The sequence below is a fragment of the Saccostrea cucullata genome, unplaced genomic scaffold, assembly GCF_032062105.1.
Source record: "Saccostrea cucullata isolate Sc308-1 unplaced genomic scaffold, CSIRO_AGI_Scuc_v1 ctg722, whole genome shotgun sequence".
In the NCBI taxonomy this organism is placed as follows: Eukaryota; Metazoa; Mollusca; class Bivalvia; order Ostreida; family Ostreidae; genus Saccostrea; species Saccostrea cuccullata.
The window spans coordinates 11,597-140,962 of NW_026918133.1; the positions used below are offsets into that span (position 1 = coordinate 11,597).

Genomic DNA, 129,366 nt, shown 5'->3' on the forward strand with positions numbered 1-129,366 from the left:
ACCTATATAAGATGAATATTGCAGAAGAGATGACGATAATAATAATACATGGTACAGTAACTGCAATAATGATCGCTACACGCTTATTACCTGGTCCTGAAATTAAATCATTAAACGGGTTATTTTACCTTGAATTTACCCAATGATTTTAAGTGAATATATATTAAAAGTTAATAAAGATGTTTGTGTTTCATTTGATACTATTTATCTTAGAAATATAAAAATCCAACATATCTTAGTATAATAAACTTGATATATTAAAAGTACTTCATCATGATATAAGTGATATATGTTTTGAATTTGAATTTATGATACACTCTTTTTACTATTTCAAAAAATTTTCGTTATACATGTGTACGTGTAAATGATAATTTTATTCATTCTCGAATATTATCGATTATAGTGAGATTGATAGAAAGGCATGTCCTTAGTCATTTCCTTCAGTCCGGCATCATACCAGTATTGTTATTTTTGATTATGTCAGAGTCGTCTTTTTTAACTTTTGTTGATGTGAGATCACTACTTGTTGTCTGAAAAATGAAATAATAAACGAGTTATTAATTTTTAAAAGGTAACTATAGTAATAATATGAATGCAATATTCTTACATGTACTTCTTTTTCAAAAAGCGTTTCAGACAAAATTCGACCAACGACAGTCTATAAAATCAAATAAAACGATTATAGCGGCCAAAGAATATAAAATGTGCATGTATTTAATCATCATCTTGTTTGTTTTAGGATAAAATAATAATGAAAAAGTCATGTTTGTTCTCTTTTTTTCGTACATATTCCGTTTGCCGAACGAATATAAAAATGGTTTCTAGACGTTCATTAATGTATTATGTGTATTTTTTTTCAATATCTTTTTTAAATTAATTCTTTTGAAAGTTTAGAACAAAATTCAAGAATAGAATTGATTTTCCCAATTAAAGTTTTATTTAATATAAATTTTGACAAGCAAATAAAAAAAAAAATTTAATTGTTGCTTTATTTTTTCCATAATCGATATTTTTTTCAAACTTAACAGATATTAAAACTTGTCAACAAACCATCGGGAAAACTATTCTCTTTGAAGAACTTTCTCTGTCTAAAAATAAATTATTTTTTTTTTGACTTTATTAAGTTACATTCAAATTCATAAAAAGTTACACATTTAATACAGAGCTGAAAAAATATTTCATTGAAATGACTGTATGAATGATCCTATCCTTCTAATGTTGATAATGTAAGACTATATACAGAATTCACCAAACTGTTTCCAACATTCTATAAGGTTTTGCCCCTGAAAAAACTGGTATAGACCTAAAATATGTTGAATCTGGCTAGAGAGAAATTATATGCATCAAGAGTAGTTGTCTTTTAATGTCAAAATAGATTTAGAAAGAAAAGGGATACACATTTAACTTCGATATGTAGTCAAGGTGTGAAAAATCAATCACGTAAAAAAAAAAATAACGTTGATATGGTGTTGTAGATATTGAACTCCCAAATGCAATATATGTCGGCACAATCAAGCGCGGATACCTCCCAATATATAAATCTATTTGGAATAATAATTTATTCATTGAAGGCCACTGTTCATGACATTGTAAAGTCATATAAACAAGGTGAGTTTAAATCCTTACTCAGCTCCAGGGAATCTCATCAAAAAAGTGTATGAGGTAGAAGCGAACATTGAAAAAAAAAACAATGACGTTATCAGACGTCATGAAAATAAATGGCGACAGCGCCGGGTGGTCGTATGCTGTCGTTTTTATTTTATAATAATTTGGCAAATAATGAACGCATCAAGATAAAATTTTTAGCATTTCTTTATTTTGTTTTGTTTTATGTTCTATATAAATTTTGAAAACACAGACTACATAGTACTAATTTAATAGCCTCAGTCCACGAACTTTTTGATAACCCCTCGTATATCCCGGTATGTATGTACGTCTTTATTCAAAATGTCTGGAGAATTTCTTGATAAAACAGACTTTCTCGAAATATATAATGTTTCAATAACAAACCAAAACACTCCGAAAATGTTCTTCTATAAAAATAAAAAAAAATTAAGAATATAAGAATTTTTCTTATTATTAACTTTAAAATTATTCCACAAAAACAATTTTATGTGAAATAGTATTTGCATTCGTAATAAAATTTTTCATTTTAATGTCAGAATGCCATGCCTACCGATCCCTCATTAAACATATTGAGTTCTTAAAATTTTCATCTAAGTGGAGACACTCATTTGTACCCTTCGTTATCATCTGTATGAAAATAACAAATCATCACCCTGTTATAAAGAGAGATATTACTGAACGTTTTCCTGCAAGTTGCATGAAAGTATTCTAAACAAATCAAATTGACTGTATATAATAATGCAAATTATGCGCAAATCAAACTTACCTTTAAAAACAGAGGTTGGATCAGATGTAATGACTGAATTTGCAAGAGTAATTTCTACAGCTTTTATCTGTATTCAAAAATAGTCAAACGAAACATATATATCTGTTGTATTAAATTTAAAGTCATTGACGAACGGCTTATAAATCATTTCAACATTTTTTGCAATACTTGTCAGTCGTTCAACCTAATAGTTAATGTGAAGAATAGATTTAAAGTGTTGCAAAAAGACTTATTTGATGCTACCATATTTTGAGATTCATTTGTTTTTTATTTTCTAAAGGTTCTTTAAAAGTTTTGAAGATCAATTTTGTTATTTACATCCTATCTCGAATATGCTGCATCACACTAAGTCTGATCATAGAACTGATAGACCGACCAACCACCTAGTCCTTGTTTTTTATTAACGGCTGATTTCTTCAACACATAAATTAGAGTATACAAGTAAAATATCAAATTCTTACATTGAAAACGTACCTTTTTACAGCAAGGAAGATACTTCTGAAAGCATGACTCGAACGAACATTCTGATGTGTTTAAATCACATCTATAGCAGTTGAAAGGTTCAGAATTGTTCAATGCTTTGTTATCTGTTTAATAAATAGATTCATTAAAAAAAAAATTCTGTTAAAATAGTATAATAATATTTGCAATATACTCATTAAAAACTTCATTACACGGCGTGGCTCCACGATTGTTAAAATCGTGACCGGTCAGCAGGGAATGCTCACTCCTCCATGGCACCTGATCCCATCTCTGATGTTTTAGAGATCCGTGTTTGCTCTGCTCCTATTTTGTATTGTTTTATGGACTTTGATATTGAATATTACTGTTTGTTTTATCAATATCCATCATCTACGGATTAGGGTGGGGCCACCATGGAATCATGGTTTTACATAGAAAATTACGAGACAAAATTTTTTATTAAAACCTTCTTCCCATGAATAAGAAAGTCTTGGATACCAGTAAATATACTTGTTGTAAAAGCAGGTAATGTGCATGTCAAACAAGACCCCGGGGTGAGATACAATCATGTAGGGCAACAATAGGGCATAAAGTTTTTAAATAAAAATATATAGGGGGACATCTTTTAGAAAAAACACAAAACTAAGATAAGTCATATATGTATAGAAGCATCTTCAGAAATGAAGATGCCCGTTTGTTCAAATTATGACTTTCACGGTTAATGCGGGGCTACAACAGGGAAGTAGATATGAGAAAAGATGCCGTTTGTTTTATTGACTCATGTGGCCCATTGGTTTCTTGTTTGATATATTTCATTCGTGACCATTTTAAAATTACCAATTGTTAGTCCATTATTTATAGACTGAATTGACAACGGATTTTTTCCGTTATTTCCTGATCAAGGAGCACACAGCGGGGGTGACCGGTCAGCAGGGGATGCTCACTCCTCCATGGCACCTGATCCCACCTCTGTTGTTTCAGGGGTCCGTGTTTGTTCTGCTCTTATTTTGTATTGTTTTATGGACTTTGAGATTGAATACTGATCGTTATCTCCAAATCCTTCATTAAGACGTTTTACCTCTTGACGGACGAGATAGCCGAGATATTAGTTCTAGAACATACATGATTAACAAAGGAATGTTTTCATTTTACATATGTTATGTTCTATATTTTGTTGAACTAATGTTTACATAAACAGGTACTGAGAAGTTACTTTCTTATAGCAGCCTTATGCGGAGTACTACCTGTCTGTTCTCTAGTCACATTTCTATTTCCTTTGAAATGAATTTACTTGTGTAACTTTTCTAATCAAATTTTATTAAAATTTCTATTGAAATAAATCAAACAAACCATTTATTAGTCTCTTAACAGCTATCCAGTATGGTAAATTTGAACTATCGCACGTTGTTGCTGTCCAAATAAATTTCTTATCTTCCCCGCAGAAAGTAAAGCATTCTGTCCAGATTCTCGCGGTTGACTTGGTAAATGTACCGTACTCTTGAATAATTAAGAAAAAAATTAAAAGAAAGTTGTTTGTAAAATGTAAACGAAAGGAACAATCTCCTAAGTAAATTATTATTAATTATTATTAATTAATTGAGAAGGAAAATACTTGACAAAATATTTAACAATTTTAAATTTAATGGGTATAGATTCTGTATGTCAGTCTCAAATTATTTTACTTTACGTTGATAAATTGAAGTTTCAGGATAAGATCACCTGTAAAGTTACATAAAATAATCCTTTTAGCTCACCTGAGCCGAAGGCTCTAGTGAGCTATTCTGATCACATTTTGTTCGTCGTCCGTCCGTCTAGCTGTCTGTCTGTCCGTCTGTAAACTTTTCAGATTTTCGACTTCTCACGAACCACTGGGCCAATTTTGACCAAACTTTGTATAAAGCATCTTTTGGTGAAGGAAAGTTTAAGCTCTAAAAATGAATAGCCATGTTTTCTCAAAAGGGGAGATAATCAAGAAAAAGACAAAAATAGGGTGGGTCATTAAAACATCTTCTCAAGAACCACTGGGCCAGAAAAGCTGAAACTTGTGTGGAAGCATCCTAGGGTAGTGTAGATTCAAATCATTACCCACGGGGATAGGGCGAGGCCATAATAAGTAATCAAAGTTTTACATAGAAATATTAAAGAAAAATATTCAAAAATCTTCTTCTCAAGTACCACTGGGCCAGAAAAGCTGAAACTTATGTGGAAGCATACTGGGGTAGAGTAGAATATAAAAATTTCAATAAATGACAACCCGGGGAAGGGCGGGGACACAATAGGGAATCAATGTTTTACATAGAAATATATATTATAAAAAAAATTTAAAAATCTTCTCAAGAACCACTGGACCAGAAAAGCTGAAAGTTATGTAGAGGCATCGTGGGATAGTTTAGATTTTAAATTGTACAAATAATGACCCATGTGGTAGGTTCTGTCACAATAGGTATTAAAAGGGGGAAATCTGGTTAATAACAGCTTGATCAAAGCTTCTTAGGTTAGCAATCTGGCCCATGGGCCTCTTGTTCATGGATGCTGCTTATTTTCTTAATACCTCTTTGTCAACCATATGACCGGAGTGATCAGAATTTCTGAGGACTCTTGAATTAATTGAGGTAATGATTCTGTCAATTTTAATTTATTTCTTTTTTTAGTAGCCTAATACTAGTAAACAAATCTTGAAAATTAATTTTCTTTTTAGCTCAAAATTAAAAATTAATCAACAAAAAAGATCTTTTTTGTACAATGGCGTTTAAGAGTTAAAAGTTAATGTTTTAATCATGGATTATATTTGAGACACAAAGAATACATTGGTACCCGATTTTCTAATTTGTTAATTTTATGCAAGACTGAATGTAGTTCTAAGTTTGATATATTTATCATTCGAGGATATGAAAAAAGGAAAATTGATCTTCATTAAAATTTGATTTGCGTGCATATGGCAAAAAAAAAATTAAACAAAAAAAAAACATCTTAAACTATTTCATTAATTTAATGAAAAAAATTAATCTTTACCTCCATTGCTACACATACATTGAAATTGTTTATCACATGGATAGTATTCAAACGTTGTTTCTCGGTCGCAATTGAGAGCTAAACAGTTACCATCTATTGGTTTCGGTTCAATTGAATCTAAAAAAAGATAAAAAATTGTCCTTCATATTAGTTAAAGGGACAGTTTAGTTCAACATCAACAATAGCAAAGCGAGCTCGTTCCCCGTTTACAAAAACAGTATGCACGTTTAATGAGTGTGATCAATTTGTTATACTCTGCACATATCACTGACCACGAACTGAAAATGCTGCTGAGTTTGTTTTGCTTTCTCACCTCTCTATTTTTTATACTCTGGACTATAATTTTAATTATAATTATAATTCCTAAAAAAAATTCTGAAAATGCTTAAATGCGTCAATCAAACGCACACCAAAATCTGTAGTTTCATTTCATTTCAAGATAAAATAAGTTTTATATTACATTTCCCTGTGAAATGCTCTAGCAAAATAGAAGTGATAATATTATACAATATACAGAATATTTAACAAAATATTAACCTCAAATCTGTAGCTATCCCATTTAAGTTAATGAAAAATAAGAAAACGAAATAAATTGAATCAAAATAGGCCTAAATGTCTTCTAAACAATGCTCTAATGCTAAAAGAGGATGATACTCATTTAACCACATGTTCCTTAATGTCAGCTGACATTCGGAATAATCATTCGCATTATCTTTATACAAATATGATAAACATTCAATAGATTTTTATGTACCGTTTACCTATGTTGGTATTTCACAAAATTTTAGATACTGTAAATGCATTCCAAAATCAAAACAGAAAATCTTTTTTTCTGTTTTAAGCATTTTGCCCTTAGGAATTGACAAAACTCAACAAATAATACAGTTTACAAGATATTTATTAGTGCAAATACTAAAAGTTTAAAGAACGCAAGTCATCGTTTACATAGCTAGTTTTACGGAGTAAATTTCCTCCCCAAAACTATCACTGAATCAGTTTTCACTACCACATTGCAATTGAAAAAGACAAAAATCTACAGGGTAAATTTCCTCTCAAAAATGGCACTGATACAGTTAACATTCAGTAGTCAATTCAAAAGCGACTATCCATGATTAAACAAGGTTTTACGGAGTAAATTTCCTCCCAAAGAATATCACTGATATAGTTTACACAACTACATTACAATTTGAAAAAGGCAAAAATCTAGAGAATGCCAAATCAACCATCGTTTACATTGCTAGATTTTACGGAGTAAATTTCCTCCCAAAGATTTTCACTGATACAGTGTTCACTACTTTCATTACAGTTTGTTATAAACAAGAATCTACAGAGTAAATTTCCTCTCTAAATTCACGTCGGTGTATTGTACATTCAGTATTTCAATGCCAAATCAACCATCGTTTACACAGCTAGATTTTACGGAGTAAATTTCCTCCCAAAGAATTTCACTGATACAGTGTTCACTACTAACATTGCAAATTAGTACTAACAAAAATCTACAGAGTAAATTTCCTCTCTAAATTCATGTCGGTGCATTGTACATTCAGTATTTCAAAGCTAAAGAAACCATCGTTTACATAGCTACACTTTAAGGAGTAAATTTCCTCCCAAAGAATAACACTGATACATTGTTTACCACTACATTTCAAAATAGAAAAAAAATTCTACGGAGTAAATTTCCTCTCAAAATGCACGTCGCTGCATTGTACATTCAGTATTTCAAATCAACCATCGTTTACACAGCTGGATTTTACGGAGTAAATTTTCTCCCAAAGACTATCACTCATATGGTGTACACAAATACATTACAATTTGAAAATAGCAAAAATCTAGAGAGGAAATTTCCTCTCAAAAAGACATTCATACAGTAAACATACAGTAGTCAATTCAAAAGCGACAATCAATTATAAAACAAGACTTAACGGAGTAAATTTCCTCCCAAAGAATTTCACTGATACAGTGTTCACTACTTACATTACAGTTTGTTAATAACAAAAATCTAGAGAGTAAATTTCTTCTCTAAATTCACGTCGGTGTATTGTACATTCAGTATTTCAATGCCAAATCAACTATCGTTAACATAGCTAGATGTTCCGGAGTAAATTTCCTCCCAAAGAATATCACTGATACAGTGTTCACTACTATCATTATAGTTTGTTTATAACAAAAATCTACAGAGTAAACTTCTTCTCTAAATTCACGTCGGTGCGTTGTACATTCAGTATTTGAAAGTCAAAGAAACATCGTTTACACAACTAGATTTAACAGAGTAAATTTCCTCCCAAAGAATATAATTGATATAGTGTACACAACTACATTAAAATTTGGAAATAGCAATAATCTAGAGAAAAAATTTCCTCTCAAAATGACAGTCATACAGTAAACATACAGTAGTCAATTCAGATGCGATTATCCTTTATACATCAAGACTTTACGGAGTAAATTTCCTCCCAAGAATTTCACTGATTGAGTGTTCACTACTTACATTACAGTTTGTTATTAACAGAAATCCAGAGAGTAAATTTCCTCTCTAAATTCACGTCGGTGCATTGTACATTCAGTATTTCAAAGCCAAAGAAACCATCGTTTATGCAGCTTGATTTTACGGAGTAAATTTCCTCCCAAAGACTATCACTGATATAATGTTCACTACCACATTACAATTTGAAAAAGGCAAAAATATACAGGGTAAATTTCCTCTCAAAAATGACACTGATACAGTTAGCATACAGTAGTCAATTCAAAAGCGACTATCCTTGGTATAACAATATTTTACGGAGTAAATTTCCTCCCAAAGAATATCACTGATATAGTATTCATTACAACAATTACAATTTGAAAATAGCAAAAATTTACAGAGTAAATTTCCTCTCTAAACTCACATTGGTGCATTGTACATTCAGTATTTCAAAGCCAAAGCAACCATCATTAGCATACTAGATTTTACATTCATTATGCGCAGATAGAAAATAAACATTATATATAGAAAACAGCAGAATATCAGAGGGTTAATTTCCTCTAAAAAAACTTTTTACAGGAAAAAAACATACATTTTACATCTTATTCAAAAAAAGACTTTCAAGGGACATTTTTATCTTAATATACTAATGATGAAATACATTATTATTTAATCTATAAATAAACAACAAATAATCTATACAAACACATACAGTTTTTTTGACTGATTTCAAGGCGTATTCAACGAGGGGAGGGGGCTCAGTGCGCATGCAGTAGCATGGTGAAGTCGCAAACAATATCTCAAAGTACGTTGAAAACTGTATTGTCCAGTCTATATCCGCGAAGAAAAAAGGAGAAGGAGGCAAGTCCCTCTCTTGATTATTGTCGAACAGTTTGATTTCAAACACATCTATCACATTTACATGTACTTTCTTTGACCGAAGCGATACATCTATGCCTTCCTTATGGCTTATGCCATTGAACACCTGCTGAATGCATTCCCAACATGTCCAAAGGAAATATGGCCGCCATATTTTGAACAAATCCATAGTTGACCTATTGATAAAATTTTTAAACTCGTAAATCATCTCATATAATTGTTTTCAAACTTTCAATTTTTCAAAACTCATAGGCATTTATTTCTTCAGGCATGCCGGATTACATAATGTGCACCACAGTCGAGTAGTGTTGCTTGCACAATTTTTGTAAAATCGAAAAATAGTTTTTCCGTAGGTTTTCCGTATGAAAATTTCATTCATCTAAAGAACGCGTACATATACCCTCAGTCTACACACACATTTAGACAAACTAAGACAAGATAGATTTTATTTGAGAATGATGTCCCTTTATCATATAAATCCAGATCATATACATAAACTATTGCATGAAACACGATTTTGCATTCAGATGAGTTCAGACAGGACATATGCAATTAAAACACGTATTACTACCGCCATTATTTTTAAAAGGTTCAGAGAGGTTAATGATGACATGTACATGCATGCGGGTAGTTTTACTCCAAATAAAATGATAGCTAAAGTGTTGAGCATTTCACACAATAAAGAAAGCAACCACCTTGACCAAGGATCGAAATCCTCATGAACTGTAGTTAAGGGTAGAATTCATCTGAAGACACTACCTTAATTACACTTTATCGTAACATACACATAATTATATAATTGCAAATTTACCTTTATTCTTCAATGTTTGGTCTTAGTTTCCTTATTTCTCCATTCATCAGAAAAGAGTCACTTTTATACCCAGTCGTCACTTAAACCACTCCTGAAATAATTGTGTTCACAAAATGTGGGGCAGTGTAACTTTGATTTCTTTCTCTAACTTGTTTCGTGTTCCCTGTGACTTTGAAGTAGATGAACCACTAGGCAGAATGCAAATATCCCATGCCGCCAATTTCAAAACTGCCATACACACAAATCTTTTATATGTAGGATATGAAACGGGAAACGGAAAAATAAGCCGTTTTAACACAGAACTTAAAAACAAATCCATCGTTTTCAAGATAAATGAATTAGGTTGTTGTGAGAGAAAATTGTGATAGTCTAATGGCTTCTCATCATTTAACCATTTTCATTTCCGCTGTGAATCCCCGCTGTTACTCTCGTAATCAACCCTTTGCATTGGATAGAGCTGCAGCCATGTCATAATAAACTGGCCTAAATTAAACTGTAATTTCAACATTTTCTCACCTCCAAAATCTAAGCATGTGAAACGCACTAGTTGCCACACTATTACTTACAATTTGTTGATATTTAACATTATACTCTGCTGTGAGTGCATTAACCTTATCTACTCGTGTCGTAGTATTTATTATTTTTTGTAAATACATATGAAATATGCGGTTCCAAAGATCATGAAGATGTGAAAAAAATCACGGACAATTATTCCTTTTCGATGATATATCTACACTGACACAATGAGATTAAAAAAGAGAAAATAAGCTTTATAAAAACACTTATTTTTGACAATAGAACTCTAACATTGTAAATGATTTGCTATCTTTATGCCAGTGTCTTTAGATCCTATTGAAATTTATTATTTACAGTTAATTGGATGTCAGACTGCAAAAATTGTAAAGAATGATTGTAAAGATGTAATAAGATATATATTATTTTATGTAACGTAATTACAGTTACACAATCTCTGTCTATTTCATGTTATTTCATGTATTTCTTCTTTTTTAATTTAAACATGCCTTTTTTAAACTTTTAACACTGACACTGTACAATTTGTTTATTCACAAATTTAAAGAAATATAAATGTATTATGTAATCACTTTACCATGTAATCCCTACACTATGTAATCACAGGGGAACTTGGATAAGGCCGAGATTATCTTTTCTTTTTCACGGGCTGATATCGATTATTTTTATTAAGTTGAATTCCTGCGTGTATAAGAATTACTCTCTTTGAAATATTAAATAATTAAAAAATGTACAGATAGACTAAATTATTTTTGAAAAATTTGAAAGAAAAAACTGTTCTTAGCAAAACTTTTCGACAACAGATCTTGCATGTCTTGTCGAAAGGGTTCTAGAGAATTGCTATTATTAGGTACATGAAGGTGCCAAAAAAATGGACATTCTGTCTTAGTTCAAAAAATAGTGTCTACAAAATTACTTTCTTTATTCCATGTTATGCAAAACAATCCCACACAGTTAAGTACATATGGTTATCAGATCCTCCATCCATTAATTCTCGATTAGGAGCAATATGTGCTCACCATGTATTCTTTAAGTCTAATGAGGTATCACATTGCCCATCCTGCCGAAGTCGCAATTACTTTCAGTCACTCAATTAAGGGAAAAAAAACACTTTATTGCCTAGATATCAAGAAAAATTATGCTTAAATAAAAGAATGCATTTTTTTAAATTCTAAAAATGATGTACATATAAATTTGAATTTTTAAGTCAGCAAAAAATTTTTATTAGTATTGCTTTTTCCTTATTAATTTTTTTATAATATATTTTTAAAAGTTGTTTTTAGAAGTATAGATAGATATCCTTTCAAAGAAAGGAAACATGCCAAGAAAACCTACCTGGAGAACAAACTCAATAAAAGCTGAATTAACGTTAATCTTTAAACTTCCCCGAGAGATTTTTGCACGGCAATTAATGTCTACAGTTAATTGGGTTTAAAACAAAGGTACAAAACTAATTATTTAGAATCCTTTGCACCCATTCTTTTTTTTTTTTTGGGGGGGGGGGTCATATTAATCAATTACTGTAAAAAAAAAAGTAAATTAAAGAAAAAGACAGTTATAAAAATTATTAATTTTACAATGCTGTGGGAAACTAATTTGTTAGTAGAAATAAGCTGTCTTTCAATTTTTGTTTTACGTATTTCCATATAATTCTATTTCCCATTGTATGAAATAACTTCGGGTACGATATAACTTGGTAATTCTTGAAGTACTGCGAGTTGAATTATTGGGAAAAGGGTACGAAATTCCCGGAAGTTGGTATCATTTCCTGGTTAAACAAGAGGGAGGAGGAGTACTAAATGGGTAGAGGTATCACACAGGTAATTGACCGATAAAATAAACTTAGGCAAATATCAAATTGATTTTCCTTTCTTTTCATTCTCTTCCAATCCTTTTTTACAACTTTTGTACCTGTGCCTAGTAAATTTTATGTACTTTTTGAACAAATAAATTTTTTTTAACGAGCTTTTTTCGGGCATGAGGGGCTACAACCTGTGATACACTAGGAATGTTTATAAAGACATTAAAAAACGCGTGAATTTGAGGTAGCCCTGTTTGCAAATGGAAAAAGTCAGAAAATGCCGCGTAGGTACCGTTTTGTGAGTGAGGATGTTTTAGCTAGTGTGACAGGTAATGTTTAACATCTCCTGTTAAATATTTTTTTTTCAAGTAAACAATTACCAAATTCTTTTTTTACTATTTGTTTGGTGAAAACATTTACCGATGTGATACCTAGACACATCCTGATTGGCTATGTTAATATTTTCATTTTAATGTAAAAATTTCACTGATAGAAATAAATGAAGGATTGTATCAAGTATTTTTCTTTAACCAAAAAAAGCTGAAAACCTAGGATCCACCCTCCTGAAATCAAAATCTACTGCCGTAAACTGTCTTGCCAGCGTTTGGGGAATACGGGTGATTTAATTGCTTCAATTACACTTTTATTGACTTCATTGGGCGCTTCCATCGGACAAGATTTCTTTGAATGTTCATGTTTACTGTTAATATTTTTTGTTACATCTTGAAAAATAAATATTTTCATTAATGTATTAATTAATATACTGTCACATCAAATAAATATACATATGTGCGATACATGTTGTAGTAGAGTGTATGTTAAACATGTAACTTAGTACAATGCAATAAACTTCAATGGATTTACATAATAAACAATTTCTCAGATGTAAGTTTGCGCTTTCAGGTTTGATAGATAATATATTAAGATGCTTACAAAATTTTGAAATAACGGTTTTATAGTAATTAAGATCCGATGTTATAACACCCAAAACACCATTATCGAATACAAGTCGTAAATAATAAATTACAGTTAGGAATAGAAAATACAGGCATATAAAAAGGAAGGCGATATACTAGTATATATATTTTTTAAATTTAATTTTTAAATGATTTACATTATTTGAGTTTTTAAAATTCAAAGCTTAAAACAAGTTTTAGAAGTTTTGCTTTTGCGTTAGCTTTTTCTAAAGTCTATTTTTCTCTTTTTGGACCCCATGATGTTAGTGTCGATAGGTCAACTAAAACAAATAACAGTCAATGATTTTTAATCACATCTTTGAAACCTAAATATCGGTAATTGCTGCATGAAAGATAATGTCTATGAAATTGCAGCAGAGTACACATATCAACAAAATGTAAATAGCTAACTGAGGCGACGTATGATTTTTTATGGCTTAGATTTTGATGGTGAAAAAATATGGAACTTACAGCTTGATTTAGGTCAGAATATTATGACATGGCCGCAGCTCTATCCAATACAAGGGTTTGATTACAAATGTAACAGCGGGGATTCACGCACCGGAAAAGAAAATGATGAAATGATAAGAAACAGACCATCTCAATTTTCTCTTACAACAACCTATTGACGCTAAATCATTCATTTATCTTGAAAACAATGAATTTGTTTTGAGGTTCTGTGTGAAAACAGTTTATTTTTCCGTTTCCGGTTACATGTGTATTATCCCCACATGAGGATTTGTGTGTAAGGCAGTTTTGAAATTGGCGGTATCGAATATTTGCATTGTGCCCAGTGGCATCTCCACTTCAAAGTTGCAGGGAACACGAAGCAAGTTAGAGAAAGAAAACCAAGTTAGACCGCCCTTCAATAGGTGAACAAAATTATTTCAGGAGTGGTTTAATTGACGACTGGATATATAAAGGTGACTGTTTTCTGATGAATGGAGAAATAAGGAAACCATGCAAGACCAAACATTGAATAATAAAGGTAAATTTATAATATATATGTATATATGTTACGATAAATGTAATTGAGGTAGTGTCTGGCATATGAATTTTATACTTAACTACAGTACTAGTTCCATGAGGATTTCGATCCTTGGTCAAGGTGGTTGTTTTCTTTATTGTGTGAAATACTAAACACTGTAGCGATCAATTAGTTGCATTAAAACTACCTGCATGTACATATTATCATTTAACTCTCTGAACTCCCCTTTTGGCATTAGTAATTAGTGTTTTAATAGCAAATGTCCTGTCTGAACTAATCTGCATTCAAAATCGTGTTTCATGCAAACGCATATGATCTGGATTTGTATGAGAAAATGTACATCATCCTCAAAAAAATTTATCTTGTCTTAGTTTGTCTAAATGTGTGTGTAGACCGGGGGTATATATACGTGTTCTTTAGATGAATGAATTTTCCATATGAAAAACCAACGGAAAAATTATTTTTTGATTTTACAAAAATTGTACAAGCAACACTGCTCGACTGTGGTGCGCAACATGTATTCTGGCGTGCCTGAAGAAGTAAATGCCCATGGGATTTGAAAAATTGAAAGTTTAAAAATAATTTTATGAGATGATTTACGAGTTTAAAAATTTCATCAATAGGTCAGCAATGGATTTGTTGAAAATATGGCGGCCAAATTCCCTTTGGACATGTTTGAATCGCATTCAGCAAGTGTTCAATGGCATCAGCCTTAAGGAAGGCATAGACGTGGAGCTTCGGTCAAAGAAAGTAAATGTGATAGATGTGTTTGAAATCAAACTGTTCGACAATAATCAAGAGAGGGACTTGCCTCCTTCTCCCACGGGCACTGGAAGTTAATGTAAATATATAGTATGTGTATGTATAAAAAAGAAGGGTAGGACACTCTTTTTGAGGCAAAATGTGGTTTGGGGTATTGTAGGCCTTTCTCAGAAAACTTGACGCGATTAATCGTTCGCATATAACTTACTTTAAATATATTTACTGTTTCGTTCCGCTTCAATGCCCTCCCTTCGAAGAAAAAGATGTTTCTATACCCCCAAGTGCCTAAGAATTTCGCTAGACTGCCTTACTTCCGCTTTATCCAAACTGAATAAAAAGCTAAGTTCTGATTGGTCAATGTCATACACATATTTTATATACTATTCTAATATTCTTCATTATTCCTAGAAATTATTTGTGAAAAGGCTAAAATATATTAACTGCAACTAACTCTTCAACCAACGTTGAACATACCATGACAAATAAATTGTTTTTTGCTTCATGTATATCCGTCAGTCTAAATTTTGTTTTATTATTGACTAATCAGAACTTACTTTTTTATTCAGTTTGGATAAACCGGATGTAAGGCAGTCTAGCGAAATTCTTAGGCACTTGGAGGTATAAAAACATCTTTTTCTTCAAAGGGACGGCATTGAATCGGAACGAAACAGTAAATATATTTAAAGTAAGTTATATGCGAACGATTAATCGCGTCAAGTTTTCTGAGAAAGGCCTACAATACCCCAAACCCGAATTTGCCTCAAAAAGAGTGTCCTACCCTTCTTTTTTATACATACACATACTATATATTTACATTAACTTCCAGTGCCCGTGCCTTCTCCTTTTTTCTTCGCGGATATAGACTGGACAATACAGTTTACAACGTACCTTGAGATATTGTTTCTGACGTCACCATGCTACTGTATGCGCATTGAACCCCCTCCCCTTGTTGAATACGCCTTGAAATCAGTCAAAAAACTGTATGTGTTTGTATAGATTCTTCGTTGTTTGTTTAGATTAAATAATAATGCATTTAATCATTAGTATATTGAGATAAAAATGTCCCTCGAAAGTCATTTATTAAATAAGATGTAAAATGTATGTTTTTTTCCTGTTAAAAGTGTATATTGTATCAACTTTTTCAAAATCTAGTATGTTAATGATGGTTGCTTTGGCTTTGAAATACTGAATGTACAATGCACCACTGTGAGTTTAGAGAGGATATTTCATCTGTAAATTTTTGCTATTTTCAAATTGTAATTGTTGTAGTGAATACTGTATCAGTGATATTCTTTGGGAGGAAATTTACTCCGTAAAATATTGTTATATCAAGGATAGTCGCTTTTGAATTGACTACTGTATGTTAACTGTATCAGTATCATTTTTGAGAGGAAATTTACCCTGTATATTTTTGCTTTTTTCAAATTGTAATGTGGTAGTGAACACTATATCAGTGATAGTCTTTGGGAGGAAATTTACTCTATAAAATCTAGCTGCATAAAAGATGGTTGACTTGGCATTGAAATAATGAATGTACAATGCACCGACGTGAATTTAGAAAGGAAATTTACTCTCTAGATTTTTGTTTATAACAAACTGTAATGTAAGTAGTGAACACTCTATCAGTGAAATTCTTTGGGAGGAAATTTACTCCGTAAAGCCTTGTTATCTAAAGGATAGTCGCTTCTGAATTGACTACAGTATTTTTACTGTATGAATGTCATTTTGAGAGGAAATTTCCTCTCCAGATTTTTGCTATTTTCAAATTGTAATGTAGTTGTGTACACTATATCAGTGATATTCTTTGGGAGGAAATTTACTCTGTAAAATCAAGCTGTGTAAACGATGGTTGATTTGACTTTGAAATACTGAATGTACAATGCACCGACGTGCATTTTGAGAGGAAATTTACTCCGTAGACTTTTCTTTTCTATGTTGAAATGTAGTGTTGAACAATGTATCAGTGATATTTTTTGGGAGGAAATTTACTCCGTAAAATCCAGCTATATTAACGATAGTTGATTTGGTATTGAAATACCGAATGTACAATACACCGACGTGAATTTAGAGAGGAAATTTACTCTCTAGATTTGTGTTAATAACAAACTGTAATGTAGGTAGTGAACACTCTATCAGTGAAATATTTGGGAGGAAATTTACTCCGTAAAGTCTTGTCATATAAAGGATAGTTGCTTCTGAATTGACTACTGTATGTTTACCGTATGAATTTCATTTTGAGAGGAAATTTCCTCTCTAGATGAAATGTAGTTGTGTACACAATATCAGTGATAGTCTTTGGGGGGAAATTTACTCCGTAAAATCTAGCTGTGAAAAGATGGTTGATTTGGCTTTGAAATACTGAATGTACAATGTACCGACCTGCAATTTGAGAGGAAATTTACTCTGTAGATTTTTTTTTTCTATTTTGAAATATAGTGGTGAACAATGTATCAGTGATATTCTTTGGGAGGAAATTTACTCCGTAAAATGTAGCTATGTAAACGATGGTTTCTTTGGCTTTGAAGTGCTGAATGTACAATGCACCGACGTGAATTTAGAGAGGAAATTTACTCTGTAGATATTTGTTAGTACTAATTTGTAATGTTAGTAGAGTAAAAAACTGTATCAGTGAAATTCTTTGGGAGGAAATTTACTCCGTAAAATCTAGCAATGTTAACGATGGTTGATTTTGCATTGAAATACTGAATGTACAATCCTGCGACGTGAATTTAGAGAGGAAATTTACTCTCTGGATTTTTGTTAGTAACAAACTGTAATGTAAGTAGTGAACACTGTATCAGTAAAATTCTATGGGAGGAAATTTACTCCGTAAGATCTAGCTATGTAAACGGTGGTTGATTTGGCATTGACATACTAAATGTAGAATGCTCCAATGTGAATTTAGAGAGGAAATTTACTCTCTAGATTTTTGCTATTTTCAATTTGTTATTGTTTGTAGTGAATACTGTATCAGTGATAATTTTCGGGAGGAAATTTACTCCGTAAAATCTTTTTATATATCATGGACAGTCGTTTTTGAATTGACTACTGTATGTTAACTGTATAGTGTCCTTTTTTGAGAAGGAAATTTACCTGTAGATTTTTGCCTTTTTCAAATTGTAATGTGGTAGTGAACATTATATCAGTGATAGTCTTTGGGAGGAAATTTACTCCGTAAAATCTAGCTATGTAAACGATGGTTTGCGTTCTTTAAACTTTTAATATTCGCACCAATAAATATCTTGTAAACTGTGTTATTTGTTGAGTTTTGTCAATACCTAAGGGCAATATGCTTAAAACAGAAAAAAAGATTTTCTGTTTTGATTTTGGAATGCGTTTGTAGCTTTTTGGCAAAATACTAGTATCATATTTGGAAGTTAAGATTAACACCTTTTTTGTTTATTTTAATGTTTTTACGTACATGTACCTGTAAATTTTCCATAAAGCGTCATTATATCTGTTTTACTTTCACACTGTTCAAGTGGCGAAAAATCTTTCAAACAATCAGCGTTGCAAGTTTTTCTGACAACAAACTCGTCTGAGTCAAGACAAATGCATGTAGAATTCTGCAGAAATATGCATTTATTCTATTAAATATTGCAACAATACATAAATGTTCTTATAAAGCTATTATCAATTATTCTTTTAGGTGATGATTTTTCTTTGTGATTAATCAAATTGAGTTTGATAAGTATTTTACCTGGATCCCAAAGAATGACGTGTGGGTACACAAACTGTCACATTGGCCGAGGGAGGATACTACTCTACCAATGAAGTTCAAGGAGGAAGTATCAATACAGCCTAAAAAAGAAAAGATATGAGGTAAGAAAAAAAAACCTTTAGCAATCACACACACACATAATAAAATAGAAACTAAAAGATATATATTTACCAAGAAAATATAATCCTGAATATTTTTACATTGTTATAGAAAATTTGAGCCGCAATTTCAGTCATCTTCCAACTGTCAATGCTTTGAGATATTGTTCCGTGCAGAAGAAAGGTCTCAGAAAATATTGACTTAGTGAAGATAGATTTCGATTATATAAAGAAAAATATTGCCATGAAAAAAGTCATAGGTTATAGTAGTGGAGTATTTCGTTGTAGTCAAAATTGAAGATAAATCAAACGTTTGAAACTCAAATACTACAAATTAACAAAAATAACGTACCCTTGATATAGATCCAGGACGAATATTTCGCCAAATGTCTGTTTGTCCAAAAACTGCCATTCACAGAGATTTCATATTCAAAGGGATCGACAAGAGATGAATTAAGACTTTGGCAGTAATTCTGGGCCTCATACCAATTCATTAATGTATTGTTCGTATCGATACCTTGGTAATAGGTGCCTTTCAAAGTGTTTTTTAAGTATTAAAAATTAATGCAAACAACCAGATCACCAAGAGGTGTTATTTGATTTCATTCTTTGTTTAATTTTAGGTAAATTTTAAACATTACAAATGTTTTGATTCTCTTTTTAAAGAGAAAAGTCGAAATTACGTTTTACATCGTGAGGTGACTTAATTACATTTACCTGCAACAGTGTGCAATTATTATCATGCTTAAAATTTCTATAACGCACAATCACTGGCGATTTTTATGACAATAATTATGTTTTGGGGATAATGATTTTAATACCTTAATTACACTACAATAACCTTTTTTTTAACCTTCTAAAATTTCCTTTCTAAAGAATATTAAATCCGTCACTCCACTAATATATGCAATTTGAAGGCATGATCTAGTTGATAATTATCAAAATGATTTAAAGCATACCGTTTTCATTTTCTTGAAAAAACCCTAATGCACATAATGATAAAATCCATAAACAAATTTCTCCGATATCCATGTTTATATGTTTCCTTTTGCTTCCGGGTAGCAAATAAAAAGAAATCCCGAGATAAGATAAACTAGAGATAAGGGAAAAATTCCTTGAAAACCTAGCAACAGACCATTTAGTTACCTGTGTCATATTTCCCTTTATTACAGATAAATATTCGCAGATAAAATTGTCACAGATAAATGTTCTTAGGAACGCAAAATTATTATAAATTGGATTTGTCTCCCTTGACTCCTATTATATGCCTCAGTTTCTTATTAAAAGAAATATACATGTAGATGTTATCTATATACAAAATATGAGCTGTCATGTTGTTCTGAACAAAAAAGCTTTCCTCTTTATTTTCTTTTGACCTTTCACAAGTGTGATTGTTGTGCTGATTTTTTCATAAAGGACTTTGACCGATATTAAGCCACGTATCCAAGACAAATATTTGACCAATATTGGGTATCATAATGAAGTTGTAATGAATGATAAAATAAAACATACAGAAATAACGAACAAGAAGTCCATAAAACAATATAAAACATCAGCAAAACAAATTTAAACACGGACCTCCAAAACATCAGAGGTGGGATCAAGTGTCATGGAGGGTTGAGCATCCCCTGCTGACCGGTCACACCCACCATGTGCTCCTTCTCATAATCGGAAAATTACGGAAAATCCGTCGTTAATTCAGTATCTAAATAATCGATAAACATATCCTGACGTATTGTATTTTCGACCTACTTTGATATTATTTTTAAATTTATTGCAAACTTTACAGAATCTGAAAAAATAATGGCTTAAAAGGATGGCATATGTGTCTGTTAATAAAAAAAATATAACCCAAATCGCAGTTTTGTGTTTATTTCATTTGTATGCCATTATATGGGAATGGTGCAGTTTTCCTTACAAAAATATTAGCGTCTTGTGTTTTCGACATAAATAAAATATGAACACCCAGTCAGTATTGATTTTACGACTGCGAAATATTGAAAATATAAATACGACTGTTTGTCTTACAAAAAACATCGAACAAGTTGTGTATTTTTATTGCAAACATTTTTATTTGTTGGTTAAACCAATCTGTCAGAAGCTTTGCATATCCAAAATACTTCAATGAAATTACATTGCATTTTTCAGTGAAAATCTGTGAGAAAATGCCAATATCTAAGGTAGAAAAAAAAACGTTTGATCCACCAATTCATTTTAATATTCATGCGTCTCTTTGTCAGAGATCTTAATTTTCTTTCGGAGAAGTGCCATGAAAAAATCTTGGTAATTAACCTATTATGGCTTTGATTAATCAACAGGTAAAATGTGCATTAGTAAAAAGACTGGGATTTCTGACGTCGGACTTAAAGGCAGGGATTTTTTACCGGGTGGTAAATTCCAGGTGAGGGAGGGGCTTATTTTGTACAGGTGTAAATGCTTTGGGGGCTAGCAGTCTACCTGTGGTCATCTGTCTCCTAATCCCTATACACAGGAAGTGATTTAATACACAGTGAAATACCCCAGATGTCAAACTTTACCTGTACTGGAGATTTTGAGACAATCTTAAATTAGAAGTGTAAAGTTAAAAGTCAAGTTTTTTTCTCAATAATCCATATCTATTCATTTTTGAATGTTTAAAACACACCTACCCATTCAAAAAAAATATTATGGTATCATAAAGTAAATTCAAATCTTAAAACAAAGATTATTTAAGATGTCAGTGTATGTGTTAAATAAATTTAAAAAACAAAACAAAACTCCAGTAACAACCAAATTAGACTTAATTCACTCACCCCCAGGATCCCAATCTAATAAATAAAAAAAGCCTTGTTAACTACATTTCATAAAAAAATATCTAGTAGCTTTATCCTAATCTTTACAAGGCTTTGTCACCATGAAACATGCTAAAAGGATTGCTTGTAAATTCTCATCTAAATAACAAAGGAAAATAATTACAAGCGACCCATAATAAGAATTTGTAAAATTTTATTACTTCACACAGTGCTGCTCTAAACTTTTAAAGTCAGTAACATTTCCAGTTTGAATTTACCGTTTAGCATATGTTGAAGTTAATTTCAAAATTTCTTTCGAAAAAAAACTTTATGTACCAAAGTTGAATATTTTAAAAATGTATATTATATTATAACCCTTTTAAATACTAAAAGTATATCTATTTCATATATTGTCAAGCTAAAAATTTTCATAGCGATACAGTTTCTCTATACCATGTCCGATAAACAAAGGCAGAGGATCAAAGAATCAAAAGTTAATTTGAAGGTCCCTATGAGTGCCAAACAAACTGTACAGTGTATACACAGGGACCAGTAAGTAAATGTCAATCAAGTCCCAGAATCCAATGATGGACCTTCATGCACTTGATTGACAGGGCTATCCATACCAGGTATTTTTGAAGACAGTGCTTAAAATCTCTGCCTTTAAACCATGGGAGAAAATCCGTTGAATTTATTATTTAGGGTATATACATTACAGGTGTGCTTAAAAGATATTTTTCCAAGTGTAGCAACTGAAAATAATGCTGTACGGCGCGGTATCTGCACGGGAAACAGATTGGGAAAAATAGGTCGAAAATACAATATGGTCGAAAACAGGACACGAGAAGATATAGAATGAAAAACGTCAGTCAGCATTTGACTCAACGATAAATTGTATTTGCTGACAAGGTCATTGTAATTACGACCAAAGAACATAGCACAATAGATGCCTTTAAACTAGAAAGCTGAAACTCTTGTTCGACCAACTTGTTTGTCAATAATTTACCTCGTTTAAAAAAATCATATGTAGAGCATGCTCTTACGTATCAAATCAACTGAGATATATATACTCCATATGCAGGTGATGAAGGTATATTGCTGCATAAGTAAGGGAAGTTGACGATAGAAAAGTTAAAGTCATCACATTTATCATATAGCTTGGTTGTTAGATTACCATTAACGTCTTTTTCAAAAATAAAATATCCAAATATGAAACAGATACATCAGACTCTGTGGTATCTTTTATCTCAAGTTCACCAGGATATATCAAATCAACATAAGAATGGAAATTACCATTGTTAATGGACAATACGTCGTCGATATATCTACTCAGTACGAGGGGTGATCAAAAAGTTCGCAAACTAATTGAATAACTCCCATACAAGAAACAAGATTTGGTTTTAATGTTGATTATATTTTAAATTAATCCTCCCCGATTTTAATGCACATCAACCACCGTTCTGCGCATGCGCGAATCACGTGATATTGGCGGTCACGTGACCCCCTCTGTAGCGTTCTGTCACAAAAGTTAAAAGATTTTTCCGAGTTTTATATTTCTTTCCATGTGAGTTAATTTTTATGACAAGAACAGTTAATTTGTCAGAAATGGTCATATCTTAGGTATTTGATACTTATATCATTGTTCAAATATTCAACTGTTTTTCAAAGTGCTAATTGGAAGTCTTTGATAGCAAATTGCTTAATTAAAAATACATATCTTTTCAAACTTGCTTTCACTGGGCAAGATGACAAGTATCATTTTAAACCATCAGCCTTCCTTCACTAAAACGATTAATGCAATCATTAATTGAATTTATAGGAACTCATTTATCTCTCTAAACCGTGTACAAATTATTATATGATACTGCAGAGGGATTTCTAAGATATTACAATAAATTGTACAGTCGTTTGTTGAACGAGTTTGACTGAGACAACCATTTTTCGTCACAAGTGACCTAAATAGTGACGTCATTTTCACATTGTGACGTCACAAACAAGGAGAGAAACTTTATTCAGCATATGCTATTTATAGATATTTTGACTCAATCCTTGAGCTTTCACAGTCAAACAGTACCGAATTTCATTCTAATCTGAATTGTGGTTTTGTAGATAAAGAGATAGTTTGCGAACTTTTTGATCACCCCTCGTATTCTAAATGTCGGGTTGAAGACCAAAGCAAGTGATATTTCCTTTTCACGCATATATTTTTCATATTCTGCTTCATTTGAATACAAAAATAGGTCAGCAAATAACGGGTCGCATTTGGTAAATTGGAAATCCAATAAATTGTTGGAAGACCTGGTCTCCAAAACCATATAGTTATTGTCAATCAGAAACCCAAGCGTCTTTTTGATGTCAGCTTCAGAGTACTTGTGTGTACAATCAGAATCTGTTTTAACAAAATAATTTTGCAAATGACCAATGACAAGGTAAGTAAATTTACTAGTTGGAATTTTTATGTATCCACATCTGATTTACACCACTTCTTAAATATATTGTTGCATAGTACTCTTGAAGTTTCTCATTCACTACTAATTGTCAATATCTTAGTGAGAAGTAAAGGAAGAGGCTTGGTTGGACATTTACTGGGACCTGCAATGTATCTTTGTTTGTGAGGATTCTTATGAAGTTTTGTAATTCAATAAATATGGTAGTTCAAATTTATTTTGGTTCTTTGGAATATTAAAAATATTCAAACTTAGTATGTAATCGTATTTATACTTAACTACTCTATTCGAAAAAAACTGTTCTGAATGAACATATACCCTTTTTAGTATAACTATTTAACCTTTCAAAACAAATTATTACAAGAGCCCTGTGTACGTAACAAAGGTTTTGGAGCTCTAAATCTGTCTTGTATATTGACAACTGAAATTCCAATTTTTGATTATTATTAGAAATATCCTAATTAAATGTTAGTAAACATAAAAAAATGAAAATTTTAAGTTGAAACTATGTACTCTATGTGACTTATCATATTCAGGTTGAAAAAAGATAACGATTCACACTAATGATGCTTATAAATATCAAAAGTTTTCAAAATACACATTTGACAAAAATATTTCTTCGTATTAAGTAATTTAATGATAATGATGTGAGCAATAAAACGTGTAAAAATATTGACAAAATATGTCTTCTGCTTTCAAATTCGATTCTCCACAAATCAAATATTCGGCTATCTGTAATCATCAAAATTATCTTGTGTACTAGGATGTACAATGTGATCATAGTTACAAAATGCATCTGAGTCTCTAGTAGAATCTGCAAAGCTGTATTCGCAGTCGTTTTCGTCTATCACGTGATTATAAATGTCGTCTGCTTCGTGAACGCTCGTCTCCCTCAAATGGTTGTACAGCTCGCTCTCGTTGACGTCATCACCTGTCTCTGATTTACAATTCGTCAGAGTAGTGTATGTATTACCACTGTATGATTCTTTTTCCCTTACGATATCATGTAGATGACTATAATCATCGTTCTCCAACACACTGTCGTCTTTCTTTTCTTTATCCTCTGATTGATGATGAGGTTCAATACTTTCACTTTTGTTTACCTCGGAATGAGTGCCGCTGTATGTATTTAATTCTGTCTCTGGCCCGTGAATTTGTTCATTCACGAAATTAGTTTCTTTCACCATTTTCTGCCTTTTTCTTCGTGAAACAATTTTGAAATTTAAAAAAAAAAAAATAATAATAATTATGAAACAAAAAAATTAATTTTCAAACTGAAGGTATCAAAAAAAAACTATGGCATTATTAGTGAATTTCTTTTTCTCTCAAGTCATTCTACTTTCAATAACATATTGAGCACACTTCATAGACCTGTGATTAATAACATACATTATAGTCTACAAGCTAATATAAAATCCAAAGTTAAATTTTTACCACAAAGAAACAGTTTTGAAAACATAAAGTATCTGAAAATCGTTCTAATTTATATGTATATACTTTATAACGATGTGATCCCCCATTCTCTGTGTTTTTGTGGGTGGGATGTCATATCTTTATTGTAAATTGTGTCAAAGATTGCTTTTTCATACGTTATTCCGAAGTTATCACCCAAGTTGTTTTTTTTTTAAATTAGGTCAATAGTGAAGGTCAAGGGTCATAAATCACAGCATGCTCGGAAATATCTTGTTACAGACAATGCACATGTTAAAAATGAAGACTCTATCTTTTCTAAATTAAAAGGTTTAAGGAAAATTTAACATTTTTGAAACTTAAGTCAAACTGTAAGAGCCAGGTCAAAAGATAAAAAAAAAATCATAGTGCATTTAACAGGGTCTTGTCACAAGCAATACACGGGTCTAATATGAAAGCCCTGTCTTTTCAATCAAATGTCTTGAGTAAGGTTAAAAGTTTTGTAAAGTAGGTCAAACTTCAAGGTCAATGTCTCGGGGTCCAAAATCAAAGTGTATCTAAAAAGTTATTTTTACAGATTATATACATGAATAATATGAAAGCCATACCTCTTCTCATTTAAAGGTATGGCAAATTCAATTTTATGTTTAATTTTTTTTTAAAGTAAGTCAATGACACAGGGTAGAAAATCATAGTAATAAGACTGACAGACGAATGAGATTTAATATCCCCTCGCTTTTGCAAAACCTGGGGACAATAATAAAATATTTTGAAATAACCACTTTAAAAACTTACTTTATACATAACAAGATGACAAAAAACATCACAGATAAAACTGTAAATATGGCAACCGAAGCAACAGTTATTGTGGTTGTTGGAATAAAGGAACCTCCTGTAAAATATTTCTTAAAATATATGGAAGTTACGGCAAGCATTCAATATCAAAGTCTATAAAACAATACAAAATATAAGCAGAGCAAACACGAACCTCCAAAACATCAGAGGTGGGATCAGGTGCCATGTAGGAGTGAGAATCCCAAGTCGACCGGTCTCACCCGCCGTGTGCTCCTTTGTCATGATCGGGAAATATCAGAAAGATCCATCGTCAATTCAGTGTGTAAATAATGGACTTACAATGATATGTAAAAAGTCAGTCAGCATTTGACTCAATGAAAAATTGTGTTTGCTGACAAGGTCAATTAATTTCTTATAAATCCGTTTAATAATACGAAGAAATACTACAAATAAAATAAATTTGATGTCTACTATTGAAATATAGTACCTCATATTTACTCGAAAGAAAATAAAAATATCTTTATATTAGTTGAGTTTATTAGAATTATACAAACCGTCTTCTCTTGACGATTCGTTTTGTGAACCCGAAGTAAATGTTGTGGAAGGTGAGAAGATTGCTGTTGATGTGTTTGATATAATTGTCAATTCCGTAGTTAACCGAGATGTAACTTCCCTCGATACGTCCGTCGTAGGAAAAGTGGACGATGAGTGTTGTGGTACAGTCACAGGTTTCTGCTGTAGTATTACATAGTGAAAATGCGTTACATCTTTGATTACATAGGAATTCTTGTGTAACCCTCATCAGATTAAAACAATTTATTAAAAAAAATAAGCCAATGACATTTAGATAAAACAAAACTTGAGAAGAGCAGACGTTGACTTCTTAAAGAAATCAGAGGTTGGATCAATGTCATATAGAGGAGAAAGCAGTCAATGTTGAAGCAGCAAAAAATCCGACAACAATTCAATGTGTAAATAATGGACTAACAATCAATATGGAAAACGTCAGTCAGTCAGCATTTGACTTAATGATAGATTGTATTTGCTGACAAGGTTATTGTATCGACAACAGAACTTAGAAAATAATGACTTTAAATAAGATACATTTGAACTTAAAAATCGATAAAGAGTCTGGAACATCTGTTTCATATTTAAGACTATCACCTGCTTATGGTGTGTGTGTCTATGTCTCCAGATTTATTCGCTCTTTAAAAGTCTACTCAATGACAAGTTGAGGTTACAGGGACTCAACAACCTCGTTTAAAGTCGGCTTTCCGAAAATGTTATGGTCGTTATCATGACCTTGTAGGCAAATATAAGATATTATTGGGTCGATTTTGATTTGACTGGCTTGTTTTAAAGGAATCAAGTTGACTTCTTTTTTTCAGGAAATTTCCGTCTTCCCCATCAATACACAGGGTTCACGGCGAGAAAGACTGGTCGGCAGGGGATGCGTACTTCTCCTAGACCTCTGCACACACTTCTTGGGATTCCAACGGTACGTGTTTTTGTCCTCTTTACAGATTTGTATTGTTAATATTTTTTAAAGATAAATCACTGTTCGTTTTTCTTAACCTTTAACATTCTAAAAGTGGTCCTTTATAAAATAATTTTTATACAGTATTTATACACGTATTCTACTCTGATATTTAACTTTACCTCATTGCAAACGGCATGCCTTTTTTCTGAACAAGTTCCAAGCCCACAGTTATCATTATTACAGCCAAAACATTGTAAAACAAGGAAATAAAAATCATTTGGCCCTACAATAGTAAAAATATTCAATTTAATTTACCCTTATTAGATATCGGACATGTAAAGAGGCTCCGTGGGAAAAGCACAACCATATACATGTTGTAGAATGTAGAAAAAATTCTTAATTTTCTGTCTTTTTACAAAATATTTTAAAACAAAATAGATCTATAAGTGATACCTGTATACGACGAATTATATATTTCTTTCACTACTCCTATCCAAGAGCTTTGCCCCCTAATGATATCACTAATTTCGCTACACGTCCCCTGTACGTCTAATTCACCATGCATATATGTTCCATAACCTTTACAACCCTCTGCACACCTTTTCCATGAATGTGCGGGCCAGACGTCTTCTTTTCTCCACAAAAAAATGTTTACTTTAAACATATTTTATTTACACTCAAAAATTTATAAATTTTCGTGTATTTTGTCTCTCAAAAGTTCTTGCTAACATATAAGTTTTAACCAGAAGACTTATAGCAAAGGAGGACAAAAGTAGCAGTTTGATAGAATAATGATCCTTGATTAAGTCTGTATGTTCTTAGTGTAGTATACTTGCATGCCACATTATATAACAATCAGCCTAAAACTGTATTTGGGGTAGCATTTTGGAAGTATTTTACAAAAATTTCTATTTTACGTAACCAATGAAAAGTGTTTAACGAAATCAAAAATTGATAAACAGAACTGTGTACCCAAGTGTAGTCTACTTCTGTGCAAAATTATATTGAAATCAGAACAAAACTGTAGGAGGAGTAGAATTTTGAATGTATAACACAGAAAGTTTTAGTTTTAGTAACCATAGTAACACCGTTCATCGAAATCAAAACTGATGCACAGAATTATGTATCTTAGTATAGTCTAGTTGTGTGCCAAGTTATCTTGAAATCAGACAAAAAATGTCGAAGAAGTAGCATTTTGAAAGAATTTCAGAGAAAATTTTATTTTTATTGTAATCGAGCAGTTAATGGAAAATGATGAATAAGATGATTGTATCCATTTTATTTATTGAGTATATGGAAAAAAGACATTGACCTATAACAAATACAAAATATACATCAGAAAAAATACAATTTACACATAGTTTCATAAACATTGAAAAACATAACATAAGTTACCGTTTATTCAGTATACATAATTAAGAAAGAAAAATGTTCTGTAGCAAAACGAACTTTGAACATACAGACAAAAATAAAAAAAAAATTACTCAGACAACTTTATCCGAAAAAATACTTTAAGAATACGCTTAACTAATTCCGTGCTTTAAGTGAAAGCCATCTTTGCTGAAACAATATATGTTTAACAATGAAGGGGATTGGACTTTATAGCTTCTGGGAATTTGTTTTCCGTGTTTATTTTGTCTAAATGTTTAAAGATTTGAGACCAAAAGTACATTGCAATTGGCGGATTTTTAAGGGGTCTTGTCTTTATAAATATTCAATAACAACCTTTCAGGGACCATTCTCGTCCAAATTGCCCTTCATTGATAAATATTTTTGCAATGATGGTTTTTACAAAAAAGACAGAATTAAGCAGGTGTTTGGTTTTTTTTTTAGAATATGTAAGGCCTCTTGGCTCCTTGTCAGTTTGAAGAAGTTTTTATGTAGTTTCTTTGAAAATGTTCCTTAAGAAAGTTGTTTTTAAATATTTAAGAGGCTATCAGAGAGACAGAGAGAGAGAGAGAGAGAGAGAGAGAGAGAGAGAGATGTATCAGGCAATAAAATTGAGAAAAGAATTCTGTTATTTTGTGATACTTTCTTTTTGCTTGGCTGTCATTTTTGCAAAAAAAATAAATAAGAATTATAGTTACCACCATTTCTGCACAAACATCCCACTGTTCCAGTAGAACATAATAAATGATTGATGGCATTGAAGTTGGCGCATTGAATGGTCAAACAACCTGGATAATTTCCCGTCTCACCGATTAAAGAAAAATCTCCTGTGAAACATGAAATGCTAATTACTGAACACATATATAGTTTTTGTCTAAAAAGCAAAGGCATGTGTAGATATATTTATAAGGAGACAGTCTAAGGATGTGTTGATTCAATTCTAAATGTGACCCACCCCCTTCCATTCTCTTTTTTGAGATGACAAAATACGTAAAAATTATTATCTAATAATGAACAGCAATGATATATTTATTTTGAAGTTCATTCATTTGCATGACATCAAGGTGACAATGGAATATCATTTTACATATTCATGAATATACTGGAGGAATCTTCAAATTTTTCTCACTAGAACAACAATCTGTATGGAAGCATTTTCAGGTACATGTTTAGGTAGGATTTAGTCTTTTAATCATGATTTTAAACACTTGCTGTGGCCTTCAACTCGACATTTAGATATATCGACGGCGTATTGTCAATTAATAATGGTAATTTCCATTCCTACGTCGATACGATATATCCTGGTGAGCTTGAGATAAAAGGTACCACAGAGTCTGACACTTCTGTTTCATACTTCAAGTTGGATATTTTACTTGAAAAAGACGGAAAAACGTTAATGGTAATCTAACAACCAACCTATATATGATAAACGTGATGACTTTAACTTTTCTATCGTTGACTTCCCTTACTTGTGCAGCAATATACCTTCATCACCTGCATACGGAGTATATATATCTCAGTTGATTCGATACGCAATAGCATGCTCTATACGTATGAACTATTTCAAAAACGAGGTAAATTATTGAAAAGCAAGTTGATGAAACAAGAATATCAGCAGTCTCGTTTAAAGTCATCATTTCGTAAGTTCTATGGTGACAATAATAATGGTCGATACGATGACCTTGTCCTCAAATACAATTTGTCATTGGGTCATATGCTGACTGACGTTTTTCATACCAAGTGTTAGTCCATTATTTATACACTGAATTGACGACAGATTTTTTTCCGTTATTTCCTGATCATGACAAGGAGCACACGGCGGGTGTGACCGATCGGCAGAGGATACTCACTCCTCCATGGCACCTGATCCCACCTCTGATGTTTCGGGGTTCCGTGTTTGCTCTGCTATTGTTTTGTATTGTTTTTTTGGACTTTGAGACTGAATACTGTTCGTTATCTCCATTTCCTTCTTTCAAGAACTAAGAAGCCATGATAAGTCATATATAATTTAGATGTAAGCATCACTGGTTCAGTAGATTCAAATGTGTTTATTTTCATTACCCCCGGAAGAAATTTGTGGCCAAGATAAAAAAAAATCTTATTTTAAGACTTCTTACCTGTTTTATAAACACTGTATGTTTCATCCCCGCCACATTCAGATAAAACTTCGTTATTGTTACAGGTTACATCACAAAACGTAGGATCAGTTGCATTTCCTGAAGAAATGTTGTTTACTATGCATATACACTTGAAGTTCTAAAAGAATATTAAAGAAATTTTGTTAATACTTTAAAGAAGAAATGTGTTTTGCAACCTACAAGTGAAAAAGAGAAAAAAATTAACAAAAATCATTTTCCTACCTGAAGTCCAAAGAAGGTGTAGTTAGAGCATCGCTGTTGACACAGACTCGCTGATTTAGAAGCCAAGGTGAAGTGTTGTTTTACTGACGAAAGTAGCAGGGACTCGTTGAAGCAACCTTTCGAGTAAAGTAAGGTTATGAATGCCTGTTCAATATTTTCAACTTCACAACTGAACCCATAACTACACTGTTAAAAAATGTAGAGGATATTGGATATAAAAGGATTAATAAACGCAAATCATATGTTCAGTACGGGAGAAAATGACAGAAGAATATTTCAAAAACATTTGTTGATTTATTAGAAACCTTGTGTATAGTCAAAAAAGGACAGATTCTCCAGGAAAAGGTTCAACTCCAACAAAGAGACACACAGAAAATTTACCACCATTGTGAAACAGTCAGTAGCGGGTTAACCCCCTCAATCGACTCCTAATGGTCGGGCGGCTCTGGCCACTCACTAACCAAGCCAGTATACCTTTGAAGTTGAGACTTTATCTGATTTGCTCCTACTAGACGATTTAATTTAGTTTCTAGCTTCTTGAGTTCTCGACTCACATTAAACTAATAGAGTGGGTCAATGTGACCCCGTCAAAAATGATTTTTTAAAAATCTTTTCAAATGACACATTTTACAATATTCGTAACAAAGTCAATTTTGTTTTAAATATAAGATTAAAATATTTTTATCATCTGATTTTTTTCTAATTGGTTTCTAATAGGCTAATTAGTTTTATACAGCATTTAAGTTAAAGTTATTCGATAAGTATTAAATATTTAAACAAAATAAAGTCTTGAACTCGTACGAAGGATAATGATTGAATGAAACACCTAACCTATAACATGAATCCATGGGGAAAGTCGTTGGTGTTTGATTGTCCAGTAATTTGACACATTTGATGGTTTGTTGCTTCCAGGGTGAACAAGATTAGAATTTCTCTCCAAACAATATTCAGCCGCTTCTGACCAATTCATTTTCTGTTCTGACACCACCAACCCTCGACACTGACCTGAATTTTTTTTTATATAACATCTACCAATTAAACTTCATTTTCATTAAGTTAATTATGCACAGTATCTAAGCATAAAAACATACTTACTTATACTGGTAATTATAAGCCACAAGAATAAGGAATTCATTTTAACTCATCTTTTGATCTACTGTATACAGGTTTCAAGCGTAATTCGAAAACTTCCTCATGCTTCGCTATCTCTAAAGATTAAGGACGAATACCTCTTTCAGGACACAGATAAATATCATAAATCTCAGCAAAGCAAATAAAGCAACTCGTGTCGATGTAAAGCAAACGATTTATTTACATGAATAACGAACATTGTTCAACAAAATACCTGTGCTGATGCTTCAATATTAAAGTAAACGACTAGGCACCGCTGCTTTGTTGGAAAAAATATCGTGTATAATCAGATAATTAATTTGGTACATAACAAATTTTTTTATTGAGAGGGTGAGTTTAAGCTTTATATTCTGTGATTGCCTCAGAAAAGAGCAATGGTTGGACGGAACTTTATGCAAAGTCAATATAGAGATGATGCTTCGGACAGAGTCATGGGAGCGATGATATTTTTTTCCACATTTAATGGTAAGTGCATGTAGTTGGTACCACATGTATACAAAATTATGAGAGATTGTCAGGCAACAGTTCTTAATTACTATTGATTCGTAACAAAAAATTGGGAAATTGATACTCACCAACTTGCGTACAAGTTTTCCGAGTTAATGCAGATTTGTCATTGTCTTTTATTTTTTCTTTTGTTTCAAAATACATCATTCCAGGAACGCATTTTGGCTCTCGAATACAAACTTTCAATTTAATTTCAATGAACGATTTTCAGTTTCTTCATATCATTCATCTAAACCACCAGACTTAACAAAGTATCTGGGCGCCAGTAATTGATAACAACTTTCATAGAACTAAATTTACGCTACATAAGATCACAAATCTTAAGACTTTATAATTAGATTTATTTCTGTTGATTTGCAAACATGTATTTCACAATTTTTTTTCTAAAATGCAATGCCATTCACTTCAGTGAGAAGTAACCACTAAATGACGCTCTACCGCCAGGACCACCCCGGGGCTGCCGTTGTACTGGTGGTTGTGGACTGTCGAGCTCGAGCTGCCCGCTCAAATGTCCGCAGATCTGAACTGTATGATAAAAAATCATCAGAATATCTCAGTGCTGGGTAAGTATATAAATAATAAGTTAACCGCTTGATTTCCGTTTGTCGGTAGTTATTCAAGAGTACTATAGCGTGTTTAACATTAAACATAGAAAATAATTTAGAGAAAAAAATTACAAAGATAAAGCACACACTATACAGCCATACATGTGTTTAATATATTTACCTTTTACAACGTGGTCCTTGGAAGCCATGCTGACATCGACAGACGTTTGGTTGTTCACAGATTCATCTGTTCGCACAGGGCGGGTCACACACGGCTGATAGGAAATATGGAAAAATGTGTTTACTAACGAATTCAGCGAAGGCAAATTATAATAATGCTACATGAGGGAGAGACAACAGTCGGATTCAGATTTTTTTAAGCTAGTGTTATGTAGTCCAGTATCGTTCTCACCAGACTGACAGCGGGATCCTGTATAGCCATGTGGACATGCGCACTGATAGGGTGCTACACACCGACCTCGGTGAAGACAGGGCAGAATGCACAAAGCTAACAAATAAAAACGATGAAAATAAATGTATGCAACTGTGTTTTTTTTTTTTTTTTTGATTGAGTGAAAAACCTATACATATATACCAAATTACATTTGCAAGACATTAAATACGTTGCGTGTGTGTATAAATAATGTGTGAAAGCGAATCAGAGAAATTGAGATGATACCCCTTTCACATCTTTTCCCGCCATATCCTACGGGACATTTACAGCCAAGGTATCCGAGACAAGTCCCTCCGTTCCTACATCCGCCCTTACACGGCACTGTGATGAAGAAATACAATTACATTTTACTGCTTGATTTATTTTATCGTCTGCAAATTATTTCATGTACAGATCTGCTTCAGAATATTTACCTGTTCATAAACATAAATAAATTAACATTTGTTGGCTGTGTAAAGAAAAATTATTTTCAATGCCAATTTCTGTTCAATTTAAAAAAGATTAAAATATTAAAATTGAATAAACAAAACACGTGTAAAATTGACTGTAAAAAATAAACAACTTAAATAAGTTTATAAACAAACATTGAAGATTAACTTACTATAACACGCTATTTTGCCGTCCCATTGGCCACTGTCAGTGCACGTGATAACAGGGGGTATTTTCATTGGTGGAATACCGGGTCTACATTGATAGCGGACCTGATCTTTGTAGAAATAAGATCTCCCCTGGACTCGAATGACATTCACCATGTCGGTAATAGGAGGCTTCCCACAATACAGCTCTTGAAATTAATTATAAAAAATAAATTACCTGATACGATAATACCCGAAATTTGTAAATCTCCAATGACGTTATGTTTCATTACACCTTTTTTCCATGACATCGTTTTTAGAAGGGAGACTTGTGTGAAAATTGGACGGTGGGATAACTTTTTTATTATTAAACATCCGATCTCCACTTTTATGTACGAAAAGATGTTATCGTTGATGAAATCAGCTTGCAATTGAACAATTTATAGCTGTAAAAATAAATCCAGTGATATAGGACTGAGTCACTTACTTCTACAGTAACCGCTGGGTGTCGACCATATTTGATTGGCTTGACACGTGACTTCTAAACCTCCTGCCTCCTCATACCCAGCTTTACAGACCGCCATTCTTGTATGACCCACCGGAAAACCCTGGCTGAAATTCTTTGTACTAGGGATCCCCGTCTCAATGGGACAAGCTGCTGCCACTGTAGACAGAAGTTTTGTTGGTATCGTTTTAGAACACCAATGATTTTTTTATTCATTTTTATGGGAGTATGATTTTTTTTTTTAAACAACATAATAGTTCTGATTTATAAAGCTTAATTTATATTAAGTTGGTATTAAGAAAAATTTTTGAAAGCCATAAACTGTAAAAGGATACATACCCCGTAGTGTACAGGTAGGTAAAGATCCACTCCAGGTGCCATCAGACTGACACTCGAGTCTTGTGCCACCCACAATAACATATCCTTGTGTACACGTGAAAGACACGTGATCACCGAACACAAAGTCGTCCTTGTTAACACTTGGTAACAAACCGGATCCCGAGAGACTCAGCAAAGGACATTGCACTTCTGTAATCAAAATTATTACAGGCTCAAGATATTTAATGAAAATGTTGTTTTTTGGGGGTAATTGTTACAAGATAAAATTTCTTATTTTTCTTTTTTACTTACTTTTACAAACAGGAACGCTGGAACTCCAAACCCCGCTAGAAGTACATGTACTCTGGGATTGTCCGGAAATGACGTGACCATCCCTACAGCCAAACACCACAGTATCACCGACACTGTAGCTTCCATTTAGGATGAAAACATTACTAGAGATAACCGGCGGAGGACAACTGGCTATCAAACACGCCGGAAGTGACGTATCCCAGACTCCAATCTCTCCACACTGAACGCGACTCTTTCCATGCAAAGTGTACCCATGGTTACACCGGTATACGACATAAGAAAGGTAGTCTGTTGAGGTGAAATCCGAAACTGCGTTAGGAATATTTGGGGGAAACCCCCAATTTACAGGAATACAACTAAAATCTGCGCTCAAAGCCCAAGCTGCATCTGCAGTGCAAGTGGCAATTGGGTCTCCGTTTCTTGTATACCCTGAATCGCACATATATGTCGCCATGGCATTGTATGTTCGTCCAGTCGTCCTAACAGTTGCATGCATAACTTCAGGAGGATCTCCACAAGATATTATTTCACAACGAGGCTCCACTCCTAGCCAACTTGAATTAGAGCCACACTGAAGGGTAGCACTACCAATCAAGTTGTATCCTTCTTCACATTCATATATTACTCTATCTTGGAAGAAAAACTCTTTTCTGTCCACTCTTGTGTGTGCTATTGCTGGGGGTGGTCTGCATCGAACTTTTTGACATTGGGAAGGAGTACTGGACCAAGTCCCATCTGCTTGGCAAATCAAATCCCTTGCTCCACTTTGCTCATACCCTTCATCACAAAGGTATGTCACCATATTTCCGTAAGTATAAACGTCGCCAACAATAATACTGTTTTCCACGTATGTAGGGGATGGGCAACTTATGGGTTGGCAAGAAGGAGTGGAACTACTCCATACACCCGTTTCGAGACAACTTATACTACTAGCTCCAGAAAGGATATAACCTTCATTACATGTGAAATTTACCTCACTGCCAAAAGATACGTCAACATATTGCGTTCTACCATTTTCAAATGCTCTAGGCTGTTCACATTTGATTTTGGTGCATGATGGACCTGACCCTTCCCAAATTCCAAAACTGTTGCACCGAGTTGTGCTCTGTACAGACATTGTGTATCCTGGTAGGCAAGAGTATTGAGCTGAATCTGACACACGATACTCTGTTCTATTCCTGGAAACGACAGTATTTGGGAAAATAGGGGGTTCCTTGCAGACTTGTTGTTGACATACTGGAGCACTTCCGGTCCATTCACCTGCCTGGGAACACCTTCTTTGATTGTCACCAATCAGTTTGAATCCAGAACTACAGGTGTAGTTTACTGTCACACCGACAGTTAAATCACTGAAGTATACGTTTCCATTCGATATGGAATCAGGTGTAGGACAGAGGATTTGCTGACAACGAGGAGTTTGTGTGATATTCCAACTTCCGTTTGCAAGGCATCCTATCTGACTATCAATGAGTGAAAAACCGTCATCGCAAACAACAGAAATATGACTACCATAAGCAACATTCTCTCCAGTAACAGTTCCGTGGGCAATTAGTGGGAACGTCGGGCAATGAACTATAGAACACGTTATAGTTACGACAGACCAAGCTCCGTTTGGTTGACATTTGCTGATGTCGATAGCGTCACTCTGACTTGTATATCCCTGAGCACAGGTGTACTTTACAACAGAGTTGTAGGTTAGAGTTCCATTCAACAGTGTGGTCTGTGAGTGAGGTACGTATGGGACTGAACCACATGCTACAGTAACACAGATAGGTAAGCGACCCGACCAGGACCCGGTATCTTGACAGATGTGATCCGTATCTCCGTCCTGCATTACGTGGCCCTCCGTACATTTATACCGCACCATGTCACCGTACAAGAACTCTGTCCTGCCGTTATCCAGGACTATCCCATTATCAATGGATCTTGGAGGTGAACATTTAATAGCAATACAAGATGGCTCCTTTCCACTCCATGTTTCATTACTGGTACAAAATCTCCAAGAAATGCCCTCCAAACGATAGCCTTCAGCACAAGCGTTACTTATACTGGTAATTATAAGCCACAAGAATAAGGAATTCATTTTAACTCATCTTTTGATCTACTGTATACAGGTTTCAAGCGTAATTCGAAAACTTCCTCATGCTTCGCTATCTCTAAAGATTAAGGACGAATACCTCTTTCAGGACACAGATAAATATCATAAATCTCAGCAAGGCAAATAAAGCAACTCGTGTCGATGTAAAGCAAACGATTTATTTACATGAATAACGAACATTGTTCAACAAAATACCTGTGCTGATGCTTCAATATTAATGTAAACAATTAGGCACCGCTGCTTTGTTGAAAAAAAATATCGTGTATAATCAGATAATTAATTAGGTACATAACAAATTTTTTTATTGACAGGGTGAGTTTAAGCTTTATATTCTGTGATTGCCTCAGAAAAGAGCAATGGTTGGACGGAACTTTATGCAAAGTCAATATAGAAATGATGGTTCGGACAGAGTCATGGGAGCGATGATATTTTTTTTCTACATTTAATGGTAAGTGCATGTAGTTGGTACCACATGTATACAAAATTATGAGAGATTGTCAGGCAACAGTTCTTAATTACTATTGATTCGTAACAAAAAATTGGGAAATTGATACTCACCAACTTGCGTACAAGTTTTCCGAGTTAATGCAGATTTGTCATTGTCTTTTATTTTTTCTTTTGTTTCAAAATACATCATTCCAGGAACGCATTTTGGCTCTCGAATACAAACTTTCAATTTAATTTCAATGAACGATTTTCAGTTTCTTCATATCATTCATCTAAACCACCAGACTTAACAAAGTATCTAGGCGCCAGTAATTGATAACAACTTTCATAGAACTAAGTTTACGCTACATAAGATCACAAATCTTAAGACTTTATAATTAGATTTATTTCTGTTGATTTGCAAACATGTATTTCACAATTTTTTTTCTAAAATGCAATGCCATTCACTTCAGTGAGAAGTAACCACTAGATGGCACTCTACCGCCAGGACCACCCCGGGGCCGCTGTTGTACTGGTGGTTGTGGACTGTCGAGCTCGAGCTGCCCGCTCAAATGTCCGCAGATCCGAACTGTAGGATAAAAATTCACCAGAATATCTTAAAATTGTTTAACAATGCTGAGTAAGTATATAAATACTAAGTTAACCGCTTGATTTCCGTTTGTCGGTAGTTATTCAAGAGTACTATAGCGTGTTTAACATTAAACATAGAAAATAATTTAGAGAAAAAAATTACAAAGATAAAGCACACACTATACAGCCATACATGTGTTTAATATATTTACCTTTTACAACGTGGTCCTTGGAAGCCATGCTGACATCGACAGACGTTTGGTTGTTCACAGATTCCTCTGTTCGCACAGGGCGGGTCACACACGGCTGATAGGAAATATGGAAAAATGTGTTTACTAACGAATTCAGCGAAGGCAAATTATAATAATGCTACATGAGGGAGAGACAACAGTCGGATTCCGATTTTTTTAAGCTAGTGTTATGTATCGTTCTCACCAGACTGACAGCGGGATCCTGTATAGCCACGTGGACATGCGCACTGATAGGGTGCTACACACCGACCTCGGTGAAGACAGGGCAGAATGCACAAAGCTAACAAATAAAAACGATGAAAATAAATGTATGCAACTGTGTTTTTTGATTGAGTGAAAAACCTATACTTTTATACCAAATTATATTTGCAAGACACTAAATACGTTGCGTGTGTGTATAAATAAAGTGTGAAAGCGAATCAGAGAGATTGAGATGATACCCCTTTCACATCTTTTCCCGCCATATCCTACGGGACATTTACAGCCAAGGTATCCGAGACAAGTCCCTCCGTTCCTACATCCGCCCTTACACGGCACTGTGATGAAGAAATACAATTACATTTTACTGCTTGATTTATTTTATCGTCTGCAAATTATTTCATGTACAGATCTGCTTCAGAATATTTACCTGTTCATAAACATAAATAAATTAACATGTGTTGGCTGTGTAAAGAAAAATTATTTTCAATGCCAATTTCTGCTCAATTTAAAAAGATTAATATATTAAAATTGAATAAACAAAACACGTGTAAAATTGACTGTAAAAAAATAAACAACTTAAATAATTTTATAGACATACATTGAAGATTAACTTACTATAACATGCTATTTTGCCGTCCCATTGGCCACTGTCAGTGCACGTGATGACTGGGGGAATTTTCATTGGTGGAATACCGGGTCTACATTGATAGCGAACCTGATCTTTGTAGAAATAAGATCTCCCTTGGACTCGGATGACATTCACCATGTCGGTGATAGGAGGCTTCCCACAATACAGCTCTGGAAATTTATTAAAAAAAAAAAAATCAAATTACCTGATACGATAATACTCGAAATTTGTAAATCTCCAATGACGTTATGTTTCATTACACCTTTTTTCCATGACATCGTTTTTAGAAGGGAGACTTGTGTGAAAATTGGACGGTGGGATAACTTTTTTATTATTAAACACCCGATCTCCACTTTTGTGTACGAAAAGATCGTTGATGAAATCAGCTTGCAATTGAACAATTAATAGCTGTAAAAATAAATCCAGTGATATAGGACTGAGTCACTTACTTCTACAGTAACCGCTGGGTGTCGACCATTTTTGATTGGCTTGACACGTGACTTCTAAACTTCCTGCCTCCTCATACCCGGCTTTACAGACCGCCATTCTTGTATGACCCACCGGAAAACCCTGGCTGAAATTCTGTGTACTAGGGATCCCCGTCTCAATGGGACAAGCTGCTACCGCTGTAGACAGAAGTTTTGTTGGTATCGTTTTAGAACACCAATGATTTTTTTATTCATTTTTATGGGAGTATTTTTTTTTTTAAACAACATAATAGTTCTGATTTAATATAATTTATATTAAGTTGGTATTAAGAAAAATTTTTGAAAGCCATAAACTGTACAAGGTTAAATACCCTGTGGTGTACAGATAGGTAGAGACCCGCTCCAGGTGCCATCAGACTGACACTCGAGTCTTGTGCCACCCACAATAACATATCCTTGTGTACACGTGAAAGACACGTGATCACCGAACACAAAGTCGTCCTTATTAACACTTGGTAACAAACCGGATCCCGAGAGACTCAGCACAGGGCATCGCACTCCTGTAATCAAAATTATTACAAGCTCAAGATATTTAATGAAAATGTTGTTTTTTGGGGTAATTGTTACACGATAAAATTTCTTTTTTTTCTTTTTTACTTACTTTTACAAACAGGAACGCTGGAACTCCAAACCCCGCTAGAAGTACATGTACTCTGGGATTGTCCGGAAATGACGTGACCATCCCTACAGCCAAACACCACAGTATCACCGACACTGTAGCTTCCATTTAGGATGAAAACATTACTAGAGATAACCGGCGGAGGACAACTGGCTATCAAACACGCCGGAAGTGACGTATCCCAGACTCCGATCTCTCCACACTGAACGCGACTTTTTCCATGCAAAGTGTACCCATGGTTACACCGGTATACGACATAAGAAAGGTAGTCTGTTGAGGTGAAATCCGAAACTCCGTTAGGAATATTTGGGGGAAACCCACAATTTACAGGAATACAACTTAAATCTGCGCTTAAAGCCCAAGCTGCATCTGCAGTGCAAGTGGCAATCGGGTCTCCGTTTCTTGTATACCCTGAATCGCACATATATGTCGCCATAGCATTGTATGTTCGTCCAGTCGTCCTAACAGCTGCATGCATAACTTCAGGAGGATCTCCACAAGATATTATTTCACAACGAGGCTCCACTCCTAGCCAACTTGAATTAGAGCCACACTGAAGGGTAGCACTACCAATCAAGATGTATCCTTCTTCACATTCATATATTACTCTATCTTGGAAGAAAAACTCTTTTCTGTTCACTCTTGTGTGTGCTATTGCTGGGGGTGGTCTGCATCGAACTTTTTGACATTGGGAAGGAGTACTGGACCAAGTCCCATCTGCTTGGCAAATCAAATCCCTTGCTCCACTTTGCTCATACCCTTCATCACAAAGGTATGTCACCATATTTCCGTAAGTATAAACGTCGCCAACAATAATACTGTTTTCCACGTATGTAGGGGATGGGCAACTTATGGGTTGGCAAGAAGGAGTGGAACTACTCCATACACCAGTTTCGAGACAACTTATACTACTAGCTCCAGAAAGGATATAACCTTTGTTACAAGTGAAATTTACCTCACTGCCAAAAGATACGTCAACATATTGAGTTCTACCATTTTCAAATGCTCTAGGCTGTTCACATTTGATTTTGGTGCATGATGGACCTGACCCTTCCCAAATTCCTAAACTGTTGCACCGAGTTGTGCTCTGTACAGACATTGTGTATCCTGGTAGACATGAGTATTGAGCTGAATCTGACACACGATACTCTGTTCTATTCCTGGAAACGACAGTATTTGGGAAAATAGGGGGTTCCTTGCAGACTTGTTGTTCACATACTGGAACACTTCCGGTCCATTCACCTGCCTGGGAACACCTTCTTTGATTGTCACCAATCAGTTTGAATCCAGAACTACAGGTGTAGTTTACTGTCACACCGACAGTTAAATCACTGAAGTACACGTTTCCATTCGAAATGGAATCCGGTGTAGGACAGAGGATTTGCTGACAACGAGGAGTTTGTGTGATATTCCAACTTCCGTTGGCAAGGCATCCTATTTGACTATCGCCAATGAGTGAAAAACCGTCATCGCAAAAAACTGAAATATGACTACCATAAGCAACATTCTCTCCAGTAACAGTTCCGTGGGCAATTAGTGGGAACGTCGGGCAATGAACTATAGAACACGTTATAGTTACGACAGACCAAGCTCCGTTTGGTTGACATTTGCTGATGTCGATAGCGTCACTCTGACTTGTATATCCCTGAGCACAGGTGTACTTTACAACAGAGTTGTAGGTTAGAGTTCCATTCAACAGTGTGGTCTGCGAGTGAGGTACGTATGGAACTGAACCACATGCTACAGTAACACAGATAGGTAAGCGACCCGACCAGGACCCGGTATCTTGACAGATGTGATCTGCATCTCCGTCCTGCATTACGTGGCCCTCCGTACATTTATACCGCACCATGTCACCGTAAAAGAACTCTGTCCTGCCGTTATCCAAGACTATCCCATTATCAATGGACCTTGGAGGTGAACATTTAATAGCAATACAAGATGGCTCCTTTCCACTCCATGTTTCATTACTGGTACAAAATCTCCAAGAAATGCCCTCCAAACGATAGCCTTCATCACAAGCGTAGGTCAGGAACCCTCCTAAAGTGTTTGAATTAACGTTAACTCTGCCATTTACAAAAGATGGAGTTTTGCACTGAATTAACTGGCAAGATGGTGATTGTCCTGACCATTGTCCTGTAGGTAGACATGTTCTAGAAGATTCTCCAATCAGCTTGTGTGTTTGAGAACATCGGTATTCCACAGTACTACCTACAGTTAGTGTGGCGTAGGAGACGGAGGGGTCACCCGATCCCCTCGGCACCGGGCAGGTTATTCTCTCACATCTCGGATTAGATCCACTCCATGAAGCGTTTTCTAGACAAGTAATAACCTCGTCTCCAACTAAATGATACCCAGGTGAACAAGCAAAACGTAAAGATGCGTTAAAATGATAAGCTGTTCCGGAAATACTACCATGCTCTATTACAAAATTACCGGGGCAATAAACAATGTTACAAATTGGACTGAATCCACTCCAGAGGCCGTTGAATAAACAAGTACGAGTTGCATCTCCGAGGAGTCTGTACCCTCGGTCGCATCGATATACAGCTGTACTTCCCACTGTAATATTGTCCAACTCAACTATTCCATGCGCAAAACTATCTATGTTTAGGCTCGTTGTATTACACTCTACAGGCACACATTCAGGTTTAACTCCATGCCACTGCCCGTCTGATTCAAACTGAAGATTTGTGTTCCCAACCATTTTATAACCATAAAGACAGGAATATACGACAGAGTTGCCATTACTTAACACTGAAGCATATTCTACAACTGGTGGTTCTCTCCTTTTGACACATATAGGGCTTTGTCCACTCCACAATCCACTTTCTAAACAAGTTCTCTCTGAAGCACCAAACAATACATAACCAGTACGACACTGAAAGGTTACGTTAGATAAATATTCTGTCTTGAAATTCGAGAAAATACCATTTGAAAGGTGAGGACGAGGACATTGAACTACTTCACATATCGGTATCTCAAAATCCCACTGTCCGCTAGTGAGACAGCGTCTACTCTTAGCGCCATTCAGATTGTACCCTGGGTCACATTCGTATGTAACGACCGAATTGTATGTAGATGAGTTCCCAAAGCTTCTGCCATTCGATGTCACTTTAGAAGGAGTGTCGCAAACAACAATATCACATGACGGCTCCGTTCCAGACCAGGTCCCTGAGGACTGACATGTACGTTTTGAAGGACCTCTGAGTAGATATCCAACATCACACTCATACGTTACAATCGAATTGTACAACAAACCAGACACATTTTTCGTTCCATTCATAATATCATTCGGATCCGTGCAAGACTTGGGTGTACAGACTGGTTCGTTACCGCTCCATGTTAACGCATTTTCGCATCGGCGAACATCACTTCCAACTAGTTTAAATCCTGGATTGCACGAATACAGCACTACAGATCCAAGCTGCCTATCCTTGAAATCAAATTTACCGTTTTCAACCGGTAATGGCGGAGGACATTCATCAGCAACACACGACGGTAGACTACTTGACCATGTCCCGTCTGGTTGACAAACTCTGGCCGATTCAGTTGCAAGTTTGTATCCTTGTAAACAGAAATAATCCACTATTGAACCAAATACATTTCCGTTTAGAGTATAATTCCCATATGGTATACTTTCTGGTGTCGGACACGTGACTTCCTCACAAATAGGAGGAGTGGGCTCCCATCGTCCTCTGGTTCCACAGTGCAGTGTATCGAGACCATTCAACCTATACCCCAACTCACAGCTATAAGTTACCGTGTCTTGATAGTACACACCGCTTGATTTCTGCTGACCGTGGTTGATGATCGGAGGGGCACCACATTCCTTCTTTGTACATCCAGGTGGCGAACCAGACCAGACGCCACTTGCCTCACACGTTCGTTCTGCTTTCCCCTGTAAATCGTAACCTAGTAAACATCCATACGTTGCAATACTTCCAAATGTATTTCCATTTTGCTCAGATATGCCGTTTTCAATGTCATCCGTCAGACCACAAGACACAGGAGAGCAGGTCGGTGCTTCACCACTCCACTCCTTATTGGACTGGCACGTACGTGTGGCGTTTCCACTCATAAAATAACCAGGGTTACATCGATAGGATGCTACACTGCTAAAAGTATACATGGGTGTATCAACATCTCCATTATCAATCAAACCGGGATCTCCGCATTCCACCGGAACACATTCTGGAGGTAGTGGATCCCAGGTGCCATCCTCTATACATTCCAATACGTCCGTTTGTCCGACAAGTTCATATCCCGTGATACATGTATAGGTAACGGTCCTCAGGTATGTCAAACCCTCAACATCAGCCACTGCATACAACACAGATGGCGGGCTTGGACACGTGACTATTTCACACTGTGGAATATTGCTTTCCCACTTGCCGTTAGGTAAACAACTGATCTGTCCTAATGGGTTTGTATCTGACAATCGATACCCGAGGTTACAGGTAAAAGTGAGAATATGGCCCACTGAGTATTCTTCTTTTATAGGAGAAGCCTCCCCCTGATCAACCGTCGGGATATTTTTACAGGTCTGGGGGTCACATGTCGGGACGCTGCGGTCCCAAGTTCCATCCCTCTGGCACGAGACAAAATCGTGGTCTGTTAAAAGCTTGTATCCCTCTTTACAGCTGAACCTCACGGTTTCGCCGGTACTGTAATGCTGTTTATTGATGGAAGGTATGGTATTTTCAGACAGCAAAGGTAACTGGCATGTTATCTCTAAAATATTATAATACATCTGTTGCAAGTTTATATTCAGAGTAGAATTTTCTCTTTAACAGATTCATCGAAGGCAGTTTTTCTTCACACATACCTTCACAGGTGGGAATTGCCCCCTCCCACGTGCGGTTCTCGTTGCAGTAGAGCCTTTCAGACCCCCTGAGTCTGTAGTTCTTTTCACACCTGTATCTGACAGTGCTTTCATAGTAATAGTCTCTCCCGGTAATATAGCCGTTACTTATTCTTGGTGGAAATCCGCAGTATACACCTATAATAATATACATCTCAGAATACAGCTATGCAAGAAATTATTTTCTCTGAGGACCTTTTGGACAGTAGCAATACCCCCCCCCCCCTCCCCTCCGATATTTCCGGGACTTGTTTGACTTTTTTCACAAATCACAAAATTATCCGTTCTTCGACTTACGCTGACACAGGAGATCCTCCCCACTCCACTCCCCCGTCACTAGGCACTGTCTGGTGTCCCGACCCAGGAAACCGAACCCCGGTAAACACGAGTACTTGACCGTGGCCCCGGGTACAGTAGAGGAGAAGGCGGCGTGTCCGTAAACCGGCCTGACGGGGACCAGGCAACCTGAAGAGCAAAAACAGTCACGTGTCAAAGGCTAAATATAGGGACTTCCCAATTCAGTTAAATATCATAAATTCAATCATTTCCATTATATTTCAAGTACTTCAGAAAAAATAATACATATATATCTTACCGTTTATCTGGATCTAGGTTCTTGTATAATATGATTTCTGTTAAAGCCAAAAGCATTAGAAAAATACATATTTCTTAAGCAGCCTATATAATTGCATATTTTATGCCCATATATAAGTACCTGTCGCAAGATCTCTCAATCAAGCCAAATATGTACGAGTCAAAACAAAAAGTTCACATGTTTTATTGCATAGGAGAATGCACATCATTTGTTAATGTATATGATATACAGATTACATACCATATTAAACCATTGACAGAAATTATTTAATGTCTAGAAATAATGTTATTACGGAAAATGAACTCTACAAAGTTTTTTGAATAACTCGACATTTCTCAATTCTCATTCACGATGTTCACCGAAAATCACAGACACACATGTATACTTACACACATCAGGAAGGAATCATTTTAACATTGTAAATGACATAAAAGATGATTAAGTACAATAAATATTAATGTATAAAAGATGAATAAATATATCTGTAACAAATACTCAATCTTATACGGCTTTGATTATACATTTTAATCAATGAGCATGCTGACATTCATAATTATAAATTACATTCATCATTTATGTATTTAGCAATATATAAGGCCTATTTTTAGTCAGTTTGTGTTAAATAAATAATTTATCTTCTAATAATGCTTCATGTAAAATATAATAGTCATATTTGAATACAGATCAAATGTTTTACTGGAATAGCAAAGCAAAGCATTAGCCATGATATTCAAACAGCGCCCTCTATCAGCCGTTACCTCGACAGAAATTTGAAGGTTCTGGTTTTAAAGCACCATGTAGCCCCATCTGTATGTCGGGCCACGCGATCACATTCCCTATAAACTTCCGACATGATGTTTTCATGGAGTTGATTTCGTCGTAGGACAGTTCCCTGTCCCAGATATTAAGGTGGGTTATCTGTCCAACAAACGACTCCGCGCTGTTGTACGACCCGTCCTTGTCCTGCTCCTGTCCTATCACAAACTTACCACCACCTGTACGAAAAACACATGGACGACTTAACTAGATAAAAAATACTTAATTTGACATCAATCAATCGATCTTGCTTTATCCATTTTTTTGCATTATCCATCTGCCGTACAGCCCAAATCTCAGTTAATGATACCTTTGATAGTATGACCCGCTGCAAAGCTAAGTCCAGAGTCCCAAACCACTCCGTCAATGTAGATTTTCCACGCCCCACGGCCAGAAGACCACATGAAAACGAGATGATGCCATTCTCCATCATTTGCTGTGACGTCTGTCGTCTTTTGCTCGTTATTTACATACAGAACAAAGCTACAAAGCGAAAATGTCAACATAATTAAAATGGCTCCCCACGACCAATTTAACATTAGTCTTTGAAACGAATGTGATAAAATATTAATGAATTTCTTAGCCATAAGGTAAAAGTGGGAATCTGATTTCATTTAATTAACTAGTTGTTGGTTTGTTTACCCGTCGTAGCTGGTCATAGTGAGTGCGTTGTCCATGTTGGAGTCTGAGGCGTAAGAAAATGGAGTTCCTTGGTTACTGGTGTCACTTGACTTCATCCAAAACGAGACTGAAACTGATGTCAGGTCGCGTTCAATCGTTGCTGCAGTATAATTAAACGTTCCAGCGAAAGGAAAATCCAGTAAATATTCCACTTCCAGTTCTGAAAAAGAAACCATATTTAGTTTATCAATTATTCCTTTTTTCCAAAATTATACCTGAACATTCCCAATCATTACCTCTTTCACAACGGTCCCCTGTGAATCCCTTCAGACAATGGCAGGTAAAGCGGTTCACCCCGTCCTCGCACCTGGTGGCGTTCACACAGGGGTCCGGATCACAGTCGTCAATGTTAATCTCACATTGGTCGCCAGTAAAACCAACCAAACATTGACAACTACAAACAAAGGTGAGTTACACTATAATATAATCTATGGTATTTAATCAGAGTTTACAATCGGACACGCTTTGCTGTCTAATTGTGGTCACTTTACCGATAAGTTGCTATTCCGTCTTCACAAGATCCACCATTCTGGCACGGTCCGCTATCACACTCGTCATGGTTGATTTCACAGTTCGTTCCCCGAAACCCACTAGGACACGAACATGTGTATCCCCCCAAGCTAGGGTGACAAATGCCATTATTTAGGCACGGTGAGGGTTTACAGAAATCCACCGTAACATTGCACGTAGGTCCTAGGAAAAATTAATTGTATTCTATGTGTGGATATATCAACCGAATCAGTCTAAAAAATCCCAATGTAAGATGATTAATAAATCTTATGTTCATACCTTTGAAAAAAGCAGGACAGCTACAAGTAAAGCCATTGGGCTGATCTTGACATGTTCCATTGTTTTCACACGGCATCGAAGCACAATCATCAATATCCACCTCGCATTTATCTCCTGTAAAGATGTCAAAGCAGATCATCAGAATCCAACTCAAATACAATGTTCCAACGACTTTAAAACCATTAGATGCACTTTACCCCCTAACCCCAAGGAATAGGCGCATTTTTAGTAATTAACAAACTAACCCCTAAATCCAGTGGTACAGTCGCAGCTATAGTTTGTTAGATGGTTGATACAGGTTCCTCCATTCAGGCAGGGGGCTCCCTCACAATGATCAATTCTGACGTCACAATTTATTCCTTGAAATGGAATCATATTGTAATACCATTCTAATAACATCGAGATATTGTGTTTTTTTTAACTTATAGTTACAAAAAAATCAATAAAAGGATTGGAAACATAGAGATGATCTTAGCTGTATTTTTATTCTACCTTTATACCCCGGGGCACAGTCACATGTGTACCCAACCGGTCGAGAGCGACAGGTGGAGCCATTATGACACGGGTTCTGAAAACAATCATTGAACACGACAACGTCCGCCGGCTCATCGGCCTGGAGACGATTACTGCTGGGACTCTGTGAACCTGAACAAACAATAAAATATGTATATCATACTTAATGATTTATCATATTACAGGCCGGCACATATGGAGAATTTGTATTATGCTAGAAGTCTTAATATGACTCTTTCGAATTATAGGACTTTCCAGTGAACACTTTTTTTTTTATAATAGATATCTTTCAGTATTTTAAATATAGATGTACAAGTTAAAATTTTTAACTGCTTTTTCCCATTACATTTTTATCAAAACAATGTCAGGATTACTTTACACACTTTTTTATTAGTCCCCTACCGGTGAAACTGGAGGGGACTATAGGTCTGAGTCTATCAGCCCGTTTGTCTGTCTGTCTGTCTGTCTGTCCGTCCGTCTAGCTGTCCTTCCGTCTGTCTGTCAGTCTGTCCTACCTGTTTTTTCCGCACTTTTTTTCTAAATGCTTGCAGATATTGAGGATTTTAGTATGTGAGTGTATCTTGATATGTTTAGGCCGGTATACACGATGAGATTTGTAGTATAATGCAAGTATAATAATACTTTTGAATTATAATACTTTCCTGTACTCATGCTAATACATATCTTATAAGATTGTAAATAAACTACGTATTCTAACGTGTTTTTTCCCGCCATATTTCTGTCTCTGTCAAAGTAATAAAAGTGGACGATGAGGATCTGATAGCATTGTGTTTATCCTGCAACAAAATTTTACATCTGAGCTTCCAGCTAATTCCGACAGATTTACGCACATCTCTGCAGTTGAAACTGTGACGCATCGTACTATGCACTGCTTAATATATTCTACAATTCCTTTCCCCCTTCCCATTAGGCCACGAGTTTGTCGATGTCTTTACTTGTAAAGTCGACCATTATTAATTACCGTGTGCTATTTTTGGTAATGATAAAAATAGGATGACCCTTAGTGTCATTACATTTCATTGGTTGAAAGTGATAGGTAAGTTAAGACTTGTATGAGGAAATAGAGCATTGCTCTATTCTTAATACAGTTTTATAAGATTCGAAAAATCTTACGAAACACTGTTTTAAAAGTGTATACACAGTAAGATTTTGTATTATAATACAAATCTTATAATACAAATCTTGCCGTGTATACCTGCCTTTACAGATCAAGTTTAAATTTCGTTCCGCTTCATTGGTTTTTGACGAAATTATGGCAATTTTTTCATAATTGTGATTACGATCGGGTTCGTTATGCATTAAATTAAAGTTCCAAACGAGCTAGTATCAATCGGCAATCATTGACAATCGCAACTTCTCGGGCCTTTCCGACTAGCGGAAAAACGACCTCGAATGCATATGGTAGACGCCATTACAACCCTCCCTTTTCACGATCTTTGAAATAAATGCATGGAGACCTTTTATCTGTGGAATATGGAGTTTAACTTTATTCAATGTAATGATATTACCTAAAACATACCATAGAAGGGACTTCTAACTCAGTCTATCCTATATTTGAATAAACAGGAAATGTATAAATTTTTAATATCCGGTGATGTTAATACATTCGAGGTTGTTTTTCCGACCTCTGACGGAAAAACCCGAGATGATGCGATTGCAATCATTGGCTGACTCCGCTAAGCTCCATTCAAACCTCGGATGTGACTAGTGGAGGAATACGCAACAGATCCTTACATTTCTCCTCCGGAAACTGCCTTATCACTTATTTCATATTTCGCTGTGCATAACGTTCTTCGATTATGTTTCTTAATTTGGGCAATTCTTTATCGTAAACAGGTTTTGATTACAACCCCATGTTAATATGCTTTGAAAGCAGGAAAAAACTGTTACGATTTCAAATGTATGACATTTGAAAGAAATTCAAATAAGATCACATGACTGAATCAACAAGATGGTAGATCACCGTTGACGTCCGAGGTAATGTGCGAGGTACGAGTCATCCGAGGAACTCCGAGTGAGCTTGTATCCTAAAGAGAAAAGGGGAATCCGGTAGAGACATGTATTGCTTATGCAATACTCTCAGATTGCTTGTTTTATATTAATTAAAGTACTGTATCCAAAATCGCAGTGAGGAGTTTTATGGCCATAAAAGCGTTTTATGGATAATGTACTATAGAATCCCTCATCACTGAAGCAATAACTGATTATGATAAGAGCTGTAACGTACCACTGCAGTCTGTGAGGTCAGTAGAAGCTATGGACTGGGTCAGCGTTTTCCCCGGACACTCAAAACATGCCTTCTGACCCTGATCTGACTGGTAGGTTCCTTTAGGACACGGGAAACAGGGCTTCAGACCGGAAGAGGACACGAATCCTGGCTCACATGGTTCTATAAATAACATTAGACTCAAGCTCGGCAACATAAATCAATCATCAGTGAAATCATTTGTTTTTAATTTTGTGTCTTTCCTTATCACAAGATTATGTTTTTGTACTGTAGAATAATCACTCCTACCTTCACACTTCTCGATGACCCTGGCTCCGCGGCGTTTTGTGGTGGTCCCCGGCGGACACTTTCTACATGAAGTCTGTCCGTAATCAGTCTGATAAAACCCTATCTCACAGGTGGCGCATCGCTCCAGACCGTCCTTAGAGTAGGTTCCAGGCAAACACTGGGCTAAGTAGAAGTGGAATGAACAATAAGTTCGAATCAATGTTCTATGAAGGAAAGGTGCATAAAGGATTCTTTTATAATATAATAACTTTAATATTCTTTTAGCTGTTGTATACCTTTGCCATTTTTTATTAGTGTTTACTAGTAGCTAGTGTGTACCTTTGCATTCTTCCTGAGACTTGGAGTTATTGTGGTCGGTGGTTGTGTTGACAGGACACACCAGACACGACACACTGCCCTCTAGCGGTTGGTACGTCCCTAACGGACACCCGGAACAAGACTCCGATACCACATTAAAGAAAGTCCCCACCGGACACTTCACTGTGACGTAATAAGAGTTTGAATAATAATTAATTCTTGTTCAAATCCAAGTATATTATTCCATATCTATACCCAGAAACACATCTTTGTAAAATGTTTTAGTATTCTTTGAAAAATATAATGATAACTTCCATTTATCATAAAACAACCAACTGCATTAAATGTGATATGTTAGTAAAATTTAGTTTTATGCTACGTAGTGTCTATTAAATTAATTTTCATTGAATACGGACATAAGTGTATAACTTACCACATGAAGTGTTGACCAGCACGCCTCCCTCCTTACATTTATACTGCGGACCAGCTCTACTGACCGTCAGATTGGCGAACTTCGCCTTAGCGCCCCCTACCGTCAGGTCCAGAGTCCCCCCACTACCCTCAGTCTTCACCGTGGTCAGTACCCCCTTAAGTCGTTCTGTCACCGTCTTCTGACTTTCTTTGACAGACTCCCCCGGGGTCACGGGACTTCGATATTGTCCTGTACATAACAAACTATCTTTTATAATTTTAGCAGATCATATAGAAACCTTTTTCGAAGAAAATTAATTTCCAGAAATAATTAGGGTCTTCCGTCTTCAGCGGAAGACCCTTCTATTATTCTTTTGTTTCTTTTTCAATTTTCTTATTATTATTATTATTATTATTATTCTTTTTTTCTGCACAAATTTTGTGCCGACGATTCCTCAGAGATTTTTCGATCGATTTGTTTCAAATTTTCAGGGTTGGTGCACAATTATCTGAAGTTAATTCCGGCCGAAGGATTTTTTGAAAATCACTTCCGGTCTAGAGTTATCGCCCTTTTCTTAAAATTCAGATGACCTTCGTGTCTGTGACAGAACTCAATAACGGCTCAAGCTAGAGCGCTGAAATTTTCAGTGATAATAGAGGACATGTTGCCATGTTGCACCTGGGTCAGGAAATTTTCCGAAAGTTTCTAGTATGGAAGCTCGGTAGGGGTCAAAATTTAGGACACGAATCATGACTGATTTTTTAAGACATTTTGCTTCATATCTTTTAAAGTATAATTATTTTGTTAAAACATACTGAACATTATTTGTGCAAAACATCGAGATCTTTCATATTATACCAAGAAAAAAGCGCTGACTCATCACATTAAGGGCTAAAAGGGGCCAAAAGTCTTTGATCGATAACTCTTTAACAATCAATATTTTGGTATATATTACTGAACAAAAAATGTTGAGCTTAACAATCTACAACCATATATTGTGATATTCATATCATATGGTACATACTTAGGGGCCACAAGGGGCCAGAATACTAAATTTTTGATGCTTTATATCTCGAAAGGGAGAAATATTTTGATAAGCAATATTGAACAAAATATGTTCAAAATAATGTTCTAAACAATATGCAACTTTTCATTTTTTGCTAAACGTCCCCATTAAGGAGTTGAAGGGTTGGCCCCTAAAAATTTCTTTTGCTATTAGCTCAGAAACGAATAAGAATTTCTGAACAATTATTGAACACAAAATGTTCAAAATCTTAAGACCTTCAAGATGAGATCCCGAAATAGGGGCTGGGCACTCGAATTAGGGGCCAAGAGGGGCCAAAAGTCTTTTTTCAATAACTCTTTATCAGTTAATATTTTGTAATACATTACTGAAGCAAAGATGTTTATCTCAACCATCTCCAACTATATGTTATGATTTTCATGTCGTATGGTACATAATTAGGGGCCAAAAGGGGCCAGAATGCTAAAACTTTGATGCTTTATATCTCGAAAGGGAGAAATATTTTGATAAGCAATATTGAACAAAAGATGTTCAAAATCATGTTCTGAACAATATGCAACCTTTCATTTTTTGCTAAGCGTCCCCATTAAGGAGTTCAAGGGTTGGCCCCTAAATATTTATTTTGCTTATAATTCAAAAATGGAATTGAATTTCTAAATAGTAATTGAACAAAAAATGTTCAAAATCTTAAGACCTTCAAGATGAGATCCCGAAAAAGGGGCTGGGCACTCGAATTAGGGGCCAAGAAGGGCAAAAAGTCTTTTTTTGATAACTCTTTATCACTTAATATTTTGTAATACATTACTGAAGCAAAGATGTTCATCTCAACCATCTACAACTATATATTATGATTTTCATATCGCATGGTACATAATTAGGGGTCACAAGGGGCCAGAATGCTAAATCTTTGATGCTTTATATCTCGAAAGGGAGAAATATTTTGATAAGCAATATTGAACAAAAGTTGTTCAAAATAATGTTCTAAACAATATGCAATCTTTCGTTTTTTGCTAAACGTCCCCGTTAAGGAGTTGAAGGGTTGGCCCCTAAATATTTCTCTTTCTAATATTTCAAAAACGAAAAAGAATTTCAGAACAATTGTTGAACACAAAATGTTCAAAATCTTAAGATCTTTAAGATGAGATCCCGAAAAAGGGTCTGGGCACTCAAATTAGGGGCTAAAAGGGGCTAAAATGCTTCAATTGATAATTCTTTATAGGTTAATATTTTGTTATACATTACTGAAGCAAAGATGTTCATCTCAACCATCTACAAATATATATTATGATTTCCATGTCGTATGGTACATAATTAGGGGCCACAAGGGGCCAGAATGCTAAATCTTTGATGCTTTATATCTCGAGAGGAAGAAATATTTTGATAAGCAATATTGAACAAAAGTTGTTCAAAATAATGTTCTGAACAACATGCAGCCTTTCATGTTTTGCTAAACGTCCCCGTTAAGGAGTTGAAGGGTTGACCCCTAAAAATTTCTTTTTCTAATATCTCAAAAACAAAAAAGAATTTCTGAACAATTGTTGAACAAAAAAAGTTCAAAATTTTAAGATCTTTAAGATGAGATCTCGAAAAAAGGGCTGGGCACTCGAATAAGGGACCAAGAGGGGCCAAAAGTCTTCAATTGATAACTTTAACGGTTAATATTTTGTAATACATTACTGAAGCATAGATGTTCATCTCAACCATCTACAGCTATATATTATGATTTTCATATCGCATGGTACATAATTAGGGGCCAGAATGCTAAATCTTTGATGCTTAATATCTCGAAAGGGAGAAATATTTTGATAAGCAATATTGAACAAAAGTTGTTCAAAATAATGTTCTTAACAATATGCAACCTTTCATATTTCGCTAAACGTCCGCATTAGGGAGTTGATGGGCTGGTCCATTAAAAGCGAGCGTCGCGAAGCGACGATCGTCACTGCGAGCTCTTAAAGCAACGCCTGTGCGAAGAGAAAATTCAGACTACTGCACATTCATTCGATAGAAATTGTTGATGCCGTAATTTGGACCTACAATGCATCACTTGTTTAAGTTACGTTAAAGCTACGTTCTCGTGAGAATAGTAGCAAAAGTTCTACTAAAAGTAAACATGCCCTGATTTAATGGAGAAATATTAAAGATAAATAGCAAACGAAACATTCTTCATTTATTTTAAGCACTGTTCAGAGTTCTTTGGGGGAAATGTAACTTACATACGGCGTCATGTGACGTCAGAGTCTAGACACCTCAAATGTCACGTGCAGTTTGACTTACGAGCCCGATTTAAATTCTAAGAAAATAAACATCTGCGCTCGCCATAACGGTCGTACCGTCAACATATTATTTCTTTTCCGAATAACTCGAAAACAAAAAAGAATCTTTGAATAGTTGTTGAACAAAAAGTGTTTATAATCCTGAGAGCTTTCAAATGTTATGAAGAAAAAAGGGCTGATCCCTAACATTAGGGGCCGTGAGGGGCCAAAAGTCGATTTTAGAAATCTTTATTGTTCAATGTCTTTTAACAGATTATGGAAAATCATTACGTTATAATGAAAATCTAATTCAAAGTCTTATCTCATCACATCAAGAATCGAACGGAAGACCCACTCGTTGTTCACAACGAGATCGTATCTAGTTATCTTTACTTTTTCGTAGAACAGTAAAACAACGAGAATATTGTAAAAATACATGTGTATAACCAATATTCCTTGAAAATCCTAACCTTAGTTTCATTGGACATTTAATCTTATCTTTGATATTCAACGTTATGCTGATGCCATTTAACCTTACTCTTACATTTTACCTAACACTGAAATTTTAACTAAAATAAACATTTAATCTTTAAATTATCCTCTGACATTTAACCTTACTTTTGCGTTTTAAACTTACTTTAACCACTGCTGATGACACTTAACTTTACCTCTGACATTTAACCTGATCACCTCTGATATTTAACCTTACCTCTGACCAGGAATTCGAACGTGATGGAGCTCTCCACTTCTCTGTCAGACACCTTGGCGTCTTCTCCAGACTCTTTGGAGATGATTCGGACAATATCTCGGCGTTTTCTTTCAAGGATGATCTTAATTCTGTTAAAATCTACAATGAGAATTCAAACAATAGTGAAGTATATCTGATCATCCATCAAAATTTTGTATGGAAGGGTATAATTATTTTAAACAGCCTTGACCTTCGACCTCCTCTTCACAGGTCGCGTCTACGTCATCCACCTCACAGATCATGTTCTCGTCACACAAACCATTTACCTGAAGAGAATAACAAAATTATACATTATTTACATTAAAACGGAAATAAAAATGAAGGAATAAGATATTTATTAAGTCAGTGTTGAATTTGAAAGGTTAGAAAATACCATGTTTGATTACTTACAAAGCCGGAGAGTGTGATGAAAAAGTTATTTTGAATCTGATTCAGAACCAGATGATTTCGGCATGGGACATCAGAAATATAGGTTACAGAAGCGGGCAGCTCAATACTGTTAGTCACCGTTTGTACTGCAATAAAAAAAATTCCTTGTAAAAGATGTATCTACATATTTTTATTTTACAACCAGTTCGAAACGGAAAATTTTCCTTTCTCACCTGAGCAGTCAGGGATAGGCATTTTGTCTACAGGAGTCCAGATGTTGTCATAAGCACAGAAATAAACGTCTGCAGGTGTGATGGCAAAAGCGAAACCCTCATTACACGTGACATTACAATAAACCCCCTCCGTGGTCTCATAACAGTGTCGCCTACCATTGACTGGCTCAGGGGGATATTGGCAGGGGTGTGCTGAAATTTTAAAATACTAGTGAGCTAAGAGGATGTGTTCTAAGTTGTTGGAATACTTTATATATCTTGCAAGAATAAGTAATTGGTCTCGTTTTCTTTTTAAGGTTTTTTTTTTTTTATAAACCGTGTCTTACGTATAACTTGAATATTTAGTTCACACGTGTTGTTGTTGCCACTTTCATCAAATGCTCGGTATGTGACTATGGTAAGCCCACGAGGAAACAATCCTGGTGCATGTGTCTTCTCAACTCTCGGGGTTTCTCCAGAATTATCGCTAAACTGAGGTTCATCCCAGATTACCTCCGCATAAAACGTGGATGACACAAAAGGATTCGGTGAAAAACAACTGTCAACCCTTGGCGGGGTTACATCTGCAGAAAAAGACAAATCATGTTTTCAGTTGTTTAATCTTTTCCAATTTAATAAAAGCGCGAAAAATTTATCTGAAAAAAAATAAACCCCGTACCCTTGATAACGACGGAGAATCTGCACTTTTCTCTGTTCCCACTCAGATCCTCCGCGATGTACTTGACGTACGTCACACCAATAGGGAAACGTTTAGGTGGTTCCACGGCGGGAACCACTGTAATGATCGGGATCAATCCGGAATTATCCAGCGCCAGGGGCGGCTGCCACGTGATCTCTACTGTATTGTCGTCATCTGGCGCTATCTGCTGTATATCGGCAGGACAAAACAAGTTGGGAGGGGACTTGTCTGAAGAATAATTAAACCACAAAGTGAGTTGAGCTCATGAGATGGTAATTTTATGATTACAGTAAATAAAAACATAATATATCAAACGACGTCTTAATCTGCCTTCAGAGAACATATTCATTTATTTTCTCGTATTTAAGCGAATGCATTGTGTTTGCTTAACTACCTTAGTATAATAATACCTTCGCATCGACTCATCTCGCCAAATGAATCAGGGGCCCACATTCCCTCCGGGGTACATTGCTTTCGCTCCGGTCCCTCCAGAGAGTATCCGGGAGCACATTCCACCTGACATATGGTTCCGAATGACACTTCGTTTGCAGTACAGGCCAGAGGCTTCACAACTCCTTCCCGAACCTGAGGTAGGGGCTGACACGTGATCTCTGTAATAGGTATTACTTTTGATATGAATTTATCAGAATTATGAAAGAATTTGAACTTATTTGTGTCGATGGATTTAATCAAAGTCCTCTATACATATAGAAAAACAGTAGTTTATATAGAATGTAAGTATATTAATTTAAACGTCCATCTCAAATGTATGTAAATGTATTAAGGTTCATTGATACTCTGATAAGAGAGATAACTCTTAATTACATAAATGTCTATTATTCCTTTATAGATTTGCCAAGTTTAAGTGTCTTTTTTGTCCAATTTTGCCCCGCAAGCTATGCTATAATTGTTTGTATTTTACTTAGAAAATGTATTTCTTTTGAAAAAACATTAAGGTTCAATCAACATTTTATACGAGTAAGCAGAGGGTTTATGTACCTAAAAAGGAAACTTCATTGCACCAAAATGTAGCAGATAATTCTATATAAAGCCGTCAGTTTAAATAACAATTAAAGTAGTCTGTTACGCCATGTGTGCGTAAATGACTACATTTGTTTGAGGCCTTATTCTTGGCTTTTTATTTTTTCATCAGCTTTTTACTGACATTAGTCCCATCATGTGCAGTTTAACCTGACGATCGGCTCTTTGATTCTCCTGCTGGTCACGGTTTACAGAGAAAGTCGAATGTCTGGTGTAAGGAAATTAAAAAGATGTTGCAAAACAGAAAAAATAATAAAAATACTTCAACCTAAAAGTTTACAATTTGGAGTATTTTTATTTGTAAAAAAAAAAAAACGCTTTTTGATTAATAATTAAAAAATATTTTTTTTGTTAGATTAAAAAAAAATTATTTACCACCATTTTCAAAGCCAGAAGGATAAAATGTACGCTCTAATAGGACCGTACGTTTTATCCTTTTTTCTAAGGTTTGTTTTGTTAATTTTTCTAAGATTGAAAATCTTGAAGAAATGGTAAGTCATACGAAAATTATATCCCCTGAAAATTATCTCGCTTGCATTGAAAAGCATTTCAACAAATGAAATAGATGAAAATTTACATATATTTCATTAAAGAGAGAAAATACACATTCTGAAGACTGTAAAATACTTTAACTCTATAATGAAGTCATTAACAATAGGAATATCAACACAGAACCCCTACCTTTACAGCGCGTAGGAATCCCTGTCCAGTACGCTATGGCCAGACACTCGCGCTTCCTGGAACCCACTAGTTTATACCCTGTATCGCATGTAAACCGACAGACCGTGGAGAACGAGAAATCATCGTGGTCACAGATCATATGCCCGTGTTTAGGTTTGGGTAGAGGAGGACACGTTTTCACTGGAATACAAATGCAATTTATAAAATCCAAATACCGTATTCATTCCATATTTTAGATCATCTTTTTACTTATAGATTCACGTGTTGGGGAAAAATTCTAGATTTCTAGACGAAAGCGTTCATGTATGTAGAAAATTCTTAACCACATTCAAACAATGTAATATAAGATAAACAAAAAAGCACAACGAATGCTAGTTTAGTCAGAATAGTATGAATCTACATGTGTGCATTTATTAGGCTCTTACTGACGCACTCTGCGGTCTCGCCGGACCAGTGGCCGTCCTCCTGACAGATCCTGAGACTGTTCCCTCGCAGCTCGTACCCAGGCTTACACTTGATGCCGCAGGCCGCGTTAAATACACTGTCACAGTAGTCATTAACGAAGTAGCCGTTCTTGGGTCTCTGTAACTCGGGACAGCGGAGGACTGTACAAAGTTAAGAACACTTTTTTGTTAAACATTTCCATTACTCTTCGCACTTTTTCTGCGGAAGTATTTTTTCCAGGTGAATTCTTGGAATTCTAAAACGTTTACATATTAAAGTCAAATCAAAAATCATTATGACCTGGTTAATGGTCATGATGGCGGTTACTTCATTGATAGGTAGTGCGGCACTCACCTGAGCATCCTGTCCCATTAAAGGTCCGGAAGCCCTTCTTACACGAGCATTGACTCACGTGAGTAGCCCCGGTCTGCGTCGACTGATTCTCATCCGGGCATTTCTTACACGTGGATACGTCGCCAAGTTTACGTTCGTCTTTGTAAGTACCGGAAGGACAGGCTGCAATGTTCACAATACGATTTCTTTAACATCATCACTATGTCATTAATAATTGAACCTTTTCCAATACTTAATCTTGCTTAAAATCATGTACCTTTTTCTGCAATTAATTTTTATTTGAAACGCTAACTTAAAAAAGCTTTTCTCACACTGATATAAATTTTCAGTGAATGGGTATATTTTTCTAGTACTTAATTTAACAAAGTAATATGTTTTATTATTTACATAAATGCATTTGTAATATAGTTATATTTTAACTTTGATAATTAACAAAAATTTTAGGCATCATACGATAGCATTCTCCATAGAGTCCCGTTCCATAGAAACCTTCCCGGCAGACGCACTCAAAGTTACCCGTATGTGTACCACAGCGACACGTGGCTCTCTGATCACAACATGGCGACCGATCGATGCACAGATGGCGACACTTGTCTATAGACTGCGCTACATAGGACCCAGCACCCAGATCTGTAACAGGTCAATTTATCAATGAATATTTATCTGTAGAACAGATACGATAGAACAAATCAACAATATACTAAGTAACTATTTGAAAGCGGTGCATGCGGTTTTTATTTTTATTTTGTTTCTGCTTGCCTTCATGTAAGGCACGTCTTGCCAAGGCTTCGAACTCCTCGAAGCTGTCCAGAATGTAAGATGTCTCGTTTTTAGGATCAGACGCCATGTCGACGAGCTCCCGGACGTTTCCATTCCGGATGCCAAACGTAAATATTTTGACGCCTTTGTCGCGAAGATATTTAGCTTCCGGTCTAGGGTCGCCGCCATTAGAGAATCCGTCTGTCACCAAGAAAATGGCCTTCTCTGAGTTTGTCCTCGATGTGCTCAGTACTTCCTAGAGATATGAAAGTAAGGATTAATAAACAGAAAACAATCTCTGTTGATATACTAATTTAAACGACATGCATGCCCTCTCATAGTCTTTATTTCAAGATCATATCAGTAATGTGTTCCTGCAAGTTTTCATACATTATATATCTTTTATGAATTTTGAAATAGTAAGGAAAATATTAACGCAATCAATTCATGGCACATGCGACTATGAGACTATCCTGCACGTAGTCAACTTTTGTTTATTCTTACTTTCATGAGAAAGTTAGATGTTATCTTCTGGAGTAAATAATGTAATTTACGCATTCGGAATTCCGGGAAAAATTCCAGGAAAATTTTTATCTTCAAACTAAAACATTAATCTTGGCAAAAACCGTGTCCTATAGAAATAATACTGGAGTTTTTATTTTAATCCATAGACCACATTAACTTTAAGATTCATTAGATTTGTCTCTCATTAAAAAAATATTATTTTGAAAAATTATGTCTTTTTCTTATTTCTTCGTTTATGATATAATCAAGAAATCATACTGAACATTCAGTCTATTGTTTTAGATATCCAATATGTAAATCGGGAGAAAATCAAAAATTATAAACAATTTGATTAAGGAAAATGATTATATATTCCAAATTCAAAGGAAATTAAGTTAAAAATCGGATATATATTTATATCTCAAAATAGATAGATAATTATACAATCATTTAAAATAGAAGCCCCTGCCCCTACCCCCACCCCACCTCACCCCGCGTGCAAGGTATTAGATTTTTTAAAATAAATTATATGAAAATGATTGAAGGAATATTTTATAAATAGGCTCATGAGGTCAAAGATATGTCTTTATAATCAGGATGATTTTGCATAAGTTACCTTGCAAATTTACCTAACGGAATTTTTTTTAAGTAAAAGACGTTTTATATTATTTATGAGTTCTTATTATTTTTTTTTATCTTATTAAAGAAAAACATTTTTTAAATCAATTATGTTTTTGAAAAGAAATATATATGTCCATCTCATTTACAGTTAGTACAGGGTACATCAAATTTGCAAATACATTAATTCATTATAAAAATCATGATAACAAAATGTTAGTGGAACAATGGCTAGCTACAGGTAAGTTTACCTTAGCTTCTTGGAAGGCACCCAGGGTATAGGTCCCTCCCCCCACGTATCGGATATTAGGTACATCTTCCTCTAAGAGCGTGCACTTGTTCTTATCTACCAGAGGCTGACCCACATAGTCAATCTGCCGAAGCACGCGCTTTTTGGAGGAAAACGTGATCACACAGACTCTTGTATGGTTAGAATCCACCGTGAAGTCGGCCAGCAGCTTCCGGACGAATTTGATTTCATAATTAAAGTCCCGCGGTCCCACGCTGGCAGAACTGTCCACTAGAAATACAATGTCCACCTTCTTGTTGCTGACTCGGCGTAGCGCCTGAATGTGACGTTTTAAGACTGGACCTAGAGAATCTACCTTGCTCTTGGAGGCGATTTCTTCTGCTGTCCGTATATAAACAGATTCATTGCTAATATCATCGTCGTCATCATCGTCCAGAGAAGAGGACACTTTACAACAACAGAGAAAGACAATACACAGATAAAAGATGTTACGGGTCCATGAGGAAACATACATTGCCGAACACAGAGCTGAAATCGTCTGCTTCTTGTTCCGAAAGCGCGGACATTTGATACTTTTGAGTGATGTGAGAAGAAAATACCGTGCCGACTTAATGCGGAAGATGGACGTTATCAATGGAGGGAATTAGCCTGGCATTTCAACACTGATTTTCCCACTGATAAGGTGTGATCTGTGAATTTTTAAAACATCGTAGAGTAAATATTTACATATGTTACGCTAATTGTGTAGACGTCTTTGCACTCCCGAGATTCTGATTTTTTTTTTTACCTCTTCGTGTGACTTTTTCTTGTATACATGTATATTTTAGTTTTGGATTTAACATTTGAATACTTATTTTGATTTCTTTAATATTTTTGCATTGTATCATAAAAGAACAGAGAAATACTAATTGAATGTATATCTAGAGCTCCTCACACTTTCATATTAGCAATACTGTTCCCATGTAATTGTATATTTAAGGTTGTTCATATATATACTCAGGTTCTGCAAAATTGCAGTTAAGTCTCCAAGTTCTCACAATTTATGTTACAGAATTCACAATGTACAGTACATCTATATATACGAATATTATGTTCATAGCATGTTAAGATAAAATTACAAAAGATATATATTTTAGGAATGTGTCAATGAAAACGTCGATTATGCAATATCTAATAGATGTATAATTTTTTAAATACATTTTAAGATAAAAGATCAAGTTGAACGAGACGTGTTCTGATAAATATTAGTCCCCCTTTCGGGAGTATATTGTTTTTGCCCTTCCGTTTGTCTGTCTGTTTAGTTGTCTGTCCGCAAATTTTAAACCGTTCATTACTTATGAGTGGGTGGAACTAGGACTTTCATAGTTCACTAGTGTATTTCTTGTCCCTGACAAGGTTTATCTTTGGGTACCACCAAATTTTACCTTTTGACCTTGGTGTTTGATCCACCTTAGTTTGCATAAAATCATCACAGTCACTTTAACCTTGGCCTTAACTTTTGAACAAGTAGAACAAGGGCTTTGATATTTCACGGATGTATTCCTTATGACAAAACCTTCCTTTGGGCACATGTACCAACCAGATCATTTTGACCTTTTAATCTTGAATTTTGTTTAACTTGCATTTGAAATAATTCAACCCTTGCTATAAGCTGCCATACAGGGGCATCTCTTGTTCGAGATGTTTTTTTTTTCTGGCTGAAGGACAATCATGCTTAAATTCAAAAGGACACAGCTTGGTTATTATCACGCTACATTTCATTTATTTTATGAAATGCAAATTTCAATCTTTAAAAAAAAAAATCAAACCGGCACGAGTCATATAAAAAAAAAACAAAAAAACAAAAACAAAAAACAAACAACTGAAAAACTAATCTGCATGTTGTCAGTGTCCTGCTTTGCCCTACGTCGAGAAAAGAGTAATCTCGCAAACTGTTCCCTACAGTACATGTTGCATATTTCATATATATTTCAAGGCGTTCAAAGTTTGTAGGTTATAGCCATGTATTTGGCAGAAAAAAATAGTATATGGTGGCTTATTGCTGCCCCTCACTTGTCAAATAATTATGCCAACTTGTCAGATGTTTTGTTGAAAGATAAATAATTTAAGGGTTTGTCAGACTTTTTTGTTAACATGTCTCGAAATATTCACGTCTCAAAAAAATGAACTTAAAAATACTCAGTATGTCCATGCCCAGTTTAGGCCATCACTTGACAACATAACTAACAAGCCAATATATTTCGGACAAATCAACATAAAATATCCGAGCGTTCGATATATTATCTGAGAAGTAAAAAGTCAACATCATAATCTGACAATTCGACATATTCATGCAATATCTGACAATTCCACTTGTCAAAAAATTATGTCGACTGGTTGTATAACGATGTCGACATTACTGTCTGAGAACTTTGTCGATTTGTGAGATGTGTACACCATGGTAACAAGATACCGAGCTCCTGGTCGTTATGATATTATCTGACAAACTGACATAATTATCTGACAGTTGAGAAATAGATATCTTACTTGTGAAACATAAATATTTCACAAGTGGTGCAAGAAATATGCCACCAGAATGAAACATCAAATTGAACCACTGTTATATACATTTTTTAAATTGATGAACAAGTGATGAAGAAGTAATCATGGCATTTATAAACAACTTTATACAAGTTAACATTTTATCAATGAGCGTTTAACAATCCAGTGATAATTTTTGCATATGTCCATAATAGGACGTTAGCTATTTCGAGTATAGAGAAGAAAAGCGTACCATCATGATTAATTTATATACAACGTATCAATGTGAATCAATAAATCGATGGCAATTTGAAATGATATATACAGAGTTCCCTCCCTTGACCTCAGCCTTTCCAATCAGGAATAATTCCGAGTTTCCTCAGATTTACAAAGCCGCTCTTCCTGGAGGTCCTATAGTTGAATATTTTTTGCCCCCGTGGTGTTAAGGAGGCGTTTGACGACGCTGGAGATCCGTTTGTGTAGATACCCCTGGGCGTGATAGGAGGGAGGGGTGAGGGCCTAGAGTTTCCATTGGATAAGACGGTTCTGTCCGATAGGGGGCGTGATGCTGTGCTAGGTTTCCGTGAGTGTGTGTCGCTGATGTTATTTGAGGTTGGAGGCGGGCCATGCCCGTTTGTTTTTGGAGAAGGACTTGGGTCGAATTGAACATGTCCATTTTGTTTGGAGGTATTATCAAACTGATTGAGGTTTTCCTCAGTCAGAGGTAACACGTCTGTACCGTTTAATTCAGAGTTCTCGCTCTCCGCGATAGTCTCGAGTTCCTGCACCTCGTCTGGCGCGAAATTCTTTCCTCCTAAAGATACAGCCGTGGTCTCGACCTCCGTTAGCTGACGAGTGTCCTGTAATGAATACGAGATTTACCTTCAGTGACTTTCAATTTATGTAATTATTGATTTGTAAAGAATTCTAAATCCTCAGATACAAAAAAAAAAGAAGATTAATCGTGAAACGGCCAAATTAACTTGCAGATGTTTGAACATTTATATCAACAAAAGTGATGGTGGAAAATGTGAAGAGTTTTGTGAGACCTCTGAACATATGATACAGAAATACGTTAACTTTTTTACATGTGAGCAATCACTTGTGTGAAGTGTACATGTATAAGGAAATGACGCAATTCTTGAAATTTCAGACAATGTGACGTCAAACTGTGACAAGATCTCCAAGTGCAGAGAATTGGCAATCACTCAGAGCCCCGACCTGATTCCTAGACTATATACAGAATGTCATATTTCTGTAATTTGTGTATCCTAGACTACCAGCAGAATTTCTTATTTCTGTAATTTGCTCTTTCACCTATAAATGATGTCATATGATCATTATGTTTTGTGCACGTGATCCAAAATTAACCATGAACAAGATTCCAAATGGTATCTCGCCAAAGTGACTTCAAGAAATGAAAGGTTGAAATTGTTCAGACTATTTCACTAAATTTTGAAAGACAATGGGATTGACCGAGCTTAGCTCATATAGAACATGTAGTAAACATATAGTCTGACAGTGACATAAATAACTATGCCTCTGATCATAATATTTAGCGAGATATCATCTCCTTCTTAATGAAATCTACAGATCATGCAAGTAAAACAAAATGAATTTTACCCAATAATGGAATGCAGCGGCCGTTGGACTGACGTCATAAATCTGTTTCTCCGTGAATGGATCTATTAGGTCTCTGCCATCTAGTGCGACATCTAGCGGCACGTCACGTGGGTCAAAATCAGCCATTTTGAATTTTATTGAATCTTTTCCGGTGCGGCTTATTATTGCTCTACATTTTGCCCATGTCTGAAAAAAGAATGTATTTTTTTCAAAAAAAAATTTAAAACTTGCAAATAATATTGATGATTGATTAAGCACAGATATATTCACTGTGGTCACATACGTCTATATCCCATGGCGGGTGTCCTAACAGCAGTAGCGTACACGACATCACCTCGTATACCCCCGCCGGAGGATTGGCGTAACGCTTCAGTTCCGTCAGAGCCTTCGAGTCTTTCATCATGACTTCCTTTCGGAGACTCTTTAGATTGTTGAGTCTGTCCAGCAGACGGCTAGCCAGCACGATCTCGGAATCCAGGATATTGTTGAAGTTGTTGGCGCGTGCCCTGTTTAACATTCGCTCCAGTGTGGGAATGTGTCTCTTTTCGTATGCGCCCAGTAAATCTGCAACGTGTCATCGGTTTGTCACACTCAAAACACATTTAATAAATCATGTAAGAGGCCATGCATTAATTTATCAAATCTAAATCATATATTTCAATGAAGTCGTTGAAATGGTAGTTAACATATCTGACAATAAATTAGTAAATTAGTATAATCGTGAAATGTTAAACATTTACATAATTATGTCATTCATAGAAACAAAAAAAATATGACCAATGTGTAACAATGTTCATCTGATTAATATTTCATCTGCTTCATTCAATATTGAAAAAAAAAATATTTTTAGTTTTATTTCTATAAAAAAAAAAGTTGGCCCACGTTTATCCCAAGAGTTCTTAAATGAAACAAATTAGGGAAACTCACAGTGCTTTATACATGAAAAGATGCTACAGTACCAACAAAAATTATATTCACAGGATTTACATTCAAAGTTCAATATAAAACTCCTGAAAAACTTTGATCACTTAAGTATATAAGGTGACAGACACACATTTAAACTACATAAAGATGAGGGAATCTCACTTTATCTTTGGGCACATGTGAGCTTAAAACAAAAATTATAGCAAGCATAAAAGATGGATAAAAAAGAAATAAAAATACATTTAAATCAAACTATTGAAACAATACAGCGAACTACATTTTTATTAACACTATTAGATATTCGGTTATTTACACGTTAGAGCTAGAAAGAACTAATAAGCTTTTATATTAGTAATTAAAAAGAGTTAAACAAAAGATGAGTCTTCGATGAATAATCACACATTCAAAATACATGTAAATTCTTTGTTAAAGATTTTAAAATTCTGCTTTAGACATGGATAAGGTGCAAATATTGTTTTTACAACAACGAGAAAAATGTACACTTATATCACAAAGACAAAAGAAGAATGATGTTGTGCTTCTAACTGATGTACAAAAACAATGAAAGTGATATGTTAATAAAGTAAAGTACACGGTCACATCAACTAAACCACGTGCTACAGAGATTGTTAGTGATCACGTGGGGAGTCATCTCCATGGCTACCTTTCCTGACGGCCAATGTCTTCAATGTCTGCTCGGCCTTCTCCAGCAGACGATCCTGGTTGTTGTTGCTAACGTTACCGGCGTATACAATCATCGCATTCTCTATCCTCCCAACACTCTGGGATTCGATGGCGTCTTCCAGATTCTGTGTAACTTCTTCCTTCTTTTTCGCTACAAAAAAATCTCAAGTTTTTATCGTCGTCAGAAAAATAAAACTTTTGAATAAAAACCTCTTCGAGAAACAATCATCTTAATACTATCATGACCATATCACTTCATAACTTACCTCGTGCCTTGAAGTGTGCATCCGGGTCAAAGGCTGGCTGTTCCGGTTGGTTGGCCTCTGATGCGTTGATGTCTAGCCGACGAATCTTATATTTGGCGATATAGCTGATGGAAGAGTCGCTGTTTTGTTTCATGACATCAAATTTATATTCACCAACAGAAGCAAGCGGTACGTTAAACCAGTTACTTCCATCTTTACGAAGGGGTGCCACATTTATTGTGTTTGTTGGAGTTTCTTTCGGAGTCAAAATGGCGACAATGTTAACGGTGTCATCAGGCGCAGGAACATAAAGCTCTACTTCTTTTGTGCGGAATGTTTTGGTGATCAGTCTTGGCGTGTTTGTATTTGATTTATTGCTAACAGGCACGTCTGACAGGTCAATCACTGTTGATTTATTCGACAATGAACCTCGCGATTTGGTCCTGTCAGACTTGTTTCCGACGGGTTTCTTTGGTTTTCCGGTGGATAAAATTAAAAATGCATACAAAACATTGACACCAGTTTGTTGTTTCTCGTAAATGTTAAGGGAGTACTCTCCTGCGACGGGTAGACCCAAATCGTACGTGTGAATCTGCCCCTCCTGTGATGCTTTGGCTACCATAGTGTTCATTCCCTCTTCGTTCGTGCAGTCTACTTCGTGCATGATTTTTGTTTCTTCATCAGCTGCTATTTCCACAACCGTTTTGCCTTTCTTCGCTCTTATAATGTTTTCTGCGAACACGGCACGAACGCCAAGATTTTCGGCACTCTCGGTAGATCCTAAGACACCGTTCTCAATGTGCGGGTAGGGATTATCAATCTCCTGTTTTCCATTGTTTTTTATAATGTAATTCAACACATTCTCCACCTCAGTTCCCCTTTTAGGATTGCGGGCGTTTATTTTCATGATATAATGTCCAGCTTTTGGAAGTCTCGTGTTAATGATGTAATGACCTTCCTCCCACCTAAGAATGGCGTATTTTACAATTGCAGCATCATCAACAACTCCAGACCTAAGCTCCATCGTCAGATTGGATTCTCTCGGAGCTTGAATTTTTATTTCCAGAATGCCATCATCTGTAATTATTTTGGACCGTTTGTGAGTAACTGGCTTTATTCCACTTTTAAGAGTCTTCATATTTGGACCCCAACCTATTTCTGGATTATCCGGAAGCGGAAGCGGTTTCCTTTCCGGAACAGGTGCTCGGATGCAGTATGTGCACATAAGGTCGAATTCTTGCAGATCCTTGTGATTAGCATCTTTTCCATAGATTTCAAAGTTAAAGGTTCCACAAACCGGCACATCAAAGTCAAAGAACAAGTTAGTCCCTGTCTGATTCATTTTGACACAGTTATTCAGCATCACATCAATATCCTTGTCATCATCCATTGAACCTTTTGATCGATAAAACGCGAATTTAAACCGCAAGAACTTACTCCGCTTTGGAGGAAGGTCTAATTCTATGTGTCCGATACCTTGTTTGAGAAACACGTTCACTCGCCTATTCTTTTTGGCGGGAAAGTCCACTTCAAGTTCATGCATTCGCTCTCGTACGTACACAAGTTTCTCAAATTCCGACTCTTTAATTGGATGAGGCAGAAGCTGCCATTTTTCGTCGTCCGGAAGATGGGTCCATATCAGGTGATAGGGCTCGGTGAAAAAGTAACACTCGTCCACCTCCTCTCTGTGGTCCAGCTTGGTCTTCTTGTCCACCTTCGTCTTGGCGTATTTCCTGATTTGGACTTCCCCCGGAGTGTCCCCGGTGTTGATTTCCACACACGTGGTTGCCCAGTACACATCGATGAGGCGCCATTCATCTCTGACGTACACGGCATTCCACTGAGCCTTGATGGCTTTCTTGTTTAGTGGTTCTCCGAGTTTGTATGCAGAACTTTTGGTAACACCATCAACAATAACACAAGGCACGTCCACCATTCTTTTAATTAAAAAAAAACTTTGTTCAAATACTTGTATTTGAAGTTGATAGTTTTATCTATAACATTAAAACCTTTTTAAAAATCTATTTTGATTACTTTTTTCTTTGAGATTTGAAAATGTAAAGATTTGTTTTATGTTTTCACTTACTGACACAGAATGTAGAATAAGTTGGCGTGGTTGCCGATGTTACAGTTGATCTTGCTGAGATATTCTAAGACAGTATTCGCGGGCGGATTTGGACCAATCTGCATTTTCTTGAGGTTGTATGACGTAATCCAGCGGAACACGGACCTGACCTTGACAAGGTCATCCTGCCAGGCGCCCTCATCTGTTAGATAGTCAGCCAGTTCCACAAAGGAGGTGTACAACAGGTAATGGGGAGCCTATTTATAATATGTATGGTCCAAATATAAGATTCTTTGCAAAATAGGTTAAGTTCAATTCATCACGAACTAACACGAGTGAGAAATTCTTCGAGAGATGTTAAACAAAAAGGAAACCTAATGGAAGTTATTTACACAAAGGGACTCTTGTTTATACATGAAAGAAAGCTGTAGTGAGGTGATTTATTGCCATGGAATTTGTCTTGTGATTTTACGTAAGTAAATCATAAATTAAATATATCATGGAAATATTTTATTTCTGACTGATTTAGGGTCGGCCGGGGTGTTTACATGTACTGTCTTAATCTAAATTACATGTTAAATTTTTTTTTTACTTTACGGAAAGTCCTCGATGCGTTAGGTCCCTGAGTAAACCATTAGATTCTAGGTATTCTATGGACTGGCTGCAGCTACTTCTGTCGGGGATATCGATCAAACAAATCAATTTTCTTTCTTTTTAACCCTTTCATTTACAACTTGTGCATCAAGGTGCTAACTGACTGTTTACATTTGATATCAACTGATAAAAATCCCTATCTGGCTTCTTTGTAAGAGAAGCAAAGCCGCAAAATATCAAATGAAATTTGTAAAAGGGTCAAAGGTCGCATTTTGTCCCAAGACCTCTGAAATTGTAAGGATTTCAACATGCTAACCTGAACTAGTTTCAAAAGGGATATATCTTGCGAGGATGACCCATCTTATGGCATTCTACACGTGAGCTGGGGTGAAGTCTTACCTTAAAGGCATGGTTATCGATATACTTGAAGTCTACATCGGCCAGTAGTTCATCTTTAGATGTCTTTGGGACGCCAGTGGCGGGATTTTGGTTACCTTTCCGTGACTTTCTCTGTGTTTTCTAACCAATAAAAAGTTTACAAACAATTAGCAAATAATTCTTTAGTTCTCGTTTATTAAGGATGTTGTATAATCATTCGTGACTTTTAATCTAAAAAAAACAAATTTTATTTTACTGAATATTTTTGTACGAGGTGTTTTGCCCGTTGCAGTATATTTATTTTATTTACCCGGTTTAAGGTCAGACGACACGTTCCTCAAATATATTTAATTTTTCCTAAGAATTTGTCATTGAAGAATAGGTACTTAAACAAGATTCCTCACAAAAAATTAGGATATCTTTACCAGGCATTTGGACAAGATACCACAGGGTCATATTTCTTATATCCCTATAAGTAATCCTCTGAATGTTCTACATCACCAATTTTGGTGTACTTATATTTAAAAACATTTTAAAAACAATATAGAAATCAGAAGAGAATGACAAATATAAATATTTTTTCATATAATACCAAGAAATACAAAACATATATTTGGGGAATGTGTCCTCTGACCTTCATTAACTTTATGTTTTCATCAGGTAATTGAACGCGCAAAAAATTGAAAAAAATTTAAATACTTTTTTCTAAGCATAAAATGCGCTATAAGATGAATAACTTACTTTTTTAGGTTCGGGTTTTTTCGGTTTGTCTAATTCTTCATCGATATAATCATCCTCATCATCGATTTGTGAGGCCCCGGACCCCATCCTTAACCTATGTCCTGATACACCTTGTCCTTAAAATAGTGAAATTCAAGAAGGTCCCCGCACCTCCGCTGTTAGGCAACACGGCAGGTGGAGATAAGGTCAATATTTATAATTATTACACACTATGAAAACATCCATAATAGATTTACATTTCTTCCATAGCCCTTTATCAGTCAAGCTAAACTTGCTATGTTAAAGCCGTTGTTGTATTCTGTCAATTTTTTAAATTTTAAACTAATACAAAGAGTTAGACAATTTAAGTCTTTTTTTTCCTTTTGGAGTTCAATGTAAATATTGCTTATTAGGTTTAAGTTTTAGAGAAGGATTAATCGCCAAAGAAAGAAATGGGCTAATACAGTCTTAAGATAATCATTGAACAATAGATGGCATCGAAAGACCATGCCAGGTTAGTAGTTAAATAGTTATCATTTAGTGTGAGTTATGTGTTAAGTGTTAGTCGGTAAAATATATTTACCCCTAATCTAGCCTTAAAGGTCACAGAAATAGATTAAATTATTCATGTAAGGAAATAAGTTCACAGAATGAATTCGCTTTTAATTATTCAATGTTGTACAAGTCTATATCATTTCTATTGATTTTTTTTAAAATATTCATGATACATGTAGATGTTCAAAGAACACTTCAATTATACCTACATGTACATATGTAGCTAATGAGGAGCAACTGAAATCTATATTATACGCTGCATTGTACATTTTTTAAATAAGAATCTTTAATTCATTTCGCTAACTTAAGAATATAATCGTTTCTTTTTCATTAACGGGATATCGTCCTTAGTAATATTTTTGTGCATATAGATAGCATTCATTTATAAATGATGAGGCATTTATGAAGAGTCCCTTACTTTTTTGATTATTTTATTGATGTATATTTATTTACATACAATATCTTGATAAATATTTATAAACTCGGATGTCCTAGGTTTTATGATAACAAGTATACATAAACATGTACACAAAAACATCTTTGGTTTACATTTTATTATTTCACAAAATCAAGTGGCATAGTGATTCATACTAAAACATGATATCACAGGAGTTGTTTCCCTTTGTATATCTGTACATGTTACGAAACGTGAGTACAAGATAATCACACTGCTTGTTTGGGTAGAGATTTAAATTCATTAAAGTGTTTCTTCTTCTGATAAATAGAGTTATATCCCTTGGGATCATTAGGCTCTAACGGATCTTCGACCGGATCCGTGTCGTGGTTTATCTGTAGTATATCCGGTTCCATGCTCTGATTGAGAATTTGCTGTGCTTTGAAATTCTTGTAATAACCACGGCTGTCTATTCGTTTTAATTCCCCTTTGTCGGGTCTCCTTGTTGGAGACTCGTTTCGTTTATTGTCCCTGTTTGGTCCCCCAGCTTTTCCGGGACTAGCATCACGTGGATTTTTGATCGGATTTTCGTTACTTGGTGCGTTTTTCGATGGTATACTTTTATTTGGCACATTTTTATTTTCTTTTGGTTTATTTGTTTTTTCCGGTTTTTCGACCGGATCATCTGGTGGTCGCAAACTGTTCGGTTCCTTTTCCGGTTTATTTCTTGGTCGCCTTCGATCTGGTGACTCCGATTTCTTTGGATTCTTTTGATTCGGATCAGGCGACATAGAATTCACAGGAGTTTTAGAAATTGGACTGTCACTTTGAAAGTTACCTGCCCTTGATGCCCTGTTTTTCTTTCCATAATAATTCGTTCGTTGTTGATGTCGTGTGACGTAAGAGCTGTTTGAACTCGATGTATCATCATTGCTCGGTGGTTCTGGCGCCGGTGTGGGAGTGGACTTTTCCGGTTTAGCGTTGGGATCTGGATCCATTGGGAATTTTTCTTTCATTAGTTTGTCCAGAGTTACAAATTTGGTTGATGGTTCCTTCTTTTTCTTAGGTTGCGGCGGGGGTGTTGGTTCGCGGGGAGGGGGTGGTGGTGGGGTTTTAGGTTTTGGAGGCTTTTTCTTCAGAACTCCACTATTGGCTTCCACATCTTTGATTATTTGATCACTCTGTAGAACAAATATGAATAAAACAGTACATAACAACTAGTCCTATTTCCCAAGTTGTCTAAAAAACGAGCCTGTATTGGGGCCACATCGTACATGAGGCATTATATCAATTTTTCCAGTTAAAATATTCTATCATTAAATTTAGCAGTTTATATCTTTCAAAAGAAGTGCTGATTATTTCATACCCAGAGATAAAAGGCCGCTGCTCCGGGACTGATGTATCTGAGCTGTTCTGCCGTGTACGGTTCTATTGTTACTTTAGCATCCAGAGCGTTCTTCCGGCTGACGTCAGTGGGATTAAGTTCCGCCATCTTGTACCGTAACCCGTCCTGACTTCTGTTTCCAAGCATGGCTAAACATTTCTTCCAGTCCTTCAAAATGAAAATAATCAACTCTGTTGAAACAAGAAAGAAAATTTCAAATAAATACTATATAATAATATGCTTTTGTTAAGTATTCCGTTTTTATTTTCGACTTCGATTTTCGTTTTTAGAGTTGTTTTCCAGCTGCAGCCAATAAGAAATATATTTTGATTGTTCGTTTGTTTCTTGAGGAAATAAAATATTCAGATATGTAGCTTGCTAGTCTGAAAAAAGAATTTGATGATCGACCAGAGACAGAACCGGTACCATCCATTGAAAAATGTGCATGTGCATAATAAGTGCTGATGATTCTCATTTTTTTCTCTCCCTATATTTAAGACTAATTGAGTATTCCTAAAATTTTACGATTAATTAACAAATACAATTATAGATATCATGAGATATTCTGAGGAGTGGAGAAGGGTCGCCCGACCCTCGCCCAACCCCTTTAGTTTGGATAGATTTTGTTTCGTTTTTAGCTCACCTGAGCCGAAGGCTCAGGTGAGCTTTTTGATCAAAATTTGTCCGTCGTCCGTCCGTCCGTCTGTAAACTTTTCACATTTTCGACTTCTCTTGAACCACTGGGCTAATTTTAACCAAACTTGGTACAAAGCATCCTTGTGTAAAGGGGAGTTTAAATTGTTAAAATCAAGGTCCAAGCCCCTTCATAAGGGGAGATGATCAAGAAAAGACGAAAATAGGGTGGGGCATTAAAAAATCTTTGCTCAAGAAGCACTGGGCCAGAAAAGCTGAAACTTGTGTGGAAGCATCCTATGGTAATGTAGATTCTAAATTGTTCAAATCATGACCCCGGGGGTTGGGCGGGGCCACAATAGGGAATCAAAGTTTTACATAGAAATATATAGGAAAAAACTTATCAAATCTTCTTCTCAATTCACTACTCGACGAAAAAAAGTGCTGAGAATCCCAAATTTTACTGATAATGTTTGATAATTACTGATACGATGCTGTTCTTGCTGATCATTACTGATATTTACTGTTATTATTACTGTTGTTGCTGATAATTATGTTCCCCAAACGAAGTTGGGGAACATATTGTTTTTACTCTGTTTCTTATTATTATTATTTTTCTTCTTCTTCCTGGGTACTTTTTTGTCCGGGAGTGATCTTGTAAACTACACATCCGACTTAGGTAAAACCTTTCTAGGGTCAGTAGGCATGTTATGTAGATTTGCGGAACAAAGGTCATTTTGCGCGCACGTGCTTGCAAGAGCGTGCACGTGCAACGCGTGAAATGACCAATATAATAGATTAGCCGTAACTTTTCTATTTTTGAATGAAATGCTTTGAAATTCATAATGTGATGATATATTAGTAGCATAGATAATATGACATGGTCAAAATAGCAAGATCTCACGTGCATGCACGTGCGCTTCGCTTTGATTGGCTGAAACTAATATATCAATATCTTTCTTGTTTGTAAACTAAATTCTTTGAAATTTTGAACATAGCCATGCAATGGGATATCCTACGACATGATATATAGCAATTATCATGAAAACACATGCGTGCACGTGCGCTGCAATCTGATTGGCTTAAACTTTAAATAGCTATAACTCCCTTGCTTTTCAACCAAACAGGATGGGATTTGGAACATAGATAGATATAATAGACTTCTACAAGAAGGTATGGTCACCATGCACATGCATACACGTGCGTGTATGTGCGCTGCAATCTGATTGGATGAAACTTTAAACAACTATAACTCCTTTGGTTTTCAACCAAACGGGTTGGGATTGAGAACATAGATATATGTTATGGACTTCTACAAGAAGGTATGGTCACCATGCTCATGTATGCACGTGCGTGCACGTGAAATGGGTAAATTCAAAAATACACTTGAATGAACGTATTTTTTAATACTTTTGGATTAAATACTTAAATATTTAGTTTATTAAAATATATAGATTGTGTAGACAAGAAGATATGGTCATTACGCACATGCATTCACATGCGCACGCGTGCAATGCTAAAATTTGAATGAACTTGGTACACTTATTAGTAAACGTTGTTAAAATCTCAAATGCATAGAGTTAGTCATATTTAATGAAGCTTACAGGGAATATGGCACCAAAAGGGAGTTTGGGAGCGTTTGGGGAACATCTGTAACGGTCCCCGTTACAATTAGCACTAGTTTTAGTTGTTTCTGATAAATACTGATAATTACTGTCGTCTTTACTGTTGAGTCTGATAAATACTGATAAATACTGTTGATGTGCTGTCGATGCTGAGATTTACTGATAATTACTGTGGTCATTGTTTTTATCCTGGGAATGGGCTGAAATAGCCTGAAAAATGATTATTTGTTTTTTAAAAAAGTATTTTATCAACAAATTAATTACTAGATGCTGTCATGAGACAGTAATACCCGCACTAATGTATTTGCCTCTAAAGACACACCCGTACATATTGGGCTTACATACTTCATAGGCATCGGAAGGAAATTGAAAGTGTGGGGGGGGGGGCTAAACCAACAAAAAAGGTAAACCCCAATTTTCAATACATAGAAAATGTCTATCTTTGCAAAAAAAAGGGGGGTTTAAAGCCCCCTAGCCCCCCCCCCCCCCTTGGCTCTGACGCCCATGTGCTTGAAAAACAGAATCTAATTAATGGTGTGAATTAGATTTTAAAAAATGTTTTGATCATAATTGGAACCTTTTTAAATTAAATAATGCCCCCCTCCCCCAAACACCACACATATACACGTGTCCTCGATCTCACGAAACGTACTTTTTTTTTTTAAATAGGCTACACATGTAGATGGAAAAGTTATGTAAAAACATAGTTTGTTATGAATTAATGTATTAAAATTTGTTCTTAAACTTTACAGTCATGTTTACATGTAAACACCTTTTGGAAAATTTCTACATCGCATTGGGTTGCGTCACCCATAACATATTTTTAGATTAAGCTTCACTGGGCACACCTCGGCTGATTCGTACTGAACGGAATCATCCAAGGTTTACATAGCATGTACATGGTGCAGATGTGTATGGAAAATATTCATTTTGTGTTATAATTGGATTATATTTCATGAAATTGACAAGACTTGTGACAGTCGGTAAGTACAAGTTTAAGTATAGATTTTGGTAAAATAAACCGAAAGGTTAGGTTGAAGTTCAAAGATCACTGCATGGCACAGTAGTCAAATTTCACATTGTGAAGTTATCTCCCGTTGTCCATGTGACATTCAGTTACTCACTTACTGGTGCAGATCCAGATTTTTTTCAGGAGAGGGAGGGGGGTTCACACCTCAGTCATAAAAATGCTAGCCCAGAATTTCCTCACAAGCAAAGAAAAAAAAAATGAAAACAAAATAAAATCAATGATAGTGGTGTCGTAGGGTCAATATTTTATAAGGGGGATAATGTCCAAAGTTATTTTTTTTGCTTCAGTATATAGTCTTATTTGAATAACAAAGCAAATTCCAGGGGGCGGGGGTCCACTCTCCCTAGCCACTCCCTGCCCGTGAAATTACAATTGATCTTGTGACACCAAAATAGATTTTTTCCCCATTCGACTATATACAAATTTTGCTTCTTGTATTAATTAATAATGTCTGTCTGTTTGTCTGAAGAAATTTGATCAGTAATTTGGCTTAAAATTTGATCAGTAGGTGCTAGGGCTTTCATGCTTAACATATGTATTCATTGTGAACTTTTAACAGGTATAAATATGTTTGACCTTGACCCTAGAGTTTGACCCACTTAAAAAAAACTTTAACCTTGGCAATTAACTTTTGAACAGGAAGTACCAGGGATTTCTTATTTCACATGTGTATTCCTTGTGACAAGACTTTGATACCAACAATTTTAACCCTTTGACCTTGACCTTTGAGTTTGCCATACATTTGAGAAACTTCAACCTTCGCCATAAGCTGCCATACATGGGCATCAGTGTTTAACAAACACATCTTGTCTTCATTATTTTTAAGTGGCGGTGTCTCCATATAAGGGAAAAATTCCAGAGAGAGATGTTTTCACAATAAACAAACAAATTACTAAAAATAACATAAAACAATGAGCATGTTGGTTGTATCTCTTGTTCTCCCTTGAATCAGAACTGATTATATAAATATTTTAAAACAATAATTATAAGATTTGAAAAGGTTGTGCATCTTAAAATTGATTAAGTTCTGCGACTGATTTAGCTATAAAAGTTTACTACCTTTATTTTGCTACTTAAAACACCTTGATTAATTATTTTCAATCATACTGTTCTCTGAAATGTTCAGTTTTTTTCAATAATGGATACATATATATGTCATACATTTTCAGCTTCTCCAAAAATTGCTTTAAAAAACTTTTTAAATACTGTAACCATGATGATCCTTTAAAATACTTGTGAATCCTACATTTTTAGCTCATTTGAGCTTTTCTGGTTTCCTTATCACATTACGTCTGTCGTCCATCTGTTTGTCTGGAAAGTTTTTACATTTTTAACTTCTCTACAACCACTGGGCTAAAGTTTTACATAGGAATATATAGGAAAAATCTTTAAAAAATCTTCTTCTCAAGAACCATTGAAACAGGAAAGATGAAACTCATGTGAAATTATCCTCAGGTAGTGTAGATTGAAGTTTGTTCAAGTCATGACCCGGGGTAAGGGTGTAGCAAAAATGGCCGACCACAGTTTTACATAGAAATATATAGGGAAACCTTTTTAAATCTTCTTTTCAAGTACTTCAAAGCCAGGATTAGTAATATTTATATGAAATCATCCTCAGGTAATGTAGATTCTAGTTCGTTCAAATTATGATCCCCTTGGTGGTTAAAATTCAAGCCCCCCCCCCCCCCCCCCAGTAAACTTTCAGTTCTGATCTGATATGTGTTTTTTCCGAGCTGATGTGCTCAGGTGAGCGCTGTGGCCCCTGGGCCTCTTGTTTAATTCTTTTTTCATTGTACAGATATCTGCTTTAAATCTACGACATATGGCTTGTAATAGTATGCGCCACTCCTTTAACATGTTATAGTCATTTAAAAAACAAAATAAATAGATCAAAACTTAAAGATACTTTTTCCAGTAATGCAATCTTGCTTGTTGTTCTGGAACACACATGTCAACCACATGTAAAATTTCTACTTTCGTTTTAGAATCGAGTCAATTATTAGTACACTCGGCCATAAGGGATATCGTACGGCATGCATTTTGTAAAATTAGAAATAATTTTGGCAGAGATTATTTTTTTTCATTCCATTTTTTCCCGAGACCTTTGTATAAACGAACAGTACAGGCTGGGTGCTTATTTATATGATTTTACTTGATTGTAACACAAAAAGGAGGGATGAACTACTTTAACTTTTAAGTGATAGTCGATAGGGCAAGGTCTGTTCTTTAGTTGTGCATGTTATGTTTTATAAGTCATATATACATGTTATAATTACTTATCGAATATTTTTATATGCATGAATAAAATTATTTTAGAGAATCGATGAATAATACAAAATTCAGAACTAATAGTAACATTTATTGATGAGTGCGATAAACAATGTCATATTTTTCTGACATTCAAAATCCATAAATTTAAAGATTTTTTTCTCGGATTAAGCGAAGTGGAGTTTCTCTGCGCCTGAATTCTGAACAGTTAATGCCAATATTATTTCAAAAAAGTGCTTTCACTAAACAATTTTTCTTTTTATATTTATCACTGTTTATAAGGTATATTTTGCACATTTTTTTAATTAAAAGGTGAAGTCAAATTATAGTCTCCGTATTATTTTATCTGATGAAATATGCGTAAAAATATAACGAATGAAATTAAATCCTGAAGAAAGAAAGAACTGTGTAAATTAAAATAATTATTAAAGTAAGTCTGTAGTATGTACATGATATACATGTATATATCTTCTTTTTTTTTTTTTTAGTATTTTAGTAACCGCAGTGTTCTATTCTAAATATTTTTTCATTCAACTTTATTCGTCAACAAATTCAATACTACAGATTTTTTTTTCGTGCGTCCTTAAACTTTAAGATTTTTCCAAAGTAGCAAGTACATGCACAGTGTAGGTGGTTTGTTTATTAATAACACCTGCTGACCACTACAATTCACATGGAATTTACAAGTTGTACCCCGTTCTACCCCGGGGCCAGAGACATGTATACAACACAGCCAAATCACAGGTTGATCATCGATTCTTTGATCAATGGAAATCAATTTAAAAGTGTTTTCCTTTCAACTTTTTGCCATGCAAAATTAAAATCAATCAATTTGATCATAATCTTTATTTCAATATTAAATTAAAATTCAGTTCTTATTTTCCATTCCATCAAATCAAATTAAAAAAAAATAATGAGATTTCAAAACTTATGAAATAAAAAAAATAATTTGTGTCATGAAATTTTAAGAGACAAACTAAACACGTAATTATACCTTTGCACTAGGGATTCCTGACCTCTAATTTTTAATCAGAACCATTTGCCGGTTGCACTTGCATATACCGTGTACTTGTACATGTACTATTTAAATCTGAGACGATCTACAAACGCCTACATTACGTTAGAATAAACAAATACATAAATAAATAATAAAGAAATGAATATTAATTAAATAAATTCAAATCAGTGCCTACAGATTGAACATATTCAATCCTGTTTTCATCTCTTAATTAATTTCTGAAAAGGATAAAATTTCTCATTTTCGACCAAATTTTCAAATATTTCGACAAAAAAGAGACCAGAAAACTGAACATTTACCAGATAAAAATTGTTTTTTGAGAACAGCTTTTCTAAACTGCAAGAAACTTTCTTTATCCCGATTTTTTTTTCCATCCATTAAGAACTTTTTCTTATTATTGAAAAAAGAAGATCACAGACCTCCCTACTTAATTTCTTGGAGTGGGGAAAGGCGGCAATGGGTCTTTTTTAAAGAAAGCAAAAGTTTCTTTTTATTTACAGTTTGTTTATTTATCAATAAGATCTTATGCAAAAATAAAATTCCATTTATTTTTCTGCAGTTAAAATCATTCTATTAATTCTGTTTCTGTATATTCATTCTATTTTATAATTTTTTATTTGATTATTGTCAAAATTTTCACAAACGTAATGTATAGTAATTGAATTCAGCATAGTGAAATGATTCTGTCACAGGCAGAAATATGAAAATTCTGTCATGATAATTCAAGTAAAAGAAAGTAATAATTAAAGGTTTTTATAGCCCTGAGTTTTATTTTAACCCAATTCCCATGTTAAAAACAATGACCACCTGTAACTATCAGTAAATCTCAGCATCGACAGCATATCAACAGTATTTATCAGTATTTATCAGACTCAACAGTAAAGATGACAGTAATTATCAGTATTTATCAGAAACAACTAAAATTATCAGCAACAACAGTAATAATAACAGTAAATATCAGTAATTATCAGCAAGAACAGCACCGTCAGTAATTATCAAACATTATCAGTAAAATTTGGGATTCTCAGCTCTTTTTTTCGTCCAGTAGTGTGCAAGAACCACTGGGCAAGAAAAGCTGAAACTTGTGTGGAATCATCCTAAGGTAGTGTAGATTCTAAATTGTTCAAATCATGCCCCCCCCCCCCCGGGGGTAGGGCAGGGCCACAATAGGGAATCAAAGTTTAACAGAAATACATAGAAAAAACTTTAAAAATCTTCTTTTCAAGAACCACTGGGCCAGAAAAGCTGAAACTTAGTTGAAAGCATCCTGGGGTAGTGTAGATTCTAAATTGTTCAAATCATGAACTCGGGGGTAAGGCAGGGCCACAGTAAGGAAGCCAAGTTTTACATAGAAATATATTGGAAGGAACTTCAAAAATCTTCTTAGAACCACTGGGCAAGAAAATCTGAATCTTATGTGGAAGCATTCTGGGGTAGTTCAAATTCTAAATTGTTCAAATCTTGACCCCGGGGGTAGGGCGAGGCCACAATAGGGAATACCATTTTTAAATTGAAATATATAGAAAAAAATCTTCTTCACAGGAACTACTGGGCCAGAAAAGCTGGAACTTAAGTGGAAGCATCCGTGTGTAGTGTAGATTTTAAATTGTCCAAATTATGACCCATGTGGTAGGGTTTGGTCACAATATATATTACAAGGAGGGAATTCGGTAAATAGCAGCATGGTCAAAGCTACTCAGGTGAGCGATGTGGCCCATGGTATATTTTGCCTTGGCATATTTTTCCCCGGCATTTCTTATGCTTCAGAGTCATTCTGGCTTCCCCTCCTATTCGAAAACAAGAGGCCCATGGGCCACATAGCTCACCTGAGCACACTGGCTAGGGGAAAAACACAAAAATCAGTTCATTATTAAAAAGTTTACATGGAGGGAGAGGGGGAATTGAATATAAACCTACCTGATGATGCTTCCATATAACAAATGGTTTTGCTGTGCCCAAACAGAAGATTTCTTCCCTATTTATTCGTTGGTAAAAGTTTGATTGCCCATCTACACTACCGGGGGATGCTTCCATATACATGTAAATATAACCAATCACAGTTTTGCTGTTCTTGAGAACATTTTGGAAGTTTTTCATATATATTCCTATGTAAATATTTGATCCTACATTGTGACCCCACCCTACCCTCGGGGGTCATAATTTGAATAAACTGAAATATACATTACCTGAGGATGTTTCCACATAAATTTCATCTTTCCTGGCCAAGTGGTTCTTGAGAAGAAAATTTGTTAAAGATACCAGCAATTTTTCACTAATTCTTAAACTTGAATCCCCTTTAACCAAGAATGTTTCATGGCAAGTTTGGTTGAAATTGGTCCTGTGGCTCTGGGGAAGAAGTCGAAAATATCAAATGTTTACAGACAGACAGAGAGACGGAAGGACTACAGTCAAAATGTGATCAGAAAAGCTCACTTGAGCTTTCAACTCAGGTGAGCTAAAAAGTTGTTTGAGCTTGTTTTTATCTGATTGTTCAATTCACAATATTTGCATTTAAATATTCAAAACAATGATTGAAACATTTGTTTTTAAAATCAAACTTGTTTTTGTGTAATGCCACGTACTAGACCCATAGCAAAAAATTGAAGAGGGTAGGGGACCTACGAAAATAACAAGAAAATGTTAACTTTCCATACTCAACTTCCGATTTCAAAAGGGTTGGGGTTCGACATTTTTAAAATTTATTTTTAAATGCTGGAATTTTCCAGTCTTTGACATTAAACAGCAATAAAAATGTGGGGGCAACCAGCATTTTGATACAAGTTTTTACAACAGAGACTATTCTGAGAGAAAAGTGGGAGTTCCCTTCCCCCTGTAATTAATGATGGCATTTACATACTGTACCTCGACTTCCTGACGTGGGGAGTCCAGCAGAATCAACGCCGCCTTTATAGCTTGATGAACGCCATCTGGTGGATGAACTAGCTTCCGGAGCTCGTAAATAGTCCGGATGTCTGCGTTCAGCATCATGTCTCTGAGGTTATTTTTAGCAGCAAGACGATCCCGTAATCGTGAGGCCAAGGCCAGGGGTTGTTTCATAGACGGATCATTTATAGTGCGGGCCTTTACTATTGCCCTCTCGAGGTCCTCTAAGTTTTGGTCTTCGTAGGCCCTAATCAAACCTGTTAATTAAAGCTGTTCAAGATTATCCAAAATAAAAAAAAAAGAAATTTGTGATCAAACATATTTAAAAGAATGAAATCCTTTTAAAGGAAAAAATAAAACGGGATCAGGTTACGAATAATTATTAAAACACCCAGGGAATTTTACGAAAAATCTGGGGCTGTAAGTGTTGACAAACCTATTAAATTCCACTCTTAAACTACAGAATTAATTACTTGTGATATTCAAAGTAAACTTCTATATTTTCTATCCTCACAAAAACCATGTTTTCATATTCTTAAAAATCATGTTACTAACAACACATTAGCATTAATTTGTTATCATATTTAATACCAGGTTGTTAAACAATAAACTAAATTCTACACATTATCATGATAATGATATTAAATATTATACGAATTTAATGACATTAATACGTTAATCAATTTTTAATTTTTGTTTACACCCCCTCCCCCATGCTATATAACGGTCTTTAAGGTGGTATAACAAACAATCCTTACCTTCCTGTGCCTCGAGCTTCCGGAGGAGCCGTGAACCGTCCACCAGTAAATCGTCTGTCTGACTCGGCTTAAGGTATTTGTACTCGTCAAGCGCCCTCCTCAACTGTACCGGTCTCCGGGAATTAATGGCGGATTTCAGCCTCTGAGAAAGCGCTATTCTTTCACTGACTACAAAACAAAAACATTGATCCGAGGTATTGATTATTGTACCTCCGTGTTTTCTTGATTTGTATTGAAAGCAGAAGAACGTGGAACGTGTTATTTCAAATTAGAAAAAAGAACGAAGTACTTTAAATAGTTTACTTTGTAGCAATTTACTCCCGGGGAAGTGTTTACCTTTCAACTTCTGGCACAGGCGTCCTCGCTTGCCTCGTTAACTTAATATTCTCAGGTAGATTTTTAAAATACACAAGATGAATAACGGTCATTAGAGATAGATCCCTAATACAAATCTCAACCAACAGAACAAATGGAGAGATTTTCATCACATACATGTAAGATTATTTGAGGAGAAGACGACCAGCTTATATATATTTTTTAAATTCTAAAGACAGAAGTTTAATGACAATGTCTGGCTATCGCTGGTAATCAAGAATGACGGAAAAGGGTTTGTAAAATAAATGTTGAGGTCATTTTAGCGAAAATAACATTTAAAGGAATAAAGAAAATTAATGTATACTAGTAGTACGTTGTGGTACTGAGATGCGTGCATCGTGACTAGGTATATTTCCAGTTTATGTGTGTTGTCCTACCTTTCGGTTGCTCCAGCTTGATCTTCCGGTTACTGTTGAGGTGTCTGTCCGCCTCCGTCACGCTCTTCCCTTCCTTCCTCCGCTCGTCACGGATGATGCTCAGAACCTCCAAGAAGTCCTGGTCGTCCTTCTCTTCGTCTTCATCATCCACCACCTTCCGGATTATGTATCTGGCCCTGCTCTTCACAAAACCAGCATCCTTCTTTTCATAAATAGTGAAGACATACTCCCCAACATCCGGGACCTTGACCCTATACAGCTCGATTTCTTTCTCTGTAAAACGCTCGACAGATTTGGCGCTAGGTGGCTCCTCCGACTTCCGCTTGCTGAGAAATGCAATCAGATTATCCAAGTTTCTTGGTACCGGAAGAATGACTTCGTCATCGGTTGTTTCTATCGTGTCTGTTGTTATCTCATTACAGTCTCTCCAGAAATTTCTGCTAGTGTTTCCTTTAGCTTGACCCTTTTCTATAGGTCGTCCTGATGAGTGAACAAGATAAGTGAATGCGTTGTGTATTTTCTGGCTGTTGCTTTTCCTATAAGCAAACAGATTGAATGAGTACTCCCCTTCAACCGGAAGATCTAAGTAGTAACACTGATGATTTCTCTCCTCCTTTGGTACAACACGCATGCGCTCTGCTGCAAAAGGATTATTTGTGTTAAGTTCAGTTAGAAGCAGGACACCATCTTTGGCTTCGAATTCTAATTTTGTGTGCCCTTCTCTGGCCTCTATGAAGCTTGTCTCTGTCTGGAATCCACGCACCCATATTTTGTAGGCGTTAGGGTCCTCACCCAGCTTATCTTGTGCAAAGCAAGGGAAGGGATAGTTTTTGACACTGCGGCCTGTACACGTTATCATGTAGTTATAAACATTGACCATTTCTGTGGCGTTAGGTTCCATAAAGCCATATAACTTAAGAGCGTATTTACCAGGCTTAGGAAGGCGGGTCTGTATTAGGTATTCCCCGGCGTGCCAATGCATCATGGTGTACTTAACAAGGTTAGCCTCGTCGGCTATCGTACTCTTCAGTTTTAACTTAAGTCTAATTTTGTCACTGCCTTGCATCCTGATGTCCAGGATCCCATCTTCTGTCGTGATGAAGGCTTCCTTGTGTGTAATCGGAAGTAGTTTCAGCTTTCTCGAGCGTGCGCACTCTCCCCATCCTATACGAGGGTAGTCTGGGAGTGGTTCCGGCTCTTTGTCTGGGGTGGTGCTGACTATGACGTAGGTACATAATAAGTCAAATTCAGAGAGGTCCTTTATGTTTTTATCTCGTCCATAAAAATCCAGGTAGTAACTGCCTGATACAGGAAGCATGCATTTAAAGTGGATCCGGTCGTGGACTTGATCGAAGATAGTAAACCTGTTTAGAAGCCTATCAATAGGCCTTCTGCCTTCCGATACATTTGTTCGCTTAAATGAATGCTTGAATTCATAAAATTTCCCCCTTTGCTCTGGAAACCAAATAATAATGTCCGCCTTGCCGTCTTTGGCGTTTACGATACATTTCCCATACAGATTCCTCTTGATGCTGAGCTCCAGTTCGTGGGTGCGTTCTCTGACGTACAGCTGCTCCTCCCAGTCCTTCTCAGACATCGGCGTCTTCATCAGCTGCCATTTGGAGTCGAAAGGAAAGTGGGTCCAGATGAGCTGCCTGGGATCTGTCAGGAAGTACTGCTCGTCCACCTCCTCGCTGTGGTGGTACCGGATAAAGGAAGCCTTCGATATGGTATCTGCGATTTCACTGTTAGCATCTTCAACGGACATAAAATCTCCGTTTTCGTCGTATTCTTCATCGTTTCCGGAGTCTACCTCTACGCACTCTCTGGCCCAGAATAGGTCGAGTAGTCTCCACTCGTCTTTGATGTACACTGCGTTCCACTGCGCCGCCATTTCCTCCTGGTTTATCGGGTCACCCACCGTGTATACTTTACTTTTAGTCATTCCGTCCACTACTACACAAGGGATATCAAGCAACCTGTAAAACAAAAAACTTTAAATTGCTTTTACTTTAACAAGCTTCGAGTCCTGATCTGTTAGAGAACTTAGTCTCTGTAGTATTTTGAAATATTTCTTTGACTTACTGGCACATGATAAAGAAGAGTTGAGCGTGGTTGCCGAATCCGCTCTGGATTTTACTGAAGTACTCTAGAGGAGTGTTAGGGGGCGGGGTCTCGGTGATCTTCATTTTCTTGACGTTATATGAGCCAATCCAGCGGAAAATGACGCGAACTTTGACGAGATCGTCATTCCACGCGTCATCGTCAGACAGATACTTGGCAAGGTCCCAGAACGACTCCGTCAGCAGCGAGTTCGAGGCCTGGAAAAGAAAGGGGAAGAATTCAGTCTTATCGTCCAACACGACAAGATAGTAAGCTATATATTGATGACACAGAATTTAATTCTATAGAGTTTATTTACTTATTGAATGGGATGTTTCATTATACATGTAACTTGCTGGTTTCCTACCTTCAGAGCATGGTGATCTATCACAGAAAAATCCACTTCTTTCAGAAGTTCCTTCTTTAACGTTTCGGGTGGCTTCACTTCTGGTATACCCTCTTCTTCCTAAAAAATATATGTAAACGTTTATATATGTTATCCTCTTGAAACGTTATGCTCTTAAGGTAGTCCGATCCTCGGGTCTATAAAATTAGCAGTAGAGTAATCAAAAATACTCATAAAAGTATCTCTGAGTCCACAAAGTTATGTAAATTTATCCATAGTATTTCCTTAAAGTTAAAGATTAAAGTTAATCATATTAGATAGAGAAAATTGTCAAATCTCCAATATTTTTGCAGAAAAAGCGAATTGGAATATCAGCAATGCATTTTCTAATTGCAAATTGATCAACAAATATATTTTAATATAAAAAAACGATAGGTATCCAGGCATTCAGAGAAATTGTCATGATTTTTATACTTATTTGATATTTTTTGTCTTCTATTTCCGGCATGTATTCTACAATACATAGTGAAAAAGGCTTTTGCTTTCATTGCAAGACACCACAAATCACTTCTTATTTCATATAATGCTAATAAGCATCAGTATCTAAGGCTGGATTCAAGAAAATCTTATCTCTCTAAAACTGTAGTAATTTTTATAGGGTACAAATGTAAACTTTTTAAAGACATTTTTAAAGACCTTTTCTAAGACTTCCAAAAACCTTGAATCTTATAAAGATGAATTAAATGAAAATTGTTGCATGAAAAAATTTCATTTTCAAGGTTCATTTTGATATATTTCAAATTAAATATCAATTTTTGGAGTTATCCTTCATGGCTGAGGATCGGATATCCTTAAATATAATTTGTTATTCCTCCCCATCCCAACTGCATAATTAATAATGGCGCTGTTCTAAACTTTATGTTTTTCACTAAGACAAAAATATTTATATCAATCAAAGTAATGTTCATCATGCGCGCTATCTTTAAATGATTATAGTAATACTGTACATATATTAAAGTGATATATATGTCCAATGGGCCGGGTGTAATGTATATACGTTTATATTGTATCTATGTGTTATCTATACACATGTCACTATAATAAAATATTTACTTACTTACTTAAAAAAAACACAAAACAAAAACATTTTTTATTTATATATTCCGAATTCTTTCATCCAAACAACAAATACATATATAGAAAGATTTAGGAACAAAATCAAGTTTAAAGTTTAATTTCTTTTTTATTCGTCAGCATACTATATATACAATTTATTTTGTGTGCGTGTCAATTATTACTAGTTTAATCTGAGAGCAAAATTGTTACTTTTCTTGCGCTGTACAATGAAAATTATTATGCTTTTGGATTTTTAATAAAGTCACATTTATTAACAGGTACAAAAACCCTTATTATTGAAGTCAAAAGTACATGTACAGGGTATAGGTTAATGGTTTTTATACTGTTTTATAAAAGATTATATAGTAGTTCATTAAGTGTGATTCATACGATGTACATATTATTAGGTATGAACATTGATTTAAGGGGAGAAAGAGGTAGTTGGAGGGGAAGGGGCTTCAAGACACAAGAAACTCACGATCTCATCCTGACCCTCTACTTGTTCCTGCTATTGGAAAATAAATAACACTGAAAGAGTTAAAACTAGGAAATACTAGAAAAAATTGTTAATGGTAGCTTACTAACAAAGCGTTGTGCTAAACGCGATGGCTTCAACTTTTAATTCTTTAACTTCCCTCTCTTACATATAGCAAAGTACCCTTTATCACCTGCATAGGGGGGTTTATGTCTCTTGAATGGATACACATTAGCATATTCTACTTTCAAATAATTTCTTAATCAAGCCAAACTATTGACAAACAAGTTGATGCGACAAGAAATATCAGCTGTCTCTTTTAAAATCATCATTTCTTAAGTTTTGTCGTCGATACAATGACCTTGTCAGCAAATACAATTCACAATCAAGTATTCTCACTGATGTTTATTATCTAGTTCTTAGGTCATTATTTACACAATGACTTGTATACGGATTTTTCCCAGATCAAGGGTGTTTTACCAGATCAAGCACACGGCTGGTGTGACTGGTCGGCAGGGGTTGTTTACTCCTCCATGGCACCTGATCCCACCTGTTTCAGAAGCACTTGTGTGCTCTGGTCCTGATTTGTATTGTTTGAATGGCCTTATGACCTTGACTACCGTTCGTTAGCTCCACATTTCTTTGCTCTATTCTTCTTCCACATTATATCTGTAAGTATGTTTCTATGCAAAAAAAAGGTAAGCAAAATTATTGTTCTTTATCTGTTGTTACTTTTTACATTTTTTAACACCAGTTCCCCATTCCAAATCTTGATGGAATAGACCTTGTCAAAACGACCTCGGTTAGGCACCAAGACAATCAGCTGCTCTAACCTTTGTGTCAAGTATGAACTTATCTTAGAGTAAAAAAAATTACCCTCAAATCAGTGACCTTGACCTAGTCAAGTTAAAAATAATGTTACAAGTGAAGGTCATACAACTCTGTTTTTTTAAGCCAATCGTAAAGTTTCTTTGAATATTTTCAGAGTTCAAGGATTTTGTGATCTAAGCATTGCTGGGCCCTGATGATTTCAATGTTTGATTATACATGTAAGTACATGCTGCATTTTTCAAATAATATGAAAGGGTATTTCGGATTGAATGTGGAAAGTAACATCAATATTAGATATTGTACTTTATGTATTATAAAATACAACTGTTTGGGACTATTTGGTTCTTTTGGACATTTTTTTCTTGTAGCTTCTTGGTATAATTATATTCAAGTTATTTGCTTCCCATTGAATTTTTAACAAGCTAAAACATCTGAATATTATCAGTCATCTAACTTTAAGTTAATTATCCTATGCCAATGGATCATTTATGCTTGAACTTACGAGTTATATTGAATAATTTGAGGGATTTAAGTCTATTACTGTAAATATTATGCTAAAATTCAGAAAACTGAAATCATTTAGAGTTCTTAAGTTCTTAATTCCCTCTGTGATATTTTATGTAAAATGTTTAAGCTAAGTCATCCTAACTTTCAGCATAGTTTCTTATTTTCAAAATAAAATTCCTGGAATTTCAGCGGTTTTGAAATGGTCATTGGTAATGAACTGAATTTAGGGAGAAAATGTTTACTTCTAACAAAAGTTTACGTATACCAATTTACCTTATCTTAAAACCCTTGGAGGCGGTGTTAAATGTATACCAGATTTATGTATGTGAAAACTATTTTATATGAAACAAGAAATTAAAAAAAAACTCTTGACTTTTTCCAGTGAACGTAAACTCTCCGACAAATTCAACTGAAATCTCGCGGACATTTTCTTACCGGTTTGGTAGAGGTTTTTGATGTACTGCTCTTCTCTTTTTTAGGCATCGTTACCTCGTCTAAAAATGTAGCTTGTCGAACTCTGTAATGGCTAGGAGGGGGAAAGCCCGGCTCTCTCTAAATGATTTAGACAAAACAACGTATGTAGCGAAAGAAATATTTACCTAACAACATTCATGTAAATCTTTGAGAATACCCCGGTTGGCATTTTTAATCTGTCAAATGAGCATTATACTCATAAATATATTCACACAGATCTATTGTCAGGATGGGTCGATTGTAGTTCAAGTTTACAAAAAAATACAAATTGAAAATATGAAAATTTAATTAAACAATACTTGCCTGTTTTGTTAGATTTTACAGGAATAGAAAGCCATATTTGTAATTGAAACCATTTGTTTAGTGCACAATAACTTCGTCCTCAATACACATTCCTTAATCCCCCATATTGATCTCGGTATAAAGGATTTATTGAGCGGCTTAATCCGTTTTATGACCTATTTCCGCGGATTATGGGACAATGAAAAAGGTGTGATTAAAAATACCTGATCAGTTTCATTTTGAGGAAAAAAAACAAAACAATTTCTTTATACACGATTCTGTAAGGAAAAGTTTGGAAAGAAAACATGATATCTCGCCAAAATGTGAAATCCCATTTGATGGTGGGAGTGGTGGTGGTGGTGGGGGGGGGGGGGTATGAAAAAGATTTGGCAGTCAACGACTCGTTGACTGCCAAATCTTTTTCATACCTATGAATTTTAATACCAACTTAACAATAACCAAGTTTTTGAAGGGGGGGGGACTGCATTTTCTAGGGGGTCCAAGGTCATTTTTAACTTGAATTTGGAATATAGATTTAGTGCTCTGCAAATTCCAAGCGGGTCGGGGGGTCCACCCCCCCTCTAGATCCGCGCATGGATTCAGGTGTAAGTTTCTTTTCTTTTTTTTCACATTTTCAAATTTGCGTTGCGTAACCAATTTTCATATGGGTTTTTAATTATAGCAGTTTAAGGTTTATCCAGTTCATAAATCATTAATTTCTTAATCCTTTTAATCCAGCGTACTTCTTGTACAGGGGCTTATCCACTAAACAATTAGAGCGACTGTTTTACTTGTTGGTTTACATAATATACACGTGGGTATACATTAAAGTCACATGGAGGTACAAAATTGATTTGTTCCATTTTACTTTTTAACGGGGTATCTATGTAGGAAATGTAAAAAAAAAAAAAAAGTACAAAATACTTTTTATCCGTAATGTTTAAATGAAATTAAAGATTGTTAATGCTTCTGGATTTTGATCTAGGTATATTTTTGTCTTAAGTTATATATTACGTTTGGCACAATACTTATTAAAGAGGCATGCACACGGTTTCAACTTAAAAAATATTGACTATTTTCAATGTTTATTATTCCCAAGTAGGGCAATTCTAATGATCAACAAAATTTACATGTCTGTTGTAGATTTACAAAGGATATACAGAACCTATACAATTCTTTATTATCACATATAAAAAAAAGGCTGCGTTTCATTTCCGGAATTTTTCGTAATTATCATCTTTTCATTTCCGACACTTTTAGTGTTCATATAAGACTTTTTTTTGGTTTCATTTCCGACTTTTTTTCAGATAGTACCTTTAGTAACAGATTTGAAGACTTTACCGAAGAAAAATTAAAATTCTGTGTAGAGTAGTATCATGCGTTATCAACGGGAGTAAAAGTTCGATTAGAGTACATCAAGTGTCTTGGACATACATTGTAAGATTTGTGCTGTCACTGATATTAAATTTAGTGCACATTGATGGGGTGAAAAACTTGTATGCTCAGCGAACTCCTTTATAGTATACACCTAAACTTAGTGCTATTTGTATGCATATATGTTTAGATGCATGGAGTTTTATACTTTATATCAATAAATAAATAGAGTTATATATACATGTACATTTATATACTTTTTTTTATCAACAAATACCTTTAAAATTCCATTTTCGCTTACTTGGAAAGCATTAAATTGACGGACAGGTAAACTCCGGAAATGAAAAGAAAATTACGTCGGAAATGAAAAAAAAATAAAATGTCGAAAATGAAATTTAAAAATGTCGGAACTGCTATGCAGATTTCCGGAAATGAAATGCAGCGATAAAAATTATTATTTTTATAAGAAAACGAGATTCAACAAACCACCAGAAACTTTCTAATTGTATTATGAATTAACTCGTGTTTTGAAAAAAATCTGCTTATACTAGTATACTTAATCTATGTAGAAAAAGACACATAACTTATTAACATTAACAAAGGCTGGAAGCTCTAAACCTCTCTTATTGCTCGATAATTGACTTCCCAATTTTTGATGATCATTAGAAAAATCTTAGTTAAGTTTTATAAACATATGAAATGAACAAATAAAATTTAAGAAATTTTTAGCTTTAATAAATAGTGTCCATGCCCCTTTAAAGTTCTTGGATATACATAAAATCTGGATGTATGTGTACTTAGTATGTCTCTGATACATGCTCGAAATTTAATTTTGAAAAATTGTGTACCTACTAAGCACACAGAATGCATTTAATTAAACTAATACGAAGCATAAATAAAGGCGATCAAATACGGAATACAAATAACTAAACGATTTTTACATTGATTTCATTGAGAAAATTTTATTTTGAAATTCACATTTTTATTTACACAACATACATGCATGCACAATCAATCGTCATTGACATTTGAAGTTTGATCTATCATCTTCAGATGCACCTAATGAGTTGTCGTCACGCCCCTCCTCTCCAGGTTCAGGCGTCCCCCTCTCACCCCGAGGACCCTAAAGCCTGAGGATAACAGTCCCGTCCCTCCGGCTGATGTACTCGGGGAGGATGGTGGGTCTGGGAGGGACCCTCTTGGTTGACGTGGTAGATTTGGCAGTGGTAGAGGGCGCTGCGGATCGTGCTCTCTGTTTAATGTCATGCAGCATGGCCTTTACCTGTAAACATACAGTCATTAAAAAGGCTATTTTCTCTAAAATTTGCCAAAGCAACAAATACATGATCATGTATACATATGTTTGGTCACTTCATTTATCTTTTCCTAAAAATTATTTTAATTTAGTTTTTTCCCGAAGGGGCCTTCAATTTTTCCTTTGTGAAAAGCGGCAGCCATCTTTATTTTTCTCTAAGGTATATACTTATTCGAGCTCACTTTTAATTTATTGTGATAAAGTGAGGCTGCTGAGATAAAAACAAATTATGTTTCCGAAGAGCACATAATTAATTTCCCGATCACTTATATATAGCACTGCTATGAATGGCTGGCTACCCCTTGCTGAATTTTAGTACCCCCATAAACTGAATTTCCTTACTTACCCACATATAGAAAGCGGCCGCCCCCTTGCTAACGTCTAATATCTGCCACATACTGAATTCCTTGACAATCTTGGCCACAAAGTTGACTCTGTCTTGCGGGACACACCTGGTGTTAAACTGAGTGATTCTGCGCATGATGTACTGTCGCCCAGTCCGAAACAACAGTCCCTGACAGGCACTGAAATCCTGATCAAGACATTAAAAAAAAATCTTACTATATTGTACATTATACTGTTTGGAGGAAAGAGATTTTAATAATTGATTATACTGGTACATGTACCTTGCAATCTTCCGGTTGGTCGCCTAGTAACACAAGTGTTGCCATGATACACTCATGCACGCCCTCTGGTGGGTTAGCATACTGTTTGATTTCCGTCAGGGCGATCTGGTTGATTTCCAGAGTCACTCTTGATACTTTTTCCTTTCTAGTATTCTTGTCCATGATTTTATGCGTGACCATCACCCTGACGACATCCGGGGTTTTGGATACACGAATATCTTCATCCATCAGGACAGGGGTCTCCATTTTGCATTCTTCAACCAGTCCTTTGAAATGACAGTTTGTTTTGATTTTAGATATGATCATTCATTGCTGTAATAAATCTGTATTTTAACACAGTGAGGCCTATAAACAATTTACAAAACTTTTCATTGTTCTTTTAAACTAGATGTCATGTTTATAAGTGAAATTCTAATCAAGTTTGAATGGTCTCAGACCAAATCATTTATAAAACAATGTTGTCCTTACTTTGCTGTTGTCTGATTTTCTTCATGATGTCCTGCACGGCCTTTGGGAAGATGGCGTTCCGTGTTGACTTGGATGTCGATTGATATAGTTCCAGGTATTTCAGAATGAGAGTTAGATCTCTTACTTTTAGGACTTTTCTCAGTTTAGCTTTCATGTCTCTGTTCGTGGCTGTTAAAAATAAATAACAGATCATATTCTTGTACTTTTTTTAATAGATATAACATTTGCAGTTGCGTAAAATTCTTTCTTTGCATAGGAAATACATGTAATTGTTTAGGCTAAAGTTTTTACCATCAGTAAACCTTCCCTGTAGAAATTCGTCCAACAGGTCTGTACTTTTAATTGATCGCAGATCAGGAACCACCGTCCCATAATCCATTTTGTCGGAAGTCTGACGTGAAGTCTTTTTTGGTTTGCTGACCGTCACGTCTTCTCTGACCGGAATTTCGTCATCGCTATCCAAAAAGACGTTTCCGTCAAATTCGTTTCCTCCAAACAGCTTCGAGTTTGACATGGACTCGTCTTTTGAAGGATTGGAAGAGGGCACGCGGATAACGGTGTAGCGACCTACAATCTTGACATGTGGACCGCTCTCCTTTGTCATGACGTCCACTTGATACCGGCCATATCCTTGGATTCGAACCTCGATTCCCTCCGTAGTTTTTATAACAGCGGCCCTGTCGCCAGGCTTATCAATGGCGTCGGTCTTACGGAGAGAAGTAAACACGGTTTTAATTGGATGTTCAATATCAATTTTAACAATATTTTTTGTGGTTTGAAATGTTCGAACGTCCAAATCGTCTTTCTTCTTTTTCTGTTTTGCGTCTTTTTTCCCAGTGGCTTCTACGATAGATACCGCTTTCTTTTTTGTTCGAGCGCCATCTCTGGACGCGTTATTTTCATCTCCTTTCTTCAAAACACCTTTGCGAGGGGTTGCCCGCTCATTGTCTTTCGAGTCCTTGTTTTTCTGCGATGATGAGTGTTTTAAACGTCCATCACTAGCTGTTTTCTCTTTAGAGTCTGTACTTCCTTTTGTACTTCCTTTTTCAATACTTTCCTTGTCCAAGGTTCCTGTAAACTTCGTGCTTCCCCGTGACTGCTGTCGCCCGTAACCAGTTGACGTGGGAGGTTTGTTGTTAACACTGTCGAAGTCCTCTGTTGATATTGGGTTTCTTGGGGAGACCACATTTGAGATTATGTCGACTCCCTCGCCATCATTCTTTATGTCTCCAGTGTCAGATGAAAATTTTGAGGAAGAGTTATTTTTATTATCTACACGTGACTTGGCAATCTGGGAATCACTATCCAGCACTGTATTTGATCTTTCCATATTCGTAATTCCGGAATTGACTTTTCTCCTCCCTTTGGTTTTTTTCTCTAATTTCTCCAGTTCCTCTTTACTTAGGGATCCTGTAGACTGAATCAAGAAGCTAAAAACTTCTTCAACTTTCCTGTGTTTTTCTTTCTCGTTCCATCCAAAAAGATTTAAGGAATAAAGTCCAGCAACGGGTAGATTCAGGCTAAATATCCATTTTCCATCTTCTCTCTTATCCTTGATTTTCATAACTTTCTTTGCAGTTGGATTGGACGTGGATAATTCGCTGAACAAGGCGGAATCTTCATCAGCTGTAAAGGTCAGATCTAACTTTCCATCCCAGGCCATTAACACACCATTCGATTCATCGATGGCTTCCACACCGAGCTGGAATGCCCCTAACTTTGGACCAATCTGACTACCTAATACAAAAGGGTATGGATCATTTGTTGCCTCTCCAGAAAACTCAATAAGATAAGTCATGACCGTAGAATCTGGAATTTTCCCACGCAATTCGTCCACATCCGCAAATATCTTCAAAGTATAGTCCCCTTGTTCTGGAAGTCTCACATAAACAAAGTATTCTTGTCTGGCAGTGTCTAACCGCCCAAGAGCGTGCCTGCTCAAAGAAGCCGCATCAAACTTCGTGGAACCTAAACAGTGGCTGATCTCTCTTGCTTTTGAGGCCGGAAATCGAATTTCTACTATTCCCGTTTCTGTTTTTATGACACTAGACGTTGGGCTTATTGGAACAATCCCGAGTTCTTCCGCACTCGGATGAGGTCCCCATCCATGTTCAGGAACTTCTGGGAATCCATTAAAGTTTTTGATGGGTATGCCACAGTGGATCAAGTATGAAAAGGCTAAGTTGAATTGGTTGGTTAAGACGTCATCCGTTCCATATACATCCAGGCGAAATCGACCAATGAAAGGAAAGCACACTCCGAACTGTAACGTTGATTTTGATTTGCTCATCATGACGTATTTCTCTAGGTCAGTAGTGTCAGTGTTTTCATCCACGTCCAGTTCAGTCACAGAGAATTTAAAGTCTTGAGTTGCTCCTCTGTCTTTGGGCAAATCGAAACTGATTCTACATGGTCTCCCGTCAGGCCGCAGTATACAGTTATCTGTGTCAGGAAATCCTTTACTCACACTAAGTCCCATCTCATGATAATGCTCCCGGAAGTACGGTTGTTCCTGAAATCTTTTCTCGCTGATAGGTTCGTCCAGAAGCTGCCATTGTTCTTCATCAGGGAAGTGTGTGTAGATCAATTTGTCTGGATCACACAGAAAGAAGAATTCATTGACCGGGCGAGGGTCCCCTTCAGTGTCGCCCAGTTCGGTAGATAGAGTTATCTGCCCTTCTTCGTCTACGGCTATCTGATCTCGGTACTGGTCGTAAGGTATGGAGGTGTGCGCCCAGAAAGGGTCGATCAGGCGCCACTCCCCGTTTACAAACACTGCGTTCCATTTCGATGCCAGTACTTCTTTGCGAATTTCATCCCCAACTTCATAAAAGCCATGCTTAGACACCCCGTTTATTACAACACAGGGTATGTTGGCGGATCTAAAATAAAGACGGAATGATTTTATTTCAGTGTTAAGAAAAGTGGATATCGAAATTAAATAATTTTCTACTTGTACTAAGATGGAGAAATTTCTTGGTTTCTCAAATCAAATGATTATATTTTTTGATTTGGAAAAACAAAATACATTCACTTACACACATAAGACGTAAAGCAGGTTGGCGTGGTCTCCAAAATCTGATCCTATTTTAATGAGGTATTCCAGGGGACTGTTTTCAGGGGGGAGAATCTGTGACGTAATACTCTCCTCATCAAATGACGTCAACCATCTAAATATAGCACGGATTCTGTAAAGGTCATCGATGACCTTAAAACTTTTAGATACCACCAGGTGGTCCGATATATCCCAGAAATTCTCCAATAAAAGCTCAGGTGGTGCCTAGAAAAGGGACATAACTTCTTCTTATGACAAAAGAAAATAATTAACGAATTTTGTAAATTTGGTATGAAATCTTTTTTAAATACATTGCATCATTGGTCATTTTTATATTCGTTATACCGGTAGTATTCACATGCTCACCTTTATCGCGGCTTCATCTATAGAGGTAAAGTCCACTCTTTTGAGAAGTTCTTCTTTGGAAGTTTTAGGTGGGACCACCGGAATATCCCCACTTTCTCCAAAAGTCCCAGCAGCTTGGTCCAAGACATCATCTGCCTACACTCAACAGACCAACAGAAGTTTATGATAAAAATGAGAGGGGCCTACACTGAAGACAAAGAACAAAGTACTATAAACATGATAAACTGAAAATGTCTTTAGATAGAACAAAAATTAAAACTTAACATACACTAAAAATTAAAATTTAATGTATCATGAAACACATACCAATTGCAGACAAGAACAGTAAACAGCAATATTAAAGATTTAATTCATAATCTTATCTGAAGATACGAAAAATAGCGGAGTAATTGAATTTAATTCTTAAAAAATAATATGAAGTTCTATTTTGTTATTATCACAGTCTATTATAAATTATTAAATTTATAGCCAATATGCATTTACTTTAATATTATTTCTGTTAACTAGAGATTTGACAGTTTATTTACAAATCTACTCAGTGTTTTATCTGTACAAATATAACATACCGCAAACACCCTGGGTCCTTGGGCCTGATTCCCCATGGTTCCACCCCCTCACGAACGATGTTCTCTCTCCCTGTAACGCCCAGCACTACTCCCTAGTCTCTAGACACGCAGGTTAAGGACCCCTCGGACAATTATACAACTGAACCTACCGCTCGGGAAATACACGGGTGCCAAACTATAAATTTTTACCCTGTTCTAAAATCTACTTTTCCTGTTCTATGTTTCTTGGGGATTACATATTTTCTAAAAGTTGACCATATAAGTAGTCAATATACATAGATTAATCACCCGAACATAGATACAATTCATAGACAGAATTTAACTTTATAACAATAAGAATTAATTTTTTATTTACATTTCTTCTTTACTTTAATCGTTTCGCAGTTGGATGTTTACACAGTTATTTCACCTGGGTATAAAGATAATGTACAGAGAAAGAGGCAGTTCATGGATTGGACCGTGACGAGCGTGTCTATTTAACCCATTGACCGAAATACGGTTGTACATAGCGACATTTTATGGTGGTTTTGATTATTAATTAAGACCCGCCAGTTGCATGATATTATTAGACAGACCAGATGCTCCTTTACGTGACAGGGGGAGTACAAAGTGCAGAAAGTTAACTTAATACTCGGATCAAATTTTATTAATGTTTTTGTATAATACATAGGGGTTGCAAATGGGAAATAAAACCATACAATTTTATCGAATAATAATTATTTGTCATCCTAACTCTAAAAATAAATCCTTCGTCAATATTTTCTTATCAACTGTACAAGGTATTTAAACACAGAATATGTTAAGAATTGCATGAAGAATTGATGCATGGATAGTTATCCGTGTTTCCTTGCATTTGGGATATGAATTCATTATATATTTCACTCTAGAATTTGTATATACATGTAATTTTTTAAGATAATATATCAACTTTAAGGTATGTCACCCGTGAAATTTTTTAAATCAAGGATTTATTGAGAAGTATATTTTGGATAAGTACTCATATAGAAAGACTCAAAATCGCAGAGGAAAAAAGGGAATCAGTGTTAATCTTACTGATCTACGGTACAATGAAGTTGACCTTTTTGCACTTAAAATTTCATTCTTTGGTTAATTACTTAAACCTTAATTATATTTTATCAGATGTAACCATGGCAAAAGACATGGTCTTATTTTACGTAAAATATTTTGAATAATATTTATCATTGAAAAAATCTTGCAAATTAATGCGCGTAAATTATTATGTGACCTTTTTGCACTAAAAAGTAACATATTTTGGGGTATTAAAAAACTAAATAGGCAATAAAACATTTTCTTTCATCAAGCTTTTTACAGCTTAAGTGCTTATCAGTCACAATTATAGAGTACTTGAAAATAATGAAAGAAAAAGTTTGGGTCACTGATGTTATTTTAAAATATATGTCAGAATATATGATTTTCAGGCAAAAAATGGTGTAAATTTTATATTGATTTATTTGACATATCTTCATTTTTTTTAGCAAAGTTTGATGAAGGAAGGTGTAAAACTTGGTCTAAAAATATAAATTAAGACCTATATTAAATATTTCTAGCAATATCATAATGGAAAATATTCTCCAAGTAAAAGTATGTGAGGCTAAAGTTTCAAGATATTAAATTTAATAGATGTGCAGATTTGCAGAATTATCTGCTACATATCCTTCCACCACAAAAAATAGTCCCTCACAAATCGTGCTTCTTTGTAGCTTTTTGAGCAGTTCTTTCGTTGAATGTTAAATCATTAACAGTGTTGAAATTAAATGTTATAAAAATTGAATTTTGATAAATAGTTTTGAAGTAATAGGTTCTGCTTGAACTTTTCCAAAAAGCTGACGAGTGACCTACCTTAAATACAAAATTACAGTGCAGAATTGTGAGCAGTGTAAGCATGAACCCCCGAAAAGTCAAGAATTATAGATTAAAAAAACTTCCCATGTAAATGCGAATAAACAGTTGAATAAATATGTCAATGGTCTTACATCCTCCACAACCACCTTAATTGTGAATTACAAATATAAACAGTTGTTAAGGCAAAAGTCTTTCTTTACTATCAATATTAAGTACAGGTTTATGCTACAAAATGTTTCATAGAAAATTATCACTAAGCGAATATGTACACGTATAATGACATGGTATCATGACAGATAAAAGTTCATCTTTAGATATGGAGTCTTTCACATTTTAAGGACAGTGGTTCCCTGCCGTCTGCCACTGTAGGGCACCATACTTGAGGATCGCGGGCCGATATTCCGCGCAGACGTTTTACCGCTTTTTCGGAGAGAGTTCTGGTAAGACTCCGCCTGCTGCACCATATTGTTAGCCTGAAAAGTATAGTTCAAATGCTAACCTGGATATTATTAATAATCTTAGGCTTAAGCTTCTTGTGAATAATGATTTACTATGTATATAAGAAATACATGTAAAATAGTATGATTATTAAGTTGAACGTATAAATGCTCGATATCACAAACCCAAGTAAAAAATGCAGCAGCCCCTTTGCTGACATCACGGATTTGTAGATATTCAAATCTACTTAGAATTTTCTTGGCTGCAGCAACAACGGTTGGATTTGTATCTTTAGGATCAAAGGCGCCCACTCGCCTGAGGATGCCGTTCTTACCAGTTTTGAACAATAACGCATGACACTTTTTCCAGTTCTAAAAAAAAATAATTCTGTTAAACTCTAGCAAAGAAAAATTCGGCTTATTGATCTTGGCTAACAATTATAAAGTCGCTACCTTGACAACGGTGGCATCCTCCCCTAGAAGTAAAAAGGTGGCCCCCAGTGTCTGATGCACGCCGTTGGGAGGTTTGGCGTACTTCTTCATTTCCGTCACGGCGTTCTGGTTCATCTCTATCACGGTAGACTCGATCTTCTTCATCCGGACGTACCTCTCCAGCAGACGACCCGCCAGGAGGATCTGCACCGTCAGCGCCATGTTGTAATTGTGTCTGTGGGCGCGAGTGATGGCCTCACGGAGATTGTCGGGGTCCTTGGACAGAGTGGCAGTTATCAAATCTGTAACGATTCAAAACGTGAATTAAAGGATTTCGGTGTGTTTAGTCTGGTTTTGTCGAGTGCAAGACTCGAGAAGGGACGCAGATTGTTTCTTTTTCTCATTCATATATACCTATTTAACGGAAACTTTCAACTGCTTGATGCCTTATAAAGGATATAATATATGTCAAATTTTTCTTCTTTGCAGCAACAACGGCATATCACAATGTACATGTTGTCTTTGGATTGTCTTGTTGCTTATGTAATTCTTGAAATTTACCGCTTATCAAATAAAAATCCGCTTCGTTTGAAAAGAATTATTATGATTTACATGATTGTAGAAACCCTAGAGACAGAGAGAAGACACATTTAATAACATGGAACTCTACAGTTGGGCTTTGGTATGTTGAAGACCAATTAGTCGAAATGGTTAGGAAGTCCCTACTTTATTATAAAGTTGCAAGATCAATATCTTGAACTCAATATCTCCATATTTTTCATTGCTAGTAATTTTTTTTCTTTTGGTGACAAAAATCGTAACATAGTGCCTTTGCAATATATGATGTAAGAGAAAAGAAATCCTCTTACTGTCTTTTGCTTTGAGTTGGTTTATAATTCGTCTGGCCTCTCGTCTCAGCTCATCATCCTTGGGGGGTTTAGTTGCCTTGTATTCCTCGAATATATGTGTGAGTTCCTTAAGCTTCCGGTCTCTTATTGCTCTGTGTAATTTCCGGACAATCGTTCGTCGTCGTGCTGGGAAAGATTTTTAAATAAAAAATTCGAATCGTTTCATACAAAATGTAGATCAACAAAAGCATGTTCAAAAGGATCACTTTGAAAAAATATAAACTCTACCTGCTCGGTATTTGTTTTGATTTTCCTCATTCATGTTATTTTCATCAATGTTAAATAATCCTTGTGAGTCATTCGTCAGACGCTCATCGTCTTCATAATCGTCTTCGTCATCGCCCTCGACCTTATCCTCGGAGATGACATGCGCGGCCACCATTCCAAAGGCGGACACGCTGACACTGTCCATTCTCGTGGTGGTCCTCGTATTGTTATTGTCCTGGACTGTCAGGATGCTCTCGTTGTCCGTGTCATTTATACTCTTACCGTCAGAGTAACTTATGACATCATCACTTAGTTTATCTTGAGTATCATTAGTTGTTATTGGAGAGTCTTCACTTTTGTTCTCCTTTTGTGTGATGACTATCCCCGACACCGCCCCAGCTACTACCACCTCTTCATGCTTGTCGTTCAAGGAACTTTCATTGGCAGAAGTAGCCTCCTGCTTTTCATTCGTCGGAGAGTCATCAGCTGGCGAAACACCTGCCGGAGATTCATTTGCATCATCGTCTTCAAAATTATCTTCCTCTTTTGTATCTTTTTTATCATCCTTGCTCTTCTTTGTTTTTGAACCAGCCACGACACCAACGACAACAACATTATTTACCTCTCTCGGCGTCGATTCACTCTTCACTGCTTCATCATTGTCGTTTTCTTCTGATTGGTCATTTCTTATCTTTTGATTCTCTTCGTCTTTGATGGACTCAGCATCCTGATCTTCTTTCTCTTCACATTCACTTTGGTTTTCATTGTTGACATCTTCGTGGTCTTCATCACATTCTGTTTCAGTGTATAAGGTAGTATTATCATCTGTTTCTTCAAATACTTCCTCAAACTCTTCTTCGCAGTTCTCTTCTATTTCTTCTTCGACTTCTTCCTCCATTTCTTCCTGGGGTTTTAGAGATTCGATCAGAGCCTCGATATCGTCTGTATAGGAGTCGATGGATGGCCTGCGACAGATAGTAAACCTTGCAACTGTATCTAGCACATTAGATTTGTCCTGAGCCCAGACGTCCATCACGTACTCCCCGTCTTCTCTCAGTGTGATATCAAATGACTCCTTATTGACCACGACTGAGGGCCTTGTTCCGTTCTCCCCGTCTCGGCCATCCCTTCTACTTATTCTTGTGAACACTTTCTCCGCTGCGTCTGCGTTCGGTATTGGGATAGTGATTGTTTCCTCTGATGTGCGGATGGTTGCTGTAATGATGTCATCGACGTCCTCTGCATCCTCGGCAAACTTTACACGCTTAACGTCAGTAACGATGGAAGTAATCAGATAACTCTGCACCTCGTACACATTGCTGCTGTCTTCCTCCATAGTCGCTAACACGTTCATAGAATAATCCCCGGGGACTGGTAGGGTTAGATCAAAGACCCAGTGGTTCTCTACATGTGTTGTTTCAATCTTACTTCTTGCTTGTGCGTCCCTGTCACTGCAAGACAAATCACACATCAACAAAACTCCTTCTGTGTGTGATTCAAATTCCACCCGTGCTCTTCCTCCCCAAGCTTTTATCATCCCATTTTGATAACTCAAAACATCAATGCCAAACTTTTCTGCGTAAGACTTAGTTCCCAAATTTCCTCCAGCAACATTTGGAAAAGGTTCATTTATCTTTTTTCCTCCGCCCTCAAAGCAGAGAAGTAAGTGAACGATATCCTTTGGAATATAGTTTTCTATTTTGTTGCCTCCGTCATCTGCAAATATTTTCAGTCCATATTCTCCTTCCCTGGGTAAACGGATTTTCACAATATATTTCTCTTTGTCCCTTTGTGCAAGGATATATTTGGTTAGCAATGCTTCATTGATCAGAACATTTCTTAATGAATTTGAAAGGAAAGGAATGTCTTGCACCTCAAAAACTAATTCTATTTCTCCTGTTTTTGTCACGATTCGTCCACCGCAGTCCTCTCGATTCCGCAGACGTATCCCAGCATCCTGTGCGTGTGGTGATATACCCCATCCTAAATCGGGGCAATCTGGAAAAGGCAAGATATTGTCTTTTTTCTCATCACATTGGATTAAATAAGTGCACAGAAGCTTATATGCCTTGGATTTTTTCACATCAACTGCGAAAATATCTAGTTGAAACATTCCTGTGAGAGGAAGTCTTATTGTGAATTTTACCCGACCATCTTCATGTTCAAAGAAGACAAATCTCTCAAGAAGTAAATCTACGGGCTTTTCGGTTCCGTCCGTATCCACTTGTGTCCTAGACTGAGTGAGTGAATAGGCAAACTTGTAAAACTTGCCTTTTGTCTTTGGTAATTTGAACACTATTTCAATGGGTTCTCCATCTGTGTGAAGAATACAGTTAGTGCAACCGTTAGCGATCTCCATTTCAAGGATGTGAAATTGTTCTCTAATATAAACTCTTTCCTGAAATTCCTCCTCTGTAATTGGAGTTTCGACAAGCTGCCAATCACGGTCGTCTGCAAGGTGTGTCCATAACAACTGGTTTGGATCAACGAGGAAATAGAACTCATTGAATGGCACTGGACCCTCTCCATTTTCAGAAACTCGTTTCAAATTGTGTTTCTTGGTGACTTCAATTCTATCAATGGAGTTCCTTTCGTCCACACAGACGGACGCCCAGAAACAGTCCACAATTCTCCACTCTCCGTCCACATACACTGCGTTCCACTGAGACGCCATGTTTTCTCGATTCACCTCGCCACCCAACTCATAGATGGCGCTTTTTGTCATTCCATTGATGATGACACAGGGGATGTCAGCTAACCTGTTAAAACATAAGTAAATTGCAAGGTGAATACTATACAGCGAAAAAAAGAACTCTGTCTATATATTCATTGCAATTTTCATAATGTTTTAGAATAAGCCATATTCACATAAATATAATTACAAACTGTACATATGCATGATTTTTTGGGCAAATTACTAAAGAAATTATTAAAAGAATAAAAGAAAGAAAATAAATAAGCTGGCTTTCTAAAATTTTTCGAACTTTATATACAACAAAATTGCATGAAACAATTTAAAGAGAATGCATAGCATAAAAAATGTATCTTGACAGTGACAGAGACACACCAATTTATGAACAAGTTGGTTACAGGCATGATAATTCAAAATAATAAAACACGATAACGACTTACGAACACATTGTATAGAATAGATGGGCGTGGTCACCGATCTCGCACTGAATTTTGAGGAAATGCTCGAGTGGTGATCCGTCCGGCGGAAGTACATCCGTGTCAATGTTCATGATGTCGTACGACACAATCCACCGGAAGATGGCGCGCACTTTCAGTAAATCATTTACTACATCGCCGTCAGGGGAGACAATCATGTACTCCACCACGTCCCAGAAGTCCTCAAGTAGTAGATCAGGAGGTACCTGTAAACATTATCCCAATATTTTTAAAGTAATTTTTATGCCCATTTTAAATAAATGAATTGTATTTTAATTCTGCCAATTGTTCTTTAAGAGCGATGTTTTTGATAAAAAAAAAATCTTTCAATATTGGATCAGGATGGTGCATGTAGGTGGTTGCATTTTCTTGAAAAAAAATTTTTAAAACAACATTTTAAACAGCGGTATAGAATTGACAAAAAAATGTGATGTCAAATAAAAACTGACCGCAAGTATACAGGGTCCATAACAGATATGATGAACAGCCAATTAAATAAATGACAGTACTTTCTACATATTCTTCTCTTGCAATGCAACGTCAGGTGTTAATTAACAAATTTGGACTTTCAGAAGATTGTGATGTAAGCAGTGCTATCTATTTATATGAACCAATGCCAGTGTCATGTCCAGTATCAAAACTGGTTTACCAGACTTACCCACAGTTCCCCGGTGTAACGATTTTGGCTTATCAGCATTCTAAAAAATATCGTGAAATATAATAATTTAATTTTGTTATACAATGTATTCAATTATTCAATGGAATGTACAGAATTAACCATTGTGTGTGTGAGGGATGGTGTGTGAATGTGTGTGTGAGTACTCATATTTTAATATAAATTGTAAATATCCACTCAGTTAATTGTATTGTAACCTTGACCTGTTATATAGAGAGGGTATTTATAGGCTTTAAACAATAATATTTAAATGTAATATTCAATTATTCACCGGAACGCTAAATTTTCCCCATTTCACAAAATTTTTTACGTACCATTTTCTCTTTCCCTCTTAAACAAACCCCATATATTTCTTCCCCCGTCCCCCTTACCTACTACTTTCTTCTCTAATACTACGTTCATTTCATCTTACCTTTTCTTGACCTCGCAGGGTGTCGTTAGGTGGCGCTTTAGAAGTCCCACTTCCCATCTTTAGATACAATACTACATCACTTTTGCATACGATGTCATATTTGTTTACGGGTATGTGTTACTCGTCTGGATTCAATGTAATGTTCACCTCCTGACCCATATAATATAAGGATTTGTAGGTCGCTGATTAAGGCGATTAGCGATATAGTCTTTCGTGAAAGGGAATAAAATTGTTGGACTTGATTAAGTTAACTAATCCGTGCATTAAACAAGTAATGAACTAATGGGTCAACGGTGCTAATGGTAAACGCGTGTTCATTATAGTGAAATATTTTGGAGAGGGAATTTAATGAATCTGACATTAATTTCCATGTACATGATCCTTTTACATCAAAAATAGATTTCGGGGGAATAAAATCACGTCTAATTGATTCTCTGATATATTTTTTAGAATATATTAAAAATTTAATTTGATAATAATTTGTTCCCTTACATCACGTTCAAATCATCTTACCTTTTCTTGGCCCCTTGGGGTGTCGATAGATGGCGCTTTAGAAGTCCCACTTCCCATCTTTAGTTGCAGTATTACATCACTTTTCCACACGATATCATCTTTGTTTACGGGTGTGCGTTACTCGTCTGGTCTTACTGTAATGTTCACCTCCTGACCCATATTATAAGGATTTGTAGGTCGCAGATTAATGGGGATTAACAAAATAGTCTTTCGTAAAGGGGAATAAAATTGTTCGAATTGATTAAGTTAACTAATCCGTGCATTTAACGAGTAATGAACTAATTGGTCAACGGTGCTGGTTTATATAAACACGCTGGTCAATATATTTGAAAACTGCGTTTTAATTTTGTTAAATATTATGACCTAGAATCACTGAATCTGAAATTAATTTTCCATGTGCACGATCCCTTTACATTAAAAAAAAAGATTACAGAGGTATATCATCAGGTCTCAATGACCCTCTGATCTATTATATAAGAATAAAATCAATTTTATAATGATTTAAATACAAGTTGTTCAGATTATTATCAAAAAAATTTGAAATTATTTTTTTTCTTTTGGATTAAATATTTAATATTTAGTATATTAAAATATATAGATTGTGAAACAGACTGATATGGTCATTACACACATGCATTCAAATTGCTAGCTGTAAAATGTTTTTTAATTTTGTACACTTCTGGGTAAACGTCTTATTTTGCAGAAAACATCACTTTTTTGAAAAGAAATATTTAAAAAATATTTGTAAATTGTGTGTACTTGACTTATCAAAATTATAGTACAACATTAATATTTTGACTTTTTTTGAAGCTTTAAGCTTAAGATGTTTCATGATCCTGGAGCCTGATAAGTACATCATATAATTAGTTTTAAAAAGGATTCTCGGTGATACATATTATTTCATTTTCAATTAAATCAGACATGATTATTATGAAATGCTTTGAAAAAAAGATATATTTCTATTATGACAATCAAAATCAATTTTCATGCGCAAATCGTGTTTCGCCTGATTGGCTTAACTTAAGATAAGTGATCTTTGTTCCATGCTAGATCATGTAATTTTTTCTTCAAAAGGGATAAAACAGGAGAAAAAATTTATCATTTAAGATATTTTTTGAAAAAAACAATTCCATGCACAGAATATTGCGACACCTACATAACTTTCTACTGCAGCATCTTGAAAACGTAAAGTGTAGTTATCAACGACGGTCAAAATGAATGTATATGTAATATTTATAGCCCAAACGGGGTTAATTTGCATTCTAAACATATCCTTTACCATTTATCTGCACTTGGCTAAAATCAAACATACACTTGAAGACGTTTTTTTTTATAAAAATTTTGATTAAATACTTGTATATATTCTGTATTAAAAATATGATGGTTTATATAAATTCCATGACGCAAATGCATTCACATGTGCATGCGTGCAATGCTAAAGTTTAAATATTTTTGTACACTTCTTTGTAAATGTTGTTAAAATCTCAGATGCATAGAGTTTGTCTTATTTAATGAAGCTTACAGGGAAAACCAAAAGGGAGTTGGGGAGCGTTTAAAAGATAGTACCACTTACAATTTTTTTTAGTATTACTTTTATCAAAATTTGGTAATGCCGAAAAAAAACCCAGCTTTTTTGTAAATCAATAATAAAACATTGTATTTTTGAACTGCTTGATTTCCACAATATTTGAGTAAATCATGAAGAATTTGACTTTTTGCACTTAAACTTTAATTCTTTGGCAATTTACTTTAACCTGATCCCACCTCTGATGTTTCGGGGGTCCGTGTTTGCTCTGCTCTATATAAAATATCCTAGCAAGATCATTACGGAAAATATTCTCCGAGTAAAAGTATGTGAGGCTAAAGTTCCCAGATATTAAATTTAAAGAATGTCCAGATTTGCAGAAATATCTGCTAAATATCCTTCCACCACAAGAAATAGTCCCTCATAAAGCTTGCTGCTTTGTAGCTTTTTGAGCATTTTTTTCGTTGAATGTTAAAAGTTTGACATTGTTGAATTAAAATATGTTATAAAAATTGAATTTAAATAAATAGTTGTGATGGAAAGGGATCTGCGTGAACTTTTCTAAAAAAGCTAACGAGTGACATACCTTATAATGCCGGCTGGAATTATTTTCCATTTTGACCAGGAAACTATAGAAGTTCAATCTCTCGCGGGTCCAAGGCCCTCTGATAGAACGAACAGATAATCAGTATCTCTGGCAAGTTTCTTCATAGTTAGCTCACTTTCTCATTAACTTTAAAAAATATGTGTATCAGTGTCGATAAATAAATCTACACATTGCGTCCTAAAATGAGGGGTCATTTCTTCTTTTGTAATATATCTGTTTGATGACAATCGTATAACTAATAACAAAAATATAATGATACGCTTTTCTTTCCGTTTATGAAGAGCAGGTGACAATCGTTCTAACTGACAAAGTATTCGTATTTAAAATTTATTGGTTGAAACAGCCAGTTCCTAAATTTTGAGTAGTTTACAACAGACAGATGAAGACAAAATAAACATAAGAAATTTTATTTTATTTTCCTTCCGACGAAAACAATTCTTTATCATGAAATAAAAACAATGATAATTTACATTTCATAAATTCCACTCCATTGCATTCCTCATCTTTTTAATAGAGACCTAACTAAAACGTAGGAATAAAATCAAGACTTTTAGCAATTTCAGGGAAGGTTCTACAATAATAAACATCATATTTAAAGAGTTATGTATCGAAAGAATTAAAAACAACATGGCACACCTTCCTCAGAATTGTATCAAATTAAATCTTCACTGTATGCAGTGTAACAAAGCTATTCATAAAGAGAGATTGACTCAGAAATCCTTAATTAGGTCGTTGGTCTCTAGTGGTTGTGTCACGAGTTGCGGGACCTGACTGTGTAGGTTTTATTAATGGTATCCTGGGTGTTATATCTGGCGAGTTTTTCCGGAGTTTGATGTAACACGGATCGACTTGTCCGCGCAGACGCTGGTCCGCGTGAAATCGTCTGTTCTACATTTCGGACACCCTCGGTCACTTGCATCCACTCGTCCATCGGTCGACTAGCTCCGCCTGTCTGTTCTACTTCAGCTATCATCCCAGAGGCCTGATGGAAAATCAGATGTTTGTACGAGTTAGTTTTTATTATGAAATTTTGGTAAGAAATATAAAATTGAAACAATAGCCATTTTAATGCATTGAAAAAGAATTAAAGCTTTCCTCCATTACATTCAAAACATAGAGGTGATGCAGTAAGGATTAACTATTATTCTATTATTCAATACCGGTATCATCAACATGAACAACAAATTGATTATTCACTGGCTCAAGTAGTAAAATTAAAATATTTTTAAAGCATAATATTCTTTACCCAGTTATAAAAAGCTGCAGCGCCGTTGCTGACATCACGGATTTCCTCCAGCGTGAACGGCGCGAGAATCGCCTTTGCTTCCAGAGCCACGTCAAGGAAGCAGTATTTAGGATCAAACATGGCGACCCGACGCATGATGGACTCTTTTCCTGATCTAGACAAAATAGTCTGAATTGTTTTCCAGTCCTGCAAAGATAATGAGGTTTAAGGTCAGACGACACGTTCCTCAAATATATATATTTATATATTTTGTATTTCCTAATAATAGAGTGGTTAAGCATTTGACCGTGTACGTCTACTTGTACGTGTAAACCTAGAAGTGATTTTACACGTACGCGTAACTATGGTCGTGTTCTGTTTAACAAACTGCACGTGTACTGGTACGCGTGAAACGTCATTTCAACAAGGCACTTTACAATTCATTTGTATCAAATAAATCTATGACTTAAAATAAAAGAGATACGTTGGACGTACGTTATAAATTCTCAACTTTACACCAAACACCGACTGAAAAAATATATATATTCTGTAGTTTGAGTTTAAGAAGCTACAAGTTCTCACCTACGTGTACTTGCGAATCTTCACGTTGTGTACAACTTGTAGAATTACGCGGTATGCAAAACTGATGACGTAATTCGCATTAAATTAGGGGATTTCCCTAGCTACACATACACATAGACGTATACGGTCATCTGCTTAAACTATTATATCAAAAAATATTCATAATTGGCTTTCTGTTGTGATTTCTACATTGTTTTGAACTTTTCAATATAAGAGGTTTTTCTCATTAGTTTTATTTTATTTTTACCTTAACATCTTTTCTGGGATACTCTAATAATACAAAGACAGCCATGATAGACTGTCGCACGCCCTCTGGCGGATGTGTGTAGGTTCTAAGTTCTGCTGCAGTTGTTTGATCCATAACGAGGATATTGTGACGTAACTTCTCTATCCTGGCAAGTTTATCGCGCAGGCGCTCTGCTGTAACTAACTGTAGGTTGAGAATTCCGTCATAGTTGGCCTCCTTTGCGTTTCGGATAGCACGCTTTAGTTTTTCAAGATGGCGTGTTCGTGAAGCAGCTGCAAGTTCTAGATGAAATGAAAGTACAATTGACATATATATTTGTTTCAATTATAGAACTGTTGTTTCATGAATGCATTACTCGCGAGTATTAAAAAAAAGATAGGTGTTAAAACCTACCATCTTTAGCATTTAATAGCCTTAGCAATTTTCTGGCAGACATCAGAGTCGGATCGTCATCAGCAGGCTTTGTTTCCTCATAAGCTACAATCAGTTGCTCCAGTGCATCACGATCTCCCAGCTCCATAGCGCGACGTTTAAGCATCAAGATGTGACGCCTCTTCCTCACCATATCTAGAGTGGCGCCCGTCCTTTTCCGATCTTTGGTTTCAGATTTCGTTTCTTCCCTGTCTTCGTCTTCTTCAGCTTCCTCCTTAATTCTGTCCATGATCACCATCGGGTCATCTTGCATCAGCTCTGTGGTTGTTTTACGGTTGAGCTGGTAGCGAGCGATGCAATTCAACAGTCCAAACTCATCTTTATCGTATAAGTTCATCATGTACTCACCATAGTCGTTCAACTCTGTCAGGAAAAGCCTGTCGTTATCATGATCAATTATCTCTATTTGAGAGTTATCCGGGGGATCGTTGGCATGAAGTCGTTGAAGGCAGCAGACGACATCTAGATAACCACGTGGTATGGGAATCAGAGCCTCGTTATCAGCCGTTTGAATAGTTTCTGTAAGAACTTTTGTGGGTACAAACTCCTCTTTTGTGTCTCTATAGGCATGGCCATCGGAAAAGACGAGGTAGGAATGTACATTGTAGACCCGGCAACGCTTTGGATTTTCTCGTGCAAAGACATTGATAGAGTATTCTCCCTTGACAGGTAGGTCTATATCAAACGCCCAGCGATCTTCTATGGTCTGTCGGTAAGACTTCAGATACTTCATTGCAACGGGATCTGTGGTATGGATTTCCACCATCAGTTCTACGTAACTCATGGCTGCGAATTCCAGTCGAATCCTCCCGTCTTTTGTTTTAAAGCGCCCCTTTTGAATTCTTGCATTTACACCAATATTTTCTGCTATTGCTTTTTTACCGAGTATTCCATCAGGTACATTGGGAAAAGGTTTATTCTGAATGTCGTCATTTGTGCAACTAATCAGATAATTCAAAATATTATCTGCATCACCAGGCATACCTTCCTCGTTGGCGTAGATTTTAAGGGCGTACTCCCCGCCTTGTGGTAATCGGATGTGTATAAAATGTTCCCCATTCTCTTCCCTAACAAGAACGTATTTACTGAGAGTCGCTTCGTCTAGGTTAATACTCTTCAGAAGTTGGTGAATTTCCATTTTCTTGTTGGTGCCCAGTTTCACGTCGATCTTACCGTCTTCTGTTACTATGACAGCGCCTTTGTGGCTCACGGGAACCACCCCCGAGTCCTTGGTCTCCTCTACCGGACCCCATCCTATCGCGGGTTGGTCCGGCAGGGGCAGACAGTTCCTCTTGGGATTTGTGCAGTGTATCATATGAGAACAAATCAGGTCAAAAGATCCATTTTCTTTGTCATCCGTTCCATAAACATCCAGTTTGAATTTACCAGAGAGGGGGAATCTCATGGACAGTCTTAGTATCCCTTTAGTGTGTTCCAGGAGAACAAAGCGATCAAGTCTCAGATGATGCCGGAACTCCTCGTCTGATTTGTTTCTATACATAGCATACCGGAACTGGTAGGTGTCGGTTTTCTCTTCTGGAAATCCAAAACGCAAACCAAGTTCGCCCTCTTCCGGAATAATAATCTCTTTATATTGAAAGTCATCTAGAAGACTAATTTCCATGGAGTAGAAACGTTCCCGGATGTACACGTGCTCTTCAAATTCTGTCAAAGAGACGGGAGTATCTAAACACTGCCACTCTTCCTCGTCTGGGTAGTGAGTCCAGATGAACTTCTGGGGGTCCGTGAAGAAGTAGAACTCATTGACCTCGTTTTCCACGTGCTGGTACGCGCCCTCATCTTCTTCGTCCTCGTCCACATATTTCCCTTCTGCGTCAACCAACTTCCATTCTTTAGACTTCTTACCTACCACACATGCCGAAGCCCAAAAGGCGTCGATAAATCGCCATTCGTCTTTCAGATAGACGGCATTCCACTGGGCACCCATGTTTTCTCTGTTTACTTTCCCTCCTACTTCATACGCGGCACTCTTCGTCATTCCATTAATGATAACACACGGGACACCCAACATGCTGAAAAATACAAAAAAATGTTTATTATTTATTTGAATAGACTATCGCTCAGTACCTGGGAATATTAAATTTTTTATGCGAATTGGGGATTATCATGAAAAGCAGGTTAGTGATAATTACTGTACCAGTGGAAACTACCGGTATTTCCCGTCCTAGATTGTATACGTTCTCTTAACTTGGAAATTTCCAGAGTTACTCAGAAAATGATTTTTTTTTTGCTTTTTTCCTTATTTCTCTATGAAATCTTTAATTGAGAAATTGAAGATCTAAGTAATCATAACTCGACGTCCGTTGGCGACAAAGATCACTTTGGTTTTGAAATAAGCAGAACTCAGTTTATTACTGAGAAAGGTGGGTGGGGGTGGTCATGGTCTAAAAAAAACTGTGAATCGATCCTACCTTAGAATGTTTCAAAATTTAAAAGACTAGTCTTTCTACAACTTAATATGAATAAACATAGTATTCACCAAATTAGCTTATCATATTTTTTTTCTTACTTGCAAAGTCCCCAGATGAGATGAGCATATCCTCCCTGGCTGGTCTGCATGCTGATAAAATACTCCAAGGGGGAATTAGGGGGAGGTTCATCTGTTGATTTAAGGCTATAAATATCCTGGTGCACCACCCAAAGAAATATCGCCCGGGTCAAGGCCATGTGGTTCCAGTAGTCGCGGTATTTAAAGAACTGGATGACGTCATCAAATGTCCCCACTAGTAACTTAGATGGCGCCTGTTTTTTAATGTTTAAAATGGAAGGTTAAGTGTCTCATATATAAATTAATGAAAATAATTGAAATAATTTTATTTGAAATCAGGTCTTAGAATTGAAAACTTTTTTCACATTACGTGTCCATTCGTATTCTGACCGTATACTGTGTGCATGGATAAATATGTATACTAATCATGTGTATAAATGATTTAAGAAAATTTAATTTATATCTATAAATAAGGTATACCGGTAAGGTTTAAACATTTATTGGGAAACAAAAACAGGTTGTTCAGGTTATCATTTCCCAGGAAGCCATTCGAGTTGGAGTATATATATGTAAGACTCCAAAGTCCGATGGCTCCATATGATATACGCAAATTTTAAAACTAAAAGTATGAATTTTGCTAAATGATAGTTGACAGCTTAAGATACTGTATCTAAAAAATAAGTTAAATCTGGTGGTTAATTTGTGATTAATTTGTTGACCCTCCAGCCTCCTTAAAATGAAACTTTTTTTGAACCTACACATACATTTGTAGTTTGATTTATAACAAATCTTTGGTTATCACTGATACATGATGGTTTTTCAAACGCCAAAGTCCGACTCATGACATCAACAATGGCTCGTGATAAACTATTTTTTGCAAGGTTAAACAAGTGCTTTACTATTTGCAAATTAATGTAAATAACAAATCATAATATTTATTTTAGTTATGACACGCCGAAGTCCGATTGTGCGGAAGGAAGAACTCTTCCTTGACGTGACCTTATGACGTCACACTGTTCCGACGTCATGAATGTGTTATCCTGAGTAAAATCCATTGATTTAGTATTCGTCTCGCGTCGTCGTGCGTCGTGTGTTGTGTGTTGTGCGTCGTGTGTTAACATTTTTACATATTACTTTTTGTGAACCAATTTCAACCAAATTTGGCACAAAGCAGAGGTAAAGGGAAACAAAAATTGTTAGTCCTCGTATGGGGCCAAAATCATTAAATTAATAATCTTTAATCCTTGACAACACTAATGTTTTTGTAATCAGCAAACCCGGCCAAAATTGTAATCATGGCCCTGGGGTCAGGGGTAGTGCTAGGGCGGGGCTACATTATAGACTGAAAATGCATTATTTCTTTGAAAATCTTCTTCTCTGCACCTGGGTATTAAATAAACCAACTAAGTACATAGTTATTAGTGTTACCAAAATTGTGAATTTTATTGCCCTCATTGCTCGCTCTACTGATAAGTGAAAATACATAAGTTAAATAAACTAACTACAGTATATAAGATGAGGGTGCCTATACCAAAATTTGAATTTTATGGCCCCAGGGTCAGGGGTTATTGTTTTGTATTTATTTTATATTGAAATGCATGAATTCTTTGAACATTGCATTTTTGCGCAGTAATAACTAATGACGTCATAAACGAATTAATTGTTTTTCTGCTCAAGGTTTTCAATCAGAAAAAAATAAAACAATTTTTCTTTGGCGTGTCAAACCATCGGGATTTGGCGCAGACCATCGGACTTTGGCGTGACCATCGGAGTGTAAAATTTGGAGTGCCATCGCACTTCAAAGGACAAATAAAAGCTCGACTTTGTTGCACATATATATACCAACCCGTATATTAATATTCTTACTGTTTGTTGTTTTAAAATGAAACTTTTTTTTGAACCTACACATACATTTGTAGTTTGATTTATAACAAATCTTTGGTTATCACTGATACACTGATGAATTTATTTAGTTTTTGCCAAACCTGCATCATATAAATACCTCGACAACTCATAACATCAACAATGAATTTGTGGTCACGTGACAAACTATTTTTTGCAAGGTTAAACAAGTGCTTTACTATTTGCAAATTAATGTAAATAACAAATCATAATATTTATTATTTTAGTTATGACCCTTACCCCTAAAATATAGTCATCGATGTCTTTGTACATGGGAAGTTTGAAGAACTCTTCCTTGACGGTGACCTGGGGGGTGGGACTGGGGAGGTCCTGTTTCTGTTCCGGTACACTGCCATCTAGTGTTGGAATGTGTTGCTGAAAAAAAATGTTTAATTTTTTAAGATAAGCGGGGGATCTTAACATTTATTTTTTAAGGAAATGAAATATTTTTTTCGGTATTGTATTTTGCTCCATACCATGCAAATATCGAGTTCCTAATATTTTTTTAATAGAAATTCTAGATTTTGTAGTATGTTCAAAAATCTCACTTCGAGCTCTTTCCTTACTAAACTATGAACCTTTTTATCACTCTACATAGCATTACTTAAAGAGTGAATTTTCTGCGGCCAAGCTTACTTTTTTTTTCTTGATATAAACAGAATATGAGTATCCAATTTCTTGATTTTGAAAAGAAAATGTTTGTTTGACTTGAAATTAGAATGATATTTAGTGATACTAAAACAAAAAATATAATGGATGTTCTATCGATCAATGATCAGGTTTTAATTTTTTTCAGTTTTATTTGTACTCTTACAAAGAATACGGTTTACTTCAATATTGCACATAGCTGAAAGATATGTCGCTTATTGAGAAATAAATAGCGATCTATTGAAACGGTATAATAAATATATAAAATACCAGACGTTAAACTCTTTTCCCTTGTGAAAAGTAATGATCACATGTAATATTAGTCTCATAAAGCAGTTTTCAAAAGAAATCAGACTTATTTGTACCATGAAACATACATTTGAGAGAGTAGCTCTAAAAAGTCATCAGATCAATTTATAGCAACAGATAAAGAGCAACGAATGGCGGCTGATAACGAACCTTGTCAAAGTCGGTGATTGCGTGAAGATTCTTTGATTGATTTATCCCCATTCCTCTCTCTTTATCATTCAAACATCTTACACTATTTCCATTTGAGGTTCGCCATTTTGGTTTTGTTAGGGGTGCGTGTATTGGTATCTAATGAAATCGGATTATTGTGATTATGAGAGGAATATAAAAGCTGGAACTCGCTGTTTTATTATTGGGATATTTTATTATTGTACGGCGGATTATCCCGTCTAATGCTAATCATCTCGGCCAATCCGAAATACTGTAACATCGCTTGTTTACTTCCTTAAAAACAGAAATACCTAAGAAAAGCTTTAGAATATTTATTTTTTATATGTAAATGATGTATTCACTGAATTTTAAATCATTTCAATATCTGAAATTGGTGAAATGAAACTGAATCAACGCTTTAAATTGAATATGGTGAGGTTTAAATCCTGAATGAAAAAAAGGGACATGTACATTTTTTGTAAATAAAAAACAACAGTTGAAAGAATAGGACACATTTGATGATTTTGACATCAGAACACTTCGTAATATTTTTATTTTTATCATACTTAAATATTTTATGTTCAGTAATCATATACGTAATTTCTTGATTTGTGTGGATTTTGTTTCAAACTAATTACATTAAAAATCTTGCAACTTTACAAGATAATAAAGAATATCGGATTGGGAACATCTACTTCGGCATATTCTCACACAAAAGCCTCTATCGGTACCACCCACTTGCAAAAGAATTAATTATTTAACCGCTTTGACAATAGATTTGATTAATTAAACGTTTTCCGACACCAAAGGGAAACAAGGACGGAAATCAGACGAGAAGTTATAAATGGTCATTTTATGAAGCCTTTCTGTTGAAATGGAACGTGGTCAGTGTCAACGACAGGAAATTAGCCATTAATATAGGTTCGTAAGCCAAATTGTATTGTCGATGACAAGTTGGCAATAGCTCGGCTTTTTGAAGAAATAAACTGAAGTCTCGGTCACGATGCACTTTTAAGATGACCTCTATAATGCATGTATATCAAACATCAGTGGACTCATGTTTGAACGCATTCTCTTCAAAAGTTTTTTTTAAAAACAATCATGAATAGCTTATTGCATATGGACCTTAACTTTAGAGCTATATATACATGTATACGAAACTCATATAAAACAAATACCGAGACGGACTAAAATTTTGTACGAGGTTATCCAAATCAACCATGAATATATATCAGTGTCAATTCATTTTAGTGAATTTAATGAAAAATATATTGATCGATACTTATTCAGTAATTATATGGATAAGTCATAATAATTTAATTTGTAATTTTTTGAAAAGATAAGATTTGAAAGAAGGTCATAACTTCATAAACCGCAACTAAAGATGTCATCGTCGGAAACCAATCGCCAATCTGGCATACGTTTATTGATCAATTTGCGTTTCCGATGATGCTGAAGAGGTGTGACTGACTAAATCTTAAATATATTTATAAGGAAATGAACCCTAAGCATATGATCAATAAATTCATGTTTAAAAACGTTAACTTGTTGAAATGTAAATATAAATAAAAGTAATTCATGTCAGTTAGTGTTAAAAGTTCAACAGGACATGACCACTCTGACACTTTTCACATACAGTTCCGTTTTTCATGAAGCGCTAATTGGATGAAAAATATTAGATTATATTAGATTATTCAGTTCTGGACTTTCAAAACTGAAATGCATTTCTTTAAAAAAAAATCTTATTTGAATCTTTATAAATTCATAGGAATTATTTAAATCAACAATAATTTTTACCGTAATGTTAATTTCTAAAAACTAAAGTGTAAATAAGAACTTAAATTGAAAAATATGGAGATAACGAACAGTATTCAAGATCAAAAGTCCATAAAACAATACAAAACAAGAGCAGATAAAACAATACAAAACAAGAGCAGAGCAAATACGGACCTCCAAAACATCGGAGGTGGGATCAGGGTCCATGGAGGAGTGAGCATTATCTGTCGACCGGTCACACCAACTGTGTGCTCTTTGTCCTGTTCTGGAAATAATGGGAAAATAGTGTAAATAATGGACTAACAATTCGTATGAAAACGTCAGTCCGTATTTGACTCATTGATAAATTGTTTTTGCTGACAAGGTCATTGTATCGACCATAGAACTTACGAAATGACAACTTTAAACGAGACTTCTGAAATTTTTGTTTCATCAACTTGTTTGTCAATAATTTACCTCGTTTTCAAGTTTTTCATCCTTAGAGCATGTTCTTGCGTATCGAAGCACCTGAGATATATAAACTCTATATACAGGTGATGAAGGTATATTGCTGCATAAGTAAGGTAAATTGACGATCGAAATCATCGTTAAAGTCATCACCTTTATCATAGAACCTGGTTGTTAGATTACTATTAAGTCTTTTTGAAGTAAAATATCCAAATATGAAACGGATGTGTCAGACTTTGTGGTTTCTTTTATCTCAAGCTCACCAGGATATATCGCATCTACATGAGAATGAAAATTCCCATTGTTTATTGACAATACGTCGTCGATATATCTAAATGTTGAGTTAAAGGCCACAGCGAGTGTTTTCTTCTTTTCATGCACAAGTTTTTGCACAAACACTGCTTCAAATGAATACAAGAATAGGTCTGCTAATATCGGGGCGCAATTGGTACCTATGGGAATTACAATAGATTATTGGAAGACTGGTCTCCACAAACCACATAGATATTGTCAATTAGAAAATCAGTCATCTTTTTATATCAATTTCAGACTACTTGTGTGTACAATCAGAATGGTTTTAACAAAATAATTCTGCAAATGAGCAATGATAAGGTAAGTAAATTTACGAGTTCCTTTTTTATTGAAAAAGCAGCTGTCATTGAAATAAAAAATGCCTGGGCTTATCGTGGGGAATGGTTGTGAATTAAGTGTGATTTCAAATGGGCTAAAAGTTAACATTTAAGTATCCACAACTGATTAAAACCACTTCTTGAATATATTGTTGCACAGTACTATTGAAGTTTTTCCTTCACTACTGTTAATGTCTTAGTGCGGAATATATTATTTATTTATTCATAGAAGCACAAATAAACGCAAATTTACATTGGTAGAATCTTAAGTGAAAGCAGGCTTATATATATATTGCTTTTAAAGCACAAAATACATCATTTACAAACGGGGTGAAATCATGTATTCTAATAAACTGTGTGCATAAAAAACATATGACGTAATTGTACTGAGAAAATGAAGAGTATTTAGAAATATAAAGCTAAAGTACCATTTCTCTTTATACAGCAATATACTACCATTCTCTTTTAAATTATCATAGTATTTTAGCTCAGAATGAGATATCGATGTCATCCAGGTTAGTGTGATGGCTCATTGGCCTCATTTTGAGTATGGACTGATTCGATTTTTACAACAAAATGTTCTTTTTAACTCGTTGAAGAATAAGTTGTCCATAAAAGCATACACAAAAGGATTTACCACGTGATTTACAAGATAAGACAATTCAAAGACTCTGGCAACCTTATATTCCTGAACAGAAAGAGTTTCCCAGAATCCAACAGTTGTACTCTCCAAAACAAATGTGACTAGTCGTGGCAGAAAAGAAGCAATAAAAATGATTGTAATTATCATAAACATAAGTGAGGACTTGTACACGCTAGATCTCTTATCCGTTTGAGCATTTTTTGTTGATTTATTTTGAAACGTTTTAGACCGTTGATAGATGACTTTTCCTATTTTAAAATAGAGAATAAAAAGTAACAACGATATTATTAGAACAAATATTGTACAGAAAACGCTGTGGGATAGAGATAACGTTTGTGTTTCTGATGTTAGTCTTCGACAGGCAGTTCCGGTGACGTTCAGCTGGGTATTGTAGATTTTCTCCAGCCCAAACGTAAAGTAGCATGGAGCAGCAATCAGGATAGCTAAAATCAAAGAAATCAACAAGGATAGCCGCTTTATGGATAGAGTCATTTGTCTCCCGAGTGGTTTACACACTTTTTGGTATCGCTGTATGGAGATGACCAACAGAATAAAGATTGACAAACTGGTTGTCAAAAACGCGATTACAAAACTCCATTTGCAAAACTGTTCAAATTTGAAATTAACGGGTTGAAAATTTGACACAATATTTAACGGTACAGAACTTATTATTGCAAGGAGATCTGCTAGAGACAACGATGGAATAAAATATCGCCCATCTTGTTTATTTCTCAGACGAACTCCGTATATGTACAAGACGATTACGTTTCCTAAAACTCCCAAAGTCCCACAAATGATCAGATAGATCGTGGAGGGGATGAAGGCGTCAGCCATTATATTGTCCCACAATTCCAGTCGGGCCTCGGTAGAATTATCAGGCATTTTGAAAACGCTATCTAAAAAAAAAAAAGAAAGTGCAGTTTAAATCAAAATATTTCTGAGCATTTTGAATAAGTGTTATACAGGGAATGCTTACTCCTCCATAGCACCTGATCCCAACTCTGATGTTCGAGAGGTATGTATTTGATCTTCTCCCGATTTGTATTATCAGGATAAACATGAAGTTTGAATACTCTTTGTTGTATCCAAATTTAAATCAATATTGCAGGTAGCATATTCCCTGACTTATGCAGCAACATACTTTCATCACCTGCATACGAAGTGTATATATCTCAATTGATTCGATACGCAAGAGCATGCTCTAGGTATGAACAATTTCTAAAACGAGGTAAATTAATGAAAAGCAACTTGATGAAACTCTTTGTTATATCCAATTTAAAATTTAAACAATATTACAGGTGATATATTGCTTTTGCAGTTAATGACTAGTTTAATTAAGTCATTCTTTAAATAAATATATTTAAGTCCACTTTTTTTCTATAACATTGATTGGTTACTTGCATGATTTTTTAGCATTACGATATTTTGCATTTTGACATACTTTTCTAACATGTTGACAAGATTTATCATGCAAGGAGAATGTAAACAGAAATATGTCCCATTACATAACAGAAGGTATTTTTTTTTAAAACTATACTTACAATTGTAATCCATTTATAATGTTTTCAATATAAAAAAAAGTTATATCTAATCTTAATCGCCATATAGGTTTAATCATTATTAAAATATGTTTATAGAAAAATTTTTGAACGCATGGTTTTTTTTTTTTAAATGAAAAATATTGAAATGTAATCTTTTTATCGGTTTAATTATTTTATAATATGTTTATATAGAATTATTTTTGAACGTATTAAATTTTTTCTCAAAATGAAAAATATTGAAATGCTCATACCTTCTTCCGAGCTTTTGAATGATTCGTCGCCTGTGATTGTTGAGGACGATGAATCTGTTTATTGATTGTCTTGAGTATGTACCTTATTTATATCAATGCATGAAAAGTAGGAGGAGCTAATTCAATATCTGAAGTCAACATTTATAAAACTTTATGTTATTTTCACTTTATTGTTCACAAGAACACTTGAAACAGGGGAACTATGTGCATTCTGATATAAATAAAAATGTCTCAGAATATCAAGAAAACATTAATGTAGCCATCAATTGTCGCCTGGGAAATAAATAAAGTGAACAATGGAAATGAGTCTTGATCATCAAACCGCTTCGATATGCCTGAAGACATGCGTCTGAATGATGAAGACGATAGTCGAGAAGATTTTGAAAAGTTATAGTCTGATGAAACTCGAACAACACGATGCCCTTTTAAACTTATCGATTCCTCAAATAAATGTTAGCTGCATAAGAAGGATATGGAAATAACGAACAGTATTCAATATCAAAGTCCATAAAACTATACAAAATAGGAGCAGATCAAACACGGACCTCCGATACGTCAAAGGTGGGATCAGGTGACATGGAGGAGTAAGCATCCCCTGCTGACCGGTCACACCCACCGTGTGCTCCTTCTCATAATCGGGAAATAACGCTACAATCCGTCGTCAATTCAATGCATAAATAATGGACTAACAATTAGTATGAAAAACGTCAGTCAGCATTTGACTTAATGATAAGTGGTATTTGCTGACAAGGTCATTGTATCGACCATAGAACTTACAAAATGATGACTTTAAACGAGACTACTGATATTCTTGTTTCATCAACTTGTTTGTCAATAATTTACCTCGTTTTAGATATTGTTCATACGTAGAGCATGCTCTTGCATATCAAATCAACCGAGATATATACACTCCGTATGCAGGTGATGGAGGTATATTGCTGCATAAGTAAGGGAAGCTGACGACTGAAAAGTTAATGTCCTCACGTTTATCATAGAGCTTGGTTGTTAGATTACTATTAACGCAGTTTTCAAGTAAAATATCCAAGTATAAAACAAATGTGTCAGACTCTGTGGTATCTTTTAACAAAAGCTCTCCAGGATATATTGTATCGACGTAGGAATGGAAATTACCATTGTTAATTGACAATACGTCGTAGATATACTAGTATCTTAATGTCGAATTGAAGGACACAGCAAGTGTTTTCGTCTTTTCACGCATAAGATTTTGCACAAATTCTGCTTCATATGAATACAAAAATAGATCTGCTAATAACGGAGCACAATTGATACCCATGGGAATTTCAATAGATTGTTGGAAAACCCGGTCTCCTAAAACCACATAGATATTGTCAATCAGAAACTCAAGCATTTCTTTGATGTCAACTTCAGAACACTTGTGTCTTAGAATGTGTTTTAACAAAAGAATTATGCAAAAGACCAATGACAAGTTAAGTAAATTTACGAGTTCCATTTTTAAAGAAAAAGCAGCTGTCAATGATATCAAAAAGCCTGGACTTTAATTTATCGTGGGGAATAGTTGTGATTGATTGATTGTATACTGTTTAACGTCCCTCTCGAGAATATTTCACTGATATGGAGACGCAACCATTGCCGGTGAAGGGCTGCAAATTTAGGCCTATGCTCGGCACTTACAGCATTTGAGCAGGGAGGGATCTTTATCGTGCCACACCTGCTGTGAAACGGGGCCTCGGTTTATACGGTCTCATCCGAAGGACCGTCCCATCTAGTCGGGTTGTTCGATATGTGTTGTGTATTGTACGATATTTCAAAAGCATTCGATTCAAATAGTCAAATGGACATTACATCCCTTCAAAGTATTCTCCGTGATTTGAAATACACAATTTTAATCTCTGAATCCATTTCTGAAATGCGTCACGGTACGCTGATTTAGGTATACGGCTGAGCCAAGGGCCTGTCGGGACTTGTATCGACGACCAGACAACTTTTTAAGTTTTGGAAAAAGTAAAAAGTCGCATGGTGCTAGTATGGTGGGTGTGGCAAGACGGTAACCTTCTCAGACTTCAAAAATTGCTTCACAAGCTCAGATGTATGTGATGGAGCATTATCATGAAGAAGGCGAACATGCCTAAATCCCGACACAGGACGTCGTTTCTGATAATATTCCTTGAGCTTTTTCAGTCAACATCTCGGTAATACCGACCTGTAACACTTTTGCCCTTCGGCACCGAAATTTGTACGGCTAAACCATCACAAGAGAAGAATATGCAATAAAGGACCTTCTTTGTGCTCATTGTCCTTTTGGCAACTACAGGCCTTCTACCGTGTTTGGTTAGCCATAATTTGTTTCCAACTTTTCTTACTGGTTCGAAATAGTGAACCCATGTTATGTAACCAGTAACTATGTTTGCAAATTGTCTTTGATTGAAGTTTGGAAACATTTTTAGCAGTCGCTTAGCGGTTTGTATTCGTACCATTTTTTGGTCATCTGTCAATATATGGGGTATCCGTCACGAATCGTGTACCTGCCATCACTTTCAATTATTTCCTTGACTTTTGAGACATTTCTCTTGCCTGATACAGTCACAGGTCGACTCGATTTTGCTGCATCTTTGACGGACTCTGTGCCAGTCAGAAATTTCTGTCTCCACCTACGAACTGTCTCATAAGATACCTTATCAGACCTATAAACTTCCCCCAATTCAGTAAAAATCTGCTTTACCGAATTACCGAGTTTTGTGCGAACTTTTATGTAAGCTCTAATTTCTTTAATATTCTCAACCCGTTTCCCAACCATTTTTACAACAGTGGTCAACGACTTGCTCTATTGAAATGACGATTATTTTATAACCATGTGTAGTTGAAGGCTCGTGTTTATACTGTTGGCAAGGTATCGAATAGAGTTATCCAGGTGTATAAATATCGAAGAAATCGTGCAAGGCGTTATCGCGCTGTTATAAAGTTGAAAAATCGTAAGTTTTTAAGGTAAAATCTTGTGATTTCAAATTGTCAAAAAGTTCATTGGAATTTTTGAGTATCGACATCTGATTAATACCACTTCAATGATATATTGTTGCACAGTTTTTTTGAAGTATTTCCTTCACTATTGTCGATATCTTAGTGAGGAGTAACGAAAGAGGTTTGGTTGAACATTTACTGGAACCCGCAACGTATCTTTGTTGGTAAGGATTCTTATCAGGGATGGGGTAATTGAAAAAAGTACATGTAATTGTAATTGACTGTAATTAATTACATTTTTTGAAGTTATTGGAAGTAATTTGTAATTGAACATTTTTTCAATTACTTGTAAATTTGTAATTGTAATTTAATTAATTACACTGAAAAAATACCATGTTATTTCAATTACTTTTTCAATTACATTCAATTACTTTATATAATACACATGCAAGATATATTTTCACCACGACCTCCCCATTATTCTATCTTTATTCTATTGCAAAACATATCCTTCTTCAACGAAGAATAAGAATAAGTGTGTCAAGAAAAAAAAATGGAATGTGTTTGTCATTAATAAAGTTCTCTCTTGTTGGTATTAAGAGATAATTGCCATCCAGATCACACCTGTAAATAACAATCAAAACAAATCAACCCCTCTAAAGAGGTATTCATTCCTTGATTTAGATGACAAATTAATCCAATGCATGGAAATAATTATTTCAATTAAAAATGCTCTGCTAGTTTGAGAAAAGAAAAACTTTCAATTTAATAATTATTTTAACATTTAAACAGAATTTTATTAATGAATTTTGTATATGAAAAAGTTATGTTTTGTACAAGTATTATTTATGAAGTAAAAATGATCAACATAAATAGCAATTTAGGACTTTACCTTTAAAATATTACGTTTAAAAGAAATATTTAATTTGAGGAGTTATAGTTGTGACTAATTTTACTCTGTTGAAATATCACCTTTTAATCAAATATCATATCCCATGCAATTTGTGTACATGTAGATTTTATGTGGAGGCAACTAAATCAAACTGATATTGAACAGTTCTTTACTGTTTTGCAGATAAAAGTTATGATTTAAACCACAAAGATACACCTTTTATAATAACATATTATTTCTTGTATTGTTTGTGCAGAGGCTGCACTTGTATACAAATGAATGATCCCTGTTCTTTATATTCCTATGATTATGAAAAAAATTCAAAAAAATAAAAATGTAATTTGTAATTTAATTAATTACCTTTGTAAAGTAATTGTAATTTAATTACATGTCTTAGAAAGCCTATAAAGTAATTGAAGAAAAAGTCAAAGTAATTGTAATTTAATTAATTACTTTTTAAAGTAATTGACCCCATCCTTGATTCTTATGAAGTTTCGGAATCCACTATATATAGGGTAGTTCAAATGCATTTTGGCTCTGTGTAATATTGAAAATATTAAAACCGACATATGATTTTGAAAAAATTCTTCCTTAGATAGGGAAGTATGAGTGTAAGTAGGATTACCACTTGTAGAATTAAAGTTCTTCTAAAATACAATTTATATAATGAGCAATACAAACGAAGACAATGTCATTACTTGCTTTGTCGGCAGGGACCATTACGTACTGATCATGTAATCTGTTTAATTCTTTTTCACTTCTGGATTATTAAACACAGAAGGATATATATATATCGTCTCTCATTCTTTCAATACGCGACTTTTACATATGGATCTGATACAATAAATCCATTATGAAAAGGTGTCAACGCCTCCTTTTACATGTCTGACCCATCGTCTGGCGTAATTTTCAACAGAATACGTAATATTCATGAAATCCCGACGCCAATTGAACGATCGGGGTTCCCTGAATTTAGGACTTTTTAAAATATGTGATCTAAGGTCTTCATTATTAACTATCTTTACGTCACTTGTAATGACGTGTCCAGCAGGACTATGGTTATAGGGTGAAAAAGACCATGAACATAATGGAGGATTATGTTTCAGATACTCGGTATCACGGCTACGTAAAATTTTTATGTAATTGAAAAGTTTGGAAGCAATGGTCGATGTATATTTGTAGGAAATGCAAGGTGTAGTCTTTAACTTGAAATATGGTGGAATACAAGACAGGACCCTTTTGTGATTAAGAATATCATTTACATTAACCGCGTCAATTACTTTATTGGCATATTGGAATTCAAAGAAAAGACTGATTGTTTAGCTGCATTTTCTTCAGTAAAACGTGCCGGTTTAAAAAGGCTATGATTTGCATTATCCATAATCACAGATCGGAGCTTATATTCTGGTGTCGAGGAATCAAAAATTGGACTTTCCTTGGCCTTTTCATGAAGACGATTTAAAAGTTTCAAGGAGACAGAGAGAAAAGTTTGATGCGCGATGTAGCTCCTGTTTTTGTAGAAAAACTAAAGAGTTGAGCTGAGGGACCTTTTATATTTGTTTTTATTGTTTTTGATGACGGTAGATCAATTTACTAGTTTTGGAAAGAAAACCTACAACATAATGCTGTCTATTTCTAACTTCTTTTTTCTTTTAAGCATTTTTTTCAAAGTGCTTGAAATATCACCGAGGTAAATGTTGATGTACAATATTAAAGCCCCCAACTCTAGATTTACTAAATAAATCGTTTCTTTGACTAGTAAATTTACTCATTACCTAGTAAAACTACTTTTAAGTTAACGATCATATGGACAATAAATTTACTAGTCTTCTTAGTGACTTAAACTATTTTTTTCAGTGTTATCACTAATATTGTGACCTGAACCGACCCAACCCCCAGGATTCATG

At 35.3% G+C, this 129,366-nt stretch overlaps 9 protein-coding genes across 9 annotated transcripts; all 9 read right to left on the reverse strand.

Moving 5' to 3' along the window:
• Nucleotides 1-10,120: 10,120 nt before the first annotated feature.
• LOC134253458 (uncharacterized) lies at nt 10,121-19,958 on the reverse strand. Its single transcript, XM_062736013.1, has 5 exons — nt 19,831-19,958; nt 19,224-19,403; nt 18,753-18,853; nt 18,480-18,618; nt 10,121-10,242 (listed from the first exon to the last, which is right to left on the reverse strand). The coding sequence occupies exons 1-5, from the start codon at nt 19,901-19,903 to the stop codon at nt 10,121-10,123; spliced, it is 615 nt and encodes a 204-aa protein (XP_062591997.1). The 5' UTR covers nt 19,904-19,958.
• Nucleotides 19,959-24,748: 4,790 nt separating this feature from the next.
• Nucleotides 24,749-26,335, reverse strand: LOC134252970 (uncharacterized). The gene is made up of 2 exons (XM_062735532.1): nt 26,295-26,335; nt 24,749-25,289 (listed from the first exon to the last, which is right to left on the reverse strand). Exons 1-2 carry the CDS (start codon nt 26,321-26,323, stop codon nt 24,818-24,820), a joined length of 501 nt encoding a protein of 166 aa, XP_062591516.1. The 5' UTR covers nt 26,324-26,335; the 3' UTR covers nt 24,749-24,817.
• Nucleotides 26,336-33,481: 7,146 nt separating this feature from the next.
• On the reverse strand, nt 33,482-37,953 carry LOC134253552 (sushi, von Willebrand factor type A, EGF and pentraxin domain-containing protein 1-like). The gene is made up of 8 exons (XM_062736116.1): nt 35,871-37,953; nt 35,580-35,768; nt 35,223-35,399; nt 34,762-34,944; nt 34,386-34,481; nt 34,119-34,214; nt 33,888-33,981; nt 33,482-33,686 (listed from the first exon to the last, which is right to left on the reverse strand). The coding sequence occupies exons 1-7, from the start codon at nt 37,951-37,953 to the stop codon at nt 33,950-33,952; spliced, it is 2,856 nt and encodes a 951-aa protein (XP_062592100.1). The 3' UTR covers nt 33,482-33,686; nt 33,888-33,949.
• Nucleotides 37,954-38,778: 825 nt separating this feature from the next.
• Nucleotides 38,779-63,148, reverse strand: LOC134253726 (sushi, von Willebrand factor type A, EGF and pentraxin domain-containing protein 1-like). The gene is made up of 35 exons (XM_062736336.1): nt 62,636-63,148; nt 61,263-61,518; nt 60,957-61,133; nt 60,504-60,665; nt 60,131-60,310; nt 59,706-59,885; nt 58,394-58,594; nt 57,963-58,211; nt 57,631-57,867; nt 57,305-57,496; nt 57,093-57,217; nt 56,893-56,968; nt 56,664-56,801; nt 52,697-52,924; nt 52,285-52,446; nt 51,967-52,128; nt 51,679-51,840; nt 49,410-49,562; nt 49,163-49,276; nt 48,918-49,031; nt 48,620-48,821; nt 48,365-48,522; nt 48,090-48,288; nt 47,758-47,930; nt 47,390-47,626; nt 46,334-46,501; nt 46,001-46,174; nt 41,155-45,906; nt 40,865-41,053; nt 40,515-40,691; nt 40,053-40,235; nt 39,677-39,772; nt 39,421-39,516; nt 39,198-39,291; nt 38,779-38,983 (listed from the first exon to the last, which is right to left on the reverse strand). Exons 1-35 carry the CDS (start codon nt 63,146-63,148, stop codon nt 38,893-38,895), a joined length of 10,770 nt encoding a protein of 3,589 aa, XP_062592320.1. The 3' UTR covers nt 38,779-38,892.
• Nucleotides 63,149-65,498: 2,350 nt separating this feature from the next.
• Nucleotides 65,499-72,622, reverse strand: LOC134253073 (uncharacterized). Its single transcript, XM_062735618.1, has 8 exons — nt 72,409-72,622; nt 71,689-71,808; nt 70,717-70,952; nt 68,652-70,567; nt 68,366-68,536; nt 67,061-67,341; nt 66,778-66,963; nt 65,499-66,014 (listed from the first exon to the last, which is right to left on the reverse strand). Exons 1-8 carry the CDS (start codon nt 72,493-72,495, stop codon nt 65,499-65,501), a joined length of 3,513 nt encoding a protein of 1,170 aa, XP_062591602.1. The 5' UTR covers nt 72,496-72,622.
• Nucleotides 72,623-73,520: 898 nt separating this feature from the next.
• LOC134253171 (uncharacterized) lies at nt 73,521-87,960 on the reverse strand. The gene is made up of 6 exons (XM_062735716.1): nt 87,773-87,960; nt 85,688-87,666; nt 84,936-85,103; nt 84,157-84,434; nt 74,703-74,888; nt 73,521-74,517 (listed from the first exon to the last, which is right to left on the reverse strand). The coding sequence occupies exons 1-6, from the start codon at nt 87,874-87,876 to the stop codon at nt 73,606-73,608; spliced, it is 3,627 nt and encodes a 1,208-aa protein (XP_062591700.1). The 5' UTR covers nt 87,877-87,960; the 3' UTR covers nt 73,521-73,605.
• Nucleotides 87,961-94,259: 6,299 nt separating this feature from the next.
• LOC134253632 (uncharacterized) lies at nt 94,260-99,627 on the reverse strand. Its single transcript, XM_062736238.1, has 8 exons — nt 99,592-99,627; nt 99,026-99,160; nt 98,643-98,884; nt 95,896-98,486; nt 95,605-95,772; nt 95,137-95,402; nt 94,857-95,042; nt 94,260-94,477 (listed from the first exon to the last, which is right to left on the reverse strand). The coding sequence occupies exons 1-8, from the start codon at nt 99,625-99,627 to the stop codon at nt 94,319-94,321; spliced, it is 3,783 nt and encodes a 1,260-aa protein (XP_062592222.1). The 3' UTR covers nt 94,260-94,318.
• A 2,153-nt stretch (nt 99,628-101,780) lies between these two features.
• LOC134253268 (uncharacterized) lies at nt 101,781-106,794 on the reverse strand. Its single transcript, XM_062735820.1, has 6 exons — nt 106,571-106,794; nt 103,460-106,197; nt 103,193-103,357; nt 102,345-102,625; nt 102,078-102,263; nt 101,781-101,927 (listed from the first exon to the last, which is right to left on the reverse strand). The coding sequence occupies exons 1-6, from the start codon at nt 106,762-106,764 to the stop codon at nt 101,781-101,783; spliced, it is 3,711 nt and encodes a 1,236-aa protein (XP_062591804.1). The 5' UTR covers nt 106,765-106,794.
• A 4,038-nt stretch (nt 106,795-110,832) lies between these two features.
• Nucleotides 110,833-118,394, reverse strand: LOC134253360 (uncharacterized). The gene is made up of 7 exons (XM_062735917.1): nt 118,344-118,394; nt 117,477-117,611; nt 115,356-115,588; nt 112,787-114,858; nt 112,394-112,674; nt 111,586-111,771; nt 110,833-111,321 (listed from the first exon to the last, which is right to left on the reverse strand). The coding sequence occupies exons 1-7, from the start codon at nt 118,392-118,394 to the stop codon at nt 111,091-111,093; spliced, it is 3,189 nt and encodes a 1,062-aa protein (XP_062591901.1). The 3' UTR covers nt 110,833-111,090.
• Nucleotides 118,395-129,366: the final 10,972 nt, after the last annotated feature.

Coding starts and splice junctions, on each gene's coding strand:
- LOC134253268 (XM_062735820.1), bottom strand. CDS start 106,764: ATGATTGTCTCCCCTGACGGCGATGTAGTAAATGATTTACTGAAAGTG. Junction 106,198..106,570: donor CTATTCTATACAATGTGTTC/GTAAGTCGTTAT, acceptor ATGTTTTAACAG/GTTAGCTGACATCCCCTGTG. Junction 101,928..102,077: donor CTGCTGCATTTTTTACTTGG/GTTTGTGATATC, acceptor TATACTTTTCAG/GCTAACAATATGGTGCAGCA.
- LOC134253073 (XM_062735618.1), bottom strand. CDS start 72,495: ATGGGGTCCGGGGCCTCACAAATCGATGATGAGGATGATTATATCGAT. Junction 70,568..70,716: donor TTATTCTACATTCTGTGTCA/GTAAGTGAAAAC, acceptor TTTAATTAAAAG/AATGGTGGACGTGCCTTGTG. Junction 68,537..68,651: donor TGCACACTTCAAGGCACGAG/GTAAGTTATGAA, acceptor ATTTTTTTGTAG/CGAAAAAGAAGGAAGAAGTT.
- LOC134253726 (XM_062736336.1), bottom strand. CDS start 63,148: ATGTATGTTTCCTCATGGACCCGTAACATCTTTTATCTGTGTATTGTC. Junction 57,868..57,962: donor ATTCTCCGTCGTTATCAAGG/GTACGGGGTTTA, acceptor CTTTTTCTGCAG/ATGTAACCCCGCCAAGGGTT. Junction 46,502..47,389: donor ACCTTCAAATTTCTGTCGAG/GTAACGGCTGAT, acceptor TTTGCTCTTCAG/GTTGCCTGGTCCCCGTCAGG.
- LOC134252970 (XM_062735532.1), bottom strand. CDS start 26,323: ATGTTTTTTGTCATCTTGTTATGTATAAA. Junction 25,290..26,294: donor GTCATCTTGTTATGTATAAA/GTAAGTTTTTAA, acceptor TGTTTCACGAAG/AAAAAGGCAGAAAATGGTGA.
- LOC134253171 (XM_062735716.1), bottom strand. CDS start 87,876: ATGAAGATCACCGAGACCCCGCCCCCTAACACTCCTCTAGAGTACTTC. Junction 87,667..87,772: donor CTCTTCTTTATCATGTGCCA/GTAAGTCAAAGA, acceptor TTTGTTTTACAG/GTTGCTTGATATCCCTTGTG. Junction 74,889..84,156: donor CCCCACGTCAGGAAGTCGAG/GTACAGTATGTA, acceptor TTCATTTTGAAG/GACTGGAAGAAATGTTTAGC.
- LOC134253458 (XM_062736013.1), bottom strand. CDS start 19,903: ATGGATATCGGAGAAATTTGTTTATGGATTTTATCATTATGTGCATTA. Junction 18,619..18,752: donor CGTCATTCTTTGGGATCCAG/GTAAAATACTTA, acceptor ATATTTCTGCAG/AATTCTACATGCATTTGTCT. Junction 10,243..18,479: donor GCTTTATGGAAAATTTACAG/GTACATGTACGT, acceptor TGTGTATGGCAG/TTTTGAAATTGGCGGCATGG.
- LOC134253632 (XM_062736238.1), bottom strand. CDS start 99,627: ATGGGGAATCAGGCCCAAGGACCCAGGGTGTTTGCG. Junction 99,161..99,591: donor AAGGACCCAGGGTGTTTGCG/GTATGTTATATT, acceptor TGTTGAGTGTAG/GCAGATGATGTCTTGGACCA. Junction 95,403..95,604: donor GAAAATCAGACAACAGCAAA/GTAAGGACAACA, acceptor GTCATTTCAAAG/GACTGGTTGAAGAATGCAAA.
- LOC134253360 (XM_062735917.1), bottom strand. CDS start 118,394: ATGGGGATAAATCAATCAAAGAATCTTCACGCAATCACCGACTTTGAC. Junction 117,612..118,343: donor CAATCACCGACTTTGACAAG/GTTCGTTATCAG, acceptor ATTTTTTTTCAG/CAACACATTCCAACACTAGA. Junction 114,859..115,355: donor CTCATCTGGGGACTTTGCAA/GTAAGAAAAAAA, acceptor TGTATTTTTCAG/CATGTTGGGTGTCCCGTGTG.
- LOC134253552 (XM_062736116.1), bottom strand. CDS start 37,953: ATGAATTCCTTATTCTTGTGGCTTATAATTACCAGTATAAGTAACGCT. Junction 35,769..35,870: donor CAGCGTTCCTGTTTGTAAAA/GTAAGTAAAAAA, acceptor TTTTGATTACAG/AAGTGCAATGTCCTTTGCTG. Junction 34,945..35,222: donor ACCCAGCGGTTACTGTAGAA/GTAAGTGACTCA, acceptor ATTAATTTCAAG/AGCTGTATTGTGGGAAGCCT.